The following is a 144179-nucleotide window of genomic DNA, read 5'->3' on the forward strand; positions in this document are numbered from 1 at the left end:
GTCGTTACTGAACAACTAAGAAAGCAAAGGTTAAGTCATGTTGCTAGGGTGTTTTATGACTAGAGCAAAGGATATGTTGACCCCAAACAAAAAGATATTTTTACCAAGCAGAAATAGGTCTTGGGAAAAGCAGAAACAGGCAAACAAGCATGCCAATGTGGCAAGTCGGAAAAACGTCTAAGAATTCTTCGCTGCAAGAAAACTGAAAAACAACTTTAAGCTTAAACTGTAACATATTAACTCATGTGATTGGATAGTATTGACCATAATATGGTAATGATAGTAATTATGATAGGCTATAGGTAATAGTAAAGGTATTAATTGGTTATGTATGAAGATGTTCAGCAAAGAAAAATATATAATGCAATATACCCAAAACTAAAGGGTCTTCAGTCTTGTCTATAGCTGAAACTGACAGCTGTAGGCATGGCTCTGTCACCCACAACCCAAGACTGCTTTAAAATCTTGTATACAATAAACAGCATTTTGAAGAGCCACCTGGAGTCCTGCATCTCTCGTCTCAGGCTCTTACTAATGGCGCCCACATTTTAGTAGGCAAACTCGGACTTTTAGCAGTAAGAGACCTCCTGGTGAACTCAGAAGGAAGAGCCCACAAGGAGGAACAGGCACCTGAAAGGACAGTGACTGGAGGCCGGACAGGTGTTGCTGCAGGACAGTACCTGGATTGGAGCTCAACGTACAGCAAGGAGGACAGCAGGTGAGCACTGGGGAATCAATGGGGCAGAATGTGTCTGCCGATCAGAGACATGTGTGTCAGCATTTAAAATATCTAATTAAATCCAGTCCAAATAAATTACCAAAACAAGAGCTTAAAAAGCTTCTACCATGGACTGAGACCAAGTTCCCAAATGCCGATTCTACGGCTGTGTTTACCGGAGACCTTTGGGACTCTGTGGGGGTCAAATGATACAATGCTATTTCTCACCACAACAAAACAGCAGCAGATTTACTCCCCACTTGCTGTGTGCTTGTAGAAATGTTTTCTGGGAAACTCTCGCTGCAGTGCCCTTTCCCCCCACCATTCCACCTGAACCCCCCCGTGCCGCCTCTCCAGCCAAGAGAGGGGAGGAGGAAGAGGGATAGGAAAACACCAACTGCAGCTGCAGTAAGAGAGGTAGACCAAGCTAAAAGCTACTCTACCTCAGAGGATGAGGGGGATCCCTTAAATCCAACACCAAATCCTTAAATCCATCACCAACAAACCCCGAAAACCAACCAGATTTGTTTCCAAATAATCCCAGGGCTTCCGCTGTGACTGGAGGAGATCTTTTAATCATGTCGCCGCCGCCAGCAGGAAGCACTGAGGGACCCACTAAATCATCCCCCAGATCTCTTATGCCTGCAGCTTGCAATACTTTAGAGAAAATTACTGATGCTCTGCAAAATAGACCAGCACATCTCTATGTTCCAGATAAACCTTTTTTCCTTGCAGTTTTAGGAGAAACACTGAGACTGTATGGCCTCATCTTTCAATGGGACTCCTCTCAAAATGATCCTTTGCTAATAACTGAATGGGTTTGTCTTTCTTACAGGTCACCAAAGACAATTTTTACATCTTTAGAGATGATTTCTCAAATCATCATCAAAGGCAAAGCAAGGCTTCTTTCTACTGCAAGTTGTGAATTTACAATCAACTATTTACCGATAATTAAATCCTATTTTGATTGGGCCATGCAAAAGTCAGATTTGTTGTATGCCTTGTTAGATTTTCCAGGTGTTTGCTCCATTCATTATCCAGCACACGAATTGATCAAAGCTAAATTATGCTACAAAGAGAAACCCCTTATCAGTGAAGAACCTTTAGAATCTCTTCAGTTATGGGCCAGGACAAACACACAAGGCAGTAGTTACATGGCAAAAAAAAAACAAACTACTAAATCCTGGGAACAAGATGTTCAAAAAGTCAAAGGTTCTCCTCAGACTGTTGAATTGGCAGCCGTGGTAAGAGCATTTCAACTCTTTCCAGAGCCTTTTAACTTAGTCACTGATTCAGCATACATTGCTAACATTGTTAGGAGAATTGAAGGATCTGTTTTAAAAGATGTTAGGAACAACAAATTGTCTTTGGCTCACCTGTCTTTATCAAATTTTGTCACACAGAACTAATCCGTATTTTGTTGCCCACATTAGAGCTCACTCTGGTCTCCCAGGGTTTATAGCAGAAGGGAATGCACGAGCTGATGCATTGGCATCAGGAGCATGTAGTGAGGGAGCTGCAGGAGACACTGAAGATTCCACTTTGGTGCTTCCTGCAGCTACCTTGCCTAACATTGTTGAACAATCTCAATTGAGTCATGCCTTTTTTCACCAAAATGCAGAGGCGCTCAGATGAGATTTTCACATTTCCCTAGAGCAACCACAAGCCATTATTAGGGCTTGCCCTGACTGCTAGCTTGTCCAACCTATCCCTTCTACATATGCCACCAACCCAAGAGGGTTGGAAAGTTTTCAAAAATGGCAAACAGATGTCACAAAGTACCCTTCTTTTGGGAAATTTAAAAATATCCATGTCTCTATTGATACATTTTCTAAAGCAGTTTTTGCTTTAGGAGGACACATTTAGGAGGAACAGCTAAACATGTTTGCCAGCATTTTTCACAAGCATTTTTCTCATTAGGTGTCCCTCAAGAAATCAAAACTGATAATGGTCTTTCATATGCTTCACAAGAATTGGCCACATTTTTAAATGACTGGGGTGTTTGCCATACATTTGGTATTCCCTACTCTCCCACAAGCCAGGGAATGGTAGAAAGAACACATCAAACTCTAAAACACATTTTAGATCAACAGAAAGGGGGGGAGCCCAGGATACACCTCAAATGAGATTGAATAAAGCTTTGTATATTTACAACTTTTTGAATAGCTCTGCAGAAGAGCCTGATCCCCCCATTTACAGATATTTCATGAACAAAAAAGCAAAACTGAAAGAGTACCCCCAGTTTTAATTAAAAATCTAGAATCAGGACAAATAGAAGGACCATATGATCTTATAACATGGGGCAAGGGGTTTGCATGAATTTCTACAGATATAGGACTCAAGTGGCTGCCAGCAAAAAACGTGAAACTGCACCACCCATCAAAGCCCATGGATGCTTCCACACCAGCCAGTGACCCTGCGAGTGGAAGCCGAGAAACCAGCACCCAAACATGAATTATGCAGAATCACCCAAAGAAAATTGTCTGCCAGAAACAGTTCAAGAAAATAATGGAGTTTTATTATTATTTGTGTGGGTGAATGCAGCTTTTACCCTTTTGTTTTTATTTTTACAGTGAAGCTTTACCTGTAACTCAACCAAAGACAAATGTTTGGGTTTCTTTAGCCAAGTCCACAGGCTCCGACACCATTTCCTTATCCAACTCAATCCCCTGATAAAACTCTTTCAACTTGTTTGGTTGGAGTGCCTTTCCCAGAAACTTTTGATAATGTCACTTTTGATAAATATTGGCCATATGACAATCATGACATTTCCCCAACTCCCAGCCTGAGACACCAAACTTATATTGGTAATTATGAAGCTGATAAATCTGACATTCAAGAATTAGAATTTTTAGGCTCATTAACTATGGACACTTGTTACTTGTTTCATTTTGTGGGAAAAAATAGCCCTCATCTAAACGTTACTCCTTATCACCCAGTTTATAGTAATGACTTGGTGTCATCAAACTAAGCTTCTTACATACAATGAACCTCACACAAATAATTTTAACAAACTTCCTATTCAATTTCCTAAAGGAATTGTCTTATCTGTGGAGACAGGGCTTGGCAAGGTATTCCCTCAAAATCAGATGGTGCCTCTTGTGCCCTGGGACAACTTACAATAATTGCTCCCAGTGTCAAAAAAGCAATCAAAAAGAAAAACAGAAAAATAACATCTTCCTTGGGGCATCATTATGACAGCAACTGTGATAGTGAGTTTCACCCTTGGAACTCTAGAAAATCAATTGTTACAAGCATTTTTTTGCTTCAGCTGTCCTCAATAGCACTGAAACAGTTAAACAAATTAGGGTGTTGGCTCAGTAAAGAAATAAACTCTGCTATGATTAATGATTTGCTGACAGATGAAGTCAGACATGCCACTTTATGAAATAGAGCTGCCATTGACTTCCTTTTACTAGCACATGGGCATGGCTGGGAAGATTTTCAAGGATTGTGTTGTATGAACTTGTCTGATCATTCTACTTCTATTCATAAACAGCTGCAAAACTTAAGAGATTTAGCTAACCAAAGTTCAGCAGATGAAACAGTCTTGGCTAGACTGTTTGTTTGATGGTTGGAGCTTTGCACCTTGGCTGAAGGAACTTTGTAAAGTAGGCTTGATTGTTTTAGTGGTGATAATTATAATTATAGTAGTGGTGCCCTCTGCACTTCAATGTGTGCAGAGAATGATGAATAAGAAGACAGTTTCTAGCATCTTTGTTGTTCATCAGAATGGGGGAGATGTTGGAAAGGATGAACATTTGACAAGAAAGTTTCACAGGTATGTGTGCTTGGCAGAAAGGTCTCTGAATGTAGAATCTGAGAAAGAAATAGGGATGGAAGCAACTTTTGATATAGAAGAATGATAGATGTGTAAATTGAGGTTTGCTGAGCTGATCTTACTGGACAACTAAGAAAGCAAAGGTTATGACAAGTTGGAAAGAGATTTTATGACTTAGAGCAAAGGATAAGCTGACCACAAACAAAAGGATGTTTTCACCAAGCAGAAAGATACCACAGGCAAACAAGAGATGTCAATGTGGCTAGTATAAAAAAAGGTCTAAGAATTTTCCACTGCAAGAAAAACTGAAAAACAACTTTAAGCTTAAACTGTTACATACTATGTTGAGATTGGATAGTATTGACCATAATATGGTAATGATAGTAGTTATGATAGGCTACAGGTAATAGTAAAAGTACAGATTGGTTCTTATGTTTTAAGATGCTCAGCAAATAAAAGTATATAATGCATTGTAGCCAAAACAAAAGGGTCTTCAGGCTTGTCTATAGCTGGGGCTGACAGCTGTAGACACAGGCTCTGTCACCCAGGACCCTGGACTGTTGTAACATCTTGGATACAATAAACTGCATTTTGAAGAGCCCCCTGAAGTCCCACATCTCTTGTCTCAAGCTCTTACTAGCCACACCTGCTGGAGGGAGGGAAGGAGGGCAAAAAAACTTTACACTGGAAGAAAACCTGCTTGATGATGTTTGAAAACATTCTACCTACATGCAGAGACCAGAGGGGGGAAAAAAGAAAAAGGAAAAGAGCATGTACTGGTTTAAAACTGTAATAAATCCTTACTCTCTGTAGAAGTGCAAAGAGTCATTTAGAAACTGAAGAAAGGCAAATTTGACAGTAATGGTCATAAGTTAAGGACAAGCTGCTGAACCAGATGCCGGATGTGCAAAAGAATTTCAGAACTATTGCAATGCACAGTGCGTGTTCGGGTCAGAATACGGTGTTCATGGTGATATTACCTTATTTCTGATTAGACCTTCCTCTTGCCCGTATTGTGCCATCATATGAGGAATCCTGCAAATTGCATCCATCTTTCTCTTGCTATCTTAGGACTTATGTCCTGTCTGTCTCTGAGACTGGGTGATCATGGAAGCAGAATTTAAATTGCCAACGGAGTCTCATTTGACTCCACGAGAGGGAGAAGTCCTCTGCCTGGTGCTCTCAGGAAAAAGAGCTTGCTCTTTTCAGATCTTCTGCTCAGAGCAGCAGAACCAGAGCCATGTGCATATTCCTGCCCCCAGCAAAAGTCCCGAGATTACAGGCTTAACTCCAATGTAAAGTGTCACCTACATATTCTGACTAATATGTATCTATAACAACCTGCAGCAAGTCCAATGAAGATGAGGTTAAAGTTCAAACATTCCTCTTTCTTTACAGGATTGCCTTGGTGTCTGTAGCAGCAGACAGATTTTTTTCATTCTGGCTGTTTCCAATATGTAACAGCATGAATGAAAAGGATCAGAATTTCTACATTAACTTTTCAGAATTTTTACATTAAACATAAATAATAAATGAACTAATCATAGCTAATAGATAATAAATTAGCTATTTTATGGAAATGAAAAAAATTGTTCTGCTTGAATGTCTGAGTAGTTTTCCATCCTTATACTCCCATTTTTTCTTCTCTATCCTTTTGTCAGATAAAATTTGTGAAATATCCAAGTCTCTCTGCTATTTGGTAGTGAAGAAATATTTATAAAGTCACTGTTTGGAAAATACAATGTTGGTATCAGATGCCAGTTGACCTGCTGCCAATATGATGTCAGTACATGGGCAGCTATTGCCTTTGTTCTATATTTGTTGTTTTTCTGTATCACTCTGTTGAATTCACTTCCACTTTAACTGCCTTCTAGAGCAATCCCCTTGCTCTGCTCACTTAGTGGAATACCAAGCCATCCTCACCTTCCATCTCAGCTTATGATATTCATCTGCTGCCAGTAATTCTCTTGATACATGAAGGTACTCTCAATCATCTCCTCCTAGTAATAGCTGCAAGTAAGCAATAGACACAAAGTGGGCAAGATATCTGTAAGAGGTAGGCAGCAAAAGGTAGCAAAAGGGGAAGGGGTATGCAGATTTCATATTCTTTTCTTCATTTTGCTTACTTTACTCCCAGGCAGAGTATCTGCATTAGTTGTACTGCTTGCTACAAATCCAGATGGTAAAGAGATGGAAGGAGTATGGGGATGCTTGTCAGTTTTGTATGGGCAAGGTCAGGAAGGTCAAGATGCAGCTGAAGCAGAATTTAGCAAGGGATGCAAAGGGAAATGAAAGGGTTTCTGCAGGTGTGTCTGCCAGAGAAAGAAGCTCAAAGAAAGCCCCATCCTGGAAACATTCAAGAGCAGCTTGCAGGGGCTCTGAGCAACCTGATCCAGTTGAAGATATCCCTGACAATGGCAAGGTGGAAGGATCCTTAAAAGGTCCTTTCCAACCCAAATTATTTTATGATTCTATGAGTCTGAGTCTATGATTCTTCATTATGGCTGAATTGCTGAGTGGAGCAGAGGGAGCTCCTGCACTGTAATTTTTTTTGTCCTGTTGATGTCCATGGCAATAAATTATTAAGTTCCTGGTTAGAGAAAGGATGGGGACTGACAGCTCAGCCTCCTGTGTGGCTGGGAAGATGTATCAGCACAGGCCAGGGTGGCACAGTGCAGCTTCCTGAATACAGCACAGGCAATCAATTTCCACTAATGGTTCAAAGCAGGGTGCTTTTGCAAAATCAGTTCCCTGGAAACAGGACATAGGGCAAAAGATTTTGACAGTGAATCATCTTCATGGCTTCAACACCCTGGGCTCAAGCCATGCTGCTTTTCAGCTGCTCTGTGGCTCTACCACATTGCTTTGGTAGAACAAAATAGGCTGTAACACAGACATGGGCACTAGGAAATAATCAGCCAGGAATGATTTCTGTGTGAAGTAGAGCCACAATACATATTTCTCATCCCTAAGTGCACTTTAGGGCACTGTCAGAGAGAAATGCTGTGCTCTGGCTGAGCACAGGCATCAGAACAGTCCTGTGGTGCCAGGGAGATCTGAGGATAAATGACAGTGGCTTGAGCAGAGCTGAAGATGACAGCCAGGTAGACAGAGCAATAGCATTGCTGAGGACGTGAGGAGGGGTACAAGTAGCTTTCTGCACAAAGGGAACAGACACTCAGCATCCTTCCGCCAGAACAGGAATATCCACACCCTGACATCTACCAGGATATAAATAATCCTAATGAAGTGGCTGCTGCAATGATAGACTGGAGGCTGTCAGCTTTTAAGTGGTGTGAGCCCTCTGTGAGAGCCAGCATGGCTGGGCAGTGCCTGTGGGGAGCAAGGGAGGACAGAGCTGGTATTCAGGCTCTCAAATTAATTAACCTAAAAAAAACCCTGCCATCTAATAGAGCAGTGCTGAATTCTTTTCTGTCAGGCCTTTTAGTTTCCTCTGTTTATTCTTTAGCTGCATTTCAAACCTTGCACTGCAATAATGGGGCATGGAAAGGGCATTTGTTCGGGTAGGTTTGTTCTTTTATTAGTTACTTTTTGGTTTTAAAAGGAAAAAGTACTATAGAATCAAAAGATTCAAGTTCGGGTTTAACCACAAATACGGAGCAGTTAAAAGCAGAAATGCAATTAACATTTGCAGAATGCAGAGAGCTGATATGGAACAAGGGAAGAAATCAGCAACTGGTGTGGAAGGACAACATCAACCTTCCTGCAACAGCTATGCCAGCAGAAAGCCCACAACAGTTTTAGAATGCCATATGCCCGGGTTTTTTTTTTTCCTTTCTCCTTTCATATACCAACAGTTTAATTCTTTTTTTCTTTCCCTTTCTTTTCCCTTACTTTTCCTTTCCTTACTGTTTCACTACCATAACTAGAATTCACATGAGAGTGATTTTACTTTGTACAGAAGTATTAAGGACAATTTCTTCTCATTGCCTCCTTTTTCCCCTCCTCCCCCTCAAGATTTGCTTTAATGACTTGTCCTAATTAAGTTTGAAAAAATTCTTTATTATGTTCCCAGATTTTCTGTGGTGTGATCACTTAACCTGTAAATTATAATTGCAGATTTGGTACCCATGCAGACTGATTATTATAATTAGCACCTGCTACCTCCCTTTTAGCTTTCATTATATCTTTGCACTCAAGGAAGCTAAAACAGTTATATTTTAAGAATAAACAGGATACAAAAAAATAATATGTTTGCCTTTCAAGTGCTTATTGCTTTCATATAATATCATTAACTATTAAAAAGAGAATCTGTTGAGTACTATCTGGGTATGATAAGAATGAGCCACAGTTTGAAATTAAAAAATACTTCTGAGCATATTAAAAATGGACCAAAAACCAAGCCAATGTTTGTGGGGTCAAAAATGAGCTATGTTACCTAAAAGTTGACAAAATATATTTTCAAAACCAGGTCTGCCTTGCTGTTGCATTGATAAATCCAGTGCTTTTCACTGAAAAGATGAGTGATGGATGGTACAGGTCTTCTTTCAGTAATTTAGCTTCCTTGAAGTTTTCCATATAATGAAGAGAACTGTACGAGATCTGAGTTAAAGAACATGTAGGAATGTCCTGCAAAGCAGAAAAAAATCAATACAAATTGATCTGAGTTTGATCTAGCAAGGAAAGGATGAAAAGTGAAAGAAGGCTCTGAAACAGTCAAAATAGATTGGTTGACAAACACCATTAAAGTTGCCACTCCTTTTCATAAAAATCATGCTCCTGTAAAAAGTGTTGGACATGAAAAATTAATCAAGTAATCTTCCCAGAATTTGGCTAAAGTTTTAATTGGTGAGCATTTTTTTCCTTTCATTCACTCTGAATTGGGTAAAAGAGTAGAAGAAAAGTTACTGAATTAGAAAATTATTTTAGGCTGTGATATTTTTAATTACCAGCACATCACGGATGATGGGTAAAAATAGCAGCCCATTTTCATCTGCTACAAATGGCAGAAATCAATACAAATTGACATTATTCTCTTGCTACCTAACAGTATGTAAAACCAAGACACGATGATTTAATTTATAACTTTTTTTGGCTTTGTCTTTGATTGCTTGTTGTACCCCTTGTGCTTTACCATTTCATTCACAATAGCACTTAGGTACCAGCTTAAAGGTTTTAAAATGTTATTGAATTTGTATCTATATCTTCATTGACCTATCTGATTTGACTCCAAACTTTTATCAAACCTAGCCTGACAATTTTGCCCTGCATTCTCATTCCTGAGGGTGTTTTACATTTCTGTCTGTATTCAATCTTAAAAGATGCAGATTTGCCAGTGGAATGGAGAGCTACAAAGGCCTTCTATTGCCCTTGCCTGTGACGGTGTTCACAGGGGCTTTTGGATGAGGCAAGAGATGAAAATGTTGACCCCATGTTCAGAAGGCTTGATTTATTATTTTATTTTATATATATATATATATATATATATATATATATATACTACATTATAACTATACTAAAAAGAAAAAGAAGAAAAAGGTTTCCTCAGAAGCTAGCTAAGCTAAGAATAGAAAAGAAAAGAATGATAACAAAACGCAGCTCTCTCAAACTCTGTCCGAAATAGCTCCTTCTTGATTGGCCATTAATAATAAACATTCAAGATGGCCCAATCAGAAATCCACCTGTTGCATTCCGCAGCAGCAGATAACCATTGTTTACACTCTTTTTCTGGGGCCTCAGCTTCCCAGAAGGGAAAATCCTAAAGAAAGGATTTTTTAGTGAAAAAGATGTCTGCAACACTTGCCAACACATTGTTTCCAGCACCAAGTTTCTCTTATTTAGTTCTGTGTAAATTTGATTCAGATGGGGCTTTTCTTCCTTAGAATGAGAGAATCATAGAATCATTTATGTTGGAAAACATCACTAAGATCATCAAGTCCAACTGTTAATCCAGCATTACCACTGAACCCTGTCCCTAAGAACAATGTCTTCCATCTTTTCAATAACTCCAGTGATGGTGACTCCACCACCTCCCTGGGCAGCCTGTTCCATTTTCATCAAATTAAAATGCAATACATAAAATACATAAAATGATAAAAGAAAATAAGTGAGAACTACACTCCCACAGACATGTAGTGCCAATATGTACTGTTTGTATAAAAGAGAGATATAAATAAAATATAGAAATACATTTCAGCCACTGCTATTGAGCAAGTTATTTAATCCTACTGGTGAAATAGTTCTTGGTACCAGCCCTAACTCTGCCCTGTGGCTGTTTTATGTGGTGCATTCAGAGGCTAGTGCAGCTTTCCCAGTGCAATGATAACAGAGACATTCTGCAACTCATCCAGCAGAGCTCAGCAAAGCAGTACCATGCTCTCCCTTCCACATTTCCTTTTCTGTGCAGCTATTCTCCCTTCCTAGGGAGCTTGTAAGGAATCTCCCTGCTTCTGCTACCATTCCTGTCTTGGTTTCCTCTTTCCTCCTTGCCCTGATGCCTGTCAGCCATCGCATCATTCTCTATCCAGCTGTATTTCAGCCCTCCTCTCCCCTTTCACCCAGTCTTGTTTACAAGCTCTGTGGGATGTGGAAGTTCAGGGTTTGCACAAAGCATTGCACTTGTGATTGTTGCAAGCCTATTGTTTATAATGCAGGCAGTCTTCTTTAGCTATTTGCAAATTCAAAATTCACTGTGTTGTTGCATATTCACAAACCTTCAGCTAAAAAGCATTCCTGACTATTGTTGTAAGCATCAATTCACCCCAGGGACATAAGAAACCACCCTGATGAAGAATACTATTTCCACTGGTGGTCATGCTACTTTAAAAGGACAGAGACCCTGTTCTATCACAGAATATAGACACATTATGGACTCATTGTCAAGATTAATTTCAAGCTGTGATAGTATAGACTGTGCCAAGCTTTTCACAATGGGTAATGTGCTAAAAAAATAAGAATCACAGTGAGGAGTGAAATCTGCTGGAAAATTAGTTTTAGCTGTTTTTACCTAAGGAGCAGCCATGTCCTGCAATGCTGTGGAGGGAGCTCTCCTACAACCACTGGCACAGAGTGGAAAGTTCCCTTTGCAACCCAGGGAGAGCCACTGCTGGGCCCAGATGAAGAGCAGTAATGACAGCCTGGAGAGGTGGGAGGGGAAAAGTCCAACTGCCAGGGAAGAAGGAGACATGGGGCTAGCAGGTCCCCACAAGAGAGGCACAGAGCCATACCAGCCCTTGTAGGGAATGGGTGGCCATCCCAGTCCAGATGAGAGCATTCAGAATGGATTTACACTCTAAGAAGGGCCATGTTATTTAAAACGAATTAAAATACTAAGTAATGAAGCTGGACTTGTGCTAATAAATGGTAAAAAATGGCTGAGAAAGGCCTGATATCCACTTGTCTACAGTACAGTTGCCTTCAGAAAGAAGTAGGCTGCTAGGTCATGGAGCTTGGTTTACTGATTGTATTGATGCTGACTTACTCAACTAATTAAAATCCTCATTAGTGAACTTAACTGAAAATCTGCTATTTCCAGGTCAGGCTTCTGCCTGCATTCATTTGTCTGATCCTGGGGTTAAAGCACATGGACTCAATAGCAGAAAATAGCTCTTCCCAGCTACCTCACTCTCTTCTGGTGCGTCCTTGACAAGACACTTGATCTGTTTGATTTTCTTTGCCAGGTTGTAAATGTGAAGGCAAGAACTTCCCACTTGTCAGACACACAGAAGCTAATTTCTTAGCCTTTGAAAAATAAAGTGTCTGATAAAAAGGTGTCAGTTGTATTCATTTAGTCACTGACATTAGTGTGAGCAGTGTGTAAACATAAAGAGGGTGACTGGCTAAGTCCCCTGAAGACTTTGTGTTGCAGCAGACCTTAAGCTGTTTACACACAAGTTGCAATAGCACTCTGAAAACCCGTGACTGAGATACCCAGCAGTAATGTTGTTGTGTGCAGGTAATCCAGACTAGCTCGGTGAAACAGGGAGAGTGAAGGATTTGCACACAGAGGTGTGCAGGATGAACACTGTTGAAAGTCAAGTACTGAGTCATCAGCTTCCCCAAAGCACACTGATGAAATAAGGTTTTCCATGGCTTGCTATGTCTTTAAAGGTCTGAACAGCCTTCTGTTCTTCAGGTAATCAGTTCACAGTACAGTGTGGCTGCAGTGCACTTCAAGATTTCTGCCTTTAAACAGATTATTATGAGCCACATATACCAAATACAACTGCCAAGATTCATGCTGATTGAAATAAATTAATGCCTGCTAAAGTTGGATGTAGCTACGTAAAACAGAAATGGTACACTTGAGTTTATGCCCTCTACCTCCACCTCATTCTCTCATGAACAAAGATTAAACTGGGTCTAAGAGCATTTGAAAAATTTGTGTCTGTGGTGAAAATCTTACCCTGATATCTTGTCACCAAGGATGTTTTGCAGTTTGTTTCACCTATATTTGAATGTGTAGTCTACAGCTGCAAACACAAAAAACAAACTAGTGAACAAATCTATCCTTGTTTTTTAAATCCTCTATGTTTATAATGTACAAAATCCTTTTAAACCTTGCTGATTAATACTTCATTTTCTACTTTAGAATTATTATTTATTATTATTAATTAATAATGGCAAAATGCTAGTGTAAATTGCACTTCTCTGGAAAATAAATTTTTAACAGTTGCTTTACTGGAGAATTGCATAGTATTCTCAGCTAATAACAAAATTACATGTTTTCTGTTGTTTTCTAAACATGGGGGGAAAAAGCTCTTTTACAGATGACAACTCCTAATACTTCATAAACTTATAAATGGAATGAAACCATTTTTCTACATCCCATGTAGGATATAATGACCCAGACATATTCTGAAAAATGATTTCATATTCTGAATGATGATTTCATAGACCAAAGAGAAATATCACTCAGGGAGGTGATGGTTTTTGAGCACGGTGGTGACTGGGGGCAAGTGTGAGAGGACCCTCAAGGTGTCACCCTGCAAGGAAGAGCTGCAGGTATGTTCTTGAGGACTGCTGCTATTCAGACATTTAGTCTTCCACAAAGCACTAAGAATTTATCTCACACTATACTTTGTATTGAACATACACCATTACAAATGGCTTTCCATAATATATCTCTACTCGGAGAGAATGGAACAATTCTGGTAGAGCCAGCTGGAAGGTGTAGAAAACACTGTGGGAAGTTTTGACATGATAGAAAGTGATTTTAAAACAAAAGGTTTCTGCTCAATCTTTTACAATCAGACTATGAAGTACAGGTCACAAGAGCCTTTATCCTTAAATTAGTATCCTCTAAATGCTGAAAACACCAGCATATGATGCCATTATTAGAACCGCAGGCTTTTTCATGTTTCCTGTGATTTTGAAGGATGAAAAAAAAGGAAAGGCATTTAGGAAATATATTGTTCTAGCTGCAAAATAAGACAGTTGCACACTATGAATTGCTTTCTAAGTGTCTGGCTTCTAGTGAGAAGTAGAGAGAAAAACAGCTTCAAGTTCAGGAAGCACTGGACATCAAGAACTGCTGCAACGCTCCATGCTCCTTTTTTACTTTTATTTTTATTTTCCCATGAAGAACTGCTACCTTTATCTTCTCAAAACACATGGTCTACCTGGATGCAATCTCTCCTTTCCACTCTTTTCAACCAATGAACCCTTAGAAAAAATTCTGCCCCAACTGCAAGTTTCTTAGATCCTTCTCTCAGATGGTACACAGTGAGAACATCTTCACTGCCCTTTGCCAAATAATTACAAGCTCTTTTCCCTTGTGCTCCCCTAAGAAATATGATGCTTTGTGGAAGTTTTCCTGAAAAGCACTGTCATCTCCAAACCCTGAAAAATTACAAGTACTCATAGCATCACTTCAGTACATTTTCCAATGTTTAATACTAAATAATATTGCTGGTATTATTTGCTGTAATACTCATGTTACAAACATCACAAAAGCCAATTACCCACCTATACTATGTAATTGATGAAACTCTAGAGACTTCCCTCTTGCGGAACCCGTGGTCATGTAGGGACAGAATATGCAACTGGAGCTTCGGGGAACAAGGATTTGAGGAAAATACTCGGCTGAAAGAGAAAATATCATGAGACAGCATTATGGAAACCAGGGAGAAGTGGATTGTAAATCATTACTCAAACAGAGGAGGCACAGTTGTCTGGTTATTTGGACACAGATTGGATTCCCTACAGTGAACAGGACAGTGTAGCCTATTCACTTGGACTGCATGGACACAGTATTTCACCACTGTCACCAAGAAAGAGCATTGGTAGCAGAAGTGAAAAAGGTTGATGAAGATGAGGTTAACAAATGTTAACCTCATCTTAACAAATGCTAACAAGGCTCATACACACTGATCATCATGTTGCACTCCTTCCCAAACAAAAAGATTTAGGGAAAAGGTTAAACGTAACACTAGAAGCAAATCCTCCCCCAGGGAGTGATTATTAAGCGTTTTAACTACAGTGTAATCGACATTCTTGGCAAACAGTGACACAGACTGTACAAAAGCTAATCTTAACATCATTTATCCTCTTTTTTTTTTATGTTAGGACTTATTTTTTAAAAGCAAGTGCGTATTACAATTATTGATACGCATTTCTATTAATAATAATAAATTTTATTCGACTGACTGCTACAAATAGAAAAACAGGTCTAACTGTTGGACATGCACAGTGTTGATGTAGCATAGTAGTAGCACATCACCAAGCCCTTTTACATCTTTCCCACTTGAAATATTATGTGCTGGAACACACGTACAAACATTGAAAGATGTGTTAGAAAACAATCCTCTTTTGAAATAGGGCTCTCCAGATCCTGCCTTCCAATTGCACAGGCCCCAGCCTCACTAAACCCACTAGGAGAGGCAAGCTGCCTGTGGCCAAAACAAACTAAATGAATTTAGGCCCTTCCCAAGTACAAAACTTAACCAACATCTCTCCACTACCAGCACAACAAATATGCTTTAACAGTCAAATCTGACGCCTGTAATTCTGGGACCTCTTATCAGGTGCATTGAGGGCTCTCAGGGTAACTGCAGGTGAAACTAAACAACTGCTGGGCAGCTGAAAGAAAGAACACACACAAGTAAAGGACAGAAGTTCCCCAGTTGTCAGGGAGAGAGTATTTCTCAGAAGATAACCACTGCATTTTGAATATCTTAGGCCAGACCCTCGAGGATTCCTACAACATTTTCCAAAGAAAAACTTGGATGCTTCACAAATCTGCTGGATATCAAAACCAATGAGTTCAGAGTCAGTGCTTCTGGGAGAGAAAAACCTCTCCACCTTCCCCTTGTTGTCTCTCTTCCTAAGTCTCTTCTTTTTCTTACTGTTCCTTCCTTTAACTTTCCCTTTGAGATGGTCTGAGCACAACTAATGTGATAAGACAATGTGCTTAACTTGTACTTAGCTTTGAAGGCTTCTGCTTCTATTTCAGATCTGAAAAAGGACTCACATGCACAAAAACTCATCTAATTGTGCCAGTGGTATAAGCTGGTCTAATAAAAGATACTGTTTTCAGCAAGAAAATCTGTCTTGATTATGTCTTTAGGCTGTCATAACAACAGCATCACCACCATTATTTTTCATGTGACACAGTCAATCAGTAGATATTTTCTGTCTTTCCATAAGTGATCCACAAAGCTAAAATAAACCAGGCACTGGTTTTTTTTTTTTTAGATTGATGGCTCAGAGAAAGCAGAGAGCACTACAAATAGTACTTCAACTAGCGGAGCCACAGAATGTGTGTGTGGGAAAGGAAGGGGCAGAGGCAGGGGAACTTGTGGTTTCAGAAGACCTATACAAACACCTGAATTAAAAAAACTAAATTTAGAACCACAGTATGGGGATAACAGACAGATATGTTCAACCAATGACATCTAAAGGTCAAATAAACTCATGAATGAATATTATTTGTGGGAAACATAATGTTGAATTAAACTGACTGTTACTCTTAATCAAACACTGAGGTTGAATACTTCTGGTTCCAGATTTCTTTTTATTTCTTTTCAAGACTCACATCTATTAGGAGTGTCATTTTAAAAAAGAAACAGAAGAGAAAAAAAAACAGAAGTAACACGAGAAGGAGATAATTTGCCAAACAAATATGGGGCTGAATACAAGCATAGAGTGAAAAAGGACATAAGCAAAATAAAGAGTCAGGAGTGTTTGAATAAGCACACTGAGGAAAAAGAAAATGGAGAAAATAAAAGAGATGCAAATATTTTATAAGATGTCCCAAAAGGAAAAAAAATGGTAACTCTTAAAAACATGATGTAGATCAAAAGTACTTGTGAAGAGACAGAGGGGGATGATACACAGCTTGATTAACAAGAGAGGAAGATGATTCCGGGGATAGCATTGTAACCTCCATTAAAGACCATACAGCAAAAAAAACCAGAACCAATAGCTTTACTAATTATGCATCAAAAACAGAAATTCAAGAAAGATGATTTTTTCCACTGTTTTCACATAATTTCTGTTATAAAAGGTTAAAATTTAATGTCAAACTACAGCATTTATTATAAAACTCAGCTTCTAAATGTGAACTGCTTCATATATTCAGATTAGCTTACTTTATTAAGTGCCTGGTCTGCTAAATGTAAAACAAACATTGTCACATCAATCTTTTTCATTGACTACTGTACTGCTTTCAGGCAGTAACAGCAACCTGTTTCCAAGTATGTATTTCCTTGAAAAAGATGTCTATTTAAAGAAACGAGTGGGGTGATCTTCACATATATTTTCAGACTTTCAGCTTGGATCCATCAGAGTTTCAGTCATACAATCATTCTTCAGCCTTCTCTAAGGGCAGTCATAACAACCAGACATCTGAATTTCAGCATAAGAATTTACCTCTACTGAGCAGCATCTTCCACCCAGGTGCAATTATACTCAATTGTCAATATTAAAAAATGTGGATAAGTCAAGAATGCCTGTTGCATTGCTCCATTCCATGGAGACATGGAACTCTAAACAAAAGCTCTGAGATGTGAATTACTTATTCTATGTAATTTGCACTCTCCCTTAGGGTATTTGAGACATAAGTCCTGAGCTCCCCAACACCATCTGAGCAGCAGAAGGGGTGTTTTGAAAAAGGCACAGAGCTGGGCAGTGAGAACATAGTATGGCAACAAAATTTTCTGCATTAGTTTTCCTCTGCAAGATAATGCTCCTCAGCCCTCCTCTTGTGGCTTCCTTTCACTGTTTCAGGTACAGTGACCTTTTTCTTTGATCTTGTTCCTTCTCACATACTACTTTGAACTACGAGGAGTTTACTTTCTTTTCTCATTCATATTTCAAAATACAAATCATGCTTGCTAACTCTCTTGCATCCCCTTTACTTTTTAAAAGTTTACATTTTTCCTGTTTAAAAAACAAAACAACCCAACAAAACAAAAAACACCACATAAAAAAACATACAAAATACCTCAAACTTAATGTCATTAGTCCAATTGTCCCAGGGCTTGGATAATGATGAGGAGAGGTCGTGCTGAAATGTACACAACTGAGCTAACCACACCAGTAGGTTGTTAATAGAAACTACTCAGGTTTTTTTTCTCAAGAGGCTCAACAATTGCTAAAGATACAGGCATGTTGCAGATAAACATCTAATTTCCTAAAATAATGCTGTTATTTCTTGCATTCTGGTCTTCCCCTACTAAAAGTCCAATTAAGTGAGTATTTTCCAAAAGAATTCCTGTTGATTTTTCTGGTCATGCTTTTAATTTTCTGTTCATGTAAACATAATAATGAATTACTTGGGCAGCAGCTTTCCTTCTCAAGAATGAGGTGTCAACTGAGTTCATTTGTAATCTGAAATATGTGCACCTAGCAACCAAGCTTAAAAAATGCTGTATTTGAATTCCAAATGGTGCATTCATTACTCCCAGAATTCAACAATCATATCAGCTTATACAGAAGTGGAAAGTCTGATTGTATGATGTCAATTTAAAACAAAAATATTTTGGTAAATTTTGTATTCAAATTCAGACAATTTTTAATAAACTTTTCCCTTTAAGTACTCTTTAAAAAAGAAAAAAGAAAAGAAAAAAGCAAAACTAAACAATATTTTGCTTTTTAGTATCTCTCTTCATGCTGAATATCTACATATTGGACAGTCCTGCAATTTAATATTTATAGATTTAATTTAATATTTAGAGAAATTAAAGTAAAATTTAATTGTTCTGCCAATAGAGTAAGCTTTGTAGTATGCAGCATTTATTTTTATAATCATTTATAAAATTATAAAAATCATATATCCTTAAACTGTGATAAATGACTAAAATAATTCTGGTCAGGCAACAGGGTAAAATTGTTTACTAGCTAAAATTCATTTCATGTTTGAGCTCTTTCTTGATTGACAAACATTAAAGCAATTAATGTACAAGACAATTTCTCCTTGCTCATTGAATTGCTCATTTGTAGTAAGACTACTGTGCTTAAGTAAGACTGCCAAGCTACAATAGTGAATTCCCTATTTGTAAAAAGAAAAAAAACAGATGTAGGTTTTGGGGTTTTTTGCAAGTAGTGTCTGTTCAAACAGTAATAATGTGAGCTCTGATGAAAAGACCATTACAATAAGTCTGTGATTTGCAGTGGAAACCTACTGCAAATACAAGAGAGGGGAAAAAAAAAGTGGCCTGCAGTGGAACATGTCCTTGCTCTCAAAATTCATCAACTTCTGTTCTAAACTGAATTATTAGTAATACTTGCAGAAGAGACTTCTAAGTTACAGCTTTCCTACCTTCATTTTGATGAATTTGTTGGCATGAACAGGAGTCTCGCATAAAAATGAGGTTTGTGGACTAAAACTGGAAAACATTTGCACCACCAGCATATTTAGGTATTAGCATATGCACAGTTGTCATCCCATTCCTGTGTCCAACCATGAGCAAACCTTGCAACAATGCTTTCACCAATTAGACTATATTTCTTATTTGAAATATAATTTATAATTTGGTCTGTTGATGGGTGTAGACAGTTCACCATTATGGGGTTCCGAACTGGGTGGGACTTTTTCACTAGATTAGTGTTGTACTTCTGCTAGCAAAGTCCTCTGGAGAGTGTGGTATTCACATTCTCTGAACAGAGAGAGACATCATTCTCTCTCCCAGGATTTCTCCTCGGGAAGGCAGTGAGAAGCTCAGAGAAGAAGAGAAAACAATTCTTATCTCTATTCACTGCTCCCGTTGTTTTGCACATGTGGAGTGTGTTATGGAGATTGTTTACCCAAAGTGATTTGTTAATTGGACACCGGTGAAGGCTGTTTTGATTCCTTGGCCAACTGGGTCAAAACTGTGTCCTGGCTGTCTGCAGAGAGTCACAGGCTTTTCTTCAGTATCTTTATAGTATGTAATTTAGTATAGTATTAGTGTAATATAGTATAGTTCAATAAAGCAATTGTTTGGTATTCTGAATCATGGAGTCAGAGCACAATATTCCCTGGCTGGGGGATTGCCTTGTTTCTACAATAGGACAGCAGGGTTTAGACACAGTCATTTATCCAACTGTTCTTCTTTAAGACCAGAGCAGAATTAAAATCTTGCCACACAGATTACAAGCACAGCAAACACATACCTGCCTATCTGGAGATAGCATTTTATTTTTCTACAGTGACAGGAAATGCTTTAAGCAATGTTCACGTTTGGGGCTTTTCCCCCCATGTTTGGCAAAGCATTATAACTGAGAATTGGTAAAATAATATTTTTAGCAAAAAAAAGAAAAAAAAGTAGGCATATAGGAACATAGTCAAATAATGTTGTAATTTCAATAATGACATCTTGTAGAAGCATAATAAAAAGTAAGACTCATTAGGCCAATAAAGCTGGTAAGATGGAGAATCCTTGCAAAAATGTAGTTGCTAAGACTAGCAAATCTGATATGACTTAGTTTTTATAACACTGTTCTATTTCACACAAAAAAATGAAGTCCTGGCAATATTATTCACTTAGCCAAGGGTGACTTTTCAGCTCCAGCCCATGCTTTGTGTCAGGTACACTTATCATCTGATTGAATAAACAGTTTAAGTTATATATTAGTGGTAGTAAGTTTTGGTGTGAAGCTATAATTTACCACTAAAATGAGCTTGAATGTAACTTTTCCCCCATTGGTCTCTGCTCCAATTTGATAGCTCTTTTTAGCAGATGGCATTTTTAGAAAACAACCAGATTCCAACTGTTTCTTCTTCTTTTTGATTTCCAACCAAAAAATAGGTCTGGATTCAAGGAAGAAAAAAAAGGTTTGGCTAAATGCCAGTTACTACCAATTCCAGATCTGGTAATTTAAACTGAACTCTGTTGACTTGGATGAAACAGCAAATTGATTCACAGGCAAGAAAGAACTCTAACAAATCCCTGCTCCCCAGCTCACTGTTAGCTACTAAAATAGGGTCAGTGGTCTGGTGAACAGTTCTCCAGAACAGGGAAAGGGAAGTAAAATGAGAAAGAATTATATAAATTTTTTACTAAAAACTTAGAAAAAAACCCCTGGAATTTAACATACAGAGGAATAATGGCTGGAGCAAAGTATGCTAGAGTTTATTGGTAAATTACATTAGACAATAGTAATGTGAACCTAGATTCAATAACAGTGTCTACACAGTGAAAACACAGGTGTGCTGATTGACACCAGGAAGTTGATTTAACAGTGTAATAAAAAGTACACAAAATACAGATGAGGATGTATGTTCTGCAGTAACAACTCCACTGCAAGTAAGATGCTTCAATATGTGCCAGAAACCTTAGAAATTAATTAATTTTATGCAGTGTCCTCTGCGTAAAAAATATCTATTCATTTTGTAATAAGTCTTCTGTGCTTATTTTGCTAAAGAAGTTAATCAAGTATGTGAAGTGTTAAAAGGCTATATTTAGAGAGAACACTCCTTTTACTGGCAATTGGAGCAGCATGTATGACTGGTTTTCTCTTTCTGGGCTAAACACCATCTTACTTACAAGGTGAACAAGTGGTACTTGTGGACCCGTCAGTTGAACAGCCCTGTGATCATAACATCGGAGATTTTCCCGTTATTTGAGTCACATTAGTAACAGCTCAGCTAATTAGCAATTTTAAAAGGATCAACTCACTAACAAATTAAAAGAAGTATCTGTATACAAAGAGTGATTGTTCGATTTGGCTTCAGTCTTGATAGTAATAAATAAAAGCATCTATTGTGTGAAAGCGGGGAAATGTCTCATCTGTAGTGATAGGGATTCATTTTGGATGACACAGCCACAGTTTCTATTTTCTCAGTGTTTTGTGGGGTATGTTTTGGTTTCTGCTTATTGAGAGTGAAATTTAAGGTCAGAGGCTAAATGATGTCAAAATGCCTTCCAATCATTGGATGTGACAAGGCAGCTGAGCTGTTCAGGATGTGTCCCGAATGCCCCAAATATGAGACAATGTTTAAGGGCGCACTGTTGGTGGATTTACTGCTTCTTCTTGCAGATAATTTTTCAAAAGTTAAGTTAACGAGGACATATTTGAAAATATTGCCATACCCCTCTAAAAGTGGAAATGCTTTTATTCTAAAACAAAGAGAGTGCAATATAAAAAGTGATCCTAGAGGCATTGGCTGAATGCCCCGTTGCCCCAAGCACTGTGATGTCTTTTATGGATTCTATGAAACATTTCAGTTTGCCTTGGATTAGGACACTGGCAGTACAGAGCATGTGATCCCAGCCTCAGCAAAGCATTCTTTCTCTTTGGGATACAGCTATGGAGTGATTTTTCCTAGGAGATTAGATGAATTTAGCCCGGGCATCTGCAATACTTTTTTCTTTCACATAATGGAAAGCTTTTAATGAGAAATGCGACACAAGCTAGTTACAGGAGCCTCTTGGTTTTCTCAAAGCAAAAGCAAAGACATCAAACAAAATAAAAACTCCAATGACCTTAAACTAGTACCCTAAATATGCAGCAGAGACCTCTTATTACTGGGAGAAAACAAGGAGCTACATGTTCCTAGAAGAGGTTGTTACTGCAAGTTTAAAAAGTATTCTAAAGCAAGCTACTTGCTTAACATAACATAATCCTTGCATCACAGCTGAAAAAAAAGTTTAAATTACTGCATAATTGCTAGTCTGAACATATCAGGAGTACTATGAACACAGTGCTCTGACTTCCAGGGGGCTGGTATTAGGCACTATGGAAAGAATAGATGCCCAAAGCCACAGGGCTTTAGTCTGTGACTATGAAGTCAATAGATATTCTAAGTGAATGCCATGACAGGATGCCTAGACTACAACTCAGCAATTTCTGAGAGCAAGATTATAAAAATACATTGCTTTTAATATGTTAAAAGCTCTGGTGATCTTTCATGCAAAAAGTGCTGTCACGATCTGTCATCTTCTGAGTTGAAGCCTTTCTGTCATTGTTTCATACTGAGCACAGTAGCCCACTAGTGCCACAAGTAACATCAGACCAAAAAAGGTAAAATCTTGTCTGGTGAATCCCCAAGGATTGATTTTAAACTGCCCAGAAAGAGTCCTGTATGTTCTGATTGTTGTTGAAATTACATACAGTTACATATATTCTGCTAAGATAATTTCTTATAGTGATGGAGTTTTGTTGTTCTCAGCTGGAGTATTTCTAAACAATATGTTAGATAAATCACAACAAATAAAAGCAAATAAAGGAAAGGTACTAGCATGAAGAAAAGTCCTGTAGGAAAAGTAAATTTAATACAAGCAGCCTGAACATTGATGTTCATATGCTGGTGGTCTGAGGCATGAAGTGCTGGAGAAAGGATCTGGAGCAATTGAAATGGTTTTAAAGCAAGAGAAGAAGGAAATTATATCTGACATTTAAAACAGAAACAGTGTCATAAGTATCTTCAAGTATTTAACCCAAATAAAAAAAAGCTGAAGGTAAGTGGATTTTTTAAAATAGAAAAATCATTATAACTGAAGAGTGAAAAAACATTAGTGCATATCAGAAAGAGCAAAATTATATAATAATAATATAATAACCATGCAAGCAAGAAACTAAAGGCAACCAGAAAAAATCTGGTTTTTATACTAAAAATTACCAAGAGAAGCTATTTTAATTGTAACTAGTGACCCATACTCAGGGGAAAAAAACCACAAAAACTTAATTCTAAACATATAAAGCATTGCTTTTCTCCTTCCATTGTCTCTAGTTTATTTTACACCAGCTTTACAATCTAGAATTTACAAACATGAGCATGTCAAGGACCCAAAAGGACAAATGCAAATGAAGAGACTCTACACTATTTACATCACATTTTGCTAAAAATCCTTTGCTAAATTATCAATGCCTTTGCATGCCAGAAGAGCTGTATAGGTCAACCCTAAATAGGAAAGATTATGTTTTCCCAAAGCCATCTGATACAGCTGTGGAAAGCAAACCTGACTGGCTCCAGCTGATGCAGGCTGCACACCTAGCTGGACTCTGCAGGCAGCAGCCAGAAATCATTCCTAACTCCAGTTCCAGGTGGGTTACTAGAGTCTCATACCTTCCTTACCCTGCCAGATCAGTGTAAAATGAGCAAGCCTAAACTCTGTCCTAGAGTCCCTGGAGTTTCCAAAAATTTAAAACATTCTTCGCTTTCATCTGAATATGCGACAGCAAAATTGAAATGCATATAACACATGGTTTTCCAAAGAAGAGGTCCCCAATACTGATCACTGGCAGTGCATCAGGGCTGAGTATTCAGATCCCACATTCCCAAGTAGTTGGGCTGCATGTGTACTGAAACGCTAAATGTTTGCAATTGTTTTCCGTAATAGGCAAGGGCCAGTTGGCTGGCATGCAGAACAGTTAAGCCTTTATTGTTGCTAGACTTAACATTTTCAGCAAGGTTGAATAAAGCTATTATCAGTGAGACTTCCATCTGTTGTTTCAGGAATACAGCATGGGGATTTTTAAGCAAATGCAGAGACCTATGTGCATTACTGAGGCTGAGCCCAAAACAAAGGTACCAGAAACACTACAGCACTTAAGAACAAGCATAATTAAGGGTCTTGTCTCCTTCTGAACCAATTGTTCACAGCAACTTTTTTCCATAGATTTTCATGCAATCCCAGCTAGGAGGTAGATGACTTTATTTCCATCAGGCATTTATCAAAAAAAAATTCCTTGAAGATGTAAATCAGTACCAGGTCACCAGGAAAGTATATTTGACTACTGAGATAAATACTTCAGGGGGAGAATAATAGCATCTACTTTTACCTGGTACTGAACACTGCTTATTTATTTAAAATATAATTATAAATATGCCTTTATATTGCAGTGTTCCCAATGATTACAATCCAGATTACAGTATAAGGGCACTGCATGCTCTAGAAAGATAGCAAAAAACATTATTTTTCCTTCAGATTCTGTAGAATTTAGTATTGGAGTGACAAAATTAAAAGAACAGAGTGATGAAGATCATCCTATAAGAACTAGAAAAATAGAAATATTTGTTATAAACACTTTAAAGTGTTATTATTAAATAGCCCTTAGATTTCATTTCCCTACTTTTCTCCCGAAAGTAATTGCTATTGTTTCCCTTCAGACACAGCTAAGGTGAAGCAAGTCTTACTATTGAGTTCAGGCAATGCATCACGGTTCATTTGGATGGTTAGGATTTTCTTATCTAATTTCATCATCACTGTGTTACTCATGCAGATTACTGAAAAAATCAGATAGCTTGTTCAGGATGGTTACTTATACCTCTTTCAATTCTTCCACAGTTGAAGACTCCCTAACTCCATAAAAAGTGTACACACATTTCAGCTGTGAAATGTGTAGGAGGTGGCCAAATGGTTTACTTTGTTTTACAGCTTGCTGAAAAAAAAATATTTGCAGTGGTGAAGCTGCTAATTTTGTCAGACAGAAATACTCTTTGAGGAATTAATGTCTTTATATAATACTGATCTTAAAGTATCTAAAGAGCAGTTTCTTTAAAGCTTTCTTTTTGGAATTCATCCCAGCTATTACAGGTGGTCTGTGACATGATCAATCATCTGTTTCAGAATCAGGTGAGCTTAGCAAATATTTCCTACTATTCCTTTATATCAAGGAGTTTGGCTCAATGATCCTGATGGGTTCCTTTCAACTCAGTGTATTCTATCCTTTTGTCTTCATCATATGCGTTCTAAAGCTTAAAAGCAATTGCCGCTCCTCACCTTTGGTACTAAATGCCCTTTGGTATAAAAAACATTATTGGGTCAGCTAGTTGGCTTGATTTTTAACAGCTGTTTGAAAACATGAAGACTTTAAAATACAATTTTAAGATAATTTTTTTTAAAATTAAATTAAATATTTAAAAAACATATATCACACCACATCAGATGTACTCATTACTTAAACAGACACATACATACACATACTCTTTTAGAAATTGTGATGGAAAAATTTACTCTATAAATCTAAGAAGGGAAACTGACAATATTTGGATCCAAATTTTGATATTTCCTAAGGAGCAAAACCACATGAAAAAAAATTATGGTGCTTAGCATTTCACACCAAGAGGTGTTTGTTTATTCTCAAAATGTGTCCTTGAAATTGCATTTCAGTCTGCATTTTCTCTAGCATAAAGAGGAACAACTGCATTGGAATCCATCACATCTTATGCAAGCTGCTGTTAAATTTGCAGCAATGAGAGAGGAATAATCACACATTCAGGCAAATTATCCTTTAACCCATGTACAAGGAAATCAGAGAGAGAAAAAAAAATTCTGGAATAATCCATTTACTCTCAGACAGGAAAACATATAGTAAGTTCTTATTTATTTATGTGCCTCAAATTGGGCCTTAAAAATGCCCATTTAGTACAACATCTACTTTCTTTAGAAAAGCAAACAATCTATGAGTACAGTTATTACTGGCAAATGCTTCCAAAAATTTTGCCAAGTAACCACCCAAGACAAACACCATTCTATCCTCAAGATCATGTAAACCAAATGCAAGCTGCACACTATTCCTGTGGTCTAAAAACAAGACAATGCAAAACAAAAGACTGGGTTATAAAAGAATGAGAAAAATTATTGCTTAGCAGGCTTACAAGAGGCTTGAAAATATATTTGATACAGAGCAAAAAATCCTGTTGTTGTTTCTAGAGCTTTCTGCAATAATTGTCAATGGGCTGGTTTGCTTTTAGGGCTGGATTTTGTTACTCTTTTAGGACACCTATGTGTAGTTAAAGCACACAGAGAGGCACATGCATGATAACACCCTTTTGGTTCTCTCTCCTGTAACGTGCAGTCTCTGCTTTCCACCAACTTACTTCATTACAGACTGGTCATACCTTATTTCACTCCTCAAGTTCCAAGGTCTGTGCAGTCTTATGCCTTTTAAAGACAGGAAGCAGTTAATAGATGTGACAATTAAAACAGTGTGACTTAAAATAATGAGGCACTTAAAATAATGAGTTCATATGAACTGCAAAGTGTGGTTGAAGTGTTGTTGCTATGGAGGTGCAGCTATAACCAAGCTGTCAGTGGGAACTGGGCTCCTAGAATACAGAAATCTAGCATTCAAAGACAGAAAAATTTTTGTATGGCTGTTCTTTTGTTTCCTTTGGTGCCTAATGGAAGGAAAGGCAGAAAGTTTGAAATAAGCATATGGTGGGTGTTGGATACTGTGAGAAGGGACTTCCCTTAATTTTCAGCAACTGCTTCTCTCATTCTGTGACAAAGCTGCAAATCACTGGCAATAGAGGAAAAAAAATCAAACATTTGTCACTTTTAAGTATTATAGGTCAACTTTAGGAAATTATTGGATTAGAAAAAAACAGAGACTAGCATTTTGATCATAGTGCGGCAGAATTATGAAAGTACTGACGGTCTTAACTACACTAAAGTGACACAGACTGCTACATAAAGTTTAGTGAAATTCCAATTCAGCATTAACTGTCATTTTCACCAAAATGTTTTCATCATCTCCTATTTTGTGGGTTTCTTTTCATTCCCACTAACTGAACTTGGTTTACTGCACAAGTTGAAAGGCCTAATCAGAAAAAAGGCTCCAGGACAGCAGTGCCCACCCAAACACACATTGCTCTCCCAAGAACACAATCAGAAATAAAATATTACAAATAGACCTTGCAGATAATAGGAAAAGCAGGAAAGAAAAAAACAAAGGCTACTCCATGACCCAGTAAGTAATTGCATTGTCCAGTTCAGTAAATGAAAACCTTTTTTTCCTTTTTAATTAAATATCTTAAAGGGCTATTTTTGAATGCTCCATCTCTCACTACTTGATATCTTCTCTTGCATAATCTCCTTCACTCCCCACTTGGGCAGTACAATCCATTTGTGATTTAAATAAATGTGTAAAGTAGAAAAAGCAATAGGCTATTTGTGACAGCTGGATTTTGAATAGATTAAAGGAGGGAGGAATGCAGAAGTCACAACAAAAACCCTTCAGTAGGCTGGAGCGCAATAAATTCAACCTACAGTAACTGAATAATTTCAGCTCTTTGAAGCCCTGAGGTTTTGTCCTTGTTTTGAAAACTATTGTTATCATTCTGTATAATATTCTTCAAATCCCTTGGGCCTTTGTATATGCCAGCCTTGACCAGTTTGCTTGGCACACAATCTTCTCCTGACGCTTTTCGAACAACTATGCGAGCACACAGAGCTTCCCCATGGATTTGGCACTATCCCTCAGAGATGCAACCTGACTTTCATAACAGGCAGCTTGGGCAATGGCTGCGAGCAATCTGTGTTTCAAAACAGAAGAACTGAGAAACATGAAATAAACATGAATCCAAATGCAGTTTTGACTCTTTTAGAAGTATGTTACCCTTTTCCAACATCTCCTGTGACATCTCAGTCCTCTACAAAGTGTGCCCCACTGGCTGAGAAGGCAGCACAACACATCCACCGGACACTGTCAGGAACAAGCTGTGCATTCTCACGTTTACAAATAAAATGCTGTTAGTAACACAGCACTACATTCAAGAGAAAGCAAAGCAACACAATAGAGATAGGCCCACGTCTTTAAGAAATTGTAACTCAGACTTTGAAAAATATGGATTTAAAATTAATTTGTAGTGAAGGAGTTACTTTTGATGACATTTTTGCATAATCAGAAATATGACTGAGACACATTTTGCAGGTTTTTGAGGGACAGAGGATTAGATGTAGCCCATATAATGATTTATCTCTGGGAGCTGTACTTTGGCAAAGTAACAAGCACAATGAAATATCTGTCAGAAATTGGGAGGGGAAAAATCTATTCATCTAAAAAAGTACTTTTTATAAATATGAAAACTCTTGAGTTAATAGGAAGTCTTTCCTAATTAAAAATTGTAAATTGCTTCCCTAGAAATGAATGTGCTTCTTGATAGTTACAAGTGATATAAAGTAGAATTATTAGTTGCTAGCATCAATATCATGACGATTTTACATGGGATTATTTACAGAATAAAACATTAGGGCACTGCTCAGGAACTGGCTTGGCACTGGAGAGCAGATGGTGAACTTTGGTATATTCTTTTATAGCTGTTGTTATTATTTTCCTTTTCTGTTCTATGAAAGTATACTTATCTCAACCTGTGAGTTTTACCTTTTTGCTGATTCTCTGCCCCATTCCATTGGGGGCAGTGAGCAAGTGTTTATGTGGTGTTTTAGCTTTCAAACCCAGTTAAACCACTGGCAGAATTTTTTTGTCTCTTCTTTAATCACAGAACACTACATAGACACTTTTTGGGATGTTCAGGAAAATTGCACTCTGAGGTGCAAAAGGCCCATAACACTGTCCTGTCAAAACGTCTATAAGCTAATTAGAATAAGATAATAACTTCTAGTAAGATAATTATTTGACACAGAAATTCTTGAATCATAATTATCGAGCAAGTATTATTTCATTAGCACTTAGTAACATCTGAAAAGGGGGACCTCTGAAAATAACTTTATTCACAGGTGATGAAAATATCCCAGACCTGCTCCTTTAAGATAGTTTTACAAGCATCTTTTCTTGGTCTCTCTTGACAAATATCTTGACTTTCTGGCAGGATCTGTTACAACTGCAACAGAAATTCTTCACTAAGATTCCCCCATTTTTACAGTTTTTTTCTTTTTTATTTTTAACTTGGCCAGGCAGAAAGTTGTTTTGCATCTAGGCTGTCAAGTTGCCATCTTGCTTAACAGTATTGAGAGCAAATAAACTCAACCCTTCCTAATCTCTCCTGGCCTTTTTTCAGCACCTCGTGCTTCAGGCTGAGTGCCACAGGCTTGTGGCAAACTTTCTATTTGCTCATGTCGGAAAGTGTTTCACTACTCTGTCACTTGCTGGGCCTTGCAGTTCACACATCTTTTGGAGTCATTTGATGTCACAGGGAGCAAGTTTGCCCTTGATGAGACATCTGTCCTGGGTAAGCTCCAGAACTGAGATACTGCATTATTCACTCAGACAGTTGATAATAATCCTGTAGTGACATTTGAAGCCTTGCAGGTTTATTTTCTGCTTATTTTGTACTTTAATCTCATATTGCAGTGGGTGGGGCCTGGGAATCTTACCAGAATGTTGCAGTCACTTTCCTTGTTTCCCATGCTGTATTGCAACGTGCAGGTTGCATTCAGCACAGTTGGTGTCATTCTTCAGCCACTCACTGACCATGTCACTTCTACAGAAGAGCATGAAGTCCTTTTTTCCCATACTGTGTGTCCTGATTTGAGGCAACAGCCTTCTCTTCTGATGCTCCCACCACAGGCAGGATTTTTAAGAATTCTGCAGCATCAAGTACTAAACATATTTAGTTCCCAGTCAGTTGATCAGGAAAAGCTACAAGTTTTGTTAAAAAAACCCCCGTGCTTAACAAAGAGCTGTTTAATGCATTTTCCAACATCAATAGTTGAGATAATGACTTCCTGAATACCTGGGGGAAAATATTTTCAAATTAAATTGATTTTGAAAAAAGAATATTCTTAAACAAATGTACAATTTTATAACCTAAATTAGTATAGTGAGTGTTAGCAAAAGAAAGGAGATTTAAATTAGCTAACTGGCTAGCATGATTTAAAATGTAAAGATTTGGAATAAAGCTAACAGCCAATAGCTACCCAAATCTCTTTCCAAAAATGAACTCAAAAGGAAAAGCAGATCTCTTTAAAATGTGAGGAAATGTTTGCTGTGGCTTGATATATTTCACTCTCTTCCCACGTGTTCCAACTTTAGTGAAAAGAACTAATACAAAGGTACATCTAAAGAAAATACATTTTATTCTGAGACATGGAATTTAAATAAATCCCAACCACAAAACTAAGACATTTGAAAAATCCAAGTTAACATGTAGAATTTAAAGGGAACAGAAAATTTTACTTCTGGGAGAAACATAATTCATTGAAAATCAGGACATCCATGCAGAACATAATTTCCAGGGAGACTCCACTAGCACTTTTTCCAAACCACCTCTTTATATCAGAAGCATAAGGTCCAATATAATCTTTTAATTTTAAGTGTGAAAGCTGGGGGAAAGACATGTCCTGATCTTAGACATGGACACAGATGTGTTTGCCTTCCTTCTCAAGTGTATATACATAAAGATAGCACAAACTAATAATAGGACTAGTGTAGCTGAGATTCCATGTTATATTCTAGATAGCCAGATTTGTTTATGGGAGGAAATAAGGGTGGTACTTAAAGCCAAATACATCTTTAATACATTGATTTTGAAGTCAATGTCATCCGATGCTGCCACCAAGTAACTGGTGAAACCCCAAAAGCTTTTGCTTGGTTATAGCTAGTTTCCTTGAAATGTGAGGTCCTGAAGACATGGAGTTCTGTATCTGGGAGGAGGTTGTCCTGACTATGAGCAAACTTTTATGTGGAATAAAAGTCGTATTTTTTCAAGTTCTGCAGTAGTTTTCTGCAACTCATTGAAAAGCAGAGCACAACCTTAATAAAACAGTATGACTATTCAAATAGTATGAGTTATATGGTCAACAAACAAATCATTCACATAGTTTCCTGGACTAAAGGCAGTATTTTTGAGGACAGAGCAAGCTAAATGCAGCTTCATGTTGTTAATTCTGGTCTAAAGACATATTAGACCTGGTGCTGCACTTGAAGAACAATGTGTTTAACTGAATATGTTTCATCCTTTCAAAATATAGATTTTATATCAATATTCTGTATTTACTCAGTGGTACAGCTCAGCTCCTGTGTTCTTTTACCTTAAGCTTTTACAGAGCTCATATCTAATAAAGTCATCCTTTGTACTGGAGCCAGACATAATGACTATTAAATAGTAAATATTCAATTTAATAGTTAATAATGACTATTAAACAGTAAATATTCTCTGGCTACAGACATGACAGTGTTGAATGAGCAACCTTAGGTGAACTGGGACTGTCAGCTGCCCACAGCTACTTCAGACACAGCAACTCCACAGCTTTGTAAGATCTTGGTATTGTAGATTTATAGAACAGATTCACACTGAAGAAATATCTAATTGACACATTTAACTCTGTGCAGAAGGCTGTAATTGTTTCATTAACAGTCATAGATTTATTGTCATTCACTCTCATTGTTTGGTAGCCTTTGAGAGAGAAAAGCAGTGTAAGACATTGGTGTCTCAGACAGCAGACTGACTACATGGGCAGAGGCTTGGAAAGCTGAGACTGTTTAGCCTGTGGAAGAGACGGGTTGGTTAATCCATAAATGGGAGGGAATGAAGACCTAATCAGAAAATGGGAGGGAACTCAGTGGTTCCCTGGGAAAGGATGCGAGTCAATGGGCACAAACTGAAAGACAAGAAAATCCACGTGAACATAAGAAAACACGTTTTCATTGTCAGAGTGGTCAAACACCTGAGCAGGTTGGTCATGAATCTTCCATCCTTGGAGATACTCAAAACTCATCTGGCCTTGGTTTCAGGCTCAGGCTGCCCCTGCCTGGGCAGGGGTCGGCCTGTAAGACCTCCTGAGCTCCTGCCAACCCCAGTCACTGAGATGGGTGTGACTAGGAAAGGAATGCTTTCTCCGCAGATAAGCACTCCTGCAAAATATTTATGAGAAGACACATTCGAAGCTATTAACTGATCATATATGAAGCATATATTGTCCCGAATAGGTGGCTGTTAGTCAAAAGGTGCACCGTAAATTTTTTAATTGTTTGATTTCTGTCAACTCCTTCATGCGCGTCTCTCGAGAAACCCGATGGGGCACAGCAGGACGCTGCGGGCCGGGACCCTCCCTAAGGTGCGAGTCCCCTCAGGAACGGCAGCCCCCTCCCGGGGCCGCGGGGCCGCCTCGCTCCGCTGCGCCGCCTTCCGCCGACGCTGCGCCCGTGCCGGGCCGGGGCTGCCCGAGCCGGACCGGGGCTGCCCGCCCTCCCCGGGGGAGGCAGCGCAGCCCGCATCCTCCTGCGGGAGCGGGGCCGCGGCAGCGGCGGCAGCGGCGGCAGGGGGAAGCGGCAGGGGGAAGCGGCACTCTCCTCCCCACTCCCCTCCCCTCCGCTCGCTCTCCCCTCCTTTCTGCTCACCCCGCTCGTCCCTCCTCCCTGCCGGTGCTGGCGGCGGCTCCTCCTCCCGCGTGTGACCCGGTGCCGCATGTGAGCGGGGAGGAGGAGGGACCGCGCGGTGCGGGTCCCACTGTGGCGGCGGCAGGAGGCGGAGCGGGAGCCGGTGCGCGGTGTCCCCCCGCAGCCTCATCGCTGGGCCCCGCCGGCGCTCCCCATGCCCGTGTGGTGCTGCCGCTGCTCCCTGGCCGGTCACTTCAGGTGAGGCGGCGGCGGGGGCCGGTGGGGCGCCGCGGAGCCGGGCCGCGGGGCGGCGGGCGGCGGCGGTGCGGGCAGGACGGGGACACCGGCGGGGCTGCGGCCTCCGCGGGGCTGCGGCGGCGAGCGCGGCGCTGCCGGCCCCGCACGGCCCCGCCGAGCAAGGGATGGCGGCGGGGCCGGGGCGGGCGCGCCGTGACCTTGGGCAGCGGCGAGGCGCAGCCGGGCCGGGGGCTGCCCGCGGCCGCTGATGCTCGGTGTCGCTCCGGGCTCGCAGCGCTGCACCGCCCGGCATGCCGGCCCCCAGGGGCTCCGCTCCCCCCGCGTACCTGAACGAAATCCAACAGTCTGGCAGTGGTGAATTCTCTTCTCGAAGTGTCAGGTTGAGACCAAATTCAGATTCCTTTTATATAACGAGTTTTCTGTTAACCGCCCACCACAGTCCGTTTCTTTTTTTTTTTTTTTTTCTTTTTTTCCTGAAAGTATGCAGTGAATTCTAGCATCTTTCAAAACAGCTACCTGGAAAAGGTACCATTTATTTTAATAACCTGCAACAAATTACGAGTTGTTAACAAATTATTATCAATAGCTTTTTCAAATGGGAGAAAAACTGTTATGTGTATGTTGCATTTTTTTCTCTTAATGGGTTAAAAAAAAAAAGGCAAAACCGTGAAGGCACATTTTTGTATATGTTTAGAATCTGCCTATTGATAGAATGTAATTCCCCAGGTTCTTTGAGTGACCAGTATAAGATAAATTAGGCTCTAGTGTTGGAACTGACTCATCTTTTGCCTGCTTGCATGTCTGCAGGACTAGAGCCGTAGATGATTGTGCCAAGTTCCCACCACTGCAAAGCTGTCTACTGTGAGTTTTATCGAGATAAAAGCTGCTGGTGCTTGGTGGCTTTCAGTGCTGCTCAAAGGTTAGGAAGGTGGTGGCCCCTGACTTCAGATCTTGCTAGGTTCTGGTATGATGTTCTTGCAAAGGAAGAGCATGCTGCTGACAACACTCCTTCGTGTGGACTGCATTTTGTGCAGGGATTCGGTACAAAGATACTGCAAGAAACTGCACATTGTGTGCAGATGTTCCTGTGCAAAATCACCATTTTGGTAATTTGTCATAAACTAAGCTGCATAGAAGCAACATTTTTTTTGTTAAAAGATTCTTCTGTAGCCTATAGCATTGTGCATACATCTCTTAAAAGAAGTTTTGAAATGCTTCTTTCGGTTTTATGATACATCAAGCGCAGCAAGTATAGTGAAGCCACACTAAAGCATGCGTGCTCCCCTTAAGCCTGTCTTTTGCAAAACATAAGGTAGTATTGACCTTGTCAACTTTGAGCAAAGGCTGGAAAATAAAACAGTCTACCTGCTCCTTTCTAAAAGCAGAGGTGAAAAAATCAGTATGATTAGATAGCCCCTGTCTGACTCCTTGTCTTCATCCAACTCATGCTGTTTGGATGTTAGGTGTCTGCAAGAGCTAATATGCAGCTGTAATCAAACAATAAGCAAGTAATTTGCTTTTTTTTTGCTTTTTTTTTTCTGTTGTTCTGCAGGGAATAGTGATATGAGGTACTTTCCAAAATAAATGGAACCTCAGAATACCTCCCCACCCTTTTTAACAGTGCCATCAGAGGGATGTGTTACAGATTGTGCTACTGCTGTTGTTACTGCACGGCTCTGTCTCCAGTTTACTTCAGATTTCCCCACCGAGGAAGGGCTTTTGAAACAGAATCTTGGGTGCTGTGGGAGTTGAGGCAGTACATGGCACTGGCTTCGTGAAGGCCCTGGGAATTGGATCAGCGTCTTACAGTTTTGATCCTGTGTAGAAAATAATTGCTGAAATGCTAGAATAGCTTTAAGATATGTAAAGTCTTAGGAAATTGATAAGAGTACTTCTATTTATTATTGATAATTACCATGTTTAGAAATTTTTTTAGAAATTTTTCTTAAAAATATCCCCTTGTTGATACAGATATTTGTGATTAAAAATTTTTTGTCCTTACTTTACAAAAGACTTGACAAAATAACTGCAGTAACAGACTGTTTTAATTTGACTCTGTCTTTCTAGCTAGACTGATAGTTTGTGTGCTGCTTCAATGACCTGGAAAGGTTTCAGAAAGGGCTCCTAAATCATTAAATAGAAAATGTTATAAAACAAGTCTTTGTATTCTAGAAGCATGTCTACATGGTGAAGAGTTACAAGAGAAACTTAAGTGTATTTTTCAGAGGAAGAACTAAAAAATCTAGAAAAATGGCCAGTGGTGAAAGCAGTCTGCTGTGCAGGAGCTGACCTGACTACATGGCAATTCCTTCTGTAAAAACTTTTAATGGTGATAGGGTGGGTTATGTCTAGGGCTTAAAGGGATCACTTTGCAAGGATCCATCCTCACACCACTGCCCAGTTCAACCAGCCTCACTTCTCTCTGGATGGAAATTGTTGAGGTGAAGTCCTGTGTGCTGCTCGGGCGGCAGGAAGGGATATGAATGCTGCTCCTTCAGGCTTTGTCTGGCCTTAATGTTGTTAATTGGCTAGGCAGTGTGTATCTCCTGATTTGATAAGGATAATGAGGAATGAGTTCTACTGTGTGTGGGATCAAAATAATGCTTGTGGCTATACTTTGGCTTTGTATAAACTGAGATTAGAAATCTGCACTTCTGCAGAGCCATCTGTGCTTTTTTGTTATCCTTCTGTAGACTTGCTAGGAGTAAGTAGTTTTAAAAAATCTTCTGTTAGAAAAGCTGTGCTGAAGAGTAAAATTGTGTAGAATGGGTAAAACATATCTGTTTTGGTCTCAATTTCACCAGTTTCGTAGCTTTTAAAGCAAAACATCAAAAGTGACTATTTTTGAAGAGACTGTTCTGCCAACAGTTCACTATTTCATTTTAGTTTTCTCCCATCTGTCCTTCTTAATTAGAACTTACAGCGGCACTGAAACCGAAGGACAGCTTTTGAATTCCTTTGTTCAGTACTTTGGTGACAGCCTTGGGAGGAAGATTAAAAGAATGCCTTTAATTGAAGAAACTGTTCTGCCTGGGGACTCCCTTCTTACCCTGCCTGTAGTAATAATAGGTGAGTTTTTTCCCTTTTTGAAGATTCACTGCCATTGCCTTTATCGACCTGCTGCATGAAATAATTTCTCAATAAATAACTAATGCTTAGAACCCTTACAGTGAAGATCTTTATTAGAGTAATACAGTTGTTATAATTAACAACAGTAGAATTATATTATGTTAAGGGACTTGTTGGAGTATATTTGAATTTGAATTGTGCTTTGAAAAAATCAGCTGTGTTATTTAGCAGCGGATATGGGAGTATTAACAGAAGAACTGTATTGATTCTAGTGTTGATAACATAGGTTTTGATTAATGTGATGTGTCTATTTCTGTATGCATGGAGGTTGTCAATGGTACACCAGTAGAAATCTGTGGGGTCATGTGGAAGAGTGAAAAACGTAATGTGTGCTCTGTGTTGGTTAGGTGCTAACCTCTCATTGTTTGCCTTTTTCTTTGTTGCATCAATCACTAATATCTAAATATTCTCCTATCTTTTCCAAAATGAATCCAGCTCAATTCAGCTAGTTTAAAATAATAAATTGTAGTCTTGATTACACTTAAGGGCTTGTACTTTTAAAATGACAGGGTAACAGAGGGAGGAGGCTCCATAGGTACACGACTTAATTGGGAGTGCCAGCGTAATGTGTATTGGGCCAAGGTTTTTCAACAACAGCTGGTCACCAGCTCATTCTTGCCATGACTTCATGAGCAGATAAAGAAAAGATTTGAAGTAAAGAAGGTTTTCAATAATCTAGTCCAAAGCTGTTGGGACTAGAGCAAGTACCTACCTGTAAAGAAGCAAAGATGTTGGAGATTGATGTTGCAATATAATTGTGTTCACAGTGTCTCCACAAATTCAAAGACTCCTGTTTGCACAGTGCCTGTTCTCAAATCTCTCTTTATGATAGCTTAAAATAGGACTCATGGAGCAGACTGGGGTGTGTGTGACAGACGTGAATGACTTGATGAATTCTGCATGACAGTTGAAGAGAACGGTGTCCTGGCATTTTGTCAGCCTTAATATAGGTTTGTCATGTGGTTTATAATTCAGTTTCCACTGTTTAGTTTTGCAAATAAACATTATGCAAATACCTGTGCTCAATACTTGGTTTGTCTAGAGCACCTTTCTAAGTGCTGACACCAAACACAGCTGCCTTGACCACTTCTCCATCATCCAAATGCTTCCTCACAGATATATTTGAGATACCTTGCAAGCTGATCTTCTCCACTGACAGCCTATAATCACTGAAGCCTTCAAAGGGATCTCAAATGATTTGATAATGTAGTAGAGGAGTATGAAAATAGTTGTCATCCCCCCTGCCCCCCCATGTATGACCACACTCTATTGACTTAATAACTTCTGTGCAATTTCATGCTGAAACTCTTAAGTTTAGAACGTGTTCTGTGCTAAACATTTTCATCTTTTGCGCCAGTTCTGATCATAACTATGTGGAATGTTGTCACTTCCTAGCCAAATAACAAGGCTGTTATGATACCTGAAGTTGAATATTTGCTTTAAATTTAGACACATAGTGTAAAGGTGATTGTGTGCTGTTGGTCAAGAGAAGATTTTGCTGATATTCAAACAAAGTTCTAACTACTTCTTAAATGAACAGGGCCATGAGGTTTCTGATTATATTGTTGTACAACTAAAGTTTGTGTAATAGTAGTATCTCCTGATTGCAGTCAGAGGTCTTATCAGAGACACCATGTGTAAATAATAATAAAATTTGTCATTTCAAGAAGATTTTTTTCTCTTTTTCCCAAGAATTTCTGAGAAAACCATAGCAAGTCTAATTGCCGACCTTGCAGCTGAACATTCATTCTGTGTGTTCTTAACAGCATATCCTCAAGGGATTTCCTTTCCCTTGGATTCAGTCTGCTTAAAGAATAGGAACTGGGTTTGGATCAGCTCTCTGGATGGTCCCAGAAAAGTTCAGGGAACTCAGTGACAGTAATTCACCTTAACATCACAGAGTGACTAGTTTGGAAGAGACCTTCCAGATCATTGAGTCCAACCCATGCCCCAACACCTCAACTGAATCATGGCACTGAGTGCCACATCCAGTCTTTTATTAAGCACATCCAGGGATGGTGACTCCAACACCTCCCTGGGCTGGCCATCCCAGTACTTTATCACTGTTTCCATGATATCACTTTTCCCTAATATCCAACATAAATTTCCCTTGGTGCAGCTTTAGACTGTGTCCTCTGGTTCTGCCTGGTGAAACAGACCAATCCCCACCTGACTACAGCCACCTTTCAGGCAGTTGTAGAGAGTGATAAGGTCACCTCTGAGTCTCCTTTTCTCCAGGCTAAACACCCCCAGCCCCCTCAGTCGTTCCTCACAGGGTTTGTGTTCCCAGCCCCTCACCAGCCTCATTGCTGTTCTCTGGACACGCTCAAGTGTCTCAACATCCTTCCAAACTGAGGGCCCAGAGCTGGACACAGCACTCAAGGTGCAGCCCCACCAGTGCCAGTACAGGGGAAGAATGACCGCTCTGCTCCTGCCGGCCACACTGCTCCTGATACAGGCCAGGATGCCCTTGGCCCTCAGGGCACACTGCTGGACTTGATCTCAACAAATTTCCATTCAGAGAGAAGTGAGGCTGGTTGAACTTGGCAGTGGTGTGAGGATGGATCCTTGTGAAGTGATCCCTTTAAGCCCTAGACATAACCCATCCATCCCATCCTCAGTAATTTCTTTGGGCCTTGCCAGTCTTTGTTTGGGTGACATTTGTTAACCATTTCCTTCTTGTAGCCTTATCCAGTAGGAATGCTCTTTAGCATGGCATCTTTGGCTATGGCACACATTTTCCTCTTTCCGTTGTGGATGAGCTTTTTTTATATCCCAGTGGGAAAATAAAGCTAGCTGTGCAATTGTAAAAACATTAAAAAAATCTTTACTGCATTCAAGTTATAATTCTAAAAACAGTTAAGAATTTACTCAATCATTGAAATGCTTGTGAACCACTTTGATTAAAGTGTTTTCATCAATTCATTTGATTTTGTTATGGATTTTTCTATGGATTTCTGTTATGGAAACAGAAATTTTCTATGGATTTTTGTTATGGATTTCTCTTTTTCTATATTGCTACAGTTCTCTCTTACATCTATCTCATGGCAAATGAGTGACAGTAGGTGTTTGAATCTTCTTTAAGCTTTAAATTCCTGGACTGAATCACATGCAGCTGTCTTATGTTGATCTGTTTGTGGGAGGGCAGAACAGTGTGAGAGTAAGGAAGAAGTTTTTCACTGTCTTTAGATTCTTTAGATGATTTCCTGTAGCCTGTGGCTGTGACCAGTCTATGCACAGCATTGTAATAAAGTATGGGATATTCTGCCACTGGGGACCAGGGGAGTACAGCCTGGTGAAAGAGGAAAAAGAGATCCAGTGTATGAAGAAGCTGGGAACGAGCAGGGCCTCAGCGAAGTAATGGAGGATTTAGGACTGAGGAATCAGGAAAGGGAGAGGAGACAGGCATTGGAGAAATGGGATTGTTAAAATTGTGTGTGCAAAGGTGATGGGGAAGAGTAAATGACCTGTGAATTCTTGACATCAAGAGATGAAGTAAGAATAAATATTGAACAATGCCTGCTATATTAAAGTATGAATGAATTAGTAACTTAAACCCAGAATTTGCAGTGTGTGCTAAATACCATGTGTCCGAACAAAGACAAGGTACTGACAAGTGGCTCATTAGGAGAACACTGTGCTTTTCATTCAGTTAATGAGTAAGAGAAGCTATAGAAATAACAACACATACCACATATTCAAATTTTGTATCATAGCACATACTTTTCAGATTTCACTTTCTGTAACTTTTGATGTCTGACTTTGCAACATGAATGTTACTTCTGTATTTGCATGTGATAAATATGGTCCCCTACTTTGTTTAATATTGTCAAATAAATAGAAATGTTTACCTTATGATAATGTTTTGGTCCCATCTATCTCATACTTTTAATAACATTTTTAAAATAATTGTCTATTAAAATTGAAAATGCTACAAAGCTGGTAAAGGTGTTTGACTTGATACTCTTCCTGAACAATGAATGCAGACTTACATGAATTTCATGTTCTCTACCACTTACCCACAGGAGGCCTGTGGTCACTTAGCTTTTATGTTGCTATTTTGCAAGTGTCTGTAACTTCTATTCTGACTTTCAGTCTTAAGCTTTCTGCTTGTCTTCCCTTTATTTTATGGACAGACCTGAAGAGAATATAATCTCTTCAGCAGATTGTCTTTCTGCTCTCTGTTGTACAGTGCCTGTGGGAATGCAAAGTTGTAAGATGACAGTAATATTCAGCTATCACTGTGACTGACAGACCATTTTCACACAGTAGTGAGTTTGACATAGTAAATTAGGGAATTTCTTTATATGCATTTTGCTTCCTGGTGTAAAAGTCACACATTTGTTTCTCTTTAACTGAAAAAAACTTTGCTCTGTGTATTTGGAGGATGGTCCTATAAAAAGCTCTGTTTTACTGTGAAGTTTATAAGCTGCTTTGAAATCAAGACAGTCTGGCATTATACTACTTCAGTATTGTTTTGTTGCTGTATATTTAGTGATTAACAAACTGTAGATTATAAACATTTTTACTAAAGCAGTAAATTTTTTCTTTAATAGGAAATGGACCTTCAGGAATTTGCCTTTCTTACCTGCTCTCTGGATACAGGCCATATTTGTCTCCTGAAGCTATACACCCAAACCCCATTCTACATACAAAGTTAGAAGAAGCTCGACATCTTTCCATTGTTGATCAAGTAAGCTTTGGTTGCATTCTTGTCTAGCTCTTTTCCTACTGCAAGCAATAGTGCATTAATAAGTTATTTTGTTATTCTGTTAATTTAAATAGAGTCAACTCATGGCCATCAGATCCAAACCTGGGCTGTGTAGTGTTGTTTGTGGCTCTTGAAGGCTTTTAGTGTGTGGTGTCTTTTGGTTTTACTGCTTTTTGTTGTGTTCTTACTTCTTGCCAGGAGTGTCTAAAGTGTGACTTGGTCTGTGGCTGATGCAGGAATTCCAGTTGTCATGTCCTGGGATGTTTGGGCACTATCACCAAGGAACACGAGCTACTAACATACATAAACTACATGTAGTTCAAGTTAAAATATTCTTAAATACGACAATTCTTACTAAGATTTCATTTTTAGTTGTATTGGGCACATATGTCCTCTATAAACACAATCCATTTTTCTTTTTGGAACAGTATACATCTTTCAGTGTTTGTGTTGTATTGACAGTTGCTCTTGAATTTTTGTTGTTACCCATGTAAATGTCCTATTTTTCTGTCTGATTTGATTAGTTAAATCTTCCCCAGCATTTTTCTTTCCACTTGTCCATTGGTTTGCCATCTTAACACTGTTTTCCACTCACCTCATTGTACTCCTGATGGATTACTGACAATGTTATCACTGTGTTGCCTTTGTGACTAATTTATTTGAAATACAAACATGGATTTTTATTTGTAGAGAGTAAATAGGAGTTTGCTTGGCTTTGGATTTTGGAGGGCATTTTTGTTTCAGTGCTGTGCTATTTGCATGTGATGTTTACCCTAGGTCTCAAGGGCTTTTTCTTTTGCAGGAGAGTAAGTTGCCTAAGTTTTGGCTACAGATGTTTCATGTACTTCATCTTCTCCCAACCCCCCAATATTTTGACTAATTAGGAGGCTAAGCTGTACTGACTTTGTTGGCAAAAATTGGTCTTATGTCCAGTTCTTTCTTCAAATCTCTATTTTATCTTTAAATATTTCCCATTGTATAATTTTTGCAATTATTAGAACAAGACTGGTTAATAGATCTGAAATGTGAACTTTACAAAGTTCTAGAAATTTTTCTCAATGTTAACTGGTGTGTAAAATAATCCTAGTTTTACTTTTTAAAAATAATGGTAATTTTATCTTCATTATTTTAAGATATAATACAGTTAGTTTGGAACAAGCTAAGAGCTGTCAAAAGAGCCTTTTCTACTTGATGTTTAAAGCTTAATGTTTTTAGATTCCAATTTTGCTTTATCAAAATGGGACTTTTAGAAATATTAGCAGTCCTTTGTTAAAAGAAGTCTGTTGTATATAAATATAGATGTTACTAAGTTGCTCTGATCTCTGTTTGTCCACATACTTCTTTGTTCTGCAAATACTGACTTGTCCCAGAATTACTGTTATTAACATGTAATTTTAAAATGAGTGAGATGTACTCTTCAGAGTTACAAAGAACTGAATCATAGCAGTTATTTCTGAAAAGTGTTTTGATTGAATCTCTACATTAAATAACCTTTACCTGAAATGCAATTTGAGTTGTGTTTTCTGTTGCAATTCAACTTCTGCACATCAGAGTAGCATGATGAACATGAAAAGTTTAAAATTTGTCATCCTTCAGGATCTGGAGTACCTGTCAGAAGGGCTGGAAGGACGCTCCTCAAACCCAGTTGCAGTGCTTTTTGATACCTTGCTTCACCCGGACGCTGACTTCGGCTATGACTACCCGCCTGTTCTGCACTGGAAGTTGGAACAGCATCATTACATTCCCCACATAGTGCTTGGAAAAGGACCACCTGGAGGGGCCTGGCATGTGAGTAAAAGTTTCATCTCACTCCTAGAGTAACTTGATAACTCTGTGGTTTGGGATCTTTCTTACTGCCTTACTCTAGAGCTGTCTTAAATGGTAGAGCCAGTTGCAGTTTCAGCTGCTCCTTAGCAAAGCCCAGGTAAGTGGGGGATATGAGAAAGGAAGGAAGAAGTTGCCCTTTACTTGGGTGTTTGTGACCGTGAGTGCTGTCTTATATTACCAGGTTTTTTGTTAGTTCACATTTAATGTATTATAATGTTGAGTATTTTCTATAATTTTTTTTGTCTGCATTGTTTCCAGGTGCTTTTATACACAATCTTAAATTTGGTGTCTTTATATGATGCTGCTTTGACATTTTTGTGTTTCCTTCCTCTTTTGCATTTCAGATAACTTGGTTTTAGTTTTCCTTTCACATGCTCTCTCATCACCTTTATTAGCTCATGTGGTTGCTTATTATCTAAGTGTAACACAGAAATGGTTCTTCAGTTCTTCATTTAATGTCCTGGTTTTATGTTGTATTCTGGTATTTTGTTGCTCTAAATGAGTACAATGAGAAGAGCTTCACCGCTTTTTACATTTGGTTTTTTTTTTTTAATTTACATTTTACATTTGAATTGAGATTTAAATTTGAAATGTGTCTGATCATGCATCTTCATTTTTCTCCATAGTCCATGGAGGGCTCTATGCTAACCATCAGTTTTGGAGACTGGATGGAATTGCCTGGCCTCAGCTTTAAGGAGTGGGCAGCTAGCAAACGCAGGTAAAGATACTGCAGAATCTACTTGGGAATCCTAATGGCCATAAAATCCAGATAACTGGAAAATATTGAGGCTTCACTGTTCACAGGAGGGCTTCTTGTTTAGTTTATTAAATTGTTTGATGGCACTGGAAATTCTTCTGCTGTGTGTATTCTGATGCAAATAAAATGGACAATGGTCAGGCAGAATAGTTGCTGGTGAGTGCACTGAAAGCAAACTACAGGCAGCAGTGTGTTCCAGCAGCATTTCAGAAAGAGGCACTGGCTGAAAGCAGTTCTGATCAGAGGTGAGGGAAGATGGAGGAAGGAATTTCGTATCCACTGAAGGAGGTATTGCAAGTTCCTCTTTCAACACCAATGCAGCTGAAGTTGCTGCGCACACCAGCTTTCTTGCAATTCAGGAAGTTACATATTTCAGCACTTGCTTTTACAAGCAAAGCTGCAGCATCTGAAATCTATAAATTTTAATTTTAAGAGAATAATTCAGTGTTTCTGTGTTAATTTGTAGCAATAAGTTTCTTGAAAAAACTTGAGAAGAAGAGTTAATCTTATGCAAGCTCACTGGTTTTACTTCAGTTTGTAAAGGTCTGTGTCAGCAGATGAACCTAGGAACACTCTACATGAGCTTTTTCTAAAATTTTAATTTTTTTTACTTTGTTCTAGCAGAATTAAAGGAAGTTGGTTTTGTACCATGTATGGGAAAAGAAGAAGCACAGTTACTTGAGCATATGTCTTTAGGGGCAGACTGTTACTCATTTCAGGACAACCCTTGAAGTGAGGAAACTGTAGCTTTGTTCTTTAATCCTTTTCTTAGATAACCACAGCAATCTTGCCTCCTTGCCTAACTGAAATCCCATAAGCTGCTTATTATCTGAAGCTATGTATTATAGTTTTCAACAATGCTAAAACCAGGAATGCTGACCTGTTATACTACAATTAAACAAGCTTATTTAAAAGGATTGATGATGATGTAAAATTCTAGTTATGTAGAATAGTTTCCTAAGTTTCCTTGCAAGAGGTGTCACACTGTCACATTATTCTCTTCCTATAAATATCTCATGAGGATTTCCAGAGTAGTAACCTGAACATTTAAAAGAACATGTGCTATTATATTGTTAGTCCAAGAAAATGAGTAGCCTGATTACTTGTAAATATGATTTTAAGTGTAATTTAGTGGCAATCCTGATGTTCACTACAGTTTGTTTTGCCCTTTTCCTAGAGCTTACTTCTAACGAAGCAGCAAAATTCATGCAACTGTTCCAAATAATTTCACTATCAGCTATTTTTCTTATAAATGAGACTGCAATAATCACGAGAAAAGCACAGATGTAATAGCAGGGTTGCAGTGCATAAATGGTTTTTATTGAACACTTGAACCTTACAATCCTGTTTACATAGTTGCATTAACGCTCTGTGTCATGTTTGCTTTGCTCATTCATGTGACATGGAACTACTTCATTTGATACTTAGTGAATTTAACCATACCCAAGGGAGAGGTCTTTTGTAAAGTATAATGACTGCTTGGTTCCAGTAACATATTGAAGCTAGAGTTTCAAAATTAGCACTTAACTATGACATTTAATTATTTAGATCGTTAGTAAGTGTATTCTAATGGGGTGCAAGTTTAGCCACTACTGTATTGTTGATAGTTGTGATGGTAAACTTTGTAAAACACTTCCATATGGAGCTGCTATGATATTCCAGAGCTTTGTTACACCTAATTTCTTAATCACCATAGCAATTTATGTTGTATAAGCACTTAAAACTGTATTTAAAAAGTTAGCTGGTCTTGTGTATCAGGAAACAAGAGAACAAATAAGTCAAATGCCTTTAAAGATGCTGAACTCAGTGTCATTTACACTGAGCAGATTCAGTCCTCATAAACTTGACCTGTCATGTGGTGTATCATATCTGATATTCAAATTTCCAATAAGGTCTATTTATTAACCAGAACCATTCAATTTTCTTTCAGAAATATAAAGACTGATCGAGTAATGCCAGAGGAAATAGCTTGTTATTATAAACACTATGTTAAAGTCATGGGCCTCCAAAAGAATTTCAGAGACAATGTTTATATAACATCAGTGTCCAGACTTTACCGAGAAAAGGATGATGAAGGTAGGAGTCACCAAAATGAAGATATTTCAACACAGCATTTGGAAATGGAAGATGGACAGAAATCACTTGTTAAGAGAAACTGGGAAGTCAGAGGTTATCAGCGAGCAACAGATGGCTCTCATGTGCCCTTCTGCCTCTTTGCTGAGAATGTGGCTCTTGCAACTGGAACCTTTGATTCTCCTGGCCGACTGCAAGTTGAAGGAGAAGACTTTCCTTTTGTCCTCCATTCCATGTCTGACTTCGGAGCCGCAATCAGCAAAGGAAAGTTACGTGGGAAGGCAGACCCAGTGTTGATTGTGGGTGCTGGACTAACAGCAGCTGATGCAGTGCTGTGTGCCTATAACAACAACATCCCCGTAGTCCATGTGTTTCGTAGAAGAGTTACCGATACAAGCCTGATTTTCAAACAGTTACCTAAAAAGCTTTACCCTGAATACCATAAGGTCTATCACATGATGTGTACTCAGTCCCATACCGTGGACTCTAACCAACATTCTGCTTACACTAGTTTCCCTGAACACAATGTACTTTCCTTCAAGCCTGAGATGAAATGTGTTCTTCAGAGTGCCTCCGGACTGAAGAAAATTTTGAAGTTTTCTGTAGCCTTAGTTCTGATAGGTTCTCACCCAAATCTTTTCTTTTTAAAGGACCAAGGACATAGCATAGGTCATCACTCTAATCAGCCCATCACATGCAAGGGGAATCCTATAGAGATTGATCCGTACACGTACGAGTGCACTAAAGAAGCCAACCTCTTTGCTTTAGGGCCTCTGGTGGGAGACAACTTTGTACGGTTTTTAAAAGGAGGTGCACTGGGCATTGCACGATGCTTGGCAATAAGGCAGAAGAAGAAACATGAATTGATTGAAAGTGGGGATGGAGGAGGTGAGGGGGTACCATAAACAAGACATTAGAAACTCTCACATCCGGGATTACAGATGTAGTCTTAACAGAAAACTCACTGGCAGCAAAAGTTGATAGCAGTCACATTTCTGTTGTGTACAAGTAACCTGCGCTTGTATTGCTTGGTAAAGGATATTACAATACTTCACTCTTTAAAAATACAAAAAATTGATCTGCTATTTCAACTGATCTCAACTGGAACTGCTTCCAGATAAACAGAAAATGAGACTAACTTGTATTGGCCTGCCTGTCTGTCATCTCTTGCTCAACTACAAGAGCAGACTTCGTTTGTGAAAGGCAATGCCTACCAGAGTGATTTTACATTTTAGTGTCAAATGTGACAAGAATGCTCTTACCATGCAATTGAAATAACTTTTAAAAGCAGAAAGCTTGTTTGTACAAAGTGATTCTTTGTCCCAAAGCAAATTTGGAGCCTTCTGCTTGAAACAAGGATTTTATTTATTTGCCACAGTAATACTTGGAATGAGCACTTAGTAAAATGGTTTCTACTGTAAGAAGGACTTCTGTAAGCAAGAAGTATTCCTCAACAGTTTTAAATTGTCCTGGTAATTGGAATAAAATAATAAGCATTCCCATTTAATCTTTAATGATTTGACACAATCCATTAATGTTTCTTCACACTATGCCTCGACTTGGGTGAGTGCACAGACTAACATGAGATGTTTCCCTACAGTGACATGTACATTTCTGAGAATACGCATTAACATAAACAATAAAGTACTGATGTAAGTGCTCTTATTACAGTGTCAATATCATGAATATCTAGTGTACTACTGAAAAATTAGGTACATGAGAAAATGAAGGGGTTTTTGCTTCCAAGATCAAGAAGACTTAATGGGATCACTTTGCTGATGAAGGTGGGGTGGGTGATAGATACTCTGTCATTTGACCAAAAATGGGTTCTGTTTTTTTTTTCTAGAGCAGCACATGATAGTAAAATATTTTAGCCTGAAGTTTTTGAAACTTAAGAAAGGCTTATATCTTACAGTCACCTAAAAAAACAAACCAATTTCAAAACAAACATGCAATAGTTCCTTTAAATCTTAAAGCTTTTAATGAAAGACAAAGACTTAACTTGTACCTACCTCTGAATGCAAGTTTCATCTTTCCGCTCCATAATGTAAGACCTAGATATCATTTGCTGGGTTTTACAGTAGTTAGTTCAACTAAACACACTCATATTTACTGTCATGAGGTTATTTACTGTGAGGAGGTTAAGTTAGGAAAGTGAATTCCCAGAACTCTCAATAGACAAAAGTGATTGGTCTTGAATGTTTCTTTACCAAATGTTTTCATTCGTGTCCAATATGATGGAAAAGGTGTTATTTTTCTGTTTGGGTTTTTTTTTTTGTAAAAGAATGTCGTGTTAGTTTCAAGTATTCTGTTTGCGTGATTAAAAGTCTCCATATTGAACTTCAGCAGATTTTAAAAAGGAAGTTAGGCTTTGTGAAACTGCTAGTGGTTGCTGGTTTCCCAACTGCCTTAACTTTCATAAATGGTAGATAGCTATATTCAATAAATGCCTGGTTTTTGTGCCTACTGAATTACAGGGTTCTTTGGCTACTGCAGATCTTTATGCATCTGAGTAAGTTACTCAGGATTTGGACATAGAAGTTGAAAAGGTAAAGGATGCAAGGATTAAAGTTAATATTTTCAGTGGAAGTCCAAAATAATTTATTAAATTATGCTACTAATAATAATAAATTTTAGTCTAGAGCCACTGAACAGCATAAACACAAACAGAGGAGCTTTTCTATCAATTTCTGCATTGCCCACATGGTTGGCTTTAGCCATGCATTGTCAGTACTAGTTAAGGTACTTTTTTATACTGATATTGAGCTGATTTTAATTCCACTAAAGTCTAAGCTTGTTTTCTTGATATTTTAATTGCAATTCTACAATTTGCCTTCTCTGGAAGAAACTCTGTATATAGAAACCAATTCTAAAGCTGTGATACCTAATAATTTTAACTGTTATAAGTGCTAAATACTTGATGATAGAATTTTATTGCAGTTTAGGTATTGGGAATACATTTGCACTGTGACTAAATTCCTGCAGTTTTGTGTCAATATTAATGTCTAAATACAACACATGGCATGTTACTGCTTTTTCATAAATCACAGGAGACATTTAAAATGCCAGCAAAAAAAGAGATTTACTTAGCAGTTATTTTGCAAAATGGGGAAAAAACCTTCAGCCCTTTTTGAGCTTCAGCTGCTGCAGCTACTCACAAGTTGTGCGTTGTAGTGACAATTTTGTAGCAGAGATCTTTGACCTATTCTTACTCAAGTATCTTTCACTGCAGTCTTACAGCACCTTGAGGTTTAACTGCTTTTTTTCCCCCATTAATCATGCCAGTATTTTTGAGATAAAAAGTTGCCTGTGAGACCCCCTAGTTGGGCAGAGAAAACTCAGTGGGTCATGTTTATTAAGCCAGTGTAAAAATACTTTTTTCAACCAAAGTTTGCTTAAAGATCATCTTGTGTCTTCTAGGAATTGCTAGATTTCAAGTTGTAGCTAGACTTTTTGATTTTTGCTTTTCTGATTTTGAGAGAAATTTCTGTTTCTCTCCTGTTTAGTATTTTGAGGAAGTAGGTGATAGAGAAGTTCAGGCTTTACCTTAAGATAGTTTTACCTACTGCATTTATTGTGAATTAGATGTTGGCACTGAATAATTGTCTTTCGGGGAAACACCTTGTTTCTCAGATTAAAAAAAGCCCAAACATTTGAATTTCTTGTGTAATATAATAATTTACAGAAGGAAGACTGTTTCTTTCAGCTCTTCTTTCATTGAGAACAATAAACTTTTAAACATTGTGTATTTTAAAAGGGTACTTTGTACTTAAGATTTATCATGAAAATGCAGACAGGAAGAACATAATTTTTAGCTGAAGTAAGTTAATTTGGATTTACAAAATTTTTAAAGCTGTGTTAACCCTTACTGTGTATTTTCTAATAGGGTAGTGGAAAAACAGCTTTTACATTTGGATTTGGTTCTTAATGCTGTGAATGTGTCTTCTAGTTAAATTATTTCAAGTGTCCAGATGCTGAACTGGGAGTAAGATTTCTCCTACTAGATTTTGCTAACAAACTGACTCTTTCCAGTACTTCTTCTGACTGAATTGTACTTAATATTTTTTCCACACAGGAGTAAGCCTAAGTTTCACCCAAGTGAGTAAACACAGCAATCCTTTCTGCAAGTAATCCAGAGAGAGTGGTGACAACACCACTGGATTCTTCTCTCTCTCAGGAAAGTGCTTTCTTGGACTAGAAGCCTGAGCTTGCCAGTGACTGCATGAAAAGAGTATGGCTCCCCAGTGGTTGTGCACTAAGAAAGGGACACCAAAGTGTATCCCACACCTCCAGGTCCCTTGTCCTCAGCACTTGGGGGATTCTTGTATTTTACTTCTGGCCTGGTGGATGTAGGCAACTTCTTTTTAATAATTTCATAGAGTGATGTTTGCATAATGAAAAATACTCATTTTGTAGAAGAAGGTGGCTATAGCTTTCTCTCACAACTCAAGAACTGAAAAGAAAGCTAGAGCCAGAAGTTCAGAGTATTTACTCAAAGCTGGAGGAAATCAAACTAAAACCTCAACTTTGAGAGAGGCCTGACCTGCATACCCAGTTGAAAGGAAGTGCCATTTTTAGGACAAATCTTAAAAGAGAATGAAAGGGAGTAAAATTTGCAAACTTCTAGTGAGTCTTCACAGCTGACAAGTGATGCCGAGTGAGGGGTGATGGGAGGAAAGCAGTGAGGAACATGTGCAGTATGAAGTGCAGGCGTACAGGTGCTGAAGTGCCAATGGGGGTGTCCCCCCTCCTGGGGGAGATGTGGGGCTGTGACAAGAGCTCTGCACAGGAGCTGTTCCTCCAACACCCAGCCTGGGATTTGTAACGCATGTGTGTGAGAAATTGTCTTTGCTGACAAAGCTGTAGGACCGGATCAGCGACGTGGGGTGCCAAGAGATCAGGCTGTGTTACTCTGCTACCATATTTTCTACTTCTGAGAAGCAAGCAAGTATATTTTGTAATAGCAGGATCCTGACAGTGCTCCCAGACATTTCTAAACAGGAAGAGGTAGCACACATATGCTTTAAAGGCAGCTGATTTTATTACTGTCAATATAGTAATGATTTGATTTTGAGTAAGTTAGGGAACCAAAAATGCCAAAAGGTTTATACTGTTACATCTTAATTTAGATAATCTATTAGAACGTTACAATAACAATGTTCTGTCATAATTTTTCAGTTCTTATTTTAGAGTGAGAGCAAGCCAGGAGCATTCAATAGATGTGAGAGCTTGTATAAATATTTTCCCCATTTCTCCTTGCCCAACCTGAAAGAAAAGTGTTGTTTGAAATAACAGTTGATTTTACTCAGCAGAAAGAATGGAAATTGAAGCATCTTTGACAGAAAAAGAAAGGCTTTGGTGACATTAGGGGCATTGGGGGTACAAACCTGAAGTAAGGAATTATAAATAGCTCTTTTTCTGAAACAGAGTGTATTTTTGGGAATATGGCATGCTGGGAGTTTCATTTTAATTTATTTTTGAAGCTTGAATTACATGGAGAATTGTGTGGTCAAGGATGAATTTGGTCTAAGGAACAAGGATTATAGGCAAGGGGAAAAGCATTTCTAGTGTTATTTAGTAGCTGTAGTGATTCTAATTGCTATTTTAAAGATGGTTTTGTCTACAGATACGAGAACATTTCAGCTCAAACATACCTTGAACTTGGGTTCATATTATACCTGTCTGCATGTTAGGTAATTTTCTAACTGATAATTTTGTACTTTCAGGGCATCATAAACCAACTCTTAAAACCTAGGTGTAAGTAGTAGTCATCAAAACCAGGCAACAACTTGTTCTGAAGACTAAGTAACTAATTTGCACCTTCCTCCTTCCTCTCTTTATTCTGAGATCACTGGCAGATCACTACAGGGGATGCTTCAATAAACTGTCCCTAGATACCCTCTCTAGACTTACATGCCAGCATAAAGAAAATTAACAACTAGGTTTGCTATGTATTCACAAAATCCTATAGAATCCTGGCATTTTTTAGGTTGTCCTTTAACTAGGAAAACGAGTATTTTTCATTGGTTTGGATGCTAGGACCAGCTGCTGTGTGGACAGTGAGCTATTGTTTGAGAACTGGTCCTGCTACCTTACATCTCCCTGGCACAATTTACTCAGTCAATATTCTGACCTTGGCCATTTCTGTTAGACCTGCTATGCTGGTTGTATGCTGGAATTCCAATTTGAAATTACATAAAGGACTGTATTCATCTACCTATGTTTGCTCACACACAATGCACCTGGACTTGGAGATATGTGTAAATATAATTTCTTTGTGTGTGGCAGTGCCAGTTTTCATCTTTTGCTGGAGTATGCTTGCATCATACTTATTTTTATGATGAGTAATATAAACACATACAGAACATTTTCTGTAAGCAACTTGTGAGCAAAACCTCTCTTTTGATGATAAATAGTCCTGTGGTTTGCATGCTAGGCTTGTTTTATCTTAATTTGTGAAAACTGACTACAGACAAAAAACAGTGTCACCTAGAAGTCAGTTATTTTGATTTTGAGAAGTAAGGAACTCAAGTCAAACGAAGGATCAAACTGCAGAGGAGAAAGCAGTCAGAGAGCTGCAGTGTTCAGAATGAGGGAGAAGTGTTTTGCATGGATCTGGTACTGAAACCAATGACTGACAGATTGCAGTAGTAAAAGCTGCAGCAGAGCAGTAGGGGCAGAGCGCTAAAGCAAGTGGTTGAGAGAGTTGCTAGTCAGGGATATCTGATGTTGTGTAGTATTTTTGTAACTATGTCACTGTGTGGAATGTGATGATGATGGCAATCAAAGATTGCAAGAGGAAGAGGAAGGATTAATGGTAAGGAAGAGAGAGGGTTAATTTTTTGGGCACATTTGTCTTGAATTCTAAGGAGATACCAGAACATCAACACAATTGGAATTTGAAAATCAAGCAAAAATCAGTTTGGGAATTTGTGAGTCAAACCAGATGTGGCCAAATGTGGCTGAGGATTGATTCAAGAAAGGGAAAAGAGCAAGAGAAGAGGGTGCAAGACTCCCTCCAGTTTTATGGGAGAGACAGGAAAAGTATGGACTGAGAAATCATTTGTATAACATGGGCTGGAGCAAGATGGGGAGTGGGTTAGAGGTAGGTCTACAGTAGAAGCTTCAGCTGCTGTCTCAGGATTTAATGTGGAATAGAGCCTATCACACATCAGGAATGAAGGCAAGGAAGGGACTTGGCATTTCAGAGGAAGGTGATGGGGAGGTGGCTGGATGGAGGAGCTCAAGCTGACTGCAAACCCAGTTTCCACATATAGGAATGGAATGACAAAGAGGCCAGCCCTGACGCACAACCGCCACCATTCTGGGGAAGACGGGGGAGTTAAGGGAAGGAGAAAAAAGGACAGACTCAGAGATGTGAATGGGCAGAAACAGAAATCACACTTCAACAGTGTGAATATCTCAGTTGTCTTCTCCAAAAAAAACCAAACCTGTGGCTTCCTCAGTTGATGTAGAAAATGAGAAGTCAGCTGAAATTGGTGTGAAGTAAACTGAAAATTAAACAGGTTTTTATGCAGGGATACAGCACCTATCCACAGTTTTAGCAGTACCTAGAGTGATTCAATCTGCTTTAAACTGTTTTCATCAGCTAACCTGCTGAATGCAAGACTGTATGTTAAGAGCCTTGCTAATAAAAAGTTTATTTAGTTTATACATTGTGTGCATCTCCTTCCTGTAAGCAGCATGAATAAAAATATTGTAACAAAAAAAACCCCAAACAAACCCTCAAACTCAGTTACACACAAAAAGTGTAAGAAATAAGATCTGAAGTTAATGTTTAGATGTATTTTTAAGGTGAAGAGCAGAACTTTGTCAAAAGGTGGGTATACTTGCAGACCGTGAGTGTGGCAGATGAAAGGAACCTTAGATATCTTCTTGGATTTACTGAACTTTTTTTAACCTTCTAAAGAAAAGTAGCACCAAACAAACTCTCACAGAAACTGAATGGTTGAAACCAGAGAGCACAAGCTGCCCAGTGAAAATAGAGCATGCAGCAGAATTTCTGAACTGCAGGATGCAAAGTTGATTGCCCTTGCTTGTGCTCACAACCTTTGCCTTACCTATAAAATGCCTCCACCCTTGAGCTTCCCATCCTTCTCTTTTCTGATTCTGTGATTCTCCCATCCTGCTGGGGAGTGTGTGAGTGGCTGCCTGGGGCTTAGCTGCCCAATGGGGCTAGCCTACAACAGTATGTTCCATACCATAAAGGAAATACCAGGTGAAGTTAATGCACTAGCTCCAGGGATAAGGCAGATACTGATGTAATTTACTGGAAATTGAAATTTATTGGATCATGTAATTATGTCCTTTATCACCTACCTCAGAACTTCAGCAACAGAAACCAGTAAGCCAACAAGCATATTTCCTCTAATGTCTTGAGATGAAAATCATAACAAAAATAAGTCAAAATGGAAGGAAGCCTTCAGAATAATGAATAGGACTTGTCACATGAATTTGGTGTTACAATTAAAGCCATGGGGGTTTGCCTGTCTAAGCTTTTTAATGCAAGCCTAACTTCATTCTGAAATAGCAGCTCAGGTGTTCTAATGCGTAGGCTTTTCATCAACTGGACAGCAGCAGAAACTGGATTACAAACCAAACTGTATCACTACTAGGCACCCTCAAGTTGGAATCCTAGAATATTCTCAGTTGAAAGGGACCCACAACTCTTAAATACTACATTAAAAAAAAAAAGTATCAAAGCTGGTTAATTCAGCTGTCTGGGAAACTGGATTTGAAGAGCTCTAAATCACAAAACATGAACAAGAGTGCTCTCAGCTATGCCACCAGGGTTGCTTGAGCCCCTAGCAAATTGCAGTCTGGGCAGCAAAGGACTTAGTCTTTACTTTCTTGTAGAAGGCCCCTATACACTGCATATCTTGTCCTGTCACCTCAGAAATTCTCCAGCTGCTTTTCACAACTGTAAATACAACCTTTCTGAAGAATCTTGGAAAATCTTGTTCATTGATATCTGCTATCCAAACTATTAGCTTGAATTTAGTAACAACAATCCAAAACCTCAGCAGTCTACAAGAGCTGTTGGACCAGTAGGTCTTCAGCCAGAAAACCTGGAAATTCTCACAGTGATAGCAGAAAAACTCACCTGAAGATAGAACAGTCAGTACATCTCCTTCAGAAAGAATTTCAACTGCTTAGGAACTGCTTAAGTCTTTTTAAAGGTGTTTGGTGGATAAGATTTGTGCAAACACTCTCACAGCTTTTGTGCAGCTCAGAAGTATTGGGCTGCACTTTGTTTATCACTCTGGACACTGCTGACCAGCAAGAAGATGCCAAGAAAACATTGGCTTTGGAAGGCCAAATATGTTCTGCATGTTGCAACCATGATGACTTCAGCACATCTGCTACCTTGACATGCACAGACCTCCCAATGCTGCTCCTCAGATCTGATAGACGACGGAGCGGCTTCAACGGAGTCTGTCCGTGTCAATTCAATTACATCAACCAGATTACCTCCTCAAGGAGATCCTCCCCCTTGAAACAGGATGCAACAGAGCTACTGCCCATCTTAATCTGCATATGACATCTGTCCATCTTTATCTGTATGTGAGACAGACTTCATACACTTGAGCAGGAAGTCTGGAAAGTTTTTATCACTGTACTTCCAGGGTAATCTCACAAACTGCAATTCTCAGATTATTAAGATGAGCTCTCCTAAACCACAAACAGGTAATTGTTTCATAGCTTTCCCTGTCAATCAAACTATTTTGAAGGCTGTATTTTTACACAGTGACTGCAAAAAGTAAAGGCATGAGAGAAAGAAATGGGTTATAGAACTCCAAACTGGAGTGTAACAGCTCTTTAAGACTTTGTCTGCCTTGGAAGTGGGTTTTCACAAAAGAACATTCAAACACACCGATTTAAAGGTGTAAATGAAAATATGTTCAAGCAAGAGAAAAAGAAGCTGGTTTTTTCAGTTCCAAGATACTCTGTACCAGTAAAAATAGCATATGCTCTATAAAATGAACCACAGAGAAATGGTTCATTATGAATCATATAATGATTATATCTTATCAACCATATCATATCATGATCAAATACCAGTTGCATCTCAGCCTCAACAGATTTTCAATTCTTAAGATAATACCTTTGAAAATGCCTAATTAACAAAGCCTTTCTGAAAAAAAGAAAAAATAGCCTGATGCTAACTTCCTTTTTTCCCAAAACAGTACCGATAACCAAACATTAGAAATAGCCTAAAATGAAATCCTAAGTATCTACAGTATTTCACTGAGCATTACTCTGAAGTAACTAATGGGAAGGTCTTGACAATGGTGCAATCTGTAAGTACCAAGCAGTGAAAGGAACTTTTCTTTCTCTTTAATAAAAGTAAGACTTAGAAAACATGTCTTACAATAAGAGACATTCAAATGGTCACATATAGGAACATCAAACACACTGTAACCAGGAAACCTAAGGAACAGAAAGCAGGTTTTGCCAGAGAAACACTGTAAATCCAGGTCACAATTTATCTTCTTCTTTTCACATTAGGATCATATCTGCAACAAAAAAAATAAAATCTGTGTCACAAATAAGTAAAACAATGATATTCGAAGTTTATATAGATAGACAGTGTGATGCAAACAACTTTATTACATATTCATAACAAGGGAATAGCCAGTGCTCAGTCCTTTCTCTGACTACACTCCTTTAATTAACCATAGTTACTACTATCAGAATGAAGGAGGCATGAAGTAGAAGAACCTCTGTATGAAATTAAGATAACTCTTAATGAAATTTTCAGATTTCCTAACTACTTACAACCTTTAAATCTGATGCATGAACAAGCTTTTCCAAGCCTTTAATGTCCCAACACTAAGCTCTTTACTGGAAAAGGACACCACAAAAAACAAGAGAGGAGGGAGGGAAAAGGGGTCCTGTATGTTTATGCTGATGTACATTTGGCCACAACTTATTCAGACAAAACCTTTCTGCTGCTTCCTACTCCTACTTAAAGCAGATCCTCACCCTACCTTGCCCTTTATATAGCTTCTGATTGACTGTTAGAAATTTAGAGCTACTTTCTGGATATACTAAATAGTTACTGATTTACTGCAATATGCTTATAGTTTGACTCTACTTGACACTGCTATCCCTTGGCCTTCTCCACTTGTGCTTCATCTCCCAAATTCCTGTCATTTCTTTGAAATTGTGATGTGTTTTGTATTCATGCATGAATAACTTACAGACACATCTGAATGATCAGGTAGTTTTACTTCCACTAATTCTGCTTTCATTCATCAAGACTTCATGCTTAGACAGAAAAATGTGACAACTTGTGAGCAAAATTACATCACCATGTATCTAGAAAGGTATTAGAAGTCACTGTTGTTGCTATACAATTCAGACTTCAAAAATTAAATGTATACCCTTTAAAATAAATGCTCCATTATTAATTGTTGATGAACAGAGCAAGTTGTTAATGCAGTAAGATTTTCTGAATGGCTCTAACATGTATTTGATTTTATTGTTATAGCATTGTAACATGATCGTTCTAATACTTAACTGTCTTCTGGACAGCAAATTCTATGGAAGATTCTATGGATTTGATATGGATTCTATGGGCAGGAGTGGGGAGATAAAGCAGATAGGAGTAGGAAATGATACATGATGGAAATCTCCCATCAGAACAACAGCAGCTTCAACCCTGTCTGTGACTGGCTACAAAGATGCTGACAGTCATGAACATCTTTTCATGTTTTCTCCTCCAACTCATCTCCTCCCATTTTCCATGTTAAATGAAGCCTGAATAGGTTGGTTTTTTTCCCCAGAGAAATTGCTGAACCACTTCTGACTACATTTTATATATGAGAATACATGAAATTTTGTAAAGAATAGTCAAAGTAATCTCTTCCAAAATCAAAATTTGTACAAAAAATCTGATGCAAAAAATACACATTTTTAAGTACAAACATACAAGTCTTACCTAAAGAGATCATCAGCAAGTGATTCTTCTCTTGCCTGTCGGTTCTGTTCCTGAGAAAGTTGATTTAATATTTGATTGTTAAGGATAATTCTAATGAGCCATCTAGAAAAACAATATTCCTGCACTAACACAGTTTTCCCCAAAGTAAGTTCTCTCTAGGTACTCCATTTAGTGCACATTCACATTAGACAAGTTATTTCACTACCCAAATTTGGCTACTGCTACCAACTAATGAAATGGAATAGTTTGTGAAAGGTGTCAATTTTGGTCAGAAATGTGTTTTTTGGGTTTTAAGCACCATTATAGAAATATAATTTTTTAAATCTGATTATTTGTGTATAAGGGGAATTATAATTAGCATTATCTATATTCAGGGATTAAAAAAATTAGATAAGAAGTGTTGATGCAACTGCATCTCAATCAGGCTGTGGAAACAATATGACTCATCAGCAAGTATTTGTAAGGAAACTATCCGAAAATGAAAGTGCTAAAGAACTGCCATAAGTGGTTTTTTAGGACTTCTATATCTAAAGAGATGCAAAAAAGAAAAAATATTAAATTTATTCTTACTACATCTCTTCAGTATATTCCAGCAGAGTTTTACTCATGCATTTTCTGTTCTATTCAAGGGCAGAATATCAACTGTACTGTAGAACTATTTGAACACAGTTAGCCACACAGAAATTCTTCCCAGCTCCCTGTCACATTTTTACAAGTCACGAGTTTACATGGTGCTTATTTCACTCATCAAAAGATTGTTCTCATTTAGGTTACTGATTTTGCTTTCTATAAATATTTCTGATTACATGAGTGTTGCATGCCAAATGAATTTAAATAACCAGAAAAAGATGCATGTTACCACTGACCTCTGACATTCAGTAACTTTACTACTGTACATGCTCCCATGAGCATGTGTGGATGACTAACCAGCTGAGGTTTTATCTAAAAAATAAAATCCTGAAGTATTCCAGTAATGATCACAGGTTGGTATGACCACTGACATTACTCAAGTTTTTATTTGATCACGTTTAAATATTAATTTCTTACCTCTATTTCTTGCCTTAACCAGTCTTCTAGCTCTGAATTCTTTTTAGCATGGTGAGCAATCAAATCTGATCCTCCAATAATGTGTGGAAGTTGTCCTGCCCCAGGGTAAGCTACCTGTTGGACAATAAATTCTTACAATACAAGGCAAACATAGTGCAAATAAAAGATCTATTTTAATAAATTCAGAAAGTCTATTCAGATATCACAGAAGAAAGTCAGACAGTCTTCCTTTGATTAACTTTCAAAGATCATATTTAAAAGTGACTGAAGTTAAAAAGCATTTACAGAAAGCTATTAACTCCCTTCTTTTACCAAAAGAAACAAACAAAAATACATCTGATAAGTTAATTTCACAGTGCAATAAGTGGAGTTTGAAATATCGATAAATATCAGTTTATATTTTACTGTCAGACTGCATAAGCATCTCTAACAAAACAGTGGAAAAGAAACTATTATCAGAAAATTAAAACATTATCTAAAAATGAGAGCATACTCCCAGGAAGCAGTATTATCTGATCACATTCTATACATAGTATTTTACTGAAGTGCCTTTCTAGTCATCTCATACCATTTGATTTTACTTTTTATTTTATTTTTAATAAAAGCTGAAGTGGTACTTTTACACTGAACACTAAGAATCATTTTGCAATTGTTTTCAGGACCCAAGCAAGCAATCATCTTACCTTCTTTATGATATAGCTTTTTTCTATTTCTAAATCCAAGATTTATTAGTTAAAATGGAAGATTCTGAATCAGACTATGTTGTGTATACAGGTCTTTGGAGAAGTGGGATTGCTAGCTTTTGGAGGTATAACTGAAATTACAGTAGCTATCACTTAACAACTTATTCCAAGTAACAGCTTGGAACAGGGAATACAAATATCTACATAATCTAGCACAAGGTAAGCCTTTGTCAACCTGGCACTTCTTCAGCCAACTAACAAAGTACTGTTTACAATATAATATGGTATTTAAATTCTTTCTTTTTTTAATTATTATCAATTTATAAAAAAATCTTTAGTAACACATTTCTACAATGAGAAGGCAACACTTCTTAGTATTTTTTAATAGTGCCATCTTGTGACCATTCAAAAAATACACCAACCTTTTTGAACATTTTGAAATTTTTCTTTCCCCCATAGCTGTTATTTCCAGGGAGATGACTGTTCTGTCTTGGATGGCTGACAACCAGTGACCTAAACTCTGTCAACAGAAGCCTGCTAGGAAGATTGCTGGACTCATCTTGCAGTTTGCTGTGGTTCTTATGTGGGAAGAAAAAGGAAGAATCATTCAGGTGTGTGAACAGACATACAGCATATCTAACAGTACAAACTGTACAGATATTATCATAAGCAGAGCTAAACAAAAGTTAGCATTACAAAACAGTGAGGGAAAGCAGGAGCAGTGCTAGAAGCAAAGATGATGTACAAACTTCTCAGCCTCCTTATTTACTATGAATAAAGTAAGTTTGTTTTGCTTGTGTTTAAATACGTATTTAAATGCTCCATGGCAGACAAAGTCGAACATCTTCAGCTCAATTCTAGCCTACAGATATCTGCCCAACATTTGGGCTGCAAGCTGAATTTGATTAATATATCTAATTTTTCTTGTCCATGAGAATGCTCATACATCAGCAAGTCTGCATGCACACTCTGCTGCCTGGGGCTACATCTATGTGGATTCCTAAGGAGTCTGGGCACAGGACAAGCTCACAAGTAACACTGAGCTATGTTCAAGGACAGCTGGCCCACATGCAGTACAGCTGCTTTACAGTAAAATATAACTGTAAGTCCTTTAATGTGAGCTGACCCTGCACTTTGGTATACCTGCTCAGCATTCCCTCTAATTGGGTTTTTTTTTTATGTAGGTGAAATGGTATTATTCTGTCCCTTGTTGACTGGCTACATTCTATCTCTTCAGAACTTTTTTAATTTCAGTTTCATTCAGCCTAGTCTCCTTTCCTCTGCCTCACTGCCACTCCAAGCAATTCTCCTCTCCTTCTTTCCTTCATCTCACCTACAGAAAATCAGCACACTACCTACTGTTAATCACTGTATATGACATCTATTTCCCCAATGCTCCATCTCTTCCATTTTAGTTGTGATCTTACAGCAGACAAGATTACATCCCTGGCAGGTCTTTAAGTAGTAATCCAAGAAAATCATCAGTACAACTATTAACCACAGCAAAGAGTTAATACAGTGACATGTAGTTTCAGTCACCTTTAAGTATCCAAATGCCATTACAGAGGCCCACAGATGAACTACTTTTCTTCACAGTCTACAAGCTGGACTGCACTATTCAAATTTACATATGATTATGTTAAGGAGTGCAATCCTCCAAACCTCCTTTACCCCGAAACAGGATCCAAAAATACTATGTGATGAAGAGCAAAGTTTTGATGTGTTTTTGTAATGTTTCTTAAAGTTCGCTGTTCACACTTACAATTAGCTGGCTCCTTACCAAGACTGGAGACTCCTGCTTGATATTACTTTTCATTTCTGAAGTTGGAACTGATCCAAGTTCCTCTTCTTTCTATTTGATTAAAATGAAATTTAAATATTAAACTGAAATATAGAAATAAATAAAATATATAAATATAAATAAAAATGAATAAATATAAAAAATTTAAATATAAAATTGAAATGAAATGGAAATTTAATTACATAGAATTGTTTTCTGCTCTTTATGGTAGACTAAACATATTCAAATCAGTATAAATCCTTAGACAGGAAAGAAATTGTCCTGTACATTACATTTTTTATGATTTTATGCACACTGTAACAATCATTGGAGATTTTCTCTATTAAAAAATCACTACTATTTGTTCACTTTTTTTTTTTTTCCTTTTTTCCTTATACAGTAGGAAGTTTTGTCCATCTGTACAATCTTCAAACTTCTGTCCGGTTCTGGAAAACTGTAAAAGCTTTTGAATATAAAAAGTAAATTTTCAATTTGATATTTGAAGTGCATGTATGTGTAGAAAGGACGTTTCATTACCAGAAGAAAGTGTTCTGCAGGTTGATTATGTCCTACAGTTTAAAACTAGGCTTGCATTACATAAATTATTTTCAATAGTTGGTAAAATACGAAATCAGCTTTATGCACCTTGTAGGTTTTGAGTCAATTGCTCACATTCTTTGTCTTGTCAGATACACAAGGTGCATCTGTATTTAGAGAAAGCAGTTATCAAATTTGCCTGGGGACCTTTATCATGAAATCTCCTTCCCAGTCGACTGGAAATGTATTTTACATTAATAAAGTAAGTCATTATTAGACTATGAAAAGACTTCTTTTCAGCAGAAATCTTTAAGTGCATATTTACCTGCTAAAGTATCAGTTTAGTTGCACATAAGATTATTTTTCTCCTTCAGAATCCTGACAAGAAGTTAGACTAGAAAAACTTTCCAAGCACCAAGCAACAAAATTCAACAGACTATTGCAAGCACCAATTTTAGTCTGCCAGTATGCTCAGACCTAATAAAAAGGACCTACTGCCTGACAGTGTAAAAAGCAAGAAACAAAATTCCCTAAATCACAGGACTTGTCTTTTAAAGTTTGCCTGTTAGTAACACACACAAAAAAGAGCATTATAATGAAGTTAAAGTTCACACTTTGCCAGAAGCAAGCTCCAGTAAAGCATCAACAAGATGTCAAGCTGCTCTGACCTAAGGATGCATAGAGAATTAGTCATTCTTATGTGGTCCAAGGAATCTTGCAAATTCCAGTTAATCATGCATTCAAACTTTTAAACACTTAAACACTGCCTACACTGTAAATGGACTGGACAGTAAGTGCTAAAGTATATATATTCTAAATAAACAACAAAAAAATTTTTCTCTTATTTCTATTGTATTGTTAATACTCTAGACCTCTTAACATTATTTTCCTTTACAAATCTGCTTTTCTTTTTTTCCAACAAAGTGACCATTGTTAACTCAAGGTGTATAGTTTTCTTCATACCTCTTAGAAAATTTCCTTAGTGTCAAAAACAGAAACAAGAAAATAATCACAAAAACACAAGCTGTGTTTTGGTTTTGCTGTTGTTTTTTGTTGGTTTTGGTTTTAAATTTCTCATACAGGAATTTTAATAAACTTCCACACAATATCAAAAGACTCAAAAGACGTTGGACATTACTGTGGTATTCAACAGAAGATGTCAACTAGAAGTTTCTTTAGAAAATAATTACAAAAATATAATTGAGTACTATCTTAGTATAAATAACAATACTGTAATTAACACAGCAACAAGCAGTCCAAATTTTTCTTGGACTACAAATATATTCTCCTATTCTACTTACAGTACATAAAGTAAAAAAAAAAGGAAATGTTCAGAATACAAGCAGCTTTCAATAAGCAAGAAAAAAAATGCCCAGAAGAATGAAAAGCCATTTAGGTAGGTGTAAAACTGCAATGTTCACATGTAAAAGATGAATCATTCTGAACTAAAAATCAATGTATGAGATGTAAGCAAACAAATTTTAGAGAGCCACTTTCTTTATGCAGGCAACCTCCTCCTTAAAGGAGTTAATTGCATCCTTCTAACAAAGTTGCAAATTTCAAGATTAGGCACCTGAGAAGAATATAAAACTTACCAATACTTTATTCTCCTCTTGCTGATTTACAGTTACATCTGGAATCCTGCTTCCTTTGCCTTCCAAACACTGTTTTTTTCGTTTACTTCTTTGAGCTTCCTGGTCATGATCTGCCATTTCATCTTCCCAGTCTATGTCTCCACTTCCAAACACAATTTCTAGTGCTTCTGTGTCTTCAGATAAATCATCTAACTCCTTTCTCTTTTTTGGTGCATCATTTTCTCTAGAAGAGGTTTTAGTGTCTGTTCTATCACTTGTTAGTTTGACACTTTCCCTCATAGGCTTCATACCCCTGTCTTCTGCAAAATTTGGGTTTGGGTCAAGGATGTTATTTTTCTTTTGATGCTGTTTTGGTTCACTATTGCACATCAATGAAGTTGTGGATTCAGTGCTCTTAGGAAGAGGCGATGACCTTTCCTCCAATTTGGCTATTTTGTGTACAGAGGTTTCTTCTTCTTCAGCTCTTTCCCTTAGCCAGAAATAAATTACAAAAGAAATTACAAAAGCATTTTTGAGTATGATTAGCTGTACCTACAACATAACAGCTTCTGGGGTTTTAGGGACTGCCTTGTGAAATTTAAAGTACCCTTGAGGAAGAGCTTTCTATTCTAGGAATTTGATCTAAAAATTACCTTTTTAAGTATATGTCAAATTTAACTACATTGCTTGAGTTAAAATTTTCTAGAAACATCATGAACATACCAATAAGAGAAGTAATGGCAAGAACATTTCAAGTACCTTTTTCTGGAAACCTGGAAGTAATTTGTAATTGAGTTTGGATGACATGAAGCACTCTCACGAGGTTTGCCAGCTTCTGGAATTTTAGATGGTGAGACAGGCTGACTTCTTTGACTGAACCCAGATGTTCTGCTCCCTCTAGGCATGGATGTTCCTGCATTTACACTGCCACTTGTGCCACTGTTTTTCTTTCCAGTTGTATCCTGGAAAGCCATTTTCCTTTGTCTATGCACCTGGGAAGTATTCTCTATCTCCATACTAGATTAGAGAGGAAAGAAATACTAAATGACACACGGGGAGGTTACCAGAGATACACCCAATCACAGATACACTTTTTACAAAAGCTATACCTGTACTTTGAATAAACTTATAAACAATATGCTAAAAACAAACTGTGACACCTTCTATGATCAATACATTTTTATAATTGTGAAATGGCTTGAAAATTTTTAATAGTTCCGCCAGTCACGACAGATATGCAGTATCTTCATGTGTATTTGAAAGTCATCTAAATCCTATGGGATGCTTTCTGTAATCTAGTACTCAAAACCAGAAATGATCTCACTGCAGACAAGTGACAGCAATTCAGTGAATGGCATTTCTAACCCTGTGTATCTTTCCCCATGGCAATGACAGAGCTCCTCTGCCATAAAAGACTGCTTTATTTGCAAGTATTAGCTTAGAAATTGCCATGAATACTTTACCATGTCTGCTCTTCTGTATCAGCTATGTATAAGGTGCTGCTATCTGCAGCAGTTGGCATTATGGTTTCATCCACAGCCACACTCTGGGAAATGGCTCGGCCTACAACAGCTGATGCAGAACTTTCAGGTACAGCTGCAAGACCAACACAAGAATTAGAAGGTTAATATCAAATCTGTGATTCTTTGCATTTGCTATATCACATTACTACCTGATCACGTGAGATCTTTGTAAAATGATCTTAAAGCAGTTTTCATTAAAAAATAAGCAGATTTATTAATTTTAAAAAAACTGACAGCTCTAAAGGACCATATTCTGGAATTCAGATTTAGTTAAATATTCTACTGAATAAATGATGAAATTCTGCTTAAATAAAAATGAAACATAATGAGAAATCATATACCAATACGTACATAACGTACTTTAAAAAACATGGGGTATATATTTTATGCAAAAAATAAAATATATCTCATACAATATATAGATCATGCAAAACTGTCAGAGCACAAAATTCCTTATATTTACTCCTTTATGATGATCTCTAATGTGATTATTATATCTGGGACACAGGTTTTTTTTCAATTTTAAACCCTGCTCTCTTTAAACTCCGATATATAGTCTGTTTACACAATTTCAGACAACTTAACTTTTATCCACTTAAATTGTTCAGACTGGAAACAGGAATCAGCATCTCTGCCAGTATTGCATAGATGTCTCTCTATTCAAAATACATTTTCAAAAAAGTAACATTCTTGCATGTTAAAGACAAACTTATGGGGGTTGTTCTTTGATTTTTTCTTCTTTGATTTTCTACCTGATACAACATTTTGTAGAACAAACCAGAATCTATAAAATATAATTCTGAAAATATCATAGCAACAAAACATAGAATAATATGAAGAGGCATGTAAAGAGAGAAACAAAACTCTTTCTGTCTCTCCAAGACTTTTGTTATTACCGCATTAGCAAATAGAAGCTTCAAGTCACAACTTGCAATGTCCACTCCCAAACTACTGCTGCAGCAAATGTGGTGATCATGTCTCATTGTCTTAACTTATAGAAAGATTATTTTTAGTTTTGAACTGTGCAGGAGGTGTCTGTATTTTCCTAAAGCAAATTCTGTTTACAGCAAAGGGAAAAAAAGAAAAAAATGCAAGCCTTACAAATTATTTCCATTCTTATTCTCTTGATTTCTGAAATTCATGTTTAACTTCCTGATTACTCCAGCCTTTTATGAAAAGGCAGAATAGCATGGAATTCAAACTACTACATACATATGAATTCAGTGGTCACTAAAAATATGAACTTCAGATCCTTTTAAAGTACTTTTCATTTCAAGGTCACTGTTCTACGTGTCTGCCTTTTAGGCTAGTTTTAGATCCACTTTTTTATTTACATAAGAGTAATATATATTCATTACATTTTACTGCAAGACCATTAAAAACCAATTACCTCTTTGGAGTTGTATACATTTTTCAGAGAATGTCACTCCTTTTTAGTGGTCTTGCAAAACAGATCAACTTGAACATTATAACTGATGCTCCTACACAAAAAGAAATATAGCCTCTTTGAGGCTGTTAACTTATTACTACCCTTCTTCCAATTACCTTTGGAAACAGGCTGCTTTTGAGGGTTGCAGTATTTTTCTGTAGACATGAAGATAACTGCCAATCCAATTTCTGCCTCTGGAATAGCCCTAAGATTCTTGCTGTTAATATACAAATTAAAAAAAAAAATGCTTTTCAGTACAGATTCAAAGACAAACAGGCAAATGACCACAGGTATGGCAAAGTACAAAATGTTCCATTCTTCCTCCAAAAAAAAAATCAGCTTCCAAAAAACACTACCTTTTTTCCCAATACAGTAAGTCAGCACAATTATCCTTCATTAGAGCCATGTGCTGTATGTGTGAACTCCCATGTTTCCTGCTGCTGTAGCCACTGTATAGCTCCAGTAATCTGGCCCATACATCTCTCCTTTCCTGATTTTTGGGCATATAACCAATTATGCTCTACTTCTGATACAAAAATGTGTGAAAAGAGACTTGAAAAATCTGACCACTTCTAACAGGTCAGGCACCCTTCCCCCCCAATGTACTACAGTCATGAGGAGAGATTGAGTACTGTCTTCTCTACCTAGCAGGAAAATTTAGGGGAACTAGGTTTATGTGTTAGGATTGAGATTTTGTTTCATTGTTTTAATAAAATGGCATAATGATAATCCTAACCTTTATAATATACACAGTCTGCCCTCTCAAACAAAACTACCACCAAAACAAAAAGTAATTTTCATTAAACAGAAGCTGTTCTTCAAAAACACTGTACAAATAATTCTAGATGATCTCAAGGTGCCATCTCATCTCCTTTTGATGAAATACATATAATCAATGAAGTATCAAAAATTATTTATTTTGAATTCTTAGAATATATTAATTTTAACTTCTTTTAAATAGTAGAAGAGAAACTATTTGCTGTTTGTAATTTTAAAGAAGCTTCATTATAATGAATATTTGTAGAACTGAGTTCTACAAAAAGATAATAAAAAGAGAAGAAAATGGGAAATCCATCAAATCCTCACGGAACTGCCAAGTTCTTTCTTTACTGCTTCAAAAAGTTTTAGTCCCTCTGCTAAATACTTAGAGCAATGTAAAAATGTCCTCTTTATAAGCAGCCTCCTGCTAAAATATGTATGCAAACACCATGACCAAGTCTCTGTAGAAGTTCTGAAATTACCCTACTGCTGTACGAGAGAACAATGCTGCACCTTTCCAAGTCAGTCAGAATGGAATCAGTCCAGTTTGTCATAGAGTCAGATCCTGAGATCTGAGAGTTTGCCAAGCCCACATCAATTACACAAACTTCAGGAGAAAGTAGTAAAGGCATTTCTTTTCTTCCTTCTGTCATCAACTTTACTTCCCCTCCTCCAAGAACAACTGCTGGACCCAGTTTCTTGTGCTATAAAGAGAATGCAAAAAAAAAAAACAACTTAGAACGCAGAGGTATCAGAATACAGAATTATCAGTGTAGTGCTTCTCACTGATGCACTACTGCAGATGAAATATGTTCTGTTCCTTCTTTATATTTTATCTTGCTTAGGCCACTGTACCATAGGAAAAATACACAGAAATTCTTCTTTCCTGATGAACTCAGAATGAGTGTGATTTCAGAGTTAACAAATCTGTACTTAGCTACCCCCGCAATATTTTTGCAATGTAAAGCCTGATTACCTGTTTGGCAGTTAGAAATACAAAAGTTTTTCCACTGAATATTTTTTTCCTTTCATGATGCTCAGATAAATCCAAGTTTTCGCTGCCAATGGAAGGCTCATCAACTGGAGGATAAAAGCTGCAAGAACAGAAAATGAAAGTTACAAAATTCAGATTCGTTTACCAGTACTGACTCACAGTCCTTCCTGTTTAAGAGTCAAGTTCTGAAGTTAAAATCCTGCATTTCTCCGTGAAAACTACTTACATAAATAATTTTCAAGAGATTGTTAAGAAGAAACAGAGCCCCCAGTTTCTCAACATCAAAGAGAAGACCAAAACTTTCTACTTCAGTAACTAAGAAAACACTTTAAGGAATGCATTCACCCAATCTGCTGTACACATATCCACATTCTTACTAATAATACTGACAAATGAGACTGCAACTTTATTCTGCACTTACTCTAAATAATAGTGAAACTCCACAAAAAATTAGTCATCCTGCTTCCTCTACTCTCCCTGTGTGGACAGTCACCCCTCATTCTCTTCTACTGTGTCAAATTGTGTACCACCACACTCAAGAACAACCTACAACATGACAGCAGACAAGTACACTTTTTTGCTGGTGGGATAGAGAACAGAAGGGATTTACTCTGCAGATTCTCTATTAGTTCATCCAATACAGAGAAACTGAGCAGGAGTTTAGCTGGGAAATGTATTAGGCAAAAATAAAACTCTACCCTGAAGCCCTAAATTACGTCACAGCCTGTGACCTCAGCTCCAGTTAATGATGGCCTGCCCAGAGCATGAAAAGCCTCAGGAGTTAGGACATGCATCTACCTAATGATTTCAGGATAATTACAAGATCTTTGAGCCACATACTCACAGCTACAGCAAGTCTGACAGACCAAGATGAAGGCATATGTCAGAGAATGGAAATTATAGGTCAATTTTAACCAAACTATACCACATCTGTACCCAAATAGCTGTTTATGTACATAGTTTGGCTGATCACAGAACTACTTATCTTTATTCTGACAGCTGATTATGTATCCTTTCCATACTACTATGCAAGAAAAAAAAAAAAGAAACACAGCAAAAAAATTCAGTTTAACACCAAAGACTGGCAGATTCCAAGGAAGAAACATATGAAATGCCAAAATATTGACTTTCAGAATGTCACAGTTTGATGCTGGCACAATGTCAGTGCCCCCAGGAAAATATATGCTCCCTGGTGTCTGCTGTGAGATGTGACCAGGAATAGAGCAAAGCAGGCTCCAATTTAGGAATGAAGAAGAAAAAAACTTTATTAACCTACAACTATATAATAAAAAAATTTATTAACCTACAACTAAAGAAACACAGACAGAACTCAGAATGAAAACCCTCCAAAAACATTCCTCCTCCCCCCACCAAATTTCCAATACATCCACCCCTCAGATCATCAACTCTCAGTCCATCACCACCCTTCAGATAATCAATTCTCAGTTCATCACGGAGTGAGGGGTCCCTCTTGTACCAAAGGCTTCCCCTGGAAACACAGTTGAGACCTCTTGTATTTCCTGTCACACATGGCACCGCTCAGAGATCATTTGCCATCGTGACATCTTCCTTCCATGGCCAGTGCTCTCACCACTGTGCATGGACTAGAGCTGCTTCTAGGGTTCCCCTTTGAAGGATGCTTTGCCCAGTTCCATAAAAAACAGTCTCTCACTTTTGGGACACCTGTCCTCGCCAAATTTCACCCCGTGGGGCCAAGGGGTCTCGAAAACAGAGATCATCTTCTCCAAAGACAAAGGGCACCACCACTCACCCCTTGTCTCTGTTCACGCACTCTTTCACATAACATCACTGCACTCTCTTGGCTCCAAGCCGTTGCCTCCCCCTAAATGCAGTCTCTGTGTCACAGGAAAAATGGTTCTGTCCATGGCTATACAAGAAAAGTCCAGCCAAAGGCCACCCCATCACCTCCTGCCACCCAAGATTCTTCTCCACTTCTCTCGTGGCCCCTTTCCTCTTATCTCTGTCTCTCTCCTCATTCAACTCCAGGTGGATCAGCATTTGTAAGGTTTCCATCATCCAAGAAAAGGGTTAAAAATCTCAGGCTCTGCCTGTCTAGAACTCCCATGCTGCCCTGCCAGGCACCTTCTCACCGCACCCCTCCCTTCTCCTTCTCAGCCGGCCATGCTATCAAATTTCAAGGTGGCCCAGGCACAGGCACCGGCACCGGCACAGGCATCGGCTCTCTCTCTGTCTCTCCCCTGGGGGTGGGGGCTGCCCGATGTCTCTCAGGGCTCCTCCACCCTTCCATCCTGCAGGGCCTTCACCTCCCCTCTGTCCAAGGCCCGGCTCACCTCACCCGGCATCACGGCTTCCCCTGTCCCGCCCGGCCCGCAGCCGCAGGGGAGCTCTGCCCTGTTTCACCACCCGAACCCAAGAGAAAATTTTCCTGCCAGTTCTCTGCTTTTAAACTGTGTTCTCAGAGCGTATTCGTGTCCTCAGTGGCCACACCAGGTGCCAATATTCAAATCTGAGCACCTATTGGTCACAGCATCCCAAAAAACTCACTTCCTCTCAAACCAGGACATAGAAAAAAAGATCAATCATTTGTAAACTTTCTACTTCATCCAAATATGCAATTCAATTATGATAGGCTAAAATGTGTTATGAATAGGCTACATAGCTACAGGTGCCTTTAAATAATCTTCATTCTTATGTGTTCTTCACAATCAATTCTTGAACTTTTATGTACACAATGAAAATTAACTAATCTAAATACACCAGCTTTTGAAAGGTGAGTATTTGATCTATTTCAGCAGCCTGTTCAAATCTGCTTACAGAAATATGGTTGCATTGAAATTGAAGCGATATGATAAAACCTACCAATTTTACACAGAAGGGCAATTCAAACTTTAGTTATTATGCCAGAAGATTTCTGATAGCAAATTCTCTAGAGACAGTTATTAACCTAAGATAAATACAAGGGACAAAGTCATCTTTAAAGATGAAAGGACAAGTAAAAATAGAAAAACAACAATTTTCACTACTTTGAAACTAGACTTTAATTTCTTTATAAATATATTTTAAAATCTTCATTTTTTAACTTCAGTATATGACTTTAAATTATAATTGTCTCAAAAAAACCCCCAAAAACAACCTTCGATTTTCCTTATAAACTCTTAGCCAATGCTCATCTAAGCTCAACAGGCAACAGTCTTTTGCAGTCAGGATTCTGAAGCACTCCTCATATTTGGCCTCATAAGCTTTTAATAGTAACACCATTATCTAGAAAAGATCCTCTACAACTTTGAATCTCTCAATACGTAGATTTTGATTCTAGGTGAGTTTCTGTTAAAAACTCGTTACTTTTTTTCTTTTTCAAAGCCCTGCACTATTGACACTGGCTTGCAGTAACAAAACACATTATTTCATACAGGATTGTGCTCATGCAGCCATTTGTGAAGTCTTCAGTTATTGTTCTTCCTTGCATAGATTGTCAGAGAGTACCAGAGGACTGGGGTAACACCATAAAAAGCTCAAGAAGTCTCACATTCATATGGGAACTGCATGTTTGCCATTACATGAAGTCTTACTGTAAACAAAAAGACACTAATTATTTTTTTCTTTTTAAGATAATGTTTCCCTAGGCGTTTTGGGAGGGACCAGCTCTACAATAATAGTAAAGATTAACTTAGCAGTTTCACTCAGTATTACCATCTCAATATACTTTTCCTGTTTCACACCCAAACCAGTATTGCCCCAAGCTGTCTGGTGTTCTCTGGCTATACCAGTTCAGGTCAGCTCCAGCTACAATGCACAATATAGAAATTCCCAGTTGAACTTACAAGTATTTTTGGAAGTTTAATGAAAATAGCTGCTAAGCAAATTTTCAGCATCTTCCCACACGTTACATCTCAAAAACATGATCTATTTAAAATATAGCAATTATTTTAAACATAGATCTGTGTATTAAATCAGCAGTTTCATTGAGCTTGATGCAGAACTCTCTTTGAAAGCTACATAAAATGTGTATACTGCTAGTGTCACTACCTTTTAGCCAGTTCAGGTCCACTCAGCATCTTAAAAGTTAGCAAAAACATTTCAGAAAGGTAAACATTTCCATCTGCTTCTTTTTCAGGGAGCACTTAAAAGCCAATTATACTGTCACTTCTGTATTAAATGGACACACATCCTGGCTGCAAGACAAAGACACTGTTTACTTGTTCCTGTAACAGACAGGAACAGCAGCATTACCACCTGGTAATATTCCAGCAAACAAATTTCAAGTTGTACAACCAATCAGTAGCTTTTGATGGCTTGTATGACCTGTACTACAAAAGAAAAAAAAATCTCACAGGAAAGTATTTCAGAGAGTACTAAATAATTAGTTAAGTTTTCTTACATCCTCAGAAAGCAATGCAGAAGTTTGAGTAGAAGGGAAAGTTACAATTCATTCAGATTCTCTTTCTTCTGAAACTGAAGAACAAATAAGTTATAAGCCACTCACAGATGACTGAGTGGCTTTGACATATTACATAAACCCTGCTAATGTAAAGCAGCATCTAGACACTAAGGAGTATTTCCCACCAATTTCTCCAGATTGGCATCTGTATTTTTGTAACAAGGTAGCGTCATGTTCTGTGAAATATATTTTACCACATATCAAGCACAGCTTATTGTGAATCCTCTTGTTTTGTTTCTATTTCCATGTGTGCACCAGAACCTGGTTTAGCATCTACCCAGCCTCAGTCTTCAACCTGTTCTAGCAATGGCTACTACCACACCTACTAAAGGAAACAAATTGCCATTTCCTAACATATATGCATATTTATGCCCATATGAATGTATATACATAGTGGGAATTTCTTACCTGTATAAACCACGTGTTCATACAATAAAAAACCAGTAACCACAACCCTCAAACAAAACACAAATGTCTCTCTTTTCAAGGTAAAATGAGTAGCAATATGGGCTCAGATTAAATAGTCACATACAATATTGTGACTATTTTACATTTTCTCACATTGAGAAAACAACCAGAAGAGCTATTGTGCAGTATTTATTGATTCCAAATTAAGAATTGCCTTTTGAAGTTAACTTAACCATGAAAACAATGAATATTTTATTCTCATTTAGTGAAAGCCAATGCATATTAGTCTCACTTCATCTCTCAACAGATAATTAAAAACCTCTTCTATTTCAGAGAATTCAATGGTCAGGCTAACTCTGTTCTGACCAAAGTTTACAGTAAACTCAGTAACTAACAGCACACTGGAAAATTACCTCTGTGTAATGAAATAAACTTGATCTAATTTCTAATAGAGTCAATTCCAGAGCTCATTTTATAACTCTAGAGATGAGAACAATACAATCGCTGGAATATTAACATGTTAATCATACTAAGTATTCCTCCACAAATAAAATTACTATAAATTGCACATTATGTCAAAAATCATCAGATAAATGTGCAGTTATCTGATAATCTAGCTCCCATAAATTTAATTCTGCAACACAGTAAACATGATGATTTGGCAACTTACCTTACGTGATTTGGCAACTGTTGCCTGGACTGAACAGCTCTGATTAATTCAGAAAAAAACTCTGGTTTTATAATTGGTCGAGCACAAATCAAAGCACATATAGTCTGAAAAACCAGAAAATACAAATTTACTGCATAGAAAAAGTTCAAATAGAATATGGTTCAACTGACATTAGCTTTTTAAAATCTAAGATGTGGAAAATAAAACAATACTGATTTGTGCTTCCAGGATTGTTTTGCTTCTAAGAGCCTAGCTTTTAAGTGGTGTCTTGATTAAAGTTATGAAAATGTAGAAGGTAACTAATGAAAATCACTAAGTCTTCAAAACTGGCTTTTTTTGTTTTCTTTCCCTTCAACCTTATGTTGACATACACATCTTCCAAACTTGGAGAAAGAAGAGTTGACTACAGTTTTGTAGAGAAAAGTCTTGAACAGCTCTAGAATTTAATTAGCAGTCGTGGGAAAACCACAAAGCAATGCTATCAACAGGCAAAAGCTCAACATACCTTAACAGTAACTTTTACTGATACCATTACAAGGTGGGTACATTCTCTTGTCCATTCATTCACTACAAGGCCTCCAAGCTGCTGGATGGCTTGATTTAAAGCATTTTTCTGAGCTACATCTAAACACGAGGAGCAGACAACCAAAGGTTCATATTCCACTCTGCAAAGAGCAAGTAAAAGAGAATTGCTTAAGTTAATTCAGCTAATCATCATGATGAACAGAGCTGACTTAACTATCACATCTTGTATCTCATGGAAATCTGAAGGAAAAAAAGTAAAAGACCCATACTCTAATCTAGATCAAAGTAAAATCTTCCTGCTTTAAAATTTCCTGAAGAAACAAAATACTAATTTTTTTCAGAAAAATTAATGTCAATTTGACCTGAAATGTTTTATGGACTTGTGGACCTCTTACAGACATCACCTAGAACTAGTGTCTCAAGAATAGAGCAAGGTCTGGGAATATCCAAAAGAAATTTGAATGTGTGCCTCCAAAAGCAAAAGTATGCTCAAGAGGACAGGTCATCAACAGATCAATACTTAAAAATATAAGTAACATAAAATGCAATTTCAAGTAAGTTTCCTAACATGTCCGTTATCCTTGACCATAAGCCTTCATATCTATTTTAGATCTTCCATATCAAATTATATTATTTCATGTTTAGATTATTTAAATTTCCTTCTAGACTTTCTAGTACAACAGCCATGATGTGTCTGGTCTCATGGTATGATTCCTGTATCATGTTTCAGGTATGTTTACCTAAAATATTTTAAAAAAAAATTTTGTAGTAATAGGAGGAGAATGTCAAGTTTTTTCTAACAATTAATAATACCAGCAGCATTGATTAAACTGAAAAAAATTTTAAGGCACAAAGCCACCACATTGATTTTAATGGTCATTAGACTTTTCCTATTTATCTGCTACTTCATTTTGAGAAGTGCTTCCTGTAAATAAACAGATAGCACTGGCTACCATGTTAAATTTGGAAAAAAAAAAAATCAAGCTGGTTTCACATCCTCCTGCAACGTCAGTTCTTTTCTCATTACATTCTAACAAGGGCTCCAACAAACTCTAAACCTTTCTCCCTGCTTCTCATTTGGTGTAGGATTTTGTTCTTTGCCTAAAAGAGCCTGAAAATACTCACTGTACATGACATATCTTCTAAAATGCCAATGTTTTCTTATCTACGATTTTAATCTCCCAGTGTCAAAATAAATTCGGTAAAAATATAATGGAAAACTATTTCAGAAGCAGGTGTGGAACATAGGCAAAATACTACTTACCTCCTCTGCTTTCTAAAAATCAGTCATTGCTATATCACTTGCAAAGTTGCATGACATACTCTTCTAAAAAATTAAGTTTTTACTTGATTTTTTATAATCAAAACACTTACCTAAACTTGCTCTCAAAGACTCCAAAGTTGATTCTGTCACCAGATTGCAAAGACACGGAAGCACCATTGAGTTTTGATCCATTAACAAAAGTGCCATACTTGGATGTATCTCTTACTGTTAGTACTGGTACTGTGAGAGACTGACTCTGAAAATAAACATAAATAAGCCATTATAGTTTATCAGAATGAGACATCTTTATCAGAAACAAGTTACTAATGGTGAATCAAAGCAATGGATAAATAAGAAGCAGCCCATAAAATATCATCTTAAATAAAGACTCTGGACAATAAGGCTTGCTATATGTAATTATTACCTTCTGTTTTTTGCTGTAGAGGAATGAGAGAAAATATACACATTTTTAGACTTAAAACTTTTGTGCTTCTTACACTTAGTCTTTTTGGAGATAGCACTTCACCTTTCTGGAGTGTGCATGGCAGTCATTCACTGGCCCAAAGCCTGAGCTGGTGCAATTTAGCAAGGCTCTAAGATTTACTGTATTTTCACCTACCACGCAGTTCTATCCTGGGCATTGGGCTGAACAGCAAGTAAAAGCCTCAGGTCACCTGAGGGCACTTTCTTGTGCTTTCTTCCACGAGGAATGCTAGTCTTTCCTGAACTGCAGGGCATGGAGACACCAGCAGCCCTTGAGAAGAGGTTAGGTACTGTCAGATTTCCAAAGCGGCTCACAAGCCAATGAGAACACTGACAGCTTGTTTTTATGAAATTCTGCCATGCAGTTATATGCTGCTACACAGAATGGGTAAGGTGTGAAGGGACCACTGGAGGTGATCTAATCCAAGCTGCCTGTTGGAGCAGGTTTCCTTACAAAACACTTGGGGATTGTCCTTTGGAGTATCCAAAGTAGAAACTCCATAACCTGTCTGGGCACTCTGCTCCAGTGCTGAGTTACTCTCACAGTTACGCTCTTGTGTTTTCAGGTGGAACTTTCTGTGTTCCAGTGTCTGTCATTCCTACTGTTTGGCACCGCCAAGAGCCTGGCTCCATCCTCTTGACACCCTCCCAGCTGCTGACAGACATAACGAGGTCCCTTCTCAGTGGTCTCTTCTCAAGGCTGAATGGGCCCAGATCCCTCAGCCTCTCCTCACAACTGAGGTGCTCCTGTCCCCTCATTATCTTCATAGCCCTCCACTGGACTCACTCAGTATTTGCAGTATTAAAGGGACAAATAACTTTCACATGTTTTATTTTAAACAGTACATAAGGTTACATAAATGAAATTTCTGCTGACTGGCTTCAAAACATCCACAACTGTCACAACACTCAGTGACATAAATTGCTGATTGCTAATTCTCCTTGGTACATTTTTCTTTTCCGTGCCCTAAGCAAATACAGAATTAATGATGTGAAATGATACAGAAGCTAAGTCTGCAGTGAAACAACTGAAGCACTTCCCAGAACCTAAAAATTTGTCTGTGTAGTGAAACTCAATGGCATCATTTTCCTGCTATGATTATTTTAATACAAATTCCTAGTGAATCTTTGCTCTGGTATAAAAGGAAGCTTGGACTACTAAAATTATGCCACAAAATTCCTCAACAAAGCAAAAAAACCTACGGGGGGAAAAATAAATTTCAAGATAATAAAACCAAAAACACAGGTGATCAATGCTTCTACTCCAAGCATAAAAGTGGTGAGAGCAAAATGAGAGTATGCAGGGTAATGGCAGCCTGAATTAGCCCCACAGAGCATTGATAACAATGGTGGCTACTTACAGGGCTGGTCTCAGGCCGATTTACGGTCAGAACTGCGTGACTTCGGCTGATGGACTGATCATCCTGAATTAAAATTGCGCAGTTCCTGCGTCCCACAATGTATTCTACACCGCTTAACAACCGATAGGGCTCCCCTGGAAATCAACAAGAGACACAAAAATAACAGTTTAGAAAAAAACCCCAGCAAAATACCTGAAGCACATGGGAGAGACACTGAGAAGTCTGTAGTACATATAAATCTCAGCTCTGCCATGCATCATTTATGGTCAGAGCATGGTGTCAATAATGCCAAGGTTGTGGTTTTTATCCCCATGTGCCATTCACTTAAGAACTAGACTCAATGACCCTTCCAACTTAGACTGACTATTCTGTGACTCTGAATTCTGTGATTCTGATTAGAATTATCCATTTAGCTTATAGACAAAACCTCTTTCTTTCTTTCTTGCTCCCTTGCTCTGTCCATTATAAAAGGACATATTTTATGATAAATCAGTTTCAATAGTGGCAGCACAATTTTTTCAAGGACAATATATTTTTACCAATACTTTCTTGAAGATTAAGTGTAACATCTAGAATTAAAGATAGATTTTCTAAAACACCTTTGTAAGGCTACCTAATTTTTTGAGGTTATATTATTTATTCACATAACTGATTAAGAGGTTGAGAGGAAAATGTCTTCCTAATGAATGTGAGGAGATCTTCATGTAAATGAAATTGATACTTAGTAAGTTCAGCCTCTGACCAATGCTTATGCTTTAGCTTATGCTTTGTACCTGTCACCTGGACCCCATGGTGGCTTCCCAGTGAATGGCTTGACCTCCCAAAGGTGTGCTACCACTGGTCAACAGAAACAAAAATGTTCCTTGATGAATATAAGTACATAAAGACAGATTCCAGTTATCGACCCTGGCAAATAACTTTCCAAATATGAACTGTGCAGAAATGATCATTCTGAATAGAATGAAGAGTGTTTTGAAGAGAATGAAGAGTGTTTTGATTCACTCAAGAGCTCTTTAAGCAGTAAGACGTAAACCAGTTCATTTCAACATGATTAGGTGCTGTATCCACCAGGAAATAATTCAAACATCCAAATTTTCCTCCCAGTGAACCAGGAAATAGAGCAGACACAGTTATGTTAAGCCTGTTCCTAACAAGCACTTAGGAAGAAATATATGTATTATACGATACCTATTATTAAAGCTCCTATAGACAAGAAAACAAGGAAAAGTATAGAGGCGATTTAGTTTCAAAACTCTTCATGCAAGAAACGCCATGAAGTTCAACACTTGGTCCTTGAAACACCAACACAACAGTTACACATCGTTTCTGAGGTTGCTGCCTCAGAGTTCAACTCTCCCGGTATTTCAAAGCAGGACTCTGTAGCCTGCAGCACCCTAAGGCATCCCCACACGGGCTCGGAAAGCAGCCCTACTGGGTTTGGCAGGCGCTGTGGTCGGCAGGGCTCCAGGGAAATACGGAGGCTTCGGCGAGGACGAACGCCCCGAGCGACCAGGACTTGGATCAGCACCGGCCCAGGCAGCTCGGACAGACACGCCCGGCTGGAGCCGGCCCCGGGGGCAGCCACCGGCCCGGCTGGAGCCAGCCCTGGGGGCAGCCACCGGCCCCGGGGCAGCCACCGGCCCCGGGGGCAGCCACCGGCCCGGCTGGAGCCAGCCCTGGGGCAGCCATCGGCCCCGGGGCAGCCATCGGCCCGGCACGCCCGGGGACCGCGCAGCAGCGGGAGGGGCGGCGAGGTCTCCGCGGTGCCCGGGCCCAGCCCGCCAGAGCGACGGAGGCATCTGTCGTTCCCTCACCTTTTCCCGAGGCGGGCACCAGCTTCCACATCCTGCAGCTCCGCCCAGCAGCCCCCGACGACCCGGACAAGGCCGGACCGGGGAGGGAAAATCCCGGGAGCTGCCGCTGCCGCTGCCGCCGCGATCCCGCGCGCCGGGCCGGAATAAGGGGAGGGACGCGGCCGAGGGCGCCGCCTACTGGCCTCGCGCTACCGCTGCAGCCGTTGGCCGGCACGCGTGCGCGGGGCGGGGCCAGGGGCTGGGACCGGGCCAGGGACTCGGCCGAGGCGGAAGCGGGGAGGGGCCGGGGCGGGACCAGACAGGGGCCGGGGCTGGGGCGCGGCCGAGACGGGGCCGGGGCGGGACCGGGAAGAGGCCGGGGAGGGGCCCGGCGGCCGGGGAGGGGCCCGGCGGCCGGGGAGGGGCCCGGCGGCCGGGGAGGGGCCCGGCGGCCGGGGAGGGGCCCGGCGGCCGGGGAGGGGCCCGGCGGCCGGGGAGGGGCCCGGCGGCCGGGGAGGGGCCCGGCGGCCGGGGAGGGGCCCGGCGGCCGGGGAGGGGCCCGGCGGCCGGGGAGGGGCCCGGCGGCCGGGGAGGGGCCCGGCGGCCGGGGAGGGGCCCGGCGGCCGGGGAGGGGCCCGGCGGCCGGGGAGGGGCCCGGCGGCCGGGGAGGGGCCCGGCGGCCGGGGAGGGGCCCGGCGGCCGGGGAGGGGCCCGGCGGCCGGGGAGGGGCCCGGCGGCCGGGGAGGGGCCCGGCGGCCGGGGAGGGGCCCGGCGGCCGGGGAGGGGCCCGGCGGCCGGGGAGGGGCCCGGGCGCTTTCCCGTGGCTCTCCCGGGTGCCCGTGTCGCTGCCGGTCCCCCTCGCTCCGTGTCAGCGTGGTTTGGGGCTGGCATCTCACAGGAGTCACTGCTGTGCCCCCCTCCCGCTACCAAAAGCCAGGCCATGGAAAACTAATACATTCAGTCATATAATCGTGTTCACTTTCACCATGAAATACAATGATTATTTCACAGGTAGCTGTTTGGCACATTTGTGTTTTCCAGTGCGTGGTTTGTAGTTTGTTCCCTCTTGCTAGCATTGTTCCCATGAAGCTTCCTAAATTCTGTAGTATTTGGCAATGTCAAAGCTTCCCTTGAACGATATACGCTCTGTTTCTCCTACTTTTTGGGGGGTTTTTTTGGGAGTTTATTTCTTGGGGTTCTTTCCTTGTTGTTGCAGGTTTTTTTTGTTGTTTGTTTTTCTGTCCAGTGATTACAGATGCCTCGAGACTCAGGGTGGTTGAATTATTGATTATAATGGCATGGTACCATGTAAGAGAGCAACTCTCTAACTCTTACCAAATATATTCCATATGTTGCCTTAATGATAAATGTGGCAACCACTGCCCAGCAGTGTAGCACTATTGCTTCAATGCCTGGCAAACTGTGTGTAGAACTTATGAAAATGTTACCTACTCTAGAGCTTGCTGTACCAACAGAGCAACAACAATTTTTTTTTTTCTTCCTAAATGCTGAACATTTAGAGAAAATGGCTGTTTTGCCATTTTTATACAGGGCAATGATGACTAAGCTGTAGGATTTAAATTTTGCTTCCTCTGACCTCCCACAGCAGTGTGTAATCAGTTGGCCTGGAGTTCTTAACTCAAAAGTTGATGGCACAAACCCACTGATAGATTTGTTGTCTTTCATGGCAAGTTTTATAACTGCATAGATTCATCAAGTGTGGCATCCTCCCCGCAAAACCTGAAGCTGTATTAAATCTGTAGGTTCTTACTATGGCCCAACCCCTTACTCTTCCTTATGAGTAGATATGACTCTGCAGGTTTCTGTGGTTACCAAGGGTGTGCAAATGGATAGGCATCAGCCAGTCATCACTTTTCCCATCAGTCAGTCTCTGTGCTCAACACAGGTAAATCAAGCATTCTCCAACTCCCACAGCTGGAACTGGAGGCACCGGGGCAGTGGTTGTGGCCGAGAAGGTGCCCCTGTGTTGTTCCAAAATCGGTTCTTTCACCTGGTGCGTGAGAGGCCAATCCACATTTGATTTATTTACAGTTCTGTGCAGAAAGGCATCTTGGGTGAGAAATACACATGGCCAGCACAAGGAAACCAAAACTTTTCACTATTTAAACATTTTAGCAAAAAAGGGCATTCATGTTCATTGCCTACCAGTTACCTAGTTCTCTCATTAATTAGCGTTCTATGTTCTTTGGTTAATGATTCTCCCACCTCTCCTGCTGTTTAGTCCATATACTCAGTCTTTCTCTTCTTTTGGGTCAGTGGGTAATCTCCCCTGTCAGAAATAGCCAGTCAGAGCTGATCTGAGCGAAGTTGAGGAGTTGCCTTTAATAGTTTTTGTTTATCATGGGGATTCTGCCAAATGCCCTTGTACCACATAAATTCTGCATTCTTTGTGCCCACTGTCAGTAGTACATCTCTCTTCCCAAGTTTTGTTAATCTCTCTCTGAGATCATTGAAACATGTCAAGCTCTAAGCCTTAGCAAGGCAATTCCACCGACAAATAATTTGTCTTTCACCTGGACATCGCTTAGAGCTTGTTTGCTCCCTTCTTGTTGATTAGGCTTGAAAGTATACAAAGATCAAGGAACAAAGACCGTCCTTTTTAGAGAAAATTTTTACATATTCTACGTTTTGCAGCACCTGAGGCGGGAGCGGTCTCGCCGGTTCCCCGACGCCCGCGGCTCTCGGTGCCCGCCCGGCGCCCGCCGCTCCTCCCCGCGGAGCAGGCGCAGAGCGCGGCGACGGAACATGGCGGCGGCAGCGGCGGCAGCGGGGCTGTGGCGGCGCGGGGTGCGCGGCCCCTGCGGGGTCGGCGCCGGGCGGGTAAGGCGCTCCCTGCGCTGCCGGGGTGAGGGCGGACGGGCGGCACCGCGGAGGTGTTCCGCCACCTGCTGCCCCGCCGCCCCGGCTCTGCCCGGGCGCCGGTGTCCCGTCACAGGGAGGGCACGGCGGGGCTCTGCGGTTCCCGCTGTCGGGCTTGGGGAGGCGCCAGGAAAGGGGCACCCCTCGGTTCCCCTCAGCTGCCGGCCCTGCCGGGGCTGGGGAAGCACCAGGAAGGGGCACCCCTCGGTTCTCCTCAGCTGCCGGCCCTGCCCGCCGCGGAGCTCCCCAGAGGCGCGGGCTGAGCTGCCCGCACACGGCCTGCGGCCCCAGCGCCGGGCGGGCCGTGTGACCCCGTTGAGCGCGGCGCCCTTTGGCCCCGATAGCGCAGCTGTGCAGGGCCGTCCATTTAGGTAAATGGCTGGAGTGTTGCTATCCGAGCAGCGGCGCGGCTTGACTTGTGACAGAGTTGGCGTTCTGGCAGGCTTCCGGTACCTGAAGGGAGCCTACGAGAAATCTGGAAGGGAACTTTTTGCAAGGGCATGGAGTGACAGGAGAAGGGGGAATAGATTCAGATTGAAAGAGGGAGTTTAGGTTAGATATGGACATGTTGCCCAGAAAAGCTGTGGATGCCCCATCTGTGGAGGTGTTCAAGACCTGGTTGGATCCCTGGGCAACCTGTTACAGTGGAAGGTGTCCCTGCCTATGGCAGGTGGGTTGGAACAAAATGATCTTTAAGGTCCTTCCCAATTCAAGCCATTCTATGATTCTGTGGCTGTGTGGATGTTCCTGGAGGCCGTTTCTAGTGAGTTCTCCATAAGCATGGTGCTTCTTTCTAGTGACTGCTTTAGTGTTTCTGAGATGGCTTTCTGCATTTATTTCACAATTCACTTCCACCCCCTGGGTGAGGGTTGTTTTTTGGTTTGTCAGTGATTTGTGTTTTTGTTGTTTGATGTTTGGTTTTTTAAGCTGTTTACTGCCTTCTTTATATCTCTGTTTACACCTGAGATTTAATTTAAAATCTCAGCCTTAAGCAGTGGAATGATTAAATTGCATGGATGCTGTCATAGAAGCCTCTTGTGCAAACCAGTTAGGAGATGATAGCAGTCTGACTAAAAGATTGCTCAATTATACCAGCTTTACTGGCTGGTTATCATTGCCATACTATTAGTCTTGGTGCAGCGTTCTGCTTTCTTCTGTTATGGCACGTCCTAATCTTCTCCCCTGGAGCAGAAGGAAAGCTGCTTGCAGTGTTATTTTCATGGAGGGCAGGAAGGCTGAGCTGTGTCTGTCACTGCCAGAGCACCTGATCAGAGTCTCAGCACTCGTGGGGGTTATCTCCATGTCCTGAAGGAAGGGGGAGTCCAAATGCCGTCTGGATTTGCAGTCTCTGCCCTGAGCTGAAATTCTCCAGAGGGAGCTTTTTTGCTGAAGAGAGATGAGCAGGGGTCTACTAAGAAAGTCCCCAAAGAGAACCTTCATATTTCCCTTTCCTGGAGGCTTAATAGTATCCTGGTACTCTGTGAAAGCATGCAAATTTTATTTTCACTGGGAGAATTAAAAAACAGTAGTATTTTACAAATGTGAGAGTTCCAGTTTTAGTTCAAGCTTTGCTTTCTGAATTTTGTCCTATGTAGTGGCTCCAATTCTTCAATTCAACTCAATTTTAGTTTTTTACAGAGTTGGAAGGGGCCCACAAGGATCAAGTCCAGCTCCTAAGTGAATGTCCCATACAGGGATGGAGCCCATGACCCTGGTGTTATTAGCACCATGCTTTAAGTTTTATTAAATTCTCTGTGTAATTCCATGGCTGTTCTCTCTGTTTTCACCTAAGTTACTAATGCATAATAGGTATTACCACACAGAAAGATTCATGTGCACACTTCTGCAGGCCAACTTCAAGCTCTGAGCCTCCCAATGCATTGTAACTGTGGGAAGTACAGAGTAATCATCTACCACTAAATATATTGTCTATTAATTTTAGTGTTCAAAATGGGAATTAGCAAACAGATTAGTAAGTTGCAATAGTTTTACTATTTTAAAACTACCTTTCTTCTTCATGTCAGTCTATTGAACAATTGCATGGTTTTCTTAACAGGATCATACAAGAGTAACCATTCACTCTTCTTTCACAAAATTGTATTAGATTTTTTTCTTTGTATTAAAATAAACACATTAAAGGCTCAAATACAAGGTAAAACCAGAGAAAAGAAGTATAACTTACAGTCTTATAATCGCTTTGCACATCAAAAATAAGGTAAATCTAGTTTTGTTATACTTGGAAGCATGTGAAACTTCAGGTTGTGATAACTTCTGTCTTTTAAATATTAAGGGAATTTCTCAATTATTACCGTAGTGCTGCTGTCCCAAGGCATTTAATTCAATACTTAGATTAGGCCTTGAGTTAGTTTAGCATATTAGGATGCTAGAAATATCCTGTTTGCTATTTTTGCTGCAACTTTCTTGGTGACATCACTAATTTCTCATTACATTTGTGGGGTATTTTCTTACTAGCATAGTTTTCTATATGTAATACTGAATTTTTTTTTTCATGTCTATTTTTAAACATGTTCCAACCATGTGTCTTTTTGCAGGGACTAATCCTTCTGAGGCTAATGTACTGTAGCTTGTATTTCTGCTGGGATAGAGTGTGATGCTGATAACCTAACCCTGCCCAGTTTTGTCTGGGAGATGGCATTGGTTTCCTCAGCAGCCCCAGTGGCCATTAGGGCAGGTCTTGTGAAGTTTGATTCTGTCCTGTTCTTCAGTAAAGAAGAAGGTTTGTTGGATGGAGTAGTAAAGGATCAAAATCATGAGTCTATTTCTGAAGATTTTAAATTTGTAAATACATACATATGTAACCTAAAATCACATGGATTTGTTTGTGCATAAATTACAGTGCATATATCAATCTGGTGCCCAAGTTCTTCTGTAATTAGTTGGTAATGGTTTTCCACATGCTTTAGTAAAAGTGATAGATACAAAAAATGCATGAAGTAGCAAGAAGCGTGACTGAAGTATTTTTCAGTAGTTCTCTAGTTGCAGTATAATATATAAAAATAGCTAAAGTGCTTTCCTAGTCTAGTGATAGCATTTATGTAAAGGCTCATGTGTGTTGGTATAATGCAATCTAGTCATTCTTATGTTCATCTATATTTACTTATAATAAGGGAGTTATGATTGTTACCTCACTGCCATAGGAAAATCTGATCTTGTGTAACAGTCCTGCATGCAGAAAGGAGAAGAAGCTAACTTTTCTGGGTTTTTGTCTTTCAGTTTTTCAGCCGTGGGCCAAATGTGCTGCATCAAGACAGCAGTGCACCACAAGCTGCATTCTTCTCACCTCTTCAAAAAGTGATGTTGCCACCAAATACCTTCCAAGGGAAAGTGGCCTTTATAACTGGTGGAGGTACTGGGCTTGGCAAAGGGATGACAACAGCTTTGTCCAGTTTAGGAGCCAAGTGTGTTATAGCAAGCCGGTAAATATTAATGAAGATGTTTGAGAACTTTCTCTTAGTACTGACTGCTGAATAGATATTGTCTTCTTTACAAACCAGAAAAAATTATTCTATTTATTCTGTTGCAGTACACATTTAAATTACAGTGTCAGATTGTGGATTCTAGAAACTTGCAGATTTATCTGCAAATGTTTAGTGGTATAAAAATCAGTAGGAAGAAATAAACTAAGCACATTTTTGTGAAATGTGGCAGCAAAATAAACAACCTCAGATATTAGGCATAAATTCAACTAAAGCGTTAAAGAAAACAAAAATGTGCAGTGGGTAGTATTGAACAGTAATAAATGTTATTACAGGTGTTCTTGATACAGATTTAAATTACAATAAAGAATTAAATCCATTCCTCTTCTGACTTTCAACAAGAGTCCTGATTTTCCTTTAATGATGATTTTCTACATCTCTGAAGTACTGCAGTAGAATCTAGAAGCACTTCAGTAAAGTCTAGAAAACCAATCTCATTTTAAATCAAAATAAACAGTGGTGTGACATTCATCCTAATAGTGATTTGTTTAGTTTTAAATGTGAATATGTATGTCTCTTATTAATACTAGTAGAGTAGTAGCTAAAACTAAGTTTGTTATGATTGTGTGCTTTATTCCTGGCTTATCACATGTTGTTTAACATCAGAGTCTCTTACCATTGTCACTTCTGAGTTGCTTTAAAGTAGCACTAACCATAAATTACCATAAGTTTTCTTTCAGAAAGTTACTGGTTAAGCATAGTCTTAATCATAGTTTTAATTGATGAATATCAGCAGCATGCATGTGCACACACAGATATTTTAAGTTGTAGTTCATATTTGCTCAGAAAAAAAGATTTTAGTAATCTAAATTGTAATTGCATTTAACTGACATTAGGGATGTTAATAATTATTTCTAGGAAGCTGGATGTTTTGAAAGGAACAGCAGATGAAATTTCTTCTAAAACAGGGAATAAGGTAAGTTTTTGCTGAATTATGAATATGTTGCATATTATACTCTACATTTTATTGGATTTTTTTTGCATTTGTATGCTTCTATGGACTTGTTTCATTTATGAATTATACAGTTTTTAAGTCTTAAAACTGCCTTTCTATTATTCTTTAGGTTCATGCCATCCAGTGTGATGTGAGAGATCCTGTTTCAGTTAAGAGTGCTGTTGCTGAAACCATCCAAGTGGCAGGACATCCTGATGTAAGTATTCTGGAGAAAGAACTCATTCTTAATTAACAAAAATACTTTGCATAGTAGATGTGAAGAAACTTAAGAAGATAGAAAGTTAATGGAATTTAAAAAGAAGCTAGACAGAGCAGTGGCAGTACTTCAAGATAAATCTAACATTCATAGTTAGACCCGTTATTCTGCTCCTGTGGTTCTTAAAATATTTGGTGGCCAAGTAGACAAAACATTTTTACCCTTACTCTGAGGTCTAACATCTCATTTCAAATAATGGGACATTTCTGGAGGCATTCTTTGAATTCAGGGAATGGAATATCGCCCTTAAATCCTCCTGAAAAGGTGATTTACTTGTGTTTACTGAATTGCATCTTAACACAATGCTTCACAAATTAGGAATGGAAATAACCATAAATGTTTTCTTTGATCCTTGCTTAGCTTATTAATATGCACAAAGAAGGTTCCAATTTGAAGATTAAGTTCTCATAAAATGAAGAAAAAAAGTCTTCAGTCAAGCCAAGCATCTGCTTTTTTATAGTTTGGCAAAAAGCCAACAGAGCTCTTTACATCAGATTGTGAGAAGGGTGATCTGGTCGAGTCTGAAAGATGATGTTACCCAATTCTGATGTGATTGTGAGATAACAACTTGGATTCTGCTAGCTGATAGAAAGTGTGATGATGTAGCATTGTTGTAAAGGACAGTCAGATTTGAAACTGTTTACTGTAAATTTAAAATTATTGTATGTCTGTTGTCAGCAATTTGCATCCAGGAGGAGCTTCCTACAGATGTGGTAGAGAACCTACTGAATTTTAAATATTGTAAGAGGTAGAGAAATTGTAGACTATATAGCTGTATGCTATAACAGTGCTAGAAATAAGGCAATTCACTGTCCTGATTTGTAGACAAGATTTTCTGGATATTATTTTGGCTGTTAGTTAAGGCAGTTTTTGGCCTAAGTAAAGAAACTTAATAAGTTTCTTAATAATCACATGTAAAATCACATGTAAAATAAGTTTCTTAATAAACACATGTAAAATCTTCAAAATCATGAAGATTTTACATATGTGCAGAGAGGGAGGAGATTTCTTCCTGTATAGCACGTTTTTAGAGCACCAGTAATTTTCTGAATAAATGCTTTCCACAATTTGTTCTTTGCAAGCATTTGCCTTCTCTTTAATGTATTTTGTGTGTTTAAGATAGATGGCAGAGTAAATTGAATATTCAGTTCTTTTTGTCCAGTTTTTCTCTTTGTTGCAGACATGAGATGTTAGTTTATGAATCCTGGGTGTCACTCACTGCCATACTGCATGTGAGGTGAGATCTCAAAGACACAAGTTAATGGCAGTAACGTGAAAGTCCTTCCAGCTTGGTTTTGTCCATTCCATTCCCAAGAATGTTAATCCCTGTTAGAAAGCAATCATTCTTTTTTCATGGCTTATTTTGGCAGTCCTACATACTTCAAAGATCACATGGTACACTTCTTAGTTCACTAGTTTTATTGTTGTGTCTTTCCTGTATTTATTTAGTGATTCAAGTAACCTCCTTAGTATTTCACGGTGTTGGGATTTTTATTCCTTCAAATTTCAGGGAGGCCTTTAAATTGAATTTGCTCTCCATATGTATAATTTATGGCTGTTGTATATTACTAGTTCTACATGAATGTAATATGTACAGTACTCTGTTTTGTTTTTGAAGATTCAAATATCTTCATTAGACTCTAACCCAGAAGTTCTTCAGGACAAATTGTTTGTTTGATGTGCAAACCTACATGAATCAAGGTGCCATTCCATTAATAGTGCATCATTATATTCTTCAACACATTATATTATGAAATATGCTCGATCTGGCTACATGATTTTTGGTTTAAATACTGCTAATGTGATGCTTAGTCCCCTGAAGTGAAAGAATCCTCTGCCTGATGATTGTTCATAGGAAGTGATGGACGTGACTGAGGTCCATCTATTCAACAAAAGTTTTGTAGTGGTTGTTTGCAGTAAGTTGTATCATAATATTCTCATCACGACTGATTTGAATTCCTGTTATACAGCAGTCACTTCATCCAGACTTCAGTTATCAGGTTGCTGCCTTTTGCTTCTGTTCCCATGCATCCATTATATTAAATAGATGTGATGCTGGAATTTGATGGAGGCAAGCTTTTCTGTTAGATGCACTTGAGACACTATGGAAAATAGTGACTTTAGTCAGCCTCTACATGATACAGTTCCTCAGTACAGTAATTTGGAAATACAGCTCATTTTCTGTTACTGATACTTTATCTGTGCTGCAGATGGTAAAATTTCTTCTGGATTTTTCTCCCTCTTCCCATGCCCCCCATACCTCATTCAATGAGGGTATATTTACTTTTGTCCCCTGGAAACTCTAAAAAGCTCCTTGTAGATTCTTTGCTTTTTCTCAGGAAGAGTTATTGTTAGTTAACTCTTTTCCTTCATGTGTTTCAGGTTGTGATAAACAATGCAGCTGGAAATTTTATTTCCCCTTCTGAACGACTTTCTCCTAATGCCTGGAAAACAATAACTGATATTGTACTTAATGGTACTGCTTTTGTAACTCTGGAAATTGGCAAGGAGCTCATTAAAGTAAAAAAAGGTATCTTACACATTGTGACGTGTTATTAATTGCTTTCCTTACCTTGTAATTATGGCCAGTTTTGAGAGTTCATGTTAGAAGAGAAATACAATTTTTAATGTTCTAGAAAGGAAGTTTTTCAGTGAAGGCTGTACTTAAGAATCACACAGGTCAGGCTAAGAGTTACTTCATTGTAGTATCAGGCCTTACAATTGGACCCAGAGGCCAACTAGGCTGAATATAAAAATCTAATTGCAGAGTTCTAGTTGTAAAACATTTTTAAAATTAAAAAAATTAAGCTTTGTGTTAAAAAAGAGAAAAAGTTGTTATTTCTTCTGAATTTTCTCTGTGTATGTTAATTTCTTTGAACTGAACATGGGATATTTCTTTAAATGAACAAGAAGTCAGGATATTTAGCCAAAGATTTATTTAAACAGATTATTGTTTTAAAAGGAAAGGTGATGTATGCCCTTCTATGTTATATCATAGATTATTTACAAAGAACTGCTTTCATTTTACATTCCATACATTAACTTGCAAAACAAGGAGTTTATTTTATGAGATCAGAATAATATAATGTAAAATTTTTTAGAAGCAGGAAGATATAATTATGGTTTTGCCCTCACTGCTGAGCCCTATTTTCTAGGTACAGCCACTGTGTTGAAATACTACTTTTGTATTTACACTGGTATTTCTTTAACCTCTGAATTAATTTCTTCATTTCTTCACCTTCTGAATTAATTTCTTCAAAATCCTCTCCAAAAAGTATTCCATGAGCTTATGCTATTTAATTATAACAATATGAAGTTAATATTGTTTCAGTGGCTCTGTAACAGTTTTTCTTAGTATACAAGTGTGTTCCCTCTATATTTTAGCAGTACATGAAAAATTAATTTCCACCATTTTAGTGCTGATACTCCCACATGAGAAACTCATCCCCAGCTATGAGTTACTATATGATTATGGCAGACCACTGAAATAGGTTGTCTTATGGTCTTAGAGATGCACATGGTCTGCCCATATAGTAATGTGAAAAATCAAATATGTTTTTTTTTTTTTTGCTGTTGTTGAATGAAAACAACATTACTTTCCTTACTTCTGTCCTCAAATTTGGTAAAATCCAGATGTCATTCACCTTCATGTTGTCTCTCTTTCTTTGACTTCTAAGTTTCCAAAACATTTGAATTTCTTTTGCTATTACTTGCATGTCTTCTTTCTAGGGGAATCCATCTGTAAATAAGGCTTTTTGTTTAAGGCTTTCTTTAAGGCAGGTTTTTGTAAGTAAGTCATGTGTATGTGTTTTTCTTCTCACTTTCATTTTCTTTGTACTTGCTTGTGTTTTTTTAGTTTGAGCAGGGGCCTTAGTTTCTAAAGTGATGCTACCTAGTGCAGATATTTTAGAGCAGTCTGTGGGGATGCTGTGAATCTGATAGTTTCTAGAACACTGGGATGTCCTTTAGGTCTGCAGTGTGACCTACATTAAGTCTAATGTAGTAAATAAAAGTTCTCTGCTTTTAGACTGCAAGTTTGTGCTGGTATTTAAAAGGAATTTGTAATTTGGTAGCATGTTACTTATTTTTAAAAAGTGAGAGGAGCTAATTGATCAGGTATTGTCCATTTTATGAATATAGGCTTTAGAAATAAAAGCTGTGTATGAGCTGAAGTGTTCTTTAAGTATCAGAATTGTAAATTTCAGTTATTCTTGGTTCTGTGTTAGATTCACCTAGCTTACCTCTATTTAACCTATATTTAAAAAGAAAACCAGTGGTTTAATTCTACAAAATGTGTAATTAACAATCATCTCTAGAGAACTTCAAAGTTGTTCTAGGGTTTTTTGCCTTTCAAAGTCTCTCAGTGAAGACTCCTTTTTTATAAACAGGGCCCGTGTTTTCTGGATATCTACTGGCATTTCAGTTAGTGCTTGTTTTTGATTCTCTTTAGTTTCTCTTGTGTAATATTACTGTAATTTTTTACCTGAGTCTGCTTGCATGCAATCTATCAGTAGTGTATATTGTTTTAGAAATATTCCCTGAGCAGCTATTCTAATGAAATTATTTTTGAAATATAGTAAGTGGAACAGTTATTTTAGTTACTATGACGTAAGCAGTGAACTGTCATCCCTTGTCCTTCATTTCCCAGCTACAGTAAGCTCATGCCAGTCATTGATCAGACATAATTTGCAGGATTCTATAAAAGAAAGATTAAATAAGCAGTTGCAGTTTCCATTATATTCTAGAATGGTTTTTTGCTAAATCTGTTATAAAATACAGCATATAAAAGAAAGTTGTTCTTTTATAAAGGAGTTTGTTGTGATAATAATAGGAAAAGTTATGCAGGTTCACTCTGTAATTGGGTCTGCTGCAGAAAAAGCTTCTGGAATTTTTTAAAAAATATTTTATTTTTCTGCATAAACGTTAACTCAAGCCCTCAGCTGTTAATTGGAGATTATGCCAAACCTAACTGTTAATGCTGATTTTTTCCCTTGTTTGTTTTTGTTTGTTTTTTGTTTTGTTGGTTTTTTTGGGGTTTTTTTCCCCCACTCAGTAATTGATGAATTTAGGGCAAAATGTCTGGTTAGTGGCAACTAGACTAGGGCAGCTTCTGGAAGAACACTGTAAGATCTTAGGCCTTCACTCCAGTTAGACTAATTTACACATTAAGTTCATTATCAGTGGAAGTCTGAGGGCTTAGACCTTCAGTGCCTAATCAATAGCTATTTGCACTTACCTGGCACAACTCTTAACACTCATGCAAAAGAGGAGGAAACTGAAATAAACAGGCTTGGAAAGAAAGTTTCAAACACTATATTTTAAAATGCCTTTTCACTGCCCAGAGTGAATAGGTATCCCTTCCACTTGAGCTGAGAACTTCTGTACCATTTAGCTTGTTTTTATCTGAACTTGAGAGTTTGATCTTCAGGGTTGTTTGGTTTGTGTGGTGTGGGTTGTTTATTAAATGTTTTTTCCCCTTCTAGGAGCAGCATTCCTGGCTATTACAACAATTTATGCAGAGAGTGGTTCAGGATTTGTGTTGCCAAGTGCCTCTGCCAAAGCTGGTGTAGAAGCAATGAGCAAGTGAGTAATACAGCAAAATGTGTGCTTTGATTTTCACATCCTTAAGATGGGGTAATTGGTTTATAAAAATGGAGCTTATTAGTGTGGACCCCTATTTCACTGTTCCACAAGAATTCAATCAGGCTCCAGTATCCTAGCAAGAAAATATTATTCTGGCAGCTTCTTACAGAGGGAAGTATTAACTGCTACTGGTTTTTTTTTTACAAGACCAAGATAAGGACAAGTAGAACTACTTATTTTGGCAATTGCAAGTTCCAAAGTTTGTTTCATGGAGTTTTGATAATCAAGTTCTCTTGCATTCTCATTGGTGAACCAGCACCTCAAGACAGCTATGAAGGGGACTGTTTGAGAGCTATACCACCTTCTACATTCTTTTGTCTGAGGAAAGTACATGCCTGTTATTTGGCTGCAGTATATTGTGGCTTCAGCACTGTTTAGATTACTCAACAAATTTGTTTCCTGTCACTATTTAAAATTAAAGTCTGCAGTTCTACTCAGTTCAGAACAGTATCATGCTGACATATCCATTGAGTATCATGTTGACATATCTGTTGTGCTCAGCAAACAAAAGGATTTCTCTCATTTTTAATTTCAGGCTAGTCCTTCATAGCACATAGAACTTTCCTCTGCACTTCAACAGAAAGAATTGAATAGATTAGAAGCCTTTTAGTAACTAGAATTCTGTATCTGGAAGAAAATGAGGGACTGAGTAATGGTCTTGATTTCTGTTCTACAGAGCTGTAACGGAAATGTGTAGAGAGACTTTATGACTCAGCTAATTCATTCACCATGGTAGATCCAAAGTACTCATCATGCAGAGAAAATGTCATAAAGCAAAACTATTCTAGTGGTCCTATTTTAAAATGTATCCTCTGTTTTATTTCAAAACATAATGTGAGAGCTATGTTGCAAATGTTAGAAATGTGTACTTGTGGGATAGTCGAAATTGCCACAGAAAGATGATGGCCTAGCAGTTGTTTGGTAAGGAATTCAGGTGCCAACCCTATCTGTGATTTGCCAGGGAGAAAGAATTGCTCCTTCACCCTGCTTTACCTATGATTCCTCTATTAAATCAATATTCCTTTGTTGGTGAATGAGATTTTTTTTACTTCTCTGAAATTATTTTGTTAAGCACAAAAAGACCCTTTAAGTATAAATTGTCTGCTTGAGGAATGTTCTAATATTTACACATTTGATTAAATTTTAATTTCTTTTGAATAGGATTACACTATTGTGTTTAAAATATTGATGCATTCTGTTAATGAATTTTTAGGTCTCTTGCGGCTGAATGGGGTAGATATGGCATGAGATTCAATGTGATTCAACCAGGTCCAATAAAAACAAAGGTACATGGCATGAAGTGAACACAGCCTTGAATGTGCTTTGTAGTACAGACTTAACTTCTCAACAGTCTAACTTTTCTATAGCTGTAAATTCTAATATGATTTCCTTGATAGTCAAGACTGTGCTGGAATATTGAACACACTTCCCTCTTAGTCTTTTTGTAAAATAGGATTTCTTGAACTTCTGAGGCCTGCCACTGTCCCCTCTACTATACTTGATATAAACAGAACCTCTTTTTTTAGTGTTTCAAAGAATTGATATATCAAATGATTCTTATTTCTGTGTACTTAGTTTGTCAAGTGGAGTGAATCTTTACAGTTGTTGGAGTAAAGTTCCTGTTTCTGCCTAACTCCTAATTTTTAAATAAAGCATCTGAAACATTCCAAAATCTTAGAATCTCTTTTAGGTATATGAGAACAGAATCTCACTAGTTTTGTTGAAAATCTCAAAACTAGAAAGAGAAAAACTAAGTTGGCAAGGAAATGAGAAGCTTTGAAGTGAGTGAGAAGGAGGACTGAAGGGTTTGAAGGAAGTAATCCAGAGCAGCTGGACAGGAAGAATAAAGAAGGCAGTCCTGCAAGAAGAGAAAGGAGGATCCATTTCCCATTGAATCAAATTATTATGATTATGAGCACTAACAACTAATAATGGTATTACTTCTTCCATAAAATATTTCACAGTTGTTTTTGCTGTTGTTTTGGGAATAGGGGTACAGAGTTGGTTCTTTTTTACTTTTTTGTGTGTTTGTTTTATTTACTATTCTTTTTTCCCCTCTTGTCAGTTTTAGATGCTACACTGGAACACTTAGTTTTGACTCTTTTCACTAGAAAGAAAAATAAGTGGCAGAATTAGCAGTATTATAAGAATGTTGAAATACCATTAGAGGATCAGACCAAAAGTTCTCCAATCTTGTGTATTTTTAAGTAAGAGTAGAAGAAAAACATTTGGCAAGTTAAGGGATTTAAGTGTCTATAATGCTACCTCCAGTTAATGTTCCTTTTTTGAACTAATTGTGTATAATCTGTTCGAGATAATGTGTGTTTTTAATAAAAGGCTACATTTGGTGTATGGTTCCAACCTGAAATTTCCCTGAAAGCATAAAAAGGCAGAGAGCATACTGCAAAAGCAAGGGTTTCTGCCTTAGAGGCAATATCAATGGCTTTAAAAAATAACTGTTGTAAGTCATGATGGGAAAAGAACAAGGCATACAAGCGCAACACTGTTAGGCTTATAAACTGGCAATTAAAAACATGGCAATAGAAGACTTAAATGGCATGATTGCAGCCATGATTACGTGAATTACAATGTGCTTTAAATCATAACCCCAGTAATTTAACATAAATGTTACTGATACATTTCTGATTTTGAGTGAGGCACTTATTTCCTTGTGGAGGAGCAGAAAAAACTCCTTTTATTTCCCGTGCCATTTTAAGCTATTCAAGTACTAAAGCTTCCGATGACTTCCTTTAGCTTTAGCAGTTGCTGCAATTTAACTGAACTTGATGTTTTTTTTCTTTTCCATTATATTTACTCAGTCACCTATAATTTATTTTTGGTCACTTTGCTGTTCCTCTTCTCCTCTTGTTCCTCTCCTCTGTCCATGCAGCAATTTTGAGTTTTGGTTATTTTCTCAAATGTTTATCCAGGGTGTTTGAGGAAAATATGATGATTAAACCCTTTTGTTTTTCACAGATAGATGGTGGGTGACTATCCCAAATGGATTAAATTCCAACTTATCATCAGTAGATGCATATCAATGCAACAGGGATAAATTGCTTTTCTTTTCTACTTCTTTCTTTTTCATTCTACTGACAATTAGGGTGTAGACAGTTTACTCACAAATATTAACTTCCATATTGTGTGCGTGGAGTCAAATCTCTGTTGGATTTTATTTTGTGATGATGTTGTACCTTTTTTTTTAATGTTCCCTTTAATTCTCAGGGTGCTTTTAGCCGCCTTGACCCAACAGGCGCATTTGAGAAGAAGATAATTGAGAGGATTCCCTGTGGTCGTCTGGGAACTATAGAAGAAATTGCAAATCTCGCTGCATATTTCTGCAGTGATTATGCAAGCTGGGTTAATGGAGCAGTGAGTTTTGGTTGATCTTGTTTGTACAATTAACCTGATCATGGTGTGAGTATTGCTGATTATTTTTTAAAGCCCGGGTTTCAGAAATGATGCAGAACATCTTGATTTTAAATTCTTTACAAGTATTATTCATCTTTTAAGTGTAGTGCGTGGTTGTTAGCACCTTTAAAAAGAACTTTTAAAAGTGATTGCATTGCATTATTTTGAGTACGGGCATTTTTCACCCAAATCAATAAAATTTATTTTCACAGTTCATAACAAGGGAATACTGCAGAAATCACACAATTCCTAAATACACTGTTTGTGCTCTTTCTAGGTTATCAGAATGGATGGTGGAGAATATGTTTCTATGGCAGGAGAATTCAATGATTTGAAGAGGGTATTCATTTCCTTGTTTACTATTTTACATTCAGATACTTTGATGTGCAAGTATTATATGAAATTCCAATAAAATCTCTTTTCTTTTGTTAGGTTACCAAAGAGCAGTGGGATATGATGGAAGCAATGATTAGAAAAACAAAAGGCTCCTAAAGTACATTACATTATGGTGGAGATTCTTGGAAATGAACCACTACTTTTTCATTAATATTTAGAAATAACCAATTGAGAAATAGCCTTCAAAAATCTTTTTTATGCTAATTTCAATAAAATATTTTGAAATTGTTGTATTTTGAATATAGTTTGTGTATTTTTCCAATGTAAAATCTGTTCTGTTGCCAATAGTGAGCAACAGTTGGTCACTAATATTTCATTGGTCTTTAGATTGTCTTACATAGCCATGCTATGGTCTACAATCAGCCTTTTTTTTTTTTTTATCTTCTGAGGATTTTTTTTCTCATATATATGTGTCTATTAATATTGTAATACCAATAGCATTTCAGTACTATCATAACTGAATGTAATCATTAATCTGAAGAGAGAAACAAAATACTAAGTTCTAATCTTCACACTTCAATATGAAATTCTAAACTTGCAGATACAGTTTCACATTATTAGCAGGACTACATACACTGAGAAAAGATGTAACTCCTGTGGTTACTTAGGAAATCTTGAAATGCCTAACTGTCTTGGTCTCATCTTTTGTGACATTTTCAGTCTGTTAATTATCTTTTTCTGAACTTTAAAAATGGCATTTACGGACCTGCTGTGCCTTTCTAAGGAGCTTGCTCTTTGTCATGATGAAGTTAATGTTCTTGAAAATGAGAAGCTGAAAATCATTTGTTATTACATATGTGTGACTATGGCAGCTCTCCATAAGAAATGCTTTATTTAGGACTGTTAAAGAGATGTTGGTATACTGGAACTGAAAGTGTTGAAACCTCAAATGTTGAAATGTACAAAAAATCCTTAGGTTTCATTTGCATTCACAGGCTGGTACTAAAGAAACTTTTAGATAGCATTACCTCTGAATCTAGTAAATTTATCCATCCCAGATAAACAGGTGATAAAAAAATTGTTCTTCCTCTTTTATCCAAATTTAGAGAGTTGGTAGATTTTGTCCCTCATGCCTGAGACAAAGGCTGGAATTCTTCGAAGAAATGATCAGCCTCTGCCTTTACAACCTGAAATCAATGCTTGTTTGTTTGGTTTTGGGTTTTTTTTGGGTTTTTTTTTGTGGTTTTTTTTTGTTTTTGTTTTTTGGTTTTTGTTTTTGTTTTTGTTTTTTGTTTGTTTGTTTTTGTTTTGTTTTTTTGTTTGTTTTTTTTGTGTGTGTGTTTAACCAGAGCTCCAGCCAGTCACCACGTACAAGCATGTACATAGTTTTATGTGCTTTGAGACTGATACAGTGATGTAAGAGTCGGGACAATAGAATCAGTTTAAGGATGTCTTCCTTCAGGTGCTGGTGGCAGTCATGTATTTTTCCACACAATCCAGGGCATACTTAACATGTGCCAACATCTGACTTTGAAGTCACCTTGATTACCTTATTACAAATCTGAAGCCAGCTAAATGTATTCTGCTGAAAGTGTGGACTGTATTAGTGCAGGCTTCCTTGTGCCTTTCTCCTGTGAGTGATGGTTCTGTGTGGGATTGAACAGCCACTGATAATAAAACAAATCAACTGTGTTTATTGGAGCAGCCTTCAAAGTGTTCTTGAGCACAATGTCAAGCTTTTTTATGGTAACTTGGGCTTGGTAGGTGTGTTCTCAAGATCAAATTCAGACATGACAGCCATGTCTTTTCCCCAAAAAGTGATTTAATTGAGAAGTTAGGCCCATATATACTGTTTTTTTCTTGTCATCCTTTGCATATAATTATATTGTCTCCTTGTATGGGACACAGTTGCATATAAGACTTTGATATTTGAATAAAAGTGCTTCAGAGAAAAATTCAAATGTATGTTTGTGAGATGTGGTAACATCAATTATTTCTCTGGAATGTCTAGTAGATTATCCTCTGGTGACAGGCTGTCAATAAAAGTAAGTTCCTATCAGTCTCTTGCATCTGTGGGTTTCTGTGACTTACTGTAGCTAGATGTGTTGTGTGGTTGAAGTACTGGACTGAGACTGGAGGTTACTATCTCAGTGGTTCAATCTCTGAAATTGCCATAGACTTCATGTGACCTGAAGTGATTTCTGTAGCCTGTGAACAGCAGGACAGGTGTACTTTGCAGTATTTCCTCAGAGCTGGTCATCTGAAGCAAGAAGACTGGCAAGTTCCTTCTAGCTCACAAAACAGGTTCTGTGTGGGGCACAGGTGGGAAAGATCAAGAAAGAGGCATATTCCAAGTCTCAATGTGAGGTTAGGATCCAGTTTGTGCTTGGTTTTGGGTGCTAGGAAGCACTTCTGCCTGTCACATAGATCTCTTCCCTGTGTATAAAATAATAGTAACATAGGATAGCAGATTTTATTTCATCTGACATTGTCAGAATATTGAAAGGAGGCCTCTTAAAGCCTGTCTTGCAAAGAGATACTGGGGATTTATTTACTAACAGAATGCTTGTCATTTGTAGAAATGGGTACTGCTTCTGAAGTCTTCTACCTGTTAACTGTTCATAGCTAAATGAATTATTAATTGTAAAGTGACAAAAAACCTATTTTTAAAGCGATGAAACTAGAAAGCACATTTTAAGTTTTAATGAGCATCTATAATAAGAATAGAGTTTCTTTTATCTTGCTTATGCCAGTGACATCCATTTCAAACTGCCCAAGTTAGTTGCTTTTAGATGCTGAACATTTTGTCTTGACAAGGTGTATACAATATGTAGGTTTTAGAAATGTTTTTAATGCATTTAATGTTTTAAGAGTTATATGTTACTTAACTTACAAAATACTTGCTAATATATGGACTGGGTTAAGTGAAAAAACCTAACTGATCTTGTCATCCACTGCTACAGGAGAATGGAATAGTCTGGCTGGGACACATTTCCTTCACTTAGAGTTGTTAGACTTGGTAGGGACAGGAAAGAAACATTACTATGAAGACATGAATCCTAAACATCTCAAGTTTATGTTTTGCTTAAATACAGTGTAATTGTTACTGAAGTAGCAATCCATGACACCTGAACTCAGGAAAAAATAAGAGAAAGAAGCTTTATAGCTACTACTTAACCCAGGCAGTGTCTAGTTTGGAAACTCCAAAAGAAGCTGTTCCTAAATGCTGATGAGGATTAGACTGTCCTGAAAAAGGCATAAAATACTGCTAACACCTAAGAGGTCTCCAATCCATAAACATGCCCCACAGCTTGTATTACTCACAGACTGAAAGAAAGCACAGTCATCACAGTCACTTTATTCCAAACATAGCTAAACTGGCAGGAGAGGTAGGGTCTTTACGGTCTTAGGCTGGCATATTTGCCCTGAGATTATTACATTTCTCACCCTGAGACTGCCAGTGAGCCCCAGTGTAAAATGAAGGATAAAAAAAAGTATTGCTTTGTGGCAAAATCATTTTATGAAGTTGGAGGGACAGGATTGTGGAGGAATGAGTCAGAAAAGGTGATGGTGTACATTGGAGATTGCAACAGGAGTCAGTAGGAGTGCAGAGGCAATTTAATTTTCATGAGTCACAAGGATGTTTCCCTAAAATCTAAATACCTTTTTAAAAATGACTTCTGCATGGTCCATCAGTGGAAGGTGTTATCACTTCCATGACCTCAACTTGGAAACGCCCACAAAGAGGACTCGTTTGTTTTCAACTGAAAAGTGCATCTTGTCTGCTTAATTAAATCTTTATATTACCCTTTTTATTTCTGATGGTGATTTATTGTCTTTGGAACCTGTTAAAATTTATCAGATTAATTCAGTGCTGCAAAAGTGTTGTTGTGCTACAGTAGGGGCTTATCAACAAATTGTGCAAATCATTTAAGATTGCAAATGAGAGAAATCTGTTGTATTTCCTCTTCACTATAATACCAGAACTGCTGACAGTCTTTAGTTCTCCTAGTTCTGGAAACTCTCTCCTCTTGAACATTTTAATTACTGTTGAGAATATTGCTTCCATTTCCCAAGTTGAGTATTGCTTTACAAACAGAAGATGATATTATTTGAGGGAACTGTGAGTTCCTAGCTGTCCGTACTGGCTTCCAAATTCATGTGAGCTGCTCATTTTTATTTTTTTTTTTCCCCCATACTGATAACATGTAACTAAAGACACTGAACTGCAAGAAACTATGTACCATTGTCTTCCTCCCATATAACATCTTGTGTTGCAACTGCTAAATAAGTAGTGCCACTTGAACAAAGGTAACCCCACAGTCTTTTAATATGCAGTAATTTAATATGCAATAAAATGAAATAGTCTTTGGGATTTGAGTGCACTGACCTGCTTTTAGTTGCTGAAGAACATCTTCAATTGATTTCATAGGGAATTGGAGGTGCTCAACACTTCAGAAAATTAGGCCATGTATCTTCAGGTGCCCAAGTATGTATTCTGTATCTTTTCAAGACCACAGTAAGTAAGAGTGGATTTCAGTTGCCCTCCATAACCAGTGGCTATAACCATGATTCTGATGAGGGCTTAGTAAAAATCAGAAAAAGCAAACCTTATGTAAAGAAACACAGGCTTAACCAAGGTTTAAGGGGAGTTTAGCAGCAGTGTGTATGTATTTTATTCATTGATGAGGTTCATTTTGCATAAAAGTGCTGATGACTGTCAGCACCCTGGTCTGTATTTGACATTTGCCCATGGATATAGTGTTCAGAAATTTCATCAGCTTGTGTGGGTAATATTTTCAAAGGTAGATAACTAAGTTCTAAACAGGGAAGATTAGATCAGTGCTATGATACTGCATGTGAACTGGTGATGACAGAACAGTCAAGCAGTGAACAAAAGAAAGCCAGTGTATTTGCTTCAAGGGCTGTGTTCAATCCTGATGTTGTTGGTGGCAATTCACATGGTATTCTCCATAATGGTTAGCTGGGCAGTGTTAATGGCCCCTGAGGTGCCCTGGTGGACAGTGCTGTGGGCCCAGGTGGAAGCAGGCACTCACTCTGCCTGACCTGGTGCTGTTAAGGTTTACTTCTGTCAGCAAACACTGCATTTATAATGCCAAGGCTTTGAAGGGCCTCATCATTACTACTGTTATTTTTCTTTCAGTTTGCTGGTTTGTGCTCTAAAATGTCTAGAAGATCACCTTCTTTGATTTGACTATCTAGTGCTACATTAAGTTTTAATCTGTGCATATTTAAACTAGAATGAGCTAAAATATTTTACAGCATACTTGTAATTTGTAGGACAGTGAGTTTTGGTATTTGTTAGCTTGAGTGTTTCTTTGCATGTTTATTGTAGTAAATTACGTATTTATGGACAGCAAAATGGTTAATAGCTTCAGTAAAGGGGATCCCAAGTAGCTGTGTCTCAGTTTCTGTGTTTAGCTGGAATATGGCTTATCTGAACTACATCATGTAAATAATCTTCGTACGTGCTACGATTTTTCTTTGGTCACCAAATGTCTACCAGAAGGAAGAAGAAGTCTTCCCTATTATCACCTCTTTTATAATTATGCCTTGTTCTGCCCCAACCCTGACATTTAAAAATCAGTCTGCCCAGGAGTGATTTAAGGTTTAAAACCAGGGGGTTTTACAGCAGTTTTGTCATAGCCATACTTGTCACAATTTGCTTTGCACTGACAGTAGGCACCTTTGCTAGAACTGGGGTTCTGAACTGCTGCTTTTAATCCAAGTTTTATTTAAGAGAAATGACTGCAGGAAACACCCTGCCTGTGGGGGACTGAGACCTGCTTTCTGTGTTGTGTCCTGCAGCAGAGCCAGCTGGTGGGCAGCAGCAGTAGCACAAGGGTGACTTCAGAACGTGTCTGTGACAGTTACCTTTACTTATGTTCAGGAAGACAGATTTCAATTTCTGTGGTGACTCTGTCAAAACACTTTAAAAGCTTTATCTCTCACTGTAGTGATGTAGCAAACATGTTTTTACACACAATGTTTGGGGCTTTTTTCTTTATACTTTTAAAATATTAAAATAAGGCAAAATCCAGGGTTTCAAGTGGACAATATGAACAATATCAATCATTTATTGTACTGATAGGCAGATTCACTTTTCCTTTACTTCATGTACACAATTGTATTTCACATTGCATAGAGAAAAAAGGAGACAAGCAGGTAAGACGTTAAATCACTGTGCATGGAGTGGGAGTAAAACAGTGAGAATGAACTGGCTTAACCTTATTTTAGTTTTTTGTGTGGTTTTTATTCCAGCAAGACCCCATTCAGTACCATCTACCCCTTAACTTTCTGAGGCTCAGGCTGGAGAGAGCCCAAGGCCATTAGGCCATTCCTGAAATGGTATTTAGTTGCTTGAGTTCACCTGAGGAATTCAAGGATTCATTTCAGTGGGAGTTCATTGACTGTAATCTTGAAGGATTGAGCCTCATTGTTTGAGACACATTTCAAATAAAATGCATTTGCTTCCATATGTTAAATAAAACACAGAAGTGGATCTGAGAAGTTGTGTGTAGCTAATCTGCTAACCTGGAATTGCTTCCAAAACAGTTGTAAGTGGAGGCAGCATAGGTTTATTGGCATTAAGAGACAGCCCAGTTTCCTTCCTTCTCCAGTACTTACTGGGAGCAGTGGCCTGGACATTCATGAAGTTGTCTGGCATAAAATTGGTGTAAAGTAAAAAGGGAGCCAGGCCCAAAAAAAACCCCCAAGGATGCAAGAAGATAGGGCTGCTTCATAGTATAGTTCCCATTTAAAAAATACATCTCTAATATAATAAAAAGCAGAGCCCACCATGTAAACTAAATTACTAAATTGTTATAAAATCTGTATTATTTTTTTCTTCATTTAATGTCAAATTTTAATGCTAGTGAGATAGACTAATAATTCAGTGTAAGATCCAAGGAGGCACATTTTTTAAAATAGTCAGTTTGTCCTTTACATGGTACAGATACAAGAATCCAGGAGATACACAAACTAGACACCAATAATCTTAGGATATTAAATTTAATTATAGATTACACAGAATATGATGTAAAAACAGCAATTTACTAGAATAATTATAACCTGCAAAATGTGAAAATAGTTTAGAAAATGGATTGTCATATTCTCTGACACAGCAATAGTCATGAAAGGTACACTTATTATATCATATGTTAATCTGTGTATTAACTATACTACCTGTCATTTAGCCAGGATTTCAAGACAGATTAAAGGCATTTATTTCTGAAGTGCCTATGTTTAAATTCAGTAAAACAGCTAGATTGAGAACACTATATTTTATCAACTACTGCATGGAGATCTATTCCAGATAAATGCTTTGTCTATATGCTATGAATTCGCAATGAGAAGAGTAATTGTAAGACTGCAGAGTACAGACCTGTAAGTGGGAGGTTTAACAACTCAAAATATTTCTTGGTGCCTTATTAAATTTTTGAAATCAGACATGCCAATGTCTCTTTCCTATTTCAGACCTAGATCATATTTAATCTGAATTCATGTTTCATATTTAAAAACTGCACATTTATTTGTTTTGGGAAAGATATGTGTTTATGTTTTGATCTTTTTGTCATGTAGTTTAACCAGAAATGTTGCAAGTGTCAAAGGATATGATGACCACAACAATGTCAGCAGGTTTAATTTTTCTCCAGCTGTGTTTATGAAAGCAAAAACTCAACCAAAACCAACCCTGACATATTTAGTTTCTTTTTGAATATACAGACTGGCCCAAACACTGACATTCTCTTTATCAATCTTATTGTTACAAAAACTGTACATTACAAACAGTATAGAAACAAACTGAAAGGAATGTGCCACACATCCTGGCTAATTTTCTATATGCAGTTTAAAAATACAGCCTACTCCCTTATAGTGCACAGTTATTGTGTAGAGTACATCACTAGTTAAGTGGACATGATAGAAGAGCTCTAGTTTTCCTCAGCACAGAGAATAAGAGCCAGTTCTGCTCGGTAAAGCTTTCCTCCATCAGACAAGGCCATGATGCTTTTCTTGTATGTTGCAAGGTTGGTAATGTCTAGTTCCTATTTAAAGAACAGATAATGCTTTATAATCCTGTTTAGTTATCAGCATGAACAAGTTTACTTCCAATGGCAGGAAATGAGAAAAAATCTCAGGTATTCTCAGCCTGTCCAACAATAACACACTAAAATGTTTTTTATATATTTGTATGTTATCCGTTATATGATAGCCATATGTTAGCTTGCTGCTAGCTGGTGTCTCAGAAGCAAGCAAGCTCTTGACAGAGTAACTGAGTAATCACAACTCCCCTAGTTCAGGATTTACACTGCTATTATTTCCACCACAATTTTTAGTTGTACTTTGACTTCAGGAATTATGACTTAGAAGCTCTATATTTATCTTATTAGGGTGGATTAAAGCGTCCTTAAAATCCAAATTACATCTAATCTCTAAGGGCAAAGAAGCCCTCTAGGATTACCTTTTTGTTCTTTTCACAGAGATCCTTCAGTAGGGCATCAAGTTCGTTTTCATCTATATAGCCATTGCCATCCTGAAAAATACCATTAGAGATAAGTTTAAACATTTATTTTTAATTCCAGAGGTTATGGCTAGTTCTTCACAAATTCAGAAAATAAGCGCCAATAAACTACACCGTTAATAAAAGCATTTTTAAAAGACTTACTTGATCATACATCTCAAAGGCATTATTGAATTCTTTTGCACACATTTTGACACCCTAAATGCCAAAAGGAAAACAAACCCATTAATGACACCAGTTATGTGTGATGGTAACAGGTTACCTGAAGAATGTGAATATTCATACCTGAAATTTAATAAGAAAATTTTCCTGTACAGGGAGCAGTCTTTGGAAAGAAAAAAAAACAAAGGTCAAAATATTTAACTGTTCCCATTACAGCACTTGGTATATGATATTTGTTGTGAAAAGAAACAGAAGACATACCTGGCCAGTTCAGTAAGCTCCAACTTTCCATCATTGTTTGCATCAAACATCCTGAGCTGAAAGAATATATATATTTAATATATCAATCAAAATTAATCAACCTAATGAAGAAAACACTTATTTGGAAAACTTAAATCCAATTAACTTTGTTCTGAAATGATGTCCCCAGGTCACATTTGCTGTGTAATGCATTTATTTTAAGTACTGACTAAGTAATTTACAGTAATTAATTCTACTGCAAAATCTTGATAAGAAAGCTGCTGAGCAATTCTGATTAACCTGCAGTAAGGTAGGTCTTAGCCTGCCCACACTGCTGAATGCATTTCCTGTATGAGAAATGTCCATGTTGTTATTTATAAATGAGAGGAGTGTTGATGTGATAAGATTTTACTTTTGACTTCATGTCATGATTGGGTAATAGAATCATTATTCTCTATTCATAAAGATGTAAAACTGTTGGGTTAAGTGCAATAGAATCCAAGGCAATCAATTCCCAAGAAAGAAAACAATTGACATTTCATTCAATTGAATATGTCTAACTATTTAAGTAAAGACAGTATTTTTTTACTGTGAAATATTAAAAAAAAATGTGAACAGATGTTGCAGATGATCCTATTTTCTTGATGGTATGAAAATAGGAAAATAAATCTCTCCAAATAAGCATAATTAAATTATAGTAATAACTATGTTAATATAATTTCACAAAATAAGTTGTTATTATTATTTTTAATAATTTTAATAGCTCTACTATTAAAGTGTTTTCTTTTGAGGCCTTGAAAGAATGAGTTCCTGCCACTTGAAAGGCACAAACAGCTTATAATAGCTGTTAGAAGTAGATGAAGATATTGTTCCTGCATAGGACTTTTATAGTATTTATGTCTGTATAGTTCCATTTTTCTACTTTTGAACATTATGTTGCACTTGCTGTGCAATAAAAGAGTCACAAAAGCAGGAGACTAGAAAGCATTGTATTGAAAGCACCACCACCCACACTGCATCCCATCACCTTCAATCCCAGTAATTTGAGATGTCATTTATAGGTAAGAGGAAAAGCAACATCCTGTACCAACGTATATACATAAACATATATCTTTTTAAAGAGGGAGCTAATGTAATGCAATGAAAAAAGGCCTAATTTCATTTTGTTAATACACAATAAATGATAAAGGATACCAGAAAAAAGTGACCAATTCTAAGAACATTTATTTCTACACAACACCATGGTTCCTTTTAACACTTTCTTCCTTTGTATAAAAGCATCTGCCTTGTGTGCATTTCCCAGGAAAACAGATTTGCATTTGAGGGAGGTAAGCAGAGGCAGCTGTGAAGTGAACTTATTTTGATGAGTTAGTGGCTGGCTGTTCCTGCCAGCAGCTCCTCAGGATGGTGTGTTTTTTTATTATCCCTCTCTTTTCTGCAGAGACAATTGGAGAGCTGGGCTTTTTTTTTTTTTTCTCTTTTAACTAAATTCTTTGTCCATTTGTGTCGCTGCAGAGGCCAGAACTTATAGCACACTTTAGGATGGAGGTCAAAAAGCTCCCTGAATGAAAATGTTATCTTCAGCAGTGAAGGAACAGTGACAATTCTATGTAAATGGTTTATACTGGTACAATGAACCAGCAGACTTTTTCCAGGAGAAACACAAGGTTTTTTTCAGCCAATCTTAAGCCCCTTTGAGGCCTAGTGCATCTACCTAGCACATTTTTGATTGTTACAAGTATTTTAGGATGAAAACAAGCTGGTAAAACAAAAAATGTGGATTTATACATTTCCTGAAGACCAGAATTCTGTCATTTTCCTTGAAAAGGCCATGAAGAAGCCAGTACTAGTCCTTAACATGGAGTGCCATAGCAATGGGATGAATGGATTGTTCAAAGGATGGGATGACCAAGGAAGCAACAGTTTTGCTATAGTGTTTATCTAAAATATCAATTATCTTCCTTGAAGCAAGGGGAGAAAGAAAGTATGAAGTATTTGTAAATCTAAGGAAGCCACCGTGCAGTGATATCTTTCAAGACACAAGACAGATGCAGCACCAGAAGAAGGCCAAATATAGAAAGTAACACCAAATGAATTTGATCTAAACTATATAATTATGACAACAACAATTTTGCTCCTATGAAATGTGAAGACTTTGGTTTTACAGCTAGCAGCACACAGGAGCAAACCAGGGAAAATACAATGGCTTGGCATGATACTATATAAATACCAAGAAGGTTAAAAATTTCTGGACTTCTCTTTTTGAGCAGTACTGCCCATTAACCCATTATGGGAAGTTACTGAATAACTTCCCATTAACCCATTATGCCTTTAAATAAACTTACCATTATTTCTGTGTATTCCGTTAGCTTTGAGTCTTCAATCTGCTTATTTGCTTTCTGTAATAAATCTTTCAAGAAGCTCTGTTAAAATAAATAGAGTAATAGGTGAATTTTTATCTACAGTGTAAAACGTTTGACTTGCTAACTTCAGATTAAAGTAATACTATTTTACTTCCACTTTAGTATTTACTACTACAGTGCCAAATAAGTAGGAAAAAATATTTATTAGCAGCTAAGAGTATATGTTTCTTTTAGTAAGTTCAAGTATATTGCATTTTATTTGGAAAAAGTAACTAATAAAACTTCCTGCATTGTATGCCATTTGTTGTATTGTGAACTTGGAAAAAAGTTTGGCTTTTAAGTATACTGCTTCTAAATATGCACTATGAGTAAACTAAACTAATTAACCTTGGGTCTCCTTGAAACTTGTACGCCTAATCACTTCTTGTAGCATCTGAACAATTTTACAGAAAGGATCAATGATTAATTGAGTTTTGTCCTTGCCTATGGCATTACCTGATGCTAGAAGCGAACATTGCTTCTTCCTACTTTGTATTTTAAATGTGTGCAGCCAAATTCATTGCATTTTTGAATGAGAATTTGATGTCACATGACTTGAAACATGAGCCATTTTTACTTTAAAAAATAAGATGGTTTCCACCCATGTTTTAAATTTCTGTACTAGATCTGTGACATTCAAAACAAGGAAGATACCAAATTGTAAAGCAAGGGCATTACAAGACCTGATGAAGGACCTAATTCCTTTCATCAGTTGGAGTGTCATTATCCTTGCAGAATTTTTGGCCACATTTCAAGACAGAAAATGGGAGACCTTATAAGAAAATATACTTGTATTCCTGGACCTGAATGCAACCATGTCAATAGTGGTATGACTAACACTCCCTATAGTTCGTAGAGCCTGGCCCCCTCCAGGCTGGAGACCCTTCCTGGTAGCTTGTATAGTGAAGAACACGACTGAAATGTTGTGAATGGATGTTACAGAAACATGTCTAATGTTTAATCTTGTGTGCTTCAATGGAAAATAGAACTGGAAGGGAAATTAAAAGGCTATTCAGTCCATGTCTCAAGAAAGGATTCTATCTATCTAAACTTCCTGAATTAGTCTCTGATCTGAGCTATTGCCAAACCTTTCCTAAATACAGGCAGTGATGAAGAGTCTGCCTCCCCCTTACACAACATATTCTACTGCCATTACTATTGTTAGAAAGTTTTCTTGATTTTCAGCTTAAATTTCACTTACAAAGTTGTAAGTGAGTGTACCCTTCCCATAGCAAATACTTTAAAATGTTTAGGCTTGCCAAGAAATACTGATCTAAAATTAAAACTGGACATTTATGTCTTATTTTCATTGTTAAAATGACCTCTTCCTATGAGGCAAATGAAACCTTCCAACACAAGAGAGATGAACCATTAGAGATTCAGTTAAAATGTCTTCATTCTTCAGCTGGCCCTCAATCAACCCTGCCTTTTAAAATCTATTTTAAAATATAGCAGTCAGCAGGCATCATCTAACAGCTGGAGAGTTCTCAAGTGCTACCTTTTCCTGATCCTGCAACTTTAAACACTGGTCTGGTGCAACCAGTCAGCAGAAGAATGGGCTTGTCTGCCTGAGCGTTACCCTAAGCTTAGATCCTCAGCAAATGTCACACAGATATCAAACTCGAAAGAGAAAGGGAAAAGGAAAAAAGATGTGAATTTTCTGTGATGGATTTCTTTTCTGAGCAGAAGAACAGTAAAGATTTTGAACAGTTTGATCTCCTGGTGCTTTATTTAAAACTTACATCACTCTTCTTTATGCCACATATGGACAAAATAGTCCAAATTGGACTAGATCAATAAACACAGATAGTTCTCTTGATATGAATGGCTTTGATTCCTTTGAATGTAAAGCTACAATAATGAATCAAATGCAGTTGAACTGTGGAAGATGGCACCTTTCTACTCAGAAAGCTGCTGGATATGAGCATCTCTGCTATGAAGAAAGGCAGAGGGAATTGGGACGCTTAAGCTTGGAGAAGAGGAGCTTCAGGTGAACATCATCAAAGGATATAAAAACTTCAAGAGAGGGTGCAAAGAGGATGGAGCTAGGCTACTGACAGGACCAGAGGCAACGGTCAAAAAGTGAAACACAAAATGTTCCTTCTGAGCATCAGGAAATATATTTTCACTGCAAGGATGCCACAGCACTGGCACAGGTTGCCCATGGAGGCTGCAGAGTCTTCATTCTTGGTGACATGTGAGGACCATCTGAACAAGGTCCTGGGCAACTGGCTCTGGGTGGTATTGCCTGAGCAGAGGGCTTGGACCAGATGACCTCCTGAGGTTCCTAAAAACCACCTTGGGATTCTGAGACTCTAAGTCAGCATTGACAAATTGGTGTTGGTTGTACGACTAGGGAAGTGAAATCACTCTTGTTTCAAGATTTCTTAACTGTGCAAGGGCAAGATGGCTAAGGGAGTAACCTTGATTCTGCTCTTATTTGTGCATATTAAACCAAGCAGAGGCAGCACAATACCATTTGTGTTAGCCTAGCAGTATTAGAGTTGGGAAATTGCAGGGTTATGTAGTACTTGAGACAGCAATAACTGTCCAGCAGCATAGTGATTAACAGTAGTGATGCTCTTAAGAAAAAACAAAACAAAGCAGTTCTTTTCCCTAAGAGGCCAAAAAAGATAACCAATATGGCTGTCAGAGACTCATCTTGCTTTCTTAATCTTTCTTATTTCTAAGCTACCTGGCACCCTAAGTCATTTGATACCAACACTGATCTGAATTAAAACATGGCTTAAAAAACATGGATCAGATTAGAGTTTCACTTTAAATAATTTACTGGCAACAAAAACATCAGCTAATTGTATTGCATTTTTTGTCATGTTTGAAATGCAAAAACATGCACAGGTGGGTATCTGAAGAAAGAGATAGCAGCACAGGCTGTAATCCAACACCTGTTCTCATGTTGTGCATGCTCATAGATGTTACAGGTTTACCTTAAGTTCCTCAGAATCAATGAAGCCACTGTGGTCGCTGTCATATTTCCTCCATGTCTGCAATCAGAATGGGAATGCTTTAATGACATGTTTATGGCAAGCAGGTCTTTGATGGTTTTGTAATAGACAATTTTTCATACTGTACCTGCATGAAATCTTCACTTGACTTTAGCTGCTGGCATCTGAAGAACAACAGGAAATTCTCTTCCGTTGGCAATACCTGAGCAAGCTGTGAGAGAATTTAGGAAAGATTAAATTTTGGCTTTTCATCAGGCCAGCTGAGCCTGTAATAGAATATGAATATTTTTTAAATTGTGGGGAATTCCTTGTGCTCATACTGCTGCTGCTGCTGCTCTATTGTGGCCCACTTGGAAGCTTCATGCTGCTAGGTGCAGTGTTTGGAAGGTGCCTCTGAAAGGCTCTGGCCTGCAGCTTTGTCATAGCCATCAAGGTCAAACAGAACTTGAGGTCTGAGAGGAGGGAGTGAGGTAGCACTTTACCAAAAGGGTAGCCGGGGAAAGGGGAAAAAAAAATCACCCCTGCAGAATTAGAATCTGTATTAAAATCCATTGAATCAGCATGAAGGAAAAGCATAACACAAGGATTCACAGAGGGTAAGTGTGAAGGACCATGAATGAGAAAACAGAAATATAGACTACTCAGATACCAAGGAAGAGCAAGAAAGAAAGGATCGCTGACATGAAGAACATGTGTAATGTAAATGGTTAAATATAAGGAAAAGCCAGGAGAAAAAACCCTGGAAAATAAGGAGGGTAAGGGATGGCAGTTCTCATTTGTCAGTCACAGAGACATGTTAAAAACGAGCTATAAATAAAAGAAAGAAATCAAGAGGCCTTTTAGCCCTGCAAAACCGGGGATGGTTCTTCCAATGCCTCTTCTCTACAAAAGGCTTTTTTAAAATCAGACATTATTGTACTGATTATTGAAAATGTTCATTTACTATAACTCAATTTTGGCAAGTGACAAATGTAGAAGATGGAAAGTATGCTGTATAATTTAATGTAAATTCATGATTTGTTTTTAACAAAAGCCCAATTTTTTTTTTTCTGTTCTCAAAATGTATGAAATATGTTTTGATTAAAAAAAACCTTTTTACGTGAAGAATAGACCAGCTGTGCTTACTATGGAGAAAATGGAGGAAGACAGATTTCTTAGCTGCATTCTTTTATGTAAGATGACATCTGCAGACTTTCTGGAGTCCCATCTTAAAATTTTTGTTTTTCTGCCTTCGTTTCATGCCCTCAAATCTTTTGTTCTGCCTGTTTCAGTGCTATTGCCTAATTGCTGAAGCTTTTTTATTGGGAACCAGCAGAGCTATAAGTGACTTCAGCTCTCACCTCACAGACACAACAAAGTTATGGGGACATATCTCTTGTTTCTCTACAATCATATGTGCAGGAATCAGTTAAATTCTTTCATTTTTGGTACAGCTGAAAAGACACATCAGAGCACTCTCCTTACCGAAATGGCGCAGCTGATGACAGCCTGTCAGGCCCATCAGAACCTCCTGAGTGCTTTTGCTAAGTGGCTGAACATGAAATCAAAATCAACCCAAGAAATGCGTTTTTGTCAGCAGCTTTCAAAACCTACTCCATCATAAATAGAATTTACACCTATGGGTGAGTATATATTTACGTGTACACAATAGCTAAATGTGTCTAACTCAGTCCCGATTTATGAAAAAATGTCTTTATTTCTCCAATGACAGAAAAGCTTGGATTTTTAGAGTATGCTCCTATTTAACAGCAAATGTTGAATGGAAGAACTATTCAGAATAAAAAAGATAGTTTGGGTAAAATGACTGATTATAACAATGGGAAAGGATTTGCTTGTGTGGAAAATAGAAATAAAATGTCGTTCAATGACATAGCTAACTCCTGTGAATTTTGCAAGGGCACCATAAAATAGTAACTGTCCAAAGGATCATTAACAACTTATTAGCAGTATGAAACTGTAATTGAGGCACAGAATATATTACCTCTGAAAGAAAATTACCTTATTTTAAGCTATACCTCTCACCCTTTGTAAGTCTCAGGGGAAAACATTAAATTGCTTTTTGTGGAAAACTCTGCAGTATTAAAGGGATGAGTAGATTGTGTGGAAACTGGTTCAACTTCCCAGTCCCAGTTTTATACCACTACCAAGAAGAAAGATGAAAACCTGGTGCTATTTTAAGTGATGACTTTTTTGTGGGGATAAGCATAGGGGGATTTTGTGAGCATCTTTGAGCAAGATTGCAGACCACTGCAAGTCTGTGTATGGCAGCAATAGTAGTTTAGTGAGCCTTGAGCTTTGCTGCTTTTATGGAGAAGGTTGGTTATCTCTGTATCACAAATAATTGAGGACAACTACAAAACCTGAGACTGGTTTGACTCCTCTCTGGTCAGCCGCAGGCTGACGTGTGTCTTTATAGGCTACGTAGCAGAAAAAAACCTCCCAGTACCTAAACCAATATGAGAACTATTTTCTAGACATTGTTCTCTGAGTAAATTCCATTGATATTTAATGTTATTTAAAATGCCTTTTGCCTGATAGAGTGAATTTGCTTTTTAAAATCCCATAATAGAGCATGGGAGCACAAAGAATATTTTAGGCTAATAAGTAGTCGATTTTTTGGCAGCAGTAATCTTCAAATAATTTGAATGTGAAATTGCTGCAGCTCTGAGTTTTGAAACCTTGGGTTTCACAGCCACATTTTAGTAAAAGCATTGGTCTCAATGAGTACAAAAGGTGAACTAAAGGTCTCTTACACAATGGAAAGAAAGTGGGTAGGTCAGGCTCTGCCTTTAGCTGGAGGACACTGGATAATAGCCAGCAAACTAACTGCAGTGTGCTTGCAAAGAGAGAATCAACGCTTGATCTGAGCTGAAAATCCACTTTTTCCTCTATGAAGCCACCCAGGCCTCCTCTTTATCTCTGTCAACAGACCTTTCCTGAAAGCTCATTATTGGCTGGCACATTCTTTGTCAAATGCTGGGTGTCCATTTTGAGGGCCGGGAGTCTGAATGGCTTTACGTAAGTTTTCTTGAACAGCGTCCACACAGCTTTCAGAAAAAACTATTTGATGTACTATGTAAATGGGAACAATCTGGAATTACGGGATAATTTTTTTAATATAAGGAAGGAGAGTCAAGTCCAAGTACCAAATTTAATATCATACTGCTCGGCACGTACCACACATTTCATGAGTCCCATCAGCAGTTTCCAAATCAAGCTTCATGCTGATGTAAGGGAAACAAAATACAGCTATTGGGTTTGGAAACTGCTATATTAAGGGAGAAAGTCCCTTCAGCACTGAACTCCATACTATCACTATTCAGTTGCTTCCGTGAATGCTGAGCATGCTTGGCCCTTCACTGGGGGTGGTGAGCCATTTCAGACCCTATTGGATTTGCTCATCTTCCCTCATTAAGTCAATCTCAGTATCAGAAATAGAATTTGAAAGGTAAAACTTCCAGTTTTCTTTCCTAAGTGAAGAAGCACAGTCTTTTTCAGGCACTGTTCACACATTCTAGTTGCATCAGTGCTGGCTCCACAGATATTCAAAAAGACTAATTTAAATAAAATTCTTCAATAACAAATAGATTAGCATTTGTTAGTCCAAAAAAAAAAAAAAGAGTTGTTATACCAAATAAACTCTACTTCCTCCTAGATGCAAAGCTATTTGATCAATGCTAAGTATTGTTAAAAACCGCACTTTTAAAAATCAGCTGTGGCTGCAAGTGAAACAAATTGTTCATATTTCTGTGGTAGTTTAGTCATGATTACATATGTCTTTAAGGAAGTATATAAAATTCAGACATACGACAAAGGAGAAAAGGTATGAAACGATCTATTGTACTTTCTATACTTTCTATTGGCTTCTACAGATTCTATCAGTCCTCAGTTTTAAAATTAGATATTGACCCAAAGCTGGTCACTGTAGAAATTTTGCAGGCCTGGCTTGTTTCCACCTGTTTTTTAATTAGCTCTCTAGGTCAGATTTCTTATTATCAGGAAAAAAATACAGTATCATTTAATAATAAAACCGCAGTCTCACTGCACTCAGAGTGACATAAATGAGTCGTTGATTTAAGCTAAGAGAAGTGACTTCTCAAACTGTAACCCTATAACCCAACAGACTCTCCTTTTTAAATTGCAGTGCTGAAGAGTGAAATTCAGAGAAAACGCAATGGTTCTCTTCTTCCTATCAAGTTGTCTAAGTTATACAATTGTTGAGCAGCTGTAGGAGGAGAAGCTGGTTTTCTTCAGCCTCTTCAGAAAATGGGAGTAAGGAATGTGAGAATTTCTGCCTGCAGTTCTGTTAAAGTTCCAGAGAGGAAATCCTAAGAAATTCATTCTTAGTCATAATTAACATGCTGACTTCTTGGGTCACATATTTGGGGTTTTTTAGAATAGACTACATGCAGTGACTGCCCAATTAACTTCAATCAGATGTTATCATCACTATTAGGAATGGTGACAGAGCATGAGTTCAAAATCACAGGTAGCACTACATCACATTATTTCTCATCAAATTACCTTTTTATTTAAATTTCTGAAATGGAACTTTATTCTGCTTTGTAGAAAACTTAAATTGCTGTTGCTGCTTATTTGTATTGAATGAAGAGAGAAACGTTAAATACTTGTGGTGAAATGTCTGGAATGTGGTAAGGAATACATTACTTGTTAATGAAAAAGTTTCATTAGTGAAAAGAAAAAAAAAAGATCTTAAGGGCAAGGAAGAAATATTCTGTGTATCTAAAAATCCAAAGTATTGGCATATTATGTTCACATTGTTCTGTGCTAAATGTATTTTCTTCAAGTAAAGTTACAAAGTAACTGTCTTACCTCAACTATACCTATTTTTCCATCAGTAGATTTCCCGTATTGGTCCACAAAGGCTTTCATTTCAGGAGTTAAATCCTACAAAGTTACAATGATAGAATCATTACTTTAAAATACAATAAACATACGTAAACATACTTGAATAATCTATTATTTGCCAAATAACATACCACATTTAATGAAGTACTCACACATTGCAGCTACACTCGTCAAGTTTAAATGAATTTTTTTGTCATTTTACTTCCTAGGGAATTCTATTATAGCCGGTGTGAATGATTGACATCTAAATGCTTAGAATGCTATTTTCGTTTACAGATTGAAAAAATTATAAAGACAGATGTGTTGGAAGATGTGTCTAACAGTTCCTTTGTTTGAGATGGTGACAGTGAAGTTCATAGGCAATTATTACTCCATTTTCTCAGTTTTCATTTTTAAATTAGTAACTTGAAGGCAGTGCAGAATCTTTCAAAATAAGGAAAAAATTTCAGTATAATACATCTGAACACCAAAATAGTCTTTCCACGTCTTTGAGTGGATTTTTCCTGAACAATGAATGCTATTTTAGTCTTAAAATCTCATCACAATATCATATTTTTCACTGTTTAGTATTTGGTTATCATGGAAACAGAGTCAAAATGTCACTGCTTAAATGTAGAAAGGGAGATTTAGTCAGGAGAAAACCTTAAGCAGTACCTTTAATCTGACAGAATAAACCATCATTGTTGTCCATATAAATTATGGTCCCTGCTATACATCTGTCTTCTAAAAACTATTCTCATTCTGGGATACAGCAAAAAGTGCCAGCCTTGGGGTAAATATCTAAATATTTGATTACACACTTCAACTTGACCTGCCTTTCTTTGATATGAGATGTCATCAACCTTCAGTACTGATTAAACTTTTAATTTTAATTGTATTTCTTAGAGGTCGGAGGTAGAGAAACCATTCAGCAAGAATAGGGTTGCAGTTATACTGAAACAATGGACAATTCTACAGTTATAGATGAAGTTATGTCAGGAAATTAAAGGTTTAGTTGTTACAATAGATCTGATTATATAGGACCTAAGTGATTTTCTCACTAGAGACACGGGGACTCTCAGCTGTACAAAGTCCATTGTAGCTTGTCCCAAATTTCACCTGCCACAGCTAACTAAAATGTCAGTTCCTTGTGGCTGATACTGCCACGGCCTAGTATCCTATTTCTGTCAAAGTCATCCATAGCAAGTTAGTAATTTGCCCTGCCTTTAATTAGAGATGTGGTTATTAATACAATGGACTTCAAAGTCACCTTTCATCTAATGATCCCATAGTGGGGACAAGTTTGCTTAGCAGATTGAATGGAGAATTAGACACTTGGATTTTAATTAGTCCTGGTTAAATATTTTACTAATCTTTCTAATAGCAGCTCTGCAGTGCTGGACAATGTCCAGCCATTGAAAGAGGCACAGTTGATTACAGGTTAAACAAACCAGGAAACTTATCCTCTAGTTCATTATTCAGAAATTATGGTGAGTTTTTTGGTGTTCACTTAACCTGCTCATGAGCAGCTTGAAAAGTTATTTATGTTATTCAAATAAATATTTTTGGTCAAAAAAATTGCCTAAACTTAACCAAGTCTAGTCCTAAACCTGATACAGATGCAGTGCTCAGTTTTTGAGATAAAGAAACCAGCCCTTCATGCCTTAATCAGACACCTCAGAAAAGATACTTTTCTAAGAAGTGAAAAAAATTAGCTTTTTCTGATACGATTTGACAATGTAAGGATAATTGGCACTTCAGAAACACTGACATAATTGTACTCATAAATAACATACTTCTGTGCAGAAATATTTTCATTATGTATAGAGGCAGGGAAAGTTAAAAACAGATGTGGAATAGCTCAGACCCACCTATTGGCACTTTATCAACCTCTGCGCTGGTCGCTTATACCCCAGGGTTCCTTTTGGCAATTGGCACTCCCAAATAGAGAATGTATTGCATAAATGTGTGTCACAATAAACAGAAACTATGTTGATACACTTTTGTGGCTTTTATCTTTAAAAAATAGTTCATTTAACATGGCTGAAGTTATACCAGATCAATTGAGTGTCTACCATAATGCATGAAACAAAAAAGCCTGATGTTTCCAAAGCCCAAGCACTAAACCTTCTGAGCAGACATTCCCCCCTTCCAGGGGAGCTAGCCTGAATCAAGCTGCATGCCACCTCTCTGTCTGAGAAAAAAGCAGCTGTGAAAGTACAGGCTTACTGAGTGGATTAATGCAAGGATTATCATCAGAACATAATTAGAACAGTTCTGCAGTTGGGAAGAATATTGGGAAATATTAAACCATCCTATTCAATGACAGCATCAATGTGATTCTTTAATGCATATGGCATGACTGATGTAAAATCCAGCTATGAAGAATGCATAATTGAATATTTCAAAAATAGTGAGCAGAAGAGCGACCTGAAATGCAGAAGTTAATGATGACAAAGAAGCTTTGGGGTGTTAAAAGAAGGACAGACAAGGAAATGACATATAACCTACACTAGTTTCTCAATGTGTCCCTCCTGGCAAAAGAATAGATATTCAAAGATACTGAATTAGTATCCCATGAGACAAGAAATGAACTAATGAGATGCTTGTTTAGCAAATGAGCCTTCAAGTGCAAGGACCAGGTTAGATTTGAAACCTAAGATGACATATAGCTGTACACCAGAGCCCACAGAGCAGGTGCTGAATTTGGTTTTGCTACTGCAGATTTCTCTTTCCAGCAGAACACTCCAAAGCTAGATTTGAATCAGAGAAATGGGACAGAAAAACCTAAACATCTAAGCATTTTTAAAATACAGTGTCAGATACCATCAGGAGTTATTTAAAAAAAATCTACATACATTATAAAATTTGTAGCAGATAAGAATAAGCCTGCAAGGGTTTCTGTGTTGCTTTGAGTAGGCTATGTTTTTAAGAGATCCACAATTGCTTCAAGAGAGAAAAGATCCTGACCTTAAAATTATAAATAATTTTTACCGTGAACCACTAAGCAATTTTAACTACTCAATAATATATTAGCACTTCTACTAACAATGCCATTCATATTAAATATAAAAAGGCTTCAATATCTTCTTTCTACTGAGCAAAGTTAAGTTTCCTGCACTTTAGCATAGAAGAGAGATTTGTTCTGTTGCAGTACTTGAAATGCATCAAAGTTGTTTAATCTTTTCTGTGAAAAAAATAGACCTTTTCCTTCTAAAACACCCTCACTGATTTTCCAATTTTGTGTTTTCTTGTGAATTTTTTAAACTTCAATTTTGCTTTATTTTATTTTAAATTTTGGTTTGAACTTACACTCAGGAAAATGAGAGCCTACACCAACATCTCTTGTCCGAATTAACTGCTACCTAGACTGCAGTAACATTAGAGGCATTGCTGAGAGACAGATTTTCATATGTGTAAAGTTTGTGCTCATACAATTTATATGATACAATTTCCCACAAAACCAATTAAGGTTCATATAAATTATTTTTTCTGCATTTAGGTCTAAAATATATAGGAACTTTCAAAGCAAAGTAAATTATTGAAAAGCTATTTCTCAATTTGGAGGCATTCTTATTAGAAGGTATTAATCTCTTTTCTCCATGCACACATCATCCACTTAAACTATTTCCTTTTCTGTTTCTTCAGAATTCTTTTAGCATAGATTTATTTAGACTGATTCTATCAAGTTATATATTGGGCTTTGATGCTAAAAGTGGCTGTGTTTTTACACGGAATCTTTAATTTCTTTCTTTCTTTCTCCCTTTTCCTCTCCCTCCCCACATGGGTATCATTTAGAAGAAATTATTAATAAATTTTTCAATAACTCATACACTGATGTGTTTTGACAACACTTTCAAGAACTTTGCTGTCTCTCTGAGCCATTTAAACAGCCAGGATTTGGTACTCGTACTCCTGGTGAAGAGCAATAAGTGTTTAGGAGGTATCTGCAGATCTATTTAGTGACCACCAAGGGGCAGAAACGCATTTCAGCCCGTGCTGCCCATTAGGTGAGAAATTAAGAGTCCAACTACCCTGAATGATAGGTTTTTCTCTTTCTTTTTTATGTTTTTCCTCGTCCTTTCTTTTTTTTTTTTTTTTTTTTCTTTTTTTTTTTTTTTTTTGGTGTGCGTGTATCTTTCCCCCTGTCTGGACCAGGTCAGATTAATTGCCATGGGATAAGGTCCCATCCAAGACAAAAAGACAGTATCCATACATTTCCTGACTTTTCTTTTTAGGCACTGTCAGAAGTATCAGCTTGTAGCCTCGCGAGGTACGAGCGGGAGGGCTCATCAGCGAGGCGGACCCTGGTTTCACCTTTCCAAGGCAGGCGATTTATCGGATTTGCAACCTGCTCATTCCTAACCAAGCTATTTCCCTCTGCCCGGTGCGGCAGGTGCGTGAACCGCGGGATGGCAAGCGAGAGCACAAGGAACCGGGGCACTGGAGTTTGCTCAAGAAAACTCTTCTTTCCCGAAGAAGACGGAAAAGTGGGGCGAAACATTAACCTACCAAGCCTGCCTTCTTCCGTGCCTGCTGCAGCTCCTGGATGAAGTTTTGTAGCTCCTTCCCGTCCATGAACCCATTGCCTGAATGAACGACAGAAAGAGTTACGGCTGCCGGCACCGCTCCCTCCAAACTCTCTCCGTTCTCCAGCGCCGTCTCCGACCCGGCCGCTCCCTCCCGGTCCGAGCGGCTCCCCCGCGCTCTCCCGGCACCGGCCCCGCTCCCGATGGCTCCGGGGCGGCGGCGGCGGCGGCACCGGGCCGCTCTGGGGCGGGCAGCGCCGCTGTCCCCCCAGCCTCCCGCGGGCTCGCCCCCCGCGCCCCCCGTGCCCCCGCCGCCCCGGAGGGAAAGGAGTCACCGTCGGAGTCGTAGTGGTGCCAGATCTCGAAGAACTGGGCGGCCGAGATCTCCACGCCCTGCAGGTGGGTCTCCGCCGTCATGGTGGGCGCGGGGCGGCGCGGGGGGTGGGGGCGCTGTCCGCGGTCCTGACTCGCCTCCGACCGCGGCCGGCGCGCAACCACAGCGGCGGCTCCGACGGCTCCTCCCGCCGCCGCCCCGCCGAGGGCTATTTATGAGGCCGTCCCGGCCGGGCCACTCCCCCCGGCGCTGCCCTCCCTCTCCGCGGGCCCCGGCGCGCCCTCCCCGCCCTGCGCGGGGGGGCCGGGGTCTCCCGACGGCTGCACCTCGGCCGGGGCCGGCCCGGCGGCGCGGCCCTCGGGAACCGACACCCGCGGCGTGGGAGGGGTGTGTGGGTGCCGGGCGAGCAGCCCCGAGCGCAGGGAGCGGCGCTGAACGAACCACTCAGGAGTTCCTGCGCATCCCTTGCTGCGGAGAGCATGCCCGTGAGGCGTGGGGACGGAGGGTGAGCACAGCCTCCCAGTTTAGCCGCGGGTTTCCATGTGGAAGAGGGTCCTGAGTTTTAGAGCGTGGCTTGCAGCATCTCAGGATGTCCCAGTACAAGAAAAAAAAAACAACAAAAACAACCGTTTGGGGCACCATGTGGGCTGCAAGGAGCCCGTTTTTCCCTGGTCCATCCCCAGTCCAGAGCTGCAGATAGCTTTGCACAGAAATGATCTCTGAAGAGCCACAACCCTTTACCTGATACTCCTTCTGAGATGTAATGGGGTCTTGAGATACCCATATTGAGACAGCCTAGAAACAGTGCCGAGGCATGAGGGACACTACCACAGTCTGCTCTGACTGAGCAAGAGCTTCTTTTTCATATATTGGCTCTGGAGCCTTGCTCTCTTATAAGCAGTGAGTTGGAGGAAGGGAACAGAGCAGCCTATAAAAATCTTCCTTTTGCAGTGGAGAAACATGGTGCTGTGCTGGTAATACTGAGTCCCTTTTGGGATGGTTAATTTTAGTCATTAGGGCTACCTGGATACTCTGAAGCCCTGAAACTGCCTTTCTCCTTCCAGCAGTATCCTTCAGATACTACGCTGAGTTACGATGGTTTGGTGGCCAAGATGACTGGCTGACAGGACGCTGGCAAATGTAGTAGGTAGTACAGTAAAGATGAGAGAAGCAAACAGCTGGGAAACCTGGAAATGTCCATGTGTTAAGTGATTGGCATGACTAACGGTAGGGCAAAAGTATGTTCAGACTCACAAATAGCACGAGCATAAAAAAATAACAGGATAATGCAGAAGACAGCAAAATGCCAATGCGGATGGATAACCCATCAAGATGAGAGGGGGATGTTTAGTTAAAGGCTGACATGTTGTGAGAGGGATTTCACTAGATTGGGTGGCTGAAATCTTGTATGCATTATGGAACAAGATGTGGACATGGTGATTAAGAAATCATGAGACCTTATACTTGATTCCTTCCATCTTTCCATTCTCCTGTTTCTCCACCTGTTATGTGCAGCCCTCTCTCCTGTTGGTACTGCTGTTTGGCCGTGAGTTGTACAAGAGATGCGCCAGGTTGGCCTGTGTTTTTTTAGCTACTGAACAAAGCAGCAGCTAAGAGAAAAGACACAAGAAACTGATTGTTTCTTCAGATCTTCAAATCTCTTCAGTTCAAAATATTTGTATTAGTGAGAAATGTTTAGACTAGTTTTGCCATCACAGATACTCTTTATTCTTACAAAAGGGCTGAAGAAATTTTAACATTTTCTGACAATCAGGCTCTGGGTTTCACCATGTAAAAAATGAATAAAAAATTGAGACTGGATCAATTTCCCATCTAGGAACTACTTTTCAGGCATGGCTTTCTCAGAGAAGGAAACTTCAGTGGGACCAATATAATGAAACTTTTGTAATCTGCCTACATCTTTTCTTGAAAATAAAAACCTGAACAGAACACATTTCCTTCCATAAAGTAGCAATAATGACCAGAATAGAGAGAATTCATGAGGTTTATTATTACAAGGAGCAAGGACATGGCAGTGCTCTGGCCTCAACAAATGGAAGCACAGTGAATCAAGCCTGGGATTATTCTTTGTACTTGGAAAAGACAATGGGGTGCCAGTGACGCAAGGACACTGGAAGGAGACAAAGGTGGAACTAGCATTTCCTTCGTTTTTAGATAGAAGATGTCTGTGCCAGTCAGGCAACTTCTTATACGCCAAGCGTATTGAATTACCCTGTCCAGTGCAGAATTTCAGCTTCCAGCAAGCCTGCAGGAAAAGAAACCAAGTACTGAACCTGTTTCAACAAACCTCTGACTTGCATCTGATGTGGGTTTGCTCCTTGCTGCTTACCATTTTCCAATGGCACATCACATCTTGTTCTTGTCCCTTTTCCTTGACCCAAAGATTGTAGGTGAATGGGAGCAAAGAATTTAGCATTGTTTGGGGCCACTTCAACCTTGTTCATTTGACTGCTCAGACTTTTAAACGAACAGGAGCTGCAATGTTTACATTTTTAAATGTTCTCAGAATAAAATATTTTATATAGGTCATATGTGGCCAGGAGGATTTAAAGTCTTACATGAGCTTTTGCTGCTTCTCCCCATAACTGTACAATTGAATCCAGATGCTTGGACACGTTGACCTCTCATTATGCTAACATCTACAAAATCAGGATTGGCTCCAGAGCAATTTATGCATCTTTGTGTGTTCTTTATAAAACAATATATCAAGGTGAATGGGTTTCTAAGTTCTCTGCTGCACTTGACATGATCCTTCTGCACAGGCATAAAAGTAGCAGACATTTCCATGCCAAAATAATCACTTACATAACTAACTGTACACCATATTTTTATGATTAATGAATAAGCAAGCCAGCATTCATATTTAATCCCACTGGACTCTGCTTATGCAAAACTAAATCGGAAACTGGTCATTTCAATTCAAGAAGCTATTAATTTCCATTGAAAGAGGAAGCACTGGAAAAGATTTAAAAATGTAGATATATACAGGATGTGATCCATAACTCAGTGAAGTCCATGCAAATTTTCCCAGTGATTCTAGAGGGCTTTATGCAAGGACAAAATTCTCATTTTCAGAAATTATATGTATGATAAGCATTTATTGATTAATGAGTTACTTTACTGAGAAGCCCAAGCCTTGTCGTTCATTTCTGCAAAAGCTACATGAGCCAGATCCATATCTGGCAGAATTCAGAAGACCTACACTGAAGCCAGCTGGGGATTTGACCGAGTATCCAAATGATGATGTTTTTCTTTGAAAACATTTGTTGTTTGAATGCTTTTCATTTTTTTTTTTTGTATGTGGCTTTTCAGAGACTTCTTAACTCCAACTACCAGTCTTCTCTCCTCACTCTCAGGAAAGCATCTCATGATAATAGCCCAAGGATTTCTCAAGATGTGTGGAAATCAAACATGCCAGTTATAACATAGAGTATCCCCCAAATAAATAACAGGGCAAGTAATTCTCAGTCAGAAAATACAAAAATTTAAGCATCATGTGAAGCATCATAAGCTTGATTTTGTTGAGCAGAGATCAAAAGAGATGCAAAATGTAAGAAATTTCAAATGAACATGTCCAACATGAATGACACAAAACCTCCACCAGGACCACAGAAGTTGTTTACTTATCTATTCTCAGTCCTTCATCAGAAGTTATAGCAAAGGCAGGGACTGTTTTGTCACCTCTCTTTTAAAAGGCCACATTCTTGTGTGATCCTGAGTTGTGGCTGGATTTGCCTTATGAATTTCTTCTTTCCTGTTAGATCAGTAGTGACTATTAGGAGCCCAGTCATTGCTGAAAGATGTGGAAGGAAATCCTGATCCTTGTCTGAAGTTGCCAGTTTTTCCATATGGAATCATAACAGCCAGAAGCTTTTTGAAGCAAGTGATTTCAGAGATTTTATTTATGACCTTTTCATGATACAGAGAAGGTCTCTCTTGCTCTTCTACACTCTAACATTACAATACATATCTGAAAAATATCATAACTGGAAGTCTTTCATAAGAGAAAAAGTATGAAGATTATGTTAATTCTCAAAAAGGGAAAACTCTTGTACCTATACAGAGTATAGCATAGCATAGCATAGCATAATAAATACTGCTATTGTCAGTCTCAATGGTGACAGATGTACAGAGCAGATGATAGATAAGCTTTATAAAGTGATCCTTGGAACCTGAACCTTGGAAGACATTTTTCTTTTAAATCTTTTATCTGCATACTCAAATAAGATCCCCAAGCTTATGCCTGACATATAAGCCAGGCAGAGAAGCTGGAGCAGTGTTGGTACCTGGTTTGGGCTGTGGCAGAATTTGTTGGGCTCTAGAATGCAGCTTGAGATGTGTGCAACTACCACCAAGTATGGCTGCCTGTGGCTGGGGGAATGTGTCTTTTCAGAATATTCTCAGAATAAACTACAGAATAGTTTATTGCTTACTTTTTCTTTATCTACATTTCAATCAGTATCTGTGTTCCTTAAAAGTGAAAAAGAAAATGCAGCATTGAAATGCACTCTCTATGTTAAGCTGCCCTTGGATTATACAGTCATTATGGTAAACCACTATTGGCACAGGAAATATATTATGTAAATAGTACACAAGCCTTTGCTGGTTTCTGCAGACAGTATTACATAGAGACAGAAATATATTTTTCATGCGCAAGACAGAATTGTCCAAAATAATTTTGAAGACTTAAAATATATTTTAATTGAAAGTGCAAATTGATGAGTCATTTGTGAATTCAGATTGCAGCATAATCCAAGCCTTAACCTTCTGACAGGTGAAGCTAGGGCCTAATTCATCCCTTTCTAATCCACTTTATATCTTTACCGTCTCATCTGTAGCTTACCAAGAAGAAGCATAGTGACAAGGCAATGCTTAATAACAGGTTTGTTAGCATTAGAAGGCCAATAGTCTATGCAACCATGCTTTGTCATGTCTTCCCTCAGAGATCCCCAGAAGTCCTTGTAAGGAATCCCTTGTAAGAACCTCAGAGACATCAGAACATTTAATTCTTCACTTTTCAGTTCCCTTCCTTCAAGAAATAAATGGATGCCCAGCACAGACCTCACAGGTGGCACTGACTTGACTGCAATCCAGCCATTCCCAAGGGCTGGGAGCATGATAGCCTGTGGCTCCAGACATGGGGAAACAGCTTTTTGTTTGAAGGAATACAACACCATGTTCATGCATAAAAGGTTTTACTGGGTTGTCAGAGTATCAGTACCACCAGAAATAGTCCCTGATGTGGATGGGATCTGTGTGATGATCTGCTCAGTGCTATAGACCAACTATAGCCAAGCAGAAAACAAGTGAAATCATGCAGCATTCTTGCATTTAGCCTCAGCTTTCCCAAGATAATGTTTAATGTATTTTACTGCTAAGTCCCTGGCTGACTATGAGATTCAAAAGAGCCTTAGGGATGGCCTAAGTCATACCAGTAGAAAGCAGTTTGGGATGACCTAACTCATGCCAGGAAAAGCAGCTGCTCTTGCCCACCTGCCACAACCCCATAACACCTTTACCCTGGTGGCCTGTGAGGTGTTGTGCAGCTGCTGCTACAGCCAAAGCTACTCCTGCCTCAAGGAGACCTCCAGCTCTTGCCTTGAGTGTTCTCCACAGCACAGACTGCCTGGGGATGGGCTGCAGATCCAGTGTTTACTAACATCAGTTTTTATCCTTGATTTTCAGTGAGTTTCAGTGGGATTTTTAGTGGCTTCTGTTGCTATAGGGCAGACTTGATCTTTATTTTCTTTTTGTTGGGATTTTTCTCCTGTTCCACTGTTTGGATAATGTATATTTGCATGCAATTCCAAGCAAGTTCAGCAGAGTTTAATTGTCTAGCAAGTACTTATCTGGGATGTTAGTGCTACTAATAGTGGTGGTAGTTACTAAAGCTTTCAGAGATCTGCCTTGTGAGACATTTTACTAGAAGACAGCTGAAAATTTAGGATCCTAATTTAAAAGTTTGCCTGCCTCTTTGGAGGATTTTAGAGTTCCTATAGAGTATTTAGGACATTTGCATTCTGGAGGACTCAGACTGTGTAGTTTACAGGGCAGTATGCATGCTTTGGCCAAGCATTAGCTCTGCAGTGGGAGGAGAGCTGGGTGTGTGTCAGTGGTCCCTGTTCCCAGAGTCTTCACTTCCTGAACACTGACTTCTTTTTTTCTGCAAAGAAACTTGAGCTGACAGCTGAAAGGAAAAATAGTACACCCACAGGTCCTGCTGTGCTGGTGAGAGGGGGAGCAGGGCTGTGGGGAGCGCTCCGGGGCACTCCTGCCCTGCAGTCCAGGCACATCCACAGCACACTGCTCTGCTGGGAGGGAAAGCTGATTTTGTGACCCAAAGGCATGGAAAACTTAGGGGTACATCAGATGTGATCCATGTTGAGTGGTGTGGTGGGTCAATGCCCTGGCTGCACAATGAGAGACAGATCTTCCTCTCTGTTTTCTTTGCATCATCTGAGCTGAACTCAATGCTCTTTAAGAAGAGCATGAATCCTGAGAAACACAACCTGTGTCCCAGAGTAGTTATGTAGGATGATCACATACTGTTAATTTGTAACTAGGAAATGCAGTGTTCTTCATAAAGGTTGAATTAAAAACATAAACCATAGTCTTTTCTTGTTTGGGTTCACAGCACAGGCCTATCCCATACAATCTGTGTGCTGCAAGGGTCTGCCACAACATAACAGTTGCTTGAAAAAGTACTAATTTTAGCAAAGTTACAGAATATGAAGTTGTTTAATAAGTAGCTTCAACCTTTTGTAAGTAATGGAAAAACTTGTGTTATCTCATTCCAAATTCTTTTATTACAGTTATAGGTCAACCCAAACAACTTCAAAGCCATAAAATTACACGGTGAGAGTCTCAAAGGGTAATATGGAAAAAACAATAAATAAAGCAAACAATATTATAAGGTGAACAGGTTCATCTTCCAACTGTGCTGAACTCAAAACTAGCTCAGCAAAAATAATGTAAGTGCCATTGTAATAAAAATTTCAGTCACTGCATGCTGCTGCACAGCATTGTGAGTTCTTGGTATGGACAAAACTATGTGTGATCAATTATTACTGCAACTAGAAGTCTACAGAAGCAGGCATGTAACTCTGTTTACTTTTTCCATGCAAATACCATAACCATAATTCAGCTGTAAAGTCCATTCTTATGCACAGCTCTCACTAAAGATCAGTGCCTGGTTGTCCTGTATATCAAAGGGAGAATAACTCTTCTATGTGCTGTTTTTCTCCCAAATTAAATGAACTCTTTTTACATAGATTTTTGCATCCTTCTATTTTTAACTTTTATTCCACGTTTCATATTTCCACCATCTTATCTTCTTTCTTATCTACAGATTAAAATATGTGTTTGACTTTTTAAGAATATAGAATATTTCACTGTGCAAGCAGACTTTAGAGCACTGTTTTCCATCCCCCTGATCTATTAAAAAAATCGATTATTAAAAAAAAAGTTCTTTAGAAATTTAAATAATTTACTTTATAGATGAGTTCAAAAATTAGAAAAGAGAAATTTAGTAAGGAATCCCTTTTTTAATTCTCTTAGGCATATTACTTTTGAAGGGAATTGACAGCTTCTTCTAAGTAGCTCCTGGAAATGATTGCAGCATCTGATAAGCACAGCGGCTTCTTGGAACCTTGTAAATGATACATTAAACAGCATTTATTTTGTTTTATTTCAAAATTTGATCCATTCTACATGCCTGCACTCAAGTTCAATATTAGAAGCTTTCTTTGTAACAATTAATAACATAACCACTTATCAAAATTGTCCAAGGTTTGCAGTAAAATTATGATTAGAAGGTTTGATATAAAAGCTGGACCCTTTTCTGAGCAAAGATCAGGGCCTCACCTCATGATTGTGGAAAGAAATGACATTTACAACAGCCAGAGAATGGAAAATGTTAGCAAGTTAAAGCAAACAGAAGCTAAACGTTAGGCTTTCACAACACAACAGTGCAGTGTGTCCAAGCTGTTATCAGTTTACAACTTTAGCCTCACAGTCCTCTTTCCAAACTCACTGAGTTCTTTGTTACTTTTTGATTGAGATCGACCTGGATTGCTCGGCCATTCCCACCGTCCCTCGTGCTGCTCTGCTGCTGTGGGAGCCAGCAGAAATGTAAGGGCTGTGCAGACCAACCTGCTGCAGCATTCCTCATCACTGAATGGCAGTATTTAGTACCTTCATGGAAAGGTTTTGAGGAGCTTGCTTTCCCTTCTCAGTTAAAGACTAGCTGTGGCCACCAGCAGGGCTGCCAGTTTGACCAAGTGGAAGCAAAGTAAATCAGGAAAAGTTCATCCTATATTTAAATGGCTCTGAACTAAGCAAAAACAATGAAATTTTGTACTCAATCATACAGGAAAAAATATCATTCATACTTCAATTGGTCTCTGTGCTTTCAGGGCACAAACCTACTTGCCCAGTGGTTTTGTCTTGGTCTCTCAATTGCAGCACAAGACTGACCTCAGCTCCAGGTTTCTAGTCCCACGTCAGTTTGTGTGAGAATCATAGGGACACTTCCAGACAGCCTCTTGTCTTCCACAGTCCCACCAGCAGGATTTTTACACAGGTTTTCTTTATGTTCCACCAGTAGCAGTCATAGGGCTCTTCACATGAACATTGGGAATCCTACACGTTCAGGTGCTTGGGCTGGCTCTCAGATGCCAGTTTGTCTGCAGTGAACCTATCCCAGACCTGCTGGGAATGAGAATAATGCCCAGAGGTTTCCCACAACTTTCCAGCAACGTCTCACTGGCTGTATCAATCACTCAATTTTAAAATTACTATTTTGAAATGTCTTTCCTTCTGCTTCTCAACATATCCCTACTCTTCCCACTGCCTGGAGGAAGGTAAGGAAGTACTTGCCTCTGTGCCATGAAAAAGCATGGAAAAGGCAAAAGTGACAGATAAAAGCTGTACTCCTGTACTCTCAAAATGAGTGTGAAAGTGAAACAGCCTGAAACAATACATCAATCTGTGGCCAGAATGGACAGGGGAAAATATCCCAGAAAGCCACAAAAAAAAAAAAAAAAAAAAAAAGAACGAACCAGCTGAGAAATAGTGGAACTTGTGAGCCTTAACATCAGCACTGCTGCAGCCTGACAGAGCCTGAGTTAGATCTGAAGGAGGACCCAAGAAAGGATTATTATTCTCCCTCCACCTGTATGAGGGGGTGTCTGTATCCAGCCATACCTAAGAAGATGAACTGTTCTGATGCAGACAGCTCCAGTAGCTTCTCTTGAAGTCATTCTAAAGGACAGACCTAAGGACAGACTAAGGGACAGACACACCAGAAAGTAAATATTTGTTCTGGCAGTGAACTCTATTCAAATCCTGCATTTAGATAATGGAGCATATGCTTGACTGACCAAAATCTTGGACTGTGGCTACCTCACATACTTGAGAGCAGGCTTATTCTGATTTGCCATTCTTATGCCATTCTGATTTGCCAAACTTTATTGTTCCCTTTATTTCATGATTATTCTATATGCCTTTTGGGGTGGCACTTTTCCCCTTCTCTGTGATATTCTCTAGTGTACAGACAAGTGGAGGAATTAAGAGTGTTTCACATGGCTGCTCTTCAGATTCTGAAACACATAGAGCCTTTATCTTTGAGAAAAGTTTGCTAACTTCAGTGAGCCTTTCCAGTGCTGTTTCTAAAGACTTAGAACAATCTCTTTCACCATATATTTTCTATTGACAAGCCAATTTCTATTGATCAATCTTTCATCTTTATAGTTAACGTTTCTAGTAACCTGAAAATGTATTTTTAAATACAGCAAGCTGCATCTTCCCTGGGTGCCAGGGCAGGACTTTTTTTAGTTCACAATGCACATGTATGTGTCTGGCTTGCTGATGCTTTGCATGTTGATATAAAAGCCATAATACTTCTCCAGTTTCTTGCACAGGACTCATATTCTTCTCTTTTGCTACACATACAGCTTCAAGGTCATTTGTTCTTAAAACTAATGTACAAAGCAGATACAATTCAAGAAAGTGGGAGGAGGCTTTGGTTTCACAGGAGGCACAGTGGGCAGGCTGGATTCTTTAGGCAACAGTCGGCGGATGCTTTCTTCATAGTCACTTCTTCATGGGGACAGCACTGGTAATTGCAATTCATGATCTCTCTCTCTCCTTATCATTGAAAGACACTAAAGCACAAGCAAACAGCAATAGGGTGCTGCTAAACTCTTGGCAACCAGAAAGTATCTGTAATTTGCATGTTGAAGGCATGGTCCAGGAAATCCCACCAGAGGTGACCCCCATGGAGCAGCCCAAGTTCAAGCAGGATCTTTGCACAGAGCTAAGTGAATGCCTGATGTGATTTTCTGTTCTTGGAGCCGGAGTTGTTAAGAAGTGCTACAAAACAAATGAAAACATAACACTCCACAGCTCGGTTTTTCAAGTGGATCTTTCTTTCTCCTAAGAGGAGGAAAGTTTGGCAAGAGAATAATACATATTGTTTGGTCAAATTGCCTGATAAAGGTAATACAGTTTAGAGATATGTAGCTGTCTCCAAAGTCTATATCTAGGCACCTGTGAACACACTGTATGACTTTCCCAAACTCAAATACACACAGATCCTACTAAGCATTAGAGGCAGCAGATGCTCACCATCATTTCTTGAAAGCTTTTTCCTGAAGTGGTAAAGATTATCATCCTTATCAGTTTTAGGATTTTTGTGGTGTGTACTGTAGCTCAAGATAGAAGAAAGTAAATTTCCTAAGTGGAATAATATTTTTTTTTAATCAGGACCATAACTACTTTATGATTACAACTGCAAGGACCATTGGAACACATATTTGTGCCTGAAAGTTCTTCATATTTAGGTATCTGATGTTTCATTTAACTCCATTTAGTTCAAGCTATAAGTTTGGAGCACTGAAAGAGTAGAGATGAAATGTAGTGACTAGTCTAAGATAAAACTAGTTGGATCAGATATAGTTAACTTGAATTGCTTGTGAAGATCTATTTTAAACTTAAGATTAACAAGTTTGTGTTGCTGCAGGCATCACACTCTCAGACTGGTTAACACCAGTTGCTCTCCCGGACATGCTCTCCAGATTAACCAGGCATGAAGTAACACAACCTAAATATAGGTTTCTATTTTTGTTAGAAGGCATTGTCCTTACCAGGTAAAATTTCTTATTCCTTCTCTTAGTAGCATATATAGTTTTTATGCAGTCACTTTCTTTAGAGCAGAGGCAAAGCAGCTATAGAGTGATCACTGATAAGTGTTTGACATTGGCAAATAAAAGTATCTGGATCCATCAAAGGGAATTTGGTGCAATTGTTTTAGTAGCTCTCCTTAATCATGAAGTCTTTCTAATGCCTTTAAGTATGTGGTGTTTATAAAAGTATGATTTAAATCACTGCTCATGCAAATGCTGTTAGCTGTCAGGGAGTGCTAGTCTGGGATATGTACCTTGGCTTCAGTCTCCACCATCAGCTTTTCTGGTTTGTCTGTTGTTTTATTTTTCTATCTCACTTTGGACCTGAATTCTTTTTTAAGAAAACATTTGTGCATTTGTGTATAATTCAGAATATTCTGGAGTCTTTTTTATTTTGTTAGTTTGTGGGGGAAAAAAAAAGACAACAAAAACTTTCAAATGTGTCAATTTCTGTGGTGTTAGAAAACAAGAAAATTAGTTGTTCATTTTCATTTTTTTTCCCCTCAAGATGTTAGAAGACGATAAGGAGAGAGGTGCTTTAAGCTGTAGCAGGAAATACCCTTGTTTTACCAGCTCCTGCAGTCTTGGCTCAGTAAGGCACCTCCTTACCAGTACCAGGTCACCATGCCCAAGAAATCTCACACCACTGGGAGGAGTCCCAAGTACTCTTGTCCAAACACTCCCCTAGCTCAGCTTTGTATCACCCACACAAAGCAGCCCTAATGTTGTAAACATCAGATTAACTGGCCTCCAGATGATCCCCAGCTTGGGGTGACCCTTGGTGCTGAGAAAAATCAGTGTGCCATGGCACCTCTGTGGACCAAGGCAGCTGGGTAGGTGAGAAAATTACTCTCAGTAATTAGAGAAATCCTTCAGCATCTCTAATGACCAGGTCAGGACATATAGGGAAGATTAAGAAGATGGTGAACACCCAGGTCAGAGGGCATAAAAGCTGCCTAAGTGCTTCCTCAGTGAAGTGATGAGCAGCACCACATGTCTCTGTAGCTATACATTTGTGTTAATGCATTGAAGCCTAATTTTTTTTCACTGCATGGTACTCCACATTTGCTATTGGATTAGTGACTGACGTGCTTGAAAATGAGTTGGGCATTTTCTTGTTCCCGCCTGTGCTTCAAGTGGTTCTGGGAGGGCAAGCCAACTCCTGCAGAATAGAGATAATAATCTGATAAAGGGAGGATATTCAGAAAAAAACAGTAAGTGGGAATCACTTCTAAGTTGCTGTTATTTGTATTTTCTTGATATTTGCAGCTTCAAGACCTGTAGGGTCTGTATTCAAGATTTTTTCACCTGTGGTAAATATGCCTCCAAAACTGATGCATCTTCATTTGTATGTAGACAAAGCTTAGAAATACTTTGTTTTACAAGGTATTAGTGCAAATGTTGCCTGCAGAGCAAGAGTATGACCCAGAAGAAAAGAATCCCATTTTCTCTAGAGGAATTTGAGTGAAGCCTGAAATGCATTTGTATTGAAAATGTTGTGCAGATTTGTTTCTAAAGGTATCTCTTAAAACCATCCAAGATACTATTTCATATCTAGTTCACTTGGGTAATATGAAATGCAAGAAAGGATTAATCAGTCTTCTAAGATACGTGACATAGAGTTCATTATTTACATGTTAGACATAAAAAGTTCCAGTTTGTTTAATACAGGTTTGAATAAATTTTTATTGTATAAGTTAACTTCTTGCTGGTGACCTGCATCTGATGAAGGACACAGAACTCTTTCCATGCTGGTTCTGCTTGCTCAAGGCTTGTGTGGTGACAGCTGAGTATGTCACATAGATGTGACAAATTGTCTTTATCCACAGGAATCTCTTGTCTTTAATTTCTTCTGCATAACCTAAAAATCTAGAAGGCATTTGACTTTATGACTCACATTTGAAAATAAGTATATAGAGAGCACAGGTACATTTTTCAATGAATATTTTCCCATTTTCATGGGTGATTCAGAGCTAAATAACCAAGGAATGCAAGTTGTGCTTTTACTGATGTGTAGAGTGGATGACCATAAGGCAACCATCAAGCTGGGACACATGGGTCGTCTGCCTCAATCCTCTCTTCAGAGGTTGTCTTCTCCTGAATGTCAGATATTAAATCCTAGTGCTGCTTTTCCCAGGCTCGTGACACCTGCTAGTGCAGCCCTAGATGTCTTCTTTATTTCTGTTTCCCTCAAATCCCTCTTTCTTTGCAGAGTGGTATGTTGAGCTCAGGAGAGGAGAATCCTTCTAGAACTGCAGTTGCTCCAGATTTCAGTGGACTGCAATTCTTGTGGACCCTGGAGAGGAGTCTATCTTAGTCCAGGATGTGTACCTCTCCCCTTTCTCTGTAAAGAGCAGTCTTACCCTCTTCTTTCTGCCCGTGAGTCAGCACATGGTGGGGCACTTCAGGCTGGGGTTCTCTCCCATCCTGCCCTTGCAGCCGTTTGACACTGAATTGTGTGGCTGCATGTTCCCTTGTCCACAGAGAAGGAGTACTGTTCTGTGGCTGCCCCATTCTTAAGTGTTCTTTACACTGTAAGAGGAGACATAACTATTCTGAGGAGAAATGCTTTAAAATACCCCATTGTCACATCATGCAGCCCGCATTTAGGGACTGTCAGTAACACCCTTGAGGCCTGGGCGGCCCCAGCCAGACTGAGCACTTGGAAATTTCCACTTGGTTCCTAAGAATCTTCGTCCCTGCCTTGGTCCAGCTCCCAAGTCTGGAGGCAAAGGTCAGAACAAATGGCCACAACATTTACTGGTGGAATAAATGGGTTTTGCTAGGTCTGAGGACTGTCTCTCAACAAAGTACCGGCCCATTAAGAATTGTATACTTACAGTATGTAAAACTTAGAAATTTGCCATCTCAGAGTATTTTGCTGCCTAAGTAGGAGCATGATAAAACACACTGTTTTACTTTTATGGTCAATAAAGTAAAGCCTGTTCTCAGATGCAGGGCTCTTAAGTGGCTGTCCATTGCTAACACGAGACTTTAGACAGATTTTATCCTTCTGACGTTCAGTGGAACAAATATCCTGTAGTTTGCAGATAAGGATCACTCCAGGCTCGGTTTCAGTTTGACACAGTTGTTTCAAAATTCACCTTGGGTATATTTTTCCCCTTCCACTTTATCTAAAAAACTAATCAGCCTGGCTAATGAATTAAAGGGGTCAGAGGAATCAATGGTCCTTATTTGCATTAATTTAAATTAATACATACCTGTTTTATTGAATAAGGAGAGACAGGTCTGGTGTTCATAAATAACTGATAGAGAATGAACACGATTCAGTAAAAATATTCTGCCTCTCTTGTTATGAACATACACTGAAAATATAAGTAGTTTTTAAATTAAAAAGACTTATCATGTGAAAGTGATCTCTGGACAGGTAAATGGTGCAATTGAAAGGAAGGATGATTGAATAGCTGAGGTCCTGCTGCTAGACTTAGGAGGTCTGGACTCAGTGCTCCCTGAACTGACTCCCTGAATGGCTCTGGGAGCTCTTTGGATCTCTGGTGCTTCAATTCCCCATTCATGAATTTTCTTTCTTGGAGCAGTATGGTGAAAATGAATACCTGAGAAGCTAAGGATGTCAGATTTTCAGTTGTGCAATATGGTAAGAATAGGAGACCAATACAAAAGAGAAAAGGTCAGTCTCTTCTGAATGGATTAAAGAAATGTAGTGGGAAAACTGGAAGGGCTGACAATGCTTTTTTGTTAAAGTCCCTCTTGTTTTCCCATGACATGCTAAGCTAGCGCTGTAATATGGAAGTCTATAAGAAACCTTTTTTGAAAGCACAAGGTTTGTTTCCAAAACTGCATCGTCCCTAATCATTCTTGAGACCTCTGGAAAATTGCACTACATTCTTCTGGAAATTATTATATGTATTTAAGGTAATGAACTTTCTTGACTGACTGCAGGCTGCAGAGTCCAAAAGACTCGTGACTATTCCTGTAATATTTGCTCAGAAGAAAAATATTCTGAATTTAGGTCCCACTTCTGCTAAAGCATACTTGCTTTTCATTGCAAGGACAGGGGATGTCAGCTGGCAGGACTCTTAGAGTCAGTGAGATGGCTCAGATGGGAAACAAAACTTTTCTGAGCAAGTTCCCTCTGTGCAGAAGAAATGGAAGTTCAATGCCACACAGTTCAGTGCCATGCAAAGAAACCTGACCCATTCCAGTGGCTCCAGCTGGGACCAGGGGAGCTGGATAAGCTGTGGCAGCCAGTGTGAAGTGCTGCACTAGCACAGCCCCATTGGGGCAAAATGGGTTCATTTGCAGTAAATACTAAAGTAAATACTAAAGGTGAAACATTTTATGCAACCAACACATTTTAGTTCCTGAAAAGTTATAAAAATTAACTCCTCAGATTTTCTGTGGTGATTCTTTATTGAAAATTACTTTATATAAGCGTCATAGTAACTCTTAGGTGCCTTATTTCTCATATAAACTTCATCAGCCACTAGAGAGAAAATATTTGTTCTCCTCTTCCATGCAAAAATGAATGGCTTTTATGTCAGGGAGGAGATGCCTTTTTTGCAGGCCACAAAGAAGCATAGACAGGGCCCTCCTGCTCAGAGTTCAACCCTGTTAGGACAAAAGCCGGAGCTAAATGCATCTCAGGCAGCTGCAGACACCGACAGGGGAAGCAGATCCCCATCAAAGGTTTGAATGAAAGGGCTGTGTCGTGATCAGTTTAGAAAAGAAACAAACTTCAGCAAGATTCACAAGCCCTGTGGCACCAGTTCAGCATTAACCAGCACCCAGTGTAACTCCTGCAGTCAGGAGAGGATTGCCTGGTATGACACCAGTTCCTGAGAGGCCACCTCCATCTCCCTGAGGACCTCAGTGCTTGCCTGTATGGGAGGAGATTTTGAGCTAACATTTGCCAAAACCTCTTTGGAGCTTTTCTGCTTTGCTGACTTAGGTGGCTTTCCCCTGGGCTACCAGTTTTCCCTATCTCTTTAGAAATGCTGCTCTATTTCCAGCCTGTGTAGGCCAGGCAGGCTCCCTCTCAGGGCCGTACTTGGAGGGCTAGAGGAGAGCTCCCTAAGATCCCTCGTGTTTCTAGCCCTTCGTTGGTATTCATAACAATAGTTCAAAACTGAAGGCATTCAGATCTTTTCTGTCTATAGAAAAAGAAATGAAACAAATATTTAACTTGATTTAACAGCAGGGTAGGAAGGAATGTTCCACAGAGCACCATGATGTTCCTATTGACTTTCTCTGTTCATCACACTTTTGAATCTCTTCCCTCTTATTTGGTGAAAATGTAAGGATAAATCTCCTCAAGCTCTTTTTATCTCTGCAACAAGTTCTGCTTTTAACAGGAGTCATTTTCGGGGTACTAGAGAGAGAAGAGGGAACATTGGGCCCTGGGGACACATTTCCATAGGGTAATGCTATTGAGCTGCTTGATTTGTGCACAGCATTCTGCCTTGGGATTAAGGCTAGGAAGGCATTTGGAAAACTACCTGCTCGCTCAAATTATTTGGTTGAAGTGTGCTCACAAAGTACCCATTTGTGTTTATAAGTGCTCTGTGCAGAATTTTGGCAGATGTTGTGCTGTTAGCTGAAATATGGCCCCTTGTTTTCCTTAATGATCAAGAGCTGTTAATACTATGCTGTGTTTCTGATGTCTTTTTGTTGGTCAGTACCCTCCCTCCTTGCTCCAGCAGAAGCAGGAATGGAAGCAGTGACAGCAGACCATTGCAACTCCCACTCATCTGATGTTACAGGCTGGAAAAGTGAGAAGATGTCTGGGAGGAAGAGCCATTTTCTTTTAATCAATTATTAACTGGTAAGTCACTCCAGCTAATCTTTGCTCAGCTGAGTGAACCTTGTGAGCAGGTTTCTGAGCAGACCAGGCTTAGCTGAAACCAAGTGCTAGAAAAATAATATTCTGGGCAAACCTACTGAAAAAATTAGGCAGATGACAAATTGTGGAGAAAATGAGAGCATGTCTACTTAGATTTATAGACGTGTTCTCGTCCTAAGCATCATAAAGCTCTTTAGAAACCTAGAAATACACACAGTGTGAGGACTGTTTTGCTTTACCCCTAGAAACAATAAGTGAATGAAAGAGAATTTCTGTTACCACACATGGTAGCACTGCAGTGAAGAACACCCTATCTAGTAGCAGGTTATGTTGGCCAAATATAACTGCCTAGTACCAGCTTGGCACAGTGTTGTTACTAGGACAGCTATTTTTACTGGGAGTGATATAACACCTGTAGCTAGTAGATGTTGTCAAAACATTGATGATGTCTTCATCACCACAATACCCCTTAAAATGGAGAAGTGCAGAGATGCAGTGCAGAAATAAAGCACTCATTTAAGCTCTTATTTTTTCCCAGGGAAAAAAATGCAAAGCTAATAAATTTTTTTTTTTAATTTTTCCTCACAATAAACACCAATTTTCCTCACAATGAGCACTAATTTTTAATGTGATAAAAAGAAAGGCATCTCCAGTTTAGTAGTCACACAAGCTAGGTATTATAACAAAGGTCATGAAAAGGTGCATATCATTTAAGGGAATAGGATCAAAGTTTTGGATTTGGATTTGCAAAGTTTTGGACATTGGAAGTGAAGCAAGCATGATCCAGATTAAGGTACATCATAGTAAGCACCCAAGTTGACCTGCTGGAAAAAGTAATTACTGTAGGTTTTCTGTTTAAAGCTGATATATGTTCTCTACCTCTGATTCATGGTTGACAGGACACACAAACCTGGTCACCTTTTAACACCAGGAAGACTTTTTATGGCTCTGCAATTGCAGCTTTCTTGGAAGAAGCCCTCTGGGACCTCAGATTACCAGACATATTGCAACAGTGTGCTAGAGTTTAAATGGAGACCTGAAGTAAACAAAGACCAAACATTTGTTAGAAGTGATTAAATGTTCTCAGAACACTATTTTCTTAAAAAAATGCATCTGTGTATAATTGTTATAGTTGTCTTTAAAAGAGAACTTACTCTAAGCCACAGAGGTGTATCGTTAATGAACAGCAAATTAATCAAAACATTCTTCTGATAATGTGCTTTTCATCAACTTACATAAGCATTACTTTCAGCAAAGAATTTGCTAATGAGTTTCCTGCCACAGGAGGACTTACTTAACAGAAAAAAAATTGAACGATGCACAGAGAGAACTATGTGAGGGTATAGTGCTTCTAAATTATCAGAGTTATTCAGATGCAGTCCTCAGAGCAGCTCTGGTGGGAGCTGTCACTTCTATACATTAAAAAAACTCCTGCTTTATATGCTTTTTATTTACTTAAATGCACTATTTTGGATCAGAAGAGTGTTTTGAAACAAATGTCTCTGCTCATGCTTTGGTTCCTGTAATGTATTTGAAACTTGAACTGGATTCCTTTTGCATGAAAGTAAAGGGGAAAATGCTCTCTAGTAGTGTAGCTAATGCATTGCAACCACAAACAGGTCTTCAGTCTGTGGGACTGGACTAGAACTGTTCTGGAGAAAAAGGGAAAACAAAACCCTGTGAGAGGTACTGTGTGGATGTTGGGTTCTCAGACTCTTTCCTTGTATAAATCTACTCCTACTGATCCACAAAATTAAATAAACCGATGGAGGTTGTATCATCAATTCTTGCTGAACCAAACTGAAAAAGCTGCTGTTTGATTTTGTGTGTCATTTTACAAGTTTTCTTCTAATCCAGTTATGTTCTAGTCCATTCCTATGTACAATCAACAGTCTTGCTTAGTGAAATGCAAAGGATAGCATTTGGCAATCACACTGAAGTAAAAAAGGTTGCAAAGGTCTCGCTGCAGAGTATCTGAAATGCCATGGAGTCCATACACACAGCTTTATTTGACCTTGGCTGCCTTGTTAATGCAAGTAGGAATAACATTTTTAGTGCTGATCCCCTGCTGAGTTCTCTGGGCTGTAATGCATGTACCTTCTATGTACAGGTAAGATGGTACAGGGAGATCCTAGCAGTACTGCTTTCAGAGAGGAGAAATGGAGTTTGCAGGAAGAAGAGACCCAAACTAAGAGACTGGAGAGGGATTTGAATGTATAATTAATGGACCAAGAGACAGCATTCATAAAAGACTAAAGCTGTTTGGTTACTGGAGTTCTGTAGTTACTTTCTGTATTATTTGATAATGTGTGGGTCAACCCTTTTGTCTACTGAAGCTGTTACAAATAATCCACCTGGCAGCAGAAGGACAGAGCCAGGGTCCATCAGAAATGAGCAGTTCCCTGACAGGCAAATACATAAACTCTACATGCATAAACTCTAATGCACTCACCACTGCCCTGGTGGTAATATATCAATCTCTGTTTTAGATTTGTGTATCTCTGTATATAAATGAAAATGAAACCAATGTATATTTCAGTAGAAGTAGTACAATGATAAATTTTAGAAAAATTCTAAGCATGTGTATGTCTTCACAGTGAAAATTCTTCAGATTTTTGATAGGATGGGCTTTGGCTAATACCACTCTGTGATGCATTTGTGTGCCTGAGATAATAGTCTAGGTTTTCAAACTGCAGATGGAGGTGAAACAAGTGTCTCTTTTCAAGTTAATTTCACTTCCAAGCCATCTCCGTAGTGCTACTAATGAATTTCTGTCTCTATGTATATTTCTGAATGTCTATCACCAGGGTACCCAAATGTCATTATAAATTTAATGAACAGCTGCTGCCCATTAAAAGTAAGTGTAACTTCTATTGCTTAAATTAAACTAGTTTAAAGTAAAATGAGCATTTAGGTTAGGCAGGTTTTGCTGCTATTTATATCCAAAAGTTGAATTTCTCCCAGACTTAGGGCTAGTTTCAAATTGCATTTTTTTCTGCCACTGTTATTTTGACAGGAAAAAAAGAGCTCCATAAATTAGTATCTAAACTGCATCTCAGTTCTGGTCATTTCTAAAATATAAGTAATCATGGCAGAGGATTGAATGATATTAGATGAGGAACTTTTAGCATTTGCTTTTTATATTGCCAATTGAAGATATTATGCAGAGGTTAATTGGGCCATTCAGTCGTGCTCTGCCACTTTGTCTTTCCTGAAAGGATTCAGTTAGATGGCTTGCTAAAATTCCTATTATCTCTGTAACAAATCTTGGTTTTACTACTGCTGGTCTAAGAGCAGAAGAAAAAGATTGGGGCGGTTTCAGAGTAGAAATAATTTGTGTCTTTGATGCTCTTTTGAATACTCCATTACCAGAGTTCACAGGGGTGTCCAGAACCAAACTTTGTCAGGACAAACATACCAGGACAATTGTAGACTCTCTGCCAGGTAACTAATAGCAGCAGAAAAGGCCAGGTTCAGTGTGTCTGGGACTGCTCTTCACAAGTGACTGAGCAAGGTTCAGTCTCAAATCACAGAGCAGTGCCCTGTGCTGGCAGAACATCTAACTAGCTCTCTCTGATTGTAGAAAATCTGTTTGTTAGGGTGCAGAAAATGGACATAATTGTAGGGAAATAGAGAGGCATATCACACATGCACAAATATTGACAGCATCTGCAAGTCAAGAGGAAATGATGTTGTAAATAAGCTATTTAGCGTCCTTCCTCTTCACCAATGAGTATCTCTTATCACTCCACTTTGGATATCAACCCCACCCTCTCCTCAGCTTAGCTCTGCAAAGAGCAGCTCTGTGAAGGTCTCTTTGCCTGTCTCAGGTCCTCAGGGAGCTTTTTCAATCCAGCTGTGAGCTGCTGCTCCACAGTGATTCAGCTGCATGAAGAGGCTGAGAAAGCAGGACTTAACAGTAGAATCACTGAGTGATGCTTTCCATCCCACTTTGATACATGCTGAGGGAGAAACTTTTTAGTAGAACCTGTTCACACAGGACAAGGGGTAATGGATTTAATCTAAAGGAGGATCTATTTAAACTTGAAAAAGAAGAATTTTTTACAATGAGCCACTGAAAGACATTGCCCAGACAAATGGTAGATGCCCAATCACTAGAAACATTCAAGGCCAGGTTGGCCAGCCCTGTCCAGCCCAAAGTATTCTATGAATCTATGATTCAAGGACTTCTGGGCAGCCTATTGAATCCTGCTTAATACTGACCTTGAGGTGTTACAAGTAAGTGTAAGGCACTTCAGATATTTAAGTACATTTTTCTGCCTCATAATGTAATTGATCTTCTTCAAACCTCCAGAAAGGTTTGAAAAATATGGCAGTATTTTTCACATTGCAGCAGCTGCAGTGGTGTGAAAGATTAATCAATTCTACATGATTTTTAATTAATGGTCTTCAGCCTCTATGAGTGTACAGTGGGAGTAGTTTCATTTGTGCTCTACTATAGTATTTGCCTTTCTCTGTAAGAAAACATGAACAGTCTAAGTCTGTAACACTGCTCAACATGAAGACTGAGTTCTTAAATTTTAAAGCAAAACTACAGTTAACTCTGTGGATCTGCAAAACCCTCAGTCAGGGAAGTGACATTCAGAAGTTCATGTCTGAATGTTGATTCATTAGGAATCCCATTTGAGAAAAGTTAGTCATTTAAAGAGCACAGGATGTCTCCACATCCCTCCCAAAAAGTAGAATTAGGATAGTAGAGATGTCATCATCAAACAGAACAAGAGCTGTTAAAACAGCAGTGATCTGCTTAACAAAAAAGAAATACAGCAGAATTATGAGTGCATGTAAATTACTTCTTGCTGAGGACACAAGTTACTAGAAACTCCTTTTTAAGGGATATTATGCTTTATCTTGGACATGTGTATTGCTTCAATTAGGTAGTTTGCTCTTTAACTTGGAAGCATGAGGTGTCTGGACAGTGTTATTAGAGCTAGCTGTATTCTCAGGGCCCTGCTGCGTAGTCAGCAGGAATAATTTTACCATTCTCATTTATGAGCCCTTGGAGCCATAAACAACTCCCAGCTTTTCATGGGGAGCTCTGTAACTGAATAAGCAGTAAGTTCATTAGCAGTCTGGTTGCAGAGAGGGAGCAAGAGAGAGTGTACTCCTACAGAAAACCATATACCTTCCATGTAGTAGCTGGTGCAGCCTTCTAATGAGGACTGGCAGAAAATTCCTGCTTCACCACCATGTGAAAAAATTCAAGGAAAGCAGGTGGAGATCAGATAAGCAGAATCAACCAAAGTTTTTCTTCCCCTTTAAACATACAGATGTGTATATAACTAACCCTTTGTCCCTTAACTGGTTCACACCCAGTTCTTGTTAGCAATACTTAAACTGCAACAAGATAATGCTTTAACTTCTGTAAGATGTTCCTTTCCATGTGGATGGAGAGTGACATCACAAATTCCATGACCATAGCTGGCCCCAGATCTGACAGTCTCAGCTGGAGCTCAGAGTTGAAGCCAAACCTCTTAGCTCAGAGATGGGTCTTTCTGCATCAGGGTTGATGGGGACTGGTGGGTCTGCCTGTACAGGAGCGGACCCTGATGTTAATATTCAGAGGCTAAGTGCAAGATGCTGGTCATCTCTACCATATCCCTATGAGTGTTAAATTTCATTGATATTATGAGAAGTGTATTAGAGGATTAAATGTCTTGCATCTTCATCTCTGCAGAATTTTCTGCTGCCTGGCTGTGGGATGGTGTGAGAAACTGTCATATGTGACAGGTTAATACAAACAGATTTTTACATGCATGAGACCTCCACAAGCATGTGGTGGGAGGGAGCGGTGCATGAAGCTTTTTATGAAACCTCTTGCAAGGCAGACAACTCGTGATCTTAAATGCACAACTTCTTCATATTCATTGTGTAAATCTGACACGACCCAATTCTATGGGAACATTAGCAGGGAAACACAAACCTTCACTGAGTAAATGTGCATCTGGCTTCCTTGCAAGTGCCATCTTTTTTCTTCATTCATGCATTCATTAATTCCTTGTTAGACCATGGAGAAGCATTCCTCAGCAGCAGGGATGAAGGGACAAGACAGTTATTCCTCTTGTCCTAATGAACGTATACAGTTGAATGATTTTAAAGTCTAGTGGTTTAAATTCAGTTTGTCTCTCCATACAAAGTCTCTTGAAGGAAAGAGATAGAAAAACAGGAAGGATTTCACCATGAAAGCAAGAATTCCCAGTTCTACAGCTGGGACAGAGACACGCTGAAGCCACACATACTCTCTGTGGACCTTTAAAGAATGTTTTTTCCACTGGCCAGCAGCTAACAGAGCTCCCTACAGTGTCTGTTCTGTCCAATGGGGTCAGGAAATGTCACTGGACAGTAAAATCTTATTATATACCGCACTAGGCTGTTAAAACTGTCCCCAGTGCAGCTCAGGCTAGCTGCCACTCTTCCATACAGTTTCCATGAAATCTGAGGCCCAGTGCAAGCTGGGGACTATTGCCCACACACAGTTTGTCTTGGAGGCTGTTTAACACCATGGTCACAGTCTGTTTGGTGATAAAGAAATGGCATAACTCTAGTGTAAACAGAGCTGGCTGGAGGGCAATACATCTTTCAATCTCTGTTAGAAGATGAGTGGTTAAACTTTAAGATGTGCTCTTCTCCTCACGTAATAAATTGTGTTCCTGCTTCTGAAAAAGTAGTAGTGGTTTGGTTTTGGGAAGAGTGGTTGAAGTGCTGAATTTGTCACTGGGAACGGTTTTGTGGAGCACTTTATGGCTGTTAAAACTCAGCTGTCCAGAGGGTACGTGCAGATGAGAAATGGGCACTGTGACCCCAGATATAAGAGAAAATTGGAAGAATTTTTTCAGGAAAAAGACAAAGGCTGATACCAGAGAGGGTGAGTAGGAGGCCTGAAAGGAGTTGAAAGTGCAGGGACATCTGGCTTTGCTGAAACAGCAGGCAAACTATGACTTGTGATTAGCTCATCAGCTGTGTTATTTGTGCAAGTCACAGGAACCCAGGAGTGCATGGGAGGCTGCCCTCCTCCTCAGGAGTTTTCCACACTGGTGTTAGCACAGGCAGACCTTGATCCTGGGCAGCACAACATGAGCAAGGCATCAAGGAACACAGCTAGACCCTTACTTAGAATGTTTAGAACCTTTTTTAGAATCTTATGTAGACTCTTACATAGAGTGTACATGATATGGCTCTCTAAATTCTTATTAAGAAATAAATCAGAAGGTGACTGAGACCACTTTGGAATAATCAAGTAGGAAAGGAATCTACAGGAAATGAAATGCGTCTAG

The 144179-nt window shown here is 38.6% G+C and overlaps 4 protein-coding genes across 5 annotated transcripts; 2 read left to right on the plus strand and 2 right to left on the minus strand.

Annotated features, from left to right (window-relative positions):
• The first annotated feature begins 33021 nt into the window (after window positions 1-33021).
• Window positions 33022-47308, plus strand: OSGIN2 (oxidative stress induced growth inhibitor family member 2). The gene is made up of 6 exons (XM_054293523.1): window positions 33022-33146; window positions 36061-36215; window positions 40832-40968; window positions 42583-42774; window positions 43440-43531; window positions 45501-47308. Exons 1-6 carry the CDS (start codon window positions 33103-33105, stop codon window positions 46546-46548), a joined length of 1668 nt encoding a protein of 555 aa, XP_054149498.1. The 5' UTR covers window positions 33022-33102; the 3' UTR covers window positions 46549-47308.
• Window positions 47309-55980: 8672 nt separating this feature from the next.
• On the minus strand, window positions 55981-78989 carry NBN (nibrin). Of its 2 annotated transcripts, XM_054280221.1 has the most exons (16): window positions 78880-78989; window positions 77066-77199; window positions 75332-75477; window positions 73938-74097; window positions 73433-73536; window positions 67917-68034; window positions 67454-67644; window positions 66298-66398; window positions 64693-64825; window positions 63989-64246; window positions 63251-63719; window positions 61119-61190; window positions 59761-59916; window positions 58656-58769; window positions 57609-57658; window positions 55981-56181 (listed from the first exon to the last, which is right to left on the minus strand). In XM_054280221.1, exons 1-16 carry the CDS (start codon window positions 78908-78910, stop codon window positions 56151-56153), a joined length of 2268 nt encoding a protein of 755 aa, XP_054136196.1. In that variant the 5' UTR covers window positions 78911-78989; the 3' UTR covers window positions 55981-56150. The 2 variants fall into 2 exon arrangements, with proteins under 2 accessions (XP_054136196.1, XP_054136274.1); XM_054280299.1 differs by lacking the exon at window positions 61119-61190.
• A 2653-nt stretch (window positions 78990-81642) lies between these two features.
• Window positions 81643-96136, plus strand: DECR1 (2,4-dienoyl-CoA reductase 1). The gene is made up of 10 exons (XM_054295516.1): window positions 81643-81699; window positions 84973-85175; window positions 86094-86151; window positions 86300-86386; window positions 88829-88976; window positions 91930-92029; window positions 93303-93375; window positions 95315-95461; window positions 95778-95840; window positions 95933-96136. The coding sequence occupies exons 2-10, from the start codon at window positions 85054-85056 to the stop codon at window positions 95990-95992; spliced, it is 858 nt and encodes a 285-aa protein (XP_054151491.1). The 5' UTR covers window positions 81643-81699; window positions 84973-85053; the 3' UTR covers window positions 95993-96136.
• A 5780-nt stretch (window positions 96137-101916) lies between these two features.
• Window positions 101917-119989, minus strand: CALB1 (calbindin 1). The gene is made up of 11 exons (XM_054289130.1): window positions 119861-119989; window positions 119509-119585; window positions 114982-115056; window positions 110276-110359; window positions 110131-110187; window positions 107126-107203; window positions 104802-104857; window positions 104664-104703; window positions 104523-104576; window positions 104319-104390; window positions 101917-103902 (listed from the first exon to the last, which is right to left on the minus strand). Exons 1-11 carry the CDS (start codon window positions 119940-119942, stop codon window positions 103789-103791), a joined length of 789 nt encoding a protein of 262 aa, XP_054145105.1. The 5' UTR covers window positions 119943-119989; the 3' UTR covers window positions 101917-103788.
• Between the last annotated feature and the right edge of the window lie 24190 nt (window positions 119990-144179).

This window comes from Melozone crissalis, unplaced genomic scaffold, assembly GCF_028551555.1.
Source record: "Melozone crissalis strain CALT ecotype California unplaced genomic scaffold, PUWL_Pcris_2 ptg000002l_1, whole genome shotgun sequence".
NCBI lineage: Eukaryota > Metazoa > Chordata > Aves > Passeriformes > Passerellidae > Melozone > Melozone crissalis.

Excerpts from the sequence above, each read along its gene's own strand:
- OSGIN2 (XM_054293523.1), top strand. The coding sequence starts at position 33,103 with ATGCCCGTGTGGTGCTGCCGCTGCTCCCTGGCCGGTCACTTCAG. Across the intron at positions 36,216-40,831 it reads CCTGCCTGTAGTAATAATAG|GAAATGGACCTTCAGGAATT; the intron begins GTGAGTTTTTTC and ends TTTCTTTAATAG. Across the intron at positions 42,775-43,439 it reads CACCTGGAGGGGCCTGGCAT|TCCATGGAGGGCTCTATGCT; the intron begins GTGAGTAAAAGT and ends TTTTCTCCATAG.
- NBN (XM_054280221.1), bottom strand. The coding sequence starts at position 78,910 with ATGTGGAAGCTGGTGCCCGCCTCGGGAAAAG. Across the intron at positions 77,200-78,879 it reads GGTGCCCGCCTCGGGAAAAG|GGGAGCCCTATCGGTTGTTA; the intron begins GTGAGGGAACGA and ends GTTGATTTCCAG. Across the intron at positions 74,098-75,331 it reads GTCTTTGAGAGCAAGTTTAG|AGTGGAATATGAACCTTTGG; the intron begins GTAAGTGTTTTG and ends TGCTCTTTGCAG.
- DECR1 (XM_054295516.1), top strand. The coding sequence starts at position 85,054 with ATGTTGCCACCAAATACCTTCCAAGGGAAAGTGGCCTTTATAACTGGT. Across the intron at positions 92,030-93,302 it reads GGTGTAGAAGCAATGAGCAA|GTCTCTTGCGGCTGAATGGG; the intron begins GTGAGTAATACA and ends ATGAATTTTTAG. Across the intron at positions 95,841-95,932 it reads AATTCAATGATTTGAAGAGG|GTTACCAAAGAGCAGTGGGA; the intron begins GTATTCATTTCC and ends TTCTTTTGTTAG.
- CALB1 (XM_054289130.1), bottom strand. The coding sequence starts at position 119,942 with ATGACGGCGGAGACCCACCTGCAGGGCGTGGAGATCTCGGCCGCCCAG. Across the intron at positions 110,360-114,981 it reads GAAAAATAGGTATAGTTGAG|CTTGCTCAGGTATTGCCAAC; the intron begins GTAAGACAGTTA and ends ATTCTCTCACAG. Across the intron at positions 104,391-104,522 it reads CCTTTGAGATGTATGATCAA|GATGGCAATGGCTATATAGA; the intron begins GTAAGTCTTTTA and ends GGTATTTTTCAG.